This window comes from Magnolia sinica, chromosome 1, assembly GCF_029962835.1.
Source record: "Magnolia sinica isolate HGM2019 chromosome 1, MsV1, whole genome shotgun sequence".
Classification (NCBI taxonomy): Eukaryota; Viridiplantae; Streptophyta; class Magnoliopsida; order Magnoliales; family Magnoliaceae; genus Magnolia; species Magnolia sinica.
In genome coordinates, this window is record NC_080573.1 from 109,803,651 (window position 1) to 109,947,829 (window position 144,179).

Sequence of the window (144,179 nt, forward strand, 5' to 3'; positions counted from 1 at the left end):
CCCAATTTTGGACAAAATGTGTATTCAGGATAGGCAAACAATTAGAGAAATTTTGGTAGTTGATCGATGGTGGGAAAGGCTTAAATCTGAAATTTCATATGTTACACAAAAAAGAAGGAATTGGCTTTATGGCAATTATCGTTTGATAGTGTAAGATCATAAATTAGGGTCTAAATTTTATATGATCTCATAGTTATATGAGGCCAAAGTTTGGTCCGAATTTGAGTTGTGATTGACGGCGGAAAGTGAGTCAATTAAAAGATCCAGATTTAGGAAGATTTGATAATGTGACTATTTACTAAAGGGGTGACTTGGGAAAATTCTTATCAAGTTGAAGTTCTCACATCTCACATTCAGTCCATATGATGGGCAATTCAAGTTATTCATACAAATGAAAATATTATACTATGACTACCAACGAACTTTCCTCACTTGATGGACATCAAAATAAGGGTTAATGGGCTGATTTGTTGATTGAGTTACTTATATAATTATCTAAGGATTGAAATTCAACATATACGGTTAATTTCACATTAAACGAATCATGAGAACCATGTGATTTAGAAATCAAGGGCTTAAGTTAGTGGTATTTTCATAATTATTTATGATATGAGAGTTTTGAAAAAACTAATGATTGTACATGGTTATAGATATGTTTCTAAATAATTCTTACAAAAGAACTCATATATAAATCATTGCATATAAATAATTATTCACCAAATAAATTAAAGTTCTTATTAATTAAGGAGAGATATATATATCAAACAACAGGATGAACTTAGGCTGAAATGGTAATATTTGAAATGTTACACCAAATGGGTCCAATCACATAAACTACAATAGATGCAACAAGATAAGTAATTAGTCTATAGATAGATAATGATTTTATGTATGCTTATAAGTTAAGTGCCTAACACACAATCCAAATCAAGCATACATATAATTTTACTAATCCAACTCATAAGCATGAATAGAATTGAAAACATTCACAAATGCAAACACAAGCATATATAGCAGTTCGGCTACTTGCCTACTCCACTCTCGGTGGACATACTCTCCTCGAGTGTATAAGTATTTCACCATTGGGAGTTTTTAATCATGTTCACCTCTAACATTTATAATGGTTTCTCTTACGTTAATCACTAACCTATACGTAAACTCCCATGTCAGAGGAATATGTTTTCATCTGTGTCGGTGGCTCCCGCGGAGACTTAATTAGTTGATTTTCTATCAGCTAACCAATAGCCACTAACTGTCCTAGTCCAAGGCCCTACGTACACTCCTACTAGAGGCTCCCTATGAGGACTAGCACATACACACCCGTGTCCGGTGAATGCAGTCATAATCCAAGGCTCCACGTACACTCCTACTAGAGGCTCTCATGGAGACTTACCCATGTCCTATGAATTCGGTCCTACATAAGAAGCTATTCGAGTTTGGGTCACAAACTTTATATTTAATCTTACATAAGGAGTGAGGGTGAATGGACTCTATAATTAATAACTTACTTGTCAGATTGAGCCCATATGTAACATCTAGCTTGAGATGTTTTTTCAATGCTCCCCATGTTTGAATCAACTTCTCAATTGCTCTCACGATCGTTGATGCCGATGTTTCAGCTTCATGATCAAATACCTTGCATGCGATGCTCCAACGAAGTGACTAAGGAGATGGGATATTGGTTGAATCTCCTACAACTAAGGATTATAGTTGGTTCCTAGTAGGGATTTACTTGGATTAGTGTTTTAAATGATTTAGACAAGTTTGTGTCTAATCTCTAAAATAATGTGGGGATCAAGTTCATCTTCCAAATGGAGAATGAAATCTTCATAAGAGTGGTAAAGCTCAATAAGATAACTTGACTCTCATAGGTTCAGAGGCTTAGGATGAGAGATATGAGTATGGAATCACCTAAACTCTAATTGCACCAAAACTCATCATCATGCCCAATGTCCGAATGCTTTTTATATAGAAAATAATTTACGATGGCTATAAAACAGACAAAAAAATGGCATGTTCAATTGATTGATCGAATTGTCAATTGACCGAACTTCATTGAAGTATGCCAGAAAACTCGTTGGACAATTTTGGCCACCTTCGATCGATCTAGCTCCACCTTCGATCGATCAAGATCGATTGAGTTTTGCTTAAAAGTTTGTTGTTTTAGGTAGTTTAGTTTACATAAACTTTATACCTCTTTTAGCCTATGTATCATGTTTTAAATGAGCTCCTAAGGCTGAGGGATGATCAATTAAAGGTTTTCATATCAATGAATGGATTATGTAGAGGCTAGGTTGTTTTGAGTCTAAGGTTAGGGTCACCAAGGTACTTCATAATTTACCTGTTATTCACTGCTTGATACTTCATATCCGCTTGTGTATTTGGTCTTCAGCTTCAAAGGACTCAATCGACTCACTAACACAAGACTCACTTGATTGACAAATATGTGCACTAATATCAACGACTGGTTGGATGACTTATATACCTCACTATTACCTATAACTCACTATTACCTATTCAGACATTGCTCAAGCCGTCTCTTTGGTCAATCAATTCATGCATAAGCCATCATTCATCCACATGAAAACTGTAAATCAAATTCTCTAGTATCTAAATGGTTCTCCTAGAAAAGAAGTCATAACGAAGCGCAATATGAATCTAAATATTATGGGACACTTAAATCCTGATGGGATAGGTTGTCCTCTTAACAGAAGGTCTACAATTGATATTTGTACCTTTGCTAGTGGTAACTTAGTTACATGGAAAAGTAAAAAAATAAAAATAAAAAAATAAAAAAACAAAAAAAACTAACTGTTGTTGCTCAACCACATGTGAACTTATTTGGATAAAAATTTTACTTAAAGACATTGACTTTCACGATGATAATCCTCTTAAATTGTTCTATGATAATTAAGTAGCCATTTATATTGCAATTAATCATGTGTTTCATAAGCAAACAAAATACATTGAAATAGATTACCACTTCATTAAGGAGATGGTTCAAGCAATGGTGATATCTACCCCGTTTGTATGAACAAATGACCAATTTATTATTTCACAATAGCTATTGGAAAACTAATGTTTCAAAATTTACTTTGCAAGTTGGGCATTGCCGATTTCTTAACCCTAACCGGAGGATAAGTGTTGAAGAATATGTGTAGAACTCTATCTACCTCCCACTCTTTCCCTACGACTTTATCTCAGTAATAGTTGTATTAGGTACAACCATCCCTAACTATTCTTTAAACTATATATATATAGCCTATCAAAAAGAATGTTAAGAAGAAGATTGGGAATATTTTCACAATTCTTTTCTTCACATCAGTTGAGCCCCTTCCCCAGTGGCTGATGAGTCGAGCCCCTTCCCCAGTGGCTGATGAGTCGTTCCCCATTCAACGGAAAAAGGTCCTAATATTAGTGGACGGGTTCTTCCAATTTTTTCGGGGCATGGTCCATCCACTGACCAGTGGTCCGGATAACCGAAAGATGGGTCCCACTCCTCAGAATTGAAACACGTGTTTCTTCTGAAAAGATGCGGGACACGTATCATATAATTTCTGTCAGAGAGTTCAAATCCGTAGTTGCCAACGGCTAGTAGAGCTGTCGAAGGAGATTCCGGTGGAATTTGGCGGAAAATTCTCATTTTGCCCCTAATAAATGGAGAAAAATCTCATAAATCTCCTTCATGCCACTCTACATCTCAAGCAATTCAAGCAAATCCACGCCCTGGTCCTCACCAAAAATCTCAATCTCACTGCATTTTTTCTCAAAAGGCTCTTGAATCTCTCATTCATAGACTACGCCCGTAAGGTGTTCGATGGAATTCCTCACCCAGACCAAAACCTCTATAGTTCCGTCATCTCAACCTACTTTAGATTGTCTTTGAATAAGGAAGTTGTCGATACCTTCTTTCTAATGCACCACAAGCAAACACAGATCATATATTTCGCAGTTCCGCATGTTCTCAAATCATGCGCTTCCTTGTCGGCAACCGCGGAAGGAAGACAAGTACATTCTCTTGTTATAAGATACGGGTTCGGTTTCAATGTCTTTATTCAGACAGGTTTGATTGATTTCTATGCGAAAACAGGAGATTTGGATTCTGCTAAACAGGTCTTTGATGAGATTTTGGTTAAGGATCCTGTTGCTTATAATTGTTTGATATCTGGGTACTCTAAATCTGGAAGGGTTTTAGAGGCACGTCATCTCTTCGATGAAATGCCTGCCAGAACTATTGTTTCATGGAATTCGATGATTTCGTGCTACACGCATAATGGGGATTTGATGGAAGGGTTGAGAATGTTTGAACTGATGCAAATTGAGGGTGTTAATCCAAATGAGAATACCTTGGGGACAGTTCTATCCATATGTGCCAAATTGGGTGATTTGGAAATGGGCTTGAAGGTTAAGAAATTCATTGATGATAATAATTTGCAAAGAAATTTGATTTTGTCAACTGCAATATTGGAAATGTATGTAAAATGTGGGGCTGTTGATGATGCGCGCCAAGAGTTCGATCAAATGGATCGAAGAGATGTCGTTGCATGGAGTGCCATGATTGCTGGTTATGCTCAAAATGGGAGATCAAATGAGGCTCTGGAGCTCTTCGAACAAATGAAAATGCAAAAAATTAAGCCGAATGATATCACGCTTGTAAGCATTTTGTCTGCTTGTGGTCAATTGGGGTCAGTGGAAGCCGGCGAGCGTATAGGCAACTACATTGAGAGTCAGGGCTTCAGTTTTAATGTATATGTTGGTTCCGCCCTATTGGACATGTACGCTAAATGTGGAAACATTAGAAAAGCTCGTCAAGTCTTTGATGAGATGCCCAAGAGAGATGTCGTTTCTTGGAACTCAATGATTGGGGGGCTAGCAGTTAATGGGTTTGCAATGGAAGCAATTGATCTTTATGTTAAGATGAAGGAAACGGGTGTCAAGCCCAATGATATAACATTTGTTGCATTGTTAACAGCATGCACCCACGCAGGACTTGTTGAATTGGGATGTGGGTTCTTTGAAAGCATAAGATCGGATCACAAAATAGCACCAAAGGTTGAGCATTATGCTTGCATTGTGGATCTTTTCTGTAAATCGGGTCGACTGGTTGAGGCGTATGAGTTTATTTGTAAGATGGAAGTGGAGCCTAATGTTGTTATATGGGGCACCTTATTGAGTGCATGTCGAATTCATTCAAATTTAGAGCTTGCTGAGCGGGCGGTTGAGAAGCTACTAGTATTAGAGCCCGAGAATTCTGGTAATTATGTTCTTCTTTCTAATATGTATGCTGGTGCAGGGAGATGGGAGGAGTCCTTGAAAACAAGGGTCTTGATGAGAGAGAAAAGGGTGCAAAAAACAGCTGCTTATAGTTGGATAGAAGTGGAGGATAGGGTACACAAGTTTCTAGTTGGAGATTCGTCTCATCAGAGGTCTGATGAGATATATACTGTTGTTAATGGGTTGAGCTTGCAGTTGAAGTCAGCTGGTTATGCTCTGAATTCAGATTTTGAGTTTTCATAGCATTTTTAGTAGAAGATATGCAGATGCTTCTCTTACCAGATTGCAGATAATTCGAACTATATTCTTGAGTGCATTTGAAGACTCTGTAATGGGGATGCTTCTGTTTGGTACACCACAACGGCACAACATAAGACATCCATCTTCCCTTTACCATCCAGTTCTCATCTACATTGATTTGTAAGCACCTAAGGAGGTGATTGCTGTAGACTTGGAATGCTGACTTGGACTCATACGGGCCCACATGATAGCATATCAATTTCATGTGTTGAGAGGCCAATTGGTTCGACCGCAATTGGTTCGACCGCAAGATCAAAGCCAAAGCTCTATCTTGCACAAGCATTTTATTTTGAGATGAGAACAGGGTCTTGACCCCTACTCTCCGCGCGTGACAAATGTGGCATGTTTTTGCAAGATCCAGGCGGCTGGTGGGTCCCATTATAGGTATATATATGGTGGCCTGTATCAGTTGGCTGCACGTATACATTGAATGTGCAATGTGGTCAATTCTTTCTGTGTCCTTTTTGTTATACAATATACATGGTGGGCCTTACTTAACAAAGGGCTTGTGTCTCTTGCCCACTGGATTTTACAAGGTTGGAGCTAAAACTTGTATTCTTCTTTTTCTTTTTCAATTCTGTACAAAAATTATATGTATTGCTGACTAGTGCCTGTGTCTTTTTCGATTGCTAACAAGCAGATTCATTCAGTTTATCTTGAAGTAGTTTCATGGTCTATTTATAATATTCTTCTCTTTTATAGTTGGAAATGAAAATTCATACTCTTTTATTAATTATTTTTATTTATATTGGGTTTTTGCAATTAAGGAGTATCATGTTGAATTGTTACACGCTTTCATGCAGAAAAGGTATGGTGAGCATCATTTATATATCCAGCTGCAATTTTCTAGACCACTGTTACCTGAGAAGCTTTGTATATGCACTGGGAATGGCTAACACAAGTATGTATATTTACCTATAATGTATGTTTTTGGGTATACGGACGTATGTCTTTATGATTGCTTAAATTGCATTGAAACCTAACACATCAACTGCATGAATTCCCTTGCGATGAATGGTAGCCATGGTTCCTCGTACGTTTCATCTTGCTTCAGTTGTATTCTCCTCTATTTGAAAGGAAATGTTTTTCAACTTTAAGTCAATATAGAGCTTATTGATCCTCTCAAGATCTTTGTTTGTTAATTTATTAAGGCCAGGCCCAGTTTGGAAAGAGTGAATATGTGCATTCAGATTTCAGTGCTTCTTTAAACGCCTCCAACTTGAGTGTTCAAATAGGCTTTTGTTTATAAACAATAGAGACCTCATTTTAGATTCCAATTGGTGTAGAAAGTTCACAAATCCAGCTCAAAATGGCAAATTAGCTCAATGGTAATTGTGACCTAATTGAGCTTGAGCTGCATTAAGCACAATGGCCATTCTACTCAATGCAAACGTTTTTTTTTTTTACATGCACGCGTACACACGCACACATTCACACCCACACACACCACATGGGCATTTGAACCCATGACCTTAGTGTTGAAACTATGTAAGTCTACCACTCAATGAAAATGTAGTTACTTCCAAATGCACAATCAATTTTAGTCAAAATTGGCATGCTAGTGTTAAGTCATGAATATCAACTTCAAATGCAATGCATCATTAAACATGACAACATTTATTTCTTAGTCAGCTGAAGGCCCAGTTGGGTCGATTGGCAAAACGCGTAAGTGTGCGCGAGTTTCGCGTGTGGGATTTGTTTTTAAATACGTACGAAAGTCTATATAAGCCTTTGTAATACAGGATTAGGGTTAGAAAAATGAGTGCTTAATACATAGAGAGGGTTTGGGTTTTAAATATATAAGTTGTTCCACCTCTTGTAACTTTATAATTTTAGTGGATTGTTTGTCGGTATGTACTGTGATTTTTTCCCATAAAAGGGTTTTTCCATGTAAAATTCAGGTGTTCTCTGTGGTTGTTTGAATTTCGTTCTCTATTGCATTGTTATATTATGTTTGAGGTTACTATCATGCTGGACAAGTCATGTTAGGGTTTGTTGCATTCCCAATAAGAGGTCTCAGAGTGAACATTGGATTTTCAGATTGAATATAAGACATAGCATCAAGGGGATCAAATGTAAAGTTCGAGACAAAGAAGTTCATGCGTAAAAATAATTTTGAATTACGAAGGTTGAAGATGAAAGCTCTCTTAATTTAGCAAGGGTTGTAGCACACACTCATTGGGAAAGTAAAACGTCATGAATCGATGAAAGAAGTGGATTGGGATAAACTTGATCAGATGATGATTAACATAATTCAATTGTACTTAGCTGATGAAGTCTTATATAATGTCATCGATGAGACGACTACTGCAAGATTGTGGACAAAGTTAGAGAGCATCTATATGACGAAATCGCTCTCCAATCGCTTGTATCTGAAGAAACGGTTTTTATAATCTGAAGATGGTGAACGGGTTGGATCTCTTTGAGCACATCAACGTCTTCAACAAACTGATTTACAAATTGATAAGTTTGGAGGTGAAGATCGATGAAAAAGATAAAGCCCTACTTTTGTTGACATCTCTCTCGAAGTCTTACGGGTGTCTGTTTGATACTCTTTGCTATGGTAAGGATACCTTTGACGTCAATATCGTTATCCCAGCCCTTCGGCTGAAGCAGTTGAGAAGGAATAATGGAGGGAAATGTAACTCTACGGGTGTGTTGGTTATTCGGGGAAGATCGTCTAAGTGAGAGAAGAGAAGTTGAGATTTAGGTCCAAGTCGAAAGACAAAGGAAAGTTGAAGTGTCGAAATTGTAGCAAGATCCAAAAGAAAGAGAAATTCAATGATTCACCGAAGGAAGCCATCGTACCACATGTGTCCTCATCAGAGTTGGTTCACCATATATAGTGAGTATGATGTGAAAACAAACTAAAAACAATGGAGAATAATTGAGGTTTTGAGGAGAATGATTCTCCATTTCTTTTCTGTATTTGAGACAACCCTGAAGGGTTGAATATATAGAGTTTTACAACGACTATACAAGGTAAGCTGGTAAATACAAAATTTTCTATATAAGGCATGTGGTGCCTGTCTAACATCCCCCCTCAAACTAATGCTTGTCATCAACAAGTAATAGTTTGCTAACTAGAAATGAGTGTCGTGCAGAAGTTAGGGACTTCGTGAGAATGTCGGCAATCTGATCATGGGATGCAACATGTGGTAGCGAAATGATCTGAGATTGAAACTTCTCACGGATGAAGTGACAGTCAACTTCAATATCCTTTGTCCGTTCATGAAAAACCGGATTAGAACCAATCTGAATGACACTTAGATTATCTACACGGAGTGGAGTAGGATCTTGTAGATGAACACCCAAGTCAGAAAGAAGTCCATGTAACCAGATAATCTCACTACAAGCTGCTGACATTGCTCTATACTCGGCTTCTGTGCTTGATTTGGAAACAGTGACTTACTTCTTACACTTCCAAGAGATGAAAGAAGTGCTGAGAAAAACACAGTAGCTAGTGGTAGATCTGCGTGTGAGAGTACAACCGGCCCAGTTAGCATCTGAATAAGCACAAAGGTCCAGAGGGGCCGTGGAGGAGAAGAACAGAGATCGATCCAGAGTTCCACGTAGATATGTAAGATACGCAATACTGCGGTCATATGAAGAGTTCGAGGAACAGAAACAAATTGGCTGACAACTTGGACCGCATAGGCAATATCAGGACGAGTCATTGTTAAGTAAACCAGACTCCCAACTAAACGGTAGTATAATGTGGGATCCGCAAGGAGTTCATCATCGTCACGGCCATAGTGAACGTTAAGTTTCGAGGGAGTTTGAACTGTCTTCTGATCTGTTAAAGAAGTCAAAGTGAGAAGATCCTTGGTATATTTATGCTAGCTGACCAGGATTCCACGTATAGAATGCGAAAATTTAAGTCCAAGAAAGTATGTCAGATGACCCAGGTCCTTTTTCTTGAAGGATGACTGCAGAACTTCCTTTAATGCCGAGATGTCAGTATCATCGCTACCAGTCAGAAGTAGGTCATTAATATATATGAGAACAATGATGATTCCATGCTCAGAGGTGCACAAGAATAATGATGGATCATGACCATTTTGAGTAAAGCCAGCTCCTGTAACAACATCATGAAAACATTGGAACCATGCCCGAGGGGCTTGTTTGAGACCATATAGACTTCATTGGCATGGATTAAAGATCCAGGAGGAGGGTTTCAAATATACTGTTTCTTGGAGGTCTCCATGAAGAAAAGTATTTTTCACGTTCATCTGAGAGAGTGGCCAGGAGCGAACTGATGATATTGCTAGAAGAGTAGGAACAGTTTTTATCTTGGCCACATGAGCAAATGTCTCATCATAATCAATTCTGTGTTCCTGTTTGTATCCCTGAGTGACAAGCCGAGCTTTGTATCCATCCAATGATCCGTCAGACTTGAGCTTCACAGAATAAATCCATTTACTGCCAATTAATTGGTGGTCAGTAGGTCGAGTAACAATGTCCCACGTATGATTATCATTCAATGCTGCAAGTTCTTCTGCCATAGCCTTCTTCCAACAATCATGACTGGCTGCCTGATGGTATGAAGTAGGAATAGATACAGTATCCAGGGTAGTATTCATGGCAGACATAGAGTATATCAAGCGATCAGGCTGTCGATGTACACGAGTGGAATTGCGGACGAAGATAGGATCCGGATCGGTTACAGGTACAGTAGGGAGAGTAGTAAGTGATGGATCTGTATGTGGTCGTCATGAATAAACCTGTAATGGACAATGAGGTGTACTCGAGGCAACCGGAATGTCAGGAAAAATAGTAAGACCAGGAGAGTCTGGTGTGGGCGAAGGAAGAACAGATGAATGGAAGGCAATATGCTCAAGAAAAACAACATGTCGTGATACCTGTACACGACGAGAGACCGGATCATAGCAACGAAAACCCTTCTGAGTTTCTCCAAATCCCAAGTACATACATTTGACTGATTTTGAGGAAAGTTTGTTACGTTCACGTGATGCCAGATGAACATAACATACACAACCAAAAACACGAAATGTGGAATATGTTGGAAGAGAACCGGTGAGAACAAAGTAGAGATTTACTATTCAGGACTATGGTTGACAATCGATTAATCAAGTACACTGAATGCATCATAGCTTCTGCCCAAAAGAAACGAGGAACACTCATAGCTGTCATTAAGGTATTGGCAGTTTCAACAATATGGCGATTTTTTCGTTCAGCCACCCCATTCCGTTGTAGAGTATCAGAACAGGTGGTCTGATGAGTAATCCCATGACCCTGAAGATATGTATGAAAATTGGTGGAGAGATACTCCCCCCTTAAGTCAGAGTTTGAATTTTTACTTAAAATTGTGTGTTCACCATAGAATGAAATATTTTGAATTTTTTAAACACCTGTGACTTAGAGTGTAGAAAGTAAATCCAGGTGTAACGAGTGAAATCATTAATGAATATAACATAATATCGTAGTCCAAAGGGAGACATAATTGGGGAAGGGCCCCAGACATCCGTATGTACCAGTTCAAATATACATGATGATTTTGTAGTACTTAGAGGAAAGGGAATACACTTACTTTTTGAAAGGTAACAAGAAGAGCAAGAATAATCCAAATTACTTTTATTAAGAGAAATATTCCCTAACATGGCAGAAGAAAAGAGCTGACTCAAGTGATCAGAATATGGATGACCCAGGCGAAAGTGCCAGAGTTTCCACATTTTATTTGCCGAATAAATATCCGAGGAAGAGGGAGAGAAGAAACAACGAGCTGGAGTAACGGATGGGTGAAAGTCCAGCACGTACAAACATCCATGCCGCCTACCCTTCCCAAGTACCTTCCCCATTGCCAGATCCTGCATAAAATAATAATTTGGAAGAAATATGACTAAACAGTTATTGGATGTAAGTTGACCAACAGAAATTAAATTTGCGGAGAGTTTAGGGACATGAAACACATCACGAAGGGTAAACCGATGATGGTCAGAAGGAGAGAAAGTTAATGAACCAATTGACTGAATTGGTAGTTTAGTGTCATCTGCAGTAGAAATAGCCTGATTACCAGTATAGGGACGAATATTGCGAAGATGGGATACATCACCAGTCATATGATTTGAAGCACCAGAATCAAAGAACCATGGAGAAGATGCGGTGATACCTGACATACCGGCCACGGAAAGGGCCTGCACGATCTGCTGAAGCATCGTAGGAGATAAAGGTGAGGAAAGACCTTCAACAGAACCAGTGGATGTAGTATCATTAACAGAAAGTTCGGAAGAAGTAGTCACAGAAGTAGCAGAAAGAGCACGACCACAGCCACGACCTCAACCACCACGTCCACGTCCGAATGAGGATGCGTATGTACGAGAACGACAGTCCTGAATACCATGACCAGTTCTTCGACAATATGCGTACCAATCTTTGTACTGGGCGACGACATGTCCCAATTTGTTACAGCCACGACAACTTAAAGGAGTGGAACCACGGTTTGGTGCAAAGGTGGATACAGTAAGTGCCAGGTTAGATGGTCCCTGAGATGTCCCTTGAGAGAGGACCTGCAGTCGTTGTTCCTCGGCTAATAAATCATTGATAACCGAATTCATTGAAGGAGTTGGGCTATGGTTCAAGAGAACAGCCTTGCAATGCTCAAATTCCGGACGTAGTTTCATAAGAAACTGTCTAACTTGCGCACTCTCGTGCATTGTATGGAATATTTTAAAGTCATTTGGGAAGTCAGGATTCATCATAGCCATCTTTGTCCAAATTGTAACCATTATAGAATAGAAAGATTGAATACTCTTGTCACCCTGAGTAAGGTGAACCAGATCTTGTTCCAGGCGGTATAACCTAGCCGCATTACTCTGTTGATATATTGTCTGGAGATGCTCCCACATAGCCTTAGCAGTGCGATGTGGCGTGAGGCCAACAGTTATTGATCGATCGACTGAATCAAGAATCCATGTAATAATTCGTCCATTTTTCATTTCCCAATCAGCCATTCTGTCGGCATCGGTGGAAGCGGGGACAGTAATAGATCCATAAATCATTCCCCACAAACTACGACCCTTGAGAAAACTTTGAAAGTGGATGGCCTATAGATTGTAGTTGGTGCCATCGAAACTACATCGTGGGGCCCCTGTATGGGAGTCTTTATCCATAGATAGGACGAGATAAAAAACAATGCGGAAGAAGAAAGTACCTTACAGCCGAAGATTAGAACAGCAACCAGCAAAAGATCTGATGGAGCAACCAGCAAAAGGGGATCAGATGTAGCAAAATAGTAATAGGGACGTGCAACAGTAGGGATCAGATGGAGCAGTAGATCGGTTGTAGATGCTGTAGAGCATGAAGTGTAGCAAAGATCGGACGCAACAGAGATCGGAAGTAAAGACGCAGTAAAGATCGGATGCAGAGATCGGAAGCAGAGACGCAGCAGAGATCGAAAGCAGAGATCGGAAGTAGAGATGCAGCAGAGATCGGACGCAACAGAGAGGCGCAAAGGGTGTAGGGAGCGTGCATGCGCAGGGACGTGCGCAGGTGCGTGCATAGGGTCGTGCGCAGGGGACGCGTAGCAGGGGCGTGCGGACAAGCCTGGGGAAGATCGGATGAGCGTGGGGAGGGCCGGATCTGACAGGGGAGGAGCCGGGTCGGACAAGGGAGGGCCAGATTTGACAGACGGTAGGTGATGAAAAGATGCCGGATTAGGATCGCTCTGATACCATGAAAACAGACCAAAAACAATGGAGAACAATGGAGGTTTTAAGGAAAATGATTCTCCTTTTCTTTTCTGTATTTGAGACAACCCTGAAGGGTTGAATATATAGAGTTTTACAACGACTATACAAGGTAAGATGGTAAATACAAAATCTTCTATATAAGGCATGTGGTGCCTGTCTAACATGATGGTGGCCTAATTCTTATGGGCAATGACCATGCCTTCAAGATGATCGAAATTGATTCAATTCGCATCAGAGTGCTTGATGGGGTGGAGTGTACTCTGACCGATGTGAGGCATATTTTAGATTTAAAGAAGAATTTGATATCTCTGGGAGCACTTGAGGCACTCGGATGCAAATTCATCAGTTATGAGGGTGTCCTGAAGGTTTCTAAAGGGATACTCATAGTTATGAAGGCACAACAGAGTAGAAACCTTTATAGGTTGATCGAGAATATTATATTGAGTGGAGCTGCACCATCTGTAGCGTATTCTACGTTGGCACGTTTGTGGCATGCACGCCTAAACCACATAAACAAGTGCAATATGAATGTACTTCTTTTAAATTTTTTGATTAGATATATGTGAGCACTGCATATACGAAAAACAATCAAGGTTGAGTTTTAAAACTGAAAAATATGTTATTAAATGATGACTTGACTATGTGCATTCGGATGCGTGGTGGCCATTGCCCTTTGTTTTTGAAGGAGGGTTGTCATTCTTTGTCACATTCTGTATTGTCATGTGTGATCGCATATGTGCATATGCGAATATCCATATACAGATCACATATGCAATTTTGGCACATGCGATTGCATATGTGAAAATATGCAATCACATACAACATATGCGATCGCATATTGGCCTTGGAACATTAAATTTTTTATTTTTATTTTTTGTAAAAAAATAAAACTTTTTTGCCTATAAAAAGGCTTCCAAATTTCCTCCATTTGTAATATTCTCAGCCCAAAACTCTCTTACTCTCTTCTTTCTTACATTTCTTTATTTCAAGTGCTCTCTCTCTCTCTCTCTCTCTCTCTCTCTCTCTCTCTCTCTCTCTCTCCCTCCCTCCCCTACATTCTTTCTCTTGGAAGTTGGAAGATCAAAACACTCTTAAATTTTAAAGAAGATAGCTTGTTGATTTTCTACAATAATAGATAAATAGTCTGTTGATTTTGTTGTTACTTCTCACTTGTTAAATATATTGTTGAATGTTGATGACTTGATGTTTAATTCATTGTTTAGTTGATTTTATTTATCTTAAATGTATTTTAAATATGTAAAATTAGTTATCTATTAACTTATGAATGTTTTCTTTAGTTTCTTTTATATATATATATATATATATATATATATATATATATATATATATATATATATATATATATATATATATTATATTTTTATTTTTTTTTCATTTTTTAAAAAAATCTTTTTTAAAAAATTAAAAAAAAATGCGGTCACATATGCGATTGTGCGATTGCATATCGCACATGATTGCATATGCGATTCGACAACATTGGTCACATTCATTGACGACTTCTTTAGAAGGTATAAGTTTATTTTATGAAACATAAATTCAATATTTTCGCCACTTTCAAGGCATATAAGGCAATGGTTGAAAAGCAAACATGGTGAAAGGTGAATTATGAGGATAGACAACAATGAAGAATTTACTTCTGGGGAATCTTGATTAATATTGTAAGGATGAGGGGATCGTGAGACATAACATAATGAGGCATACATTACAAGAGAATGGTGTAGCTGAATGTATAAATCAGACTCTTTTGAAAAGAGCTTGGAGTATGTTGAGTAATGTTGCATTGGGCAATGAACTAGGGGTTGAGGCCATAAATGCTATTTGTTATTTACTGAATCGATTTTTGTCTACACCAATTAATTGTAAAATTCTAGAGGAAGTATGAACTGGCCATGAACTTGATTATTCGGAACTGCACATATTTGATTGTGATGCTTACATGTATCGTCAATTGAAAGAGATAAGTTAAACCAGATGGTTAAAACTATACTTTTGTTGGCTATGGTAATGGGGTGAAAGGATACAGACCGTATGACCGAATTTTACGCAAGATCATATTTAGTCGGGATGTTAAGTTTGATGAGCGTTCCATATCAGTGGAAGGATTAACCCTTACCCTTCTACAAATAGCCTACTCACTTTTACAACCGGTGGTTAAGTCCACAATTTTGGTCTTAATTGGTCCATCTCAATACTGGGGCACCAACATTCACTCAAACTTTAGTCAAGTACAACTCTAGCATACCTACACTATCTTGATCGCACACGTTAACCAAATACAGGCCCTCGCTGACATGTGTAGCCTCATGTTTGATTGAATCATGCAAACCGGAAGAAAAAGCATTAGACATCTATTTACAAAAAAAAAAAGAAAAAGAAAAAGAAAAAAAAAAAAAAAAAGAGGCACAAAGTTAATAGATGCCTAAGACAAGAAACAAAATCAATTTAGCTTTATGCCAAGGAAATCAACAATAGATGGTCCTATAAGATGATCCTTAAAAAAGTGATTTATACCGGATGATCCTAATTTTTTGAATTAATGGTGGAAAAATGGATGGTCCGTACTGATTATAACAATAAAAAGTTCTGATCAATGACCCTATGTGCCTATTTGATTGTCAATTCCCCATGAAAGTCACTTTGATCATTTACTTTCTTTTTTTTTACACATGCGCTTGTTGTGTTCTTATAATAAAAATAAATTTCAAAAATAAAAGTTTATTTTTAGTAAGTAAATAAATATATTGATTATGAAAAAATTTCAATAAAAGAGTATATAATCAACTGGTATGAGAAGAGGTTTTTGCTTTTGCAACAAGGGTTCAAATCTTTTCAAGGATAGTGCGAACCGTGCATACGGCATGCTAATTGGGCACTTTTTGGTGCTTTATTAGGCGCACTTAGCACTTTACACGTGACATCGTAGCATGGAGCCAAAAGAACCTTAATCTTTTTTGCACCGATTCAAATCTTTTTTTAGCCATGGTGCAACTTGAATTGAACTAGGGTCTATCGTGAAGTATTTTAACTTGAGTGTTGATTGAGATTGACTGTAACATGATTGTACATGTGGCACCTATGCCATGTGCTGCTCATATGACAATAGTTAGAATGATTAGGACATGTGGCTACAGTTTTATACTCTGTTGAAATAATTGTTTTTGTCTAAAATGGTACAGAAATAACTGTCATAGGATAGATTCATATTCTTTCATGGAAAGAAATTGTTTGCTGTGAATGGGTATGAATGTCCTGAAGAGACACATGAGCATCTCTTCAGGGAGAACTCTATGGCCCTTCAATTACTATAAATCCTGAATACTATAATTCAGAAGATATATTATGAATCATTTTTTAGATAAAATCATATACTATGTAATACTATTGAATCTAACATTTTGCTATGATTTTTATGAATGTTTTAAAGGCATATCCGTGTCAAAACTAGAGATCACTTCAACACTTAAATGTGCAAATTTTCATGTTAAAGTTTGGATTGAGAGTTCATTGTATACTGAAGACAATTTGCATATTTCTTTTAGTTACACTTGTTGGAATTAATAGAAAAAGAGTAGCAAATTTGTCTTGAGAAATTGACTGTTTAATTTGAGCCTCCAACCTAATAAATCTAATTGTCTCATTGTCTTTTTCCTCTATCATCCGTTTTGTACTAGTTTGTTCTTTTTCCAACACTCACACACCCACGCACTCACACCACAATGAGTACTCATAACCCATGACCTTGTGTTGAAACTCTTCTGAGTCTACCACTAAGGCATGAGTAAGGACCCACTTTGATCATTTACTTAACCATTCATTGATTAGGAAAATGAACAGTGCATATTTCATTGATCAAGATTGTTCACTATGTGAGGGCCACTTTTGATTGTTTGACTCTCTTAAAAGTCAATTTGATTAGGTGGCCCTAACAACCTAATCAGTACGTAGCTACGAAAATGAACGATCGATATTTGATTATAATAGATAAAGTGAAGTCATTGATATGGATGGGCCTCGAAATCACCTTCTATTCCTTGTCCCTCTTTAAAAGTAACTTTGATAGGATAATCCTAACAATCTGATTGATGGCTGGGAAAATAAACTGTCCATATAGTAAAGAAGAACCAGTTGCTAGTATGGATCTTAACCATCTCATCCATGGCTAAGAAAATGAATTGTCCATATTGATTTGTAACGTAGAAAGTCCCATCATTGATCTGGACCATCCATGATGAGTGTCGCAGAGAGTCCATTTGTTTAATGAGTTTAAATTATACAAAAGAATGTATTATGATTTGCATACTAACTAGTTATTTATTACAGATGTACCCCTTCAATCTGGCCCTTAGTATATTTAGTGTGACCCATTAAAAGAGGTTAAGTTAGAGTTGAGAAGACTAGTAATTATTATATGAGTCATCAAAAACAAGGAAATTGCTTAAGCAAGAAGAATTGAGAGAGAGAGAGAGAGAGAGAGAGAGAGAGAGAGAGAGAGAGAGAGTAGTTGTGGTGATCATCATGGTGGGGCCAACCTATTAAACAGATTGGATTTCATAAGCATGAAAAACTAATCTTTATTACATATAATAAGTGTAGTTGTGGATATTTTTACCCCTATAATTAGTCAGAGAGAATTTAAAACATGCTAATATACTATGCATGTTGCCCTTCTACAAGTGAGAGATTAGCCATACTCCCAATTTGAGGTCTTGGTATCGATCCCTAGCGGGGTTGGCTAACATGGAGTGTGTGTACTGACATGGGTGTGTACTAACAAAAAAAAAAGAAGAAAAAAGCCATACTCCCAATGTGATTATGACCAAGGTATTCAATATCAATAATGGTGGCTTCATGGATTTTAAAATGTGGCCTATAAGGGTTAAAAATATTTTGAAAGGGTAAAAAATGCATGGGCCACATACCGCGGTCTAGACTCAGACTCGCCAATGACCACTCCAGTACCAAGATCTCAGCATTGGTTGGTGTTGTGGCCCCCACTGTGACGTATGTGTTTTATCCACTTTGCCCATCTATTTTCCTAGCTCATCTTAAAGCATGGGCCCAAAAATGAGGCAAATCTAAATCTCAGGTGGATACACCACTGGTTATTGAACACCCACCATTAAAAACTTCCTAGACTGTTATATTTATTTGCTATCCAACTTGTTGATCAAGTCACGCAGACTTGGATGAAGTGAAACACAGATATCAACTTGATCCAAAACTTTTGTAGCCCCTAAGAAGTTTTTAATGGTCTGCATTCAATCACGCACAGTTTCCTATGGTGTAGTCCACCTGAGTTTGCATCTGCCACATTTGTGGGCTCATGCTTAAAATGAGCTAAGAAAATTAAGGAACAACATTGTTAAAAACATACATCATTGTGGGGCCCAAAGAGCTTCAAGTACCGACCAAGGTACTGGATGGGTCACCACTGAATCTGAATCCTTGCCGTCCCATGTTAGCTGCTACAGGACCGTTATGGGTCATTTTTTCATTACGGGCATTATACCCAATTGCACATCATTATGGTCATGCGACTATATTTTTAATACCTATTTATGACCAAACATTTTTAATACACTTTCTCAAGTAAGTTTTACAATGATAAATTCTGCGGATTTCAACACTGAGATTATGGGTTTGAATACTTAACGTGATATGTGAGGGTGTATGAAAAAAAAAAAAAAAAAACGTTCTACAACGGATGTGAAATTTTGGATGGAACCACTAACACCTAAGAGAGAGATACTATTAAATCCAATATGACTTTGACCAAATTAACCGTTTTTTAATTTTATTTTTTGGTCAATAAGCATTCTGAGGTAAGCTGAACAAGATAGATGGAATTTTGTATGAAACTACTCAAAAGTGTTATTTTAATAGAGCGTAAGCATAAATATATAATGGTCCATTGGAGGTAGCTTCCTAGAAAATAACCATATCAACCTCCATAGTAGTTTAAGCCACGTTTCTATTCCTTGTGAAACCTCTACACGTCTTACTTTTTTGAAGCTCATGCTTCTGGACTTCCTTTTCATCGAGAACGTGTACTCGAAAAACAATTAAGAAGAAAACAAACTTACTCGATTGTCTGGTTCGTCTGGGTTCCGTTCATTAGTTAGGAAGCATTGAGCCATTCTAGGATTGTCTCGTCTTAGAGATTTTCAGGGCATTGTCCATCCAAGGTGTGGCCCATCAGATCAACGGTGTGGATAGCCAAATGGGCCCACTTGTTCAAAGTGGACAAATACAAAATGCATTATGGACTTTATATGTAGGATTGCAGCCCGCCGGCCGGCCGGCAGGCCATGACCGAGTATCTCCAGCAGTCCAGGTACAGCTCAGGAGACAAAGGACCCGAGTCGACACCAAGCCAGCTGGCCGGACGCAGGTTGGGTACTACCCCCACCTGTCCCGAGCTTGGCATAGGCATGGACTCTGAGGGGTCACGTGATGTATGGATTTTATCCACACCGTCCATCCATTTTCCCATATCATTTAGTATGTATGATAAAAAAAAAATGAGGTAGATCCAATGTTCAAGAGCACTACACCACAGTAAGCAGCGGTAATAATGATGCCACCGTTGAAATCTTCCAAGGACCCTCATAATGTTTATTTTCCATCCAACCTGTTCATAAGGTCACATAGAGATGTATGAAGCTAAAAAACAAATATCATCTTGATCTAAAACTTCTGTGGCCCACAAGAAGTCTTCAACGCTAGGAATTTAATCCCCACTGTGTGGTCCATTTGAACCTTGGATCTACTTCATTTTTTGGTTTTATACTCTAAAATGATAAGTTAAATGGATGGCCGGTGTGGATAAAATCCATACGTCATGATGGCCCCTCAGATTCCCTGCTTGTGCCGAGCTCCGGACAGGCCCGTAGCACCCAATCCGTGTCCTTGTCAGACTACTGTGAAACTGGGCCCATCTCAGTCCGGACGTGGATTGCCTGCAACCCGTGGGGCCTACCATGATGTCTGTGAGAAATTCATCCTGTCCACCGTGATGTTTCAATTAACATTTTTCGGTCCACTTGAGATTTGGATCAACCTATTTTTTGGTATCATACTATAAAATGATATGTAAGAATGGGTGGACGGCATGGATGAAACAAATACATCATGGTGGGGCCCACAGAGCACCGACCACTAGCCATTGGCTAGTTGCAGGGTGAGTAGCCAATCCGTTTCCGGCGCAGACGGTGTGAACCCAAGATTCGGACCACACGTATCACGCGCATGTCACATGAGAATATATTCTTTGGGACGTGAACCGGAATATGGTAGAGCGATCTTTCCAAGGACACGTGATAGGGTGAATGTATTAATCAGGTCCACCCATACCACTGGCACCAGGATGGATGGCTTGGATTTTATCCATTACTTTCTTCTACAGTTTATCCAACTTCATATTTGAATGTTAACTGTTTTTTCTTTCCACCGTTTCTTTAATTTCCAAAGATCAGATGGACAGAATTTCTGACCATATCTAATTTTTGAAACATATATCATCCATGACCGTATCTTGCATATGTACGGATCCGATTTTCACATATCCATGCCACGTCTCATATGTAAAGATAGCCCTCTACCATATTCCGGTTCTTCCCACTCCACCGTATCATCTCACAAAGTGTGAACCCAAGAAAATATCATTTTGAATACGTTGGGATTCTCCAATTTCTGGTATTTAATAAAAAGACGAGGGTATTTCTGGAAATGTGAATTAGAGATTCATTCTCTGTAGAAGGGCATTTTGGGGAGAAAAAAATACCAGAAATTTCGCGGCTTTTTGAAGACTGATCCACTCGGTTCCCTGTGATACAAGGGTCAGAGCGAAGACTTGCGTTAGAACCGTTGAATATTAGCCACCGTTGGAGAAAGTCATCCTCCATTCAAAATCATACGCGTAGCATTAATGTACGGTTCATCATGTGGGACCCACATGATGGAGTTCCTTGATAGAAGTAATTCCATCAGGCAGATTTTGAGGAACTCCATCCACGTGGACGGTCTGGACTCTGTACAAACTCAAGGCTAATGTAAAAATAATTTATTTCATACTCTGGCTAAGTTGGATGATATGCAGGCACTTGCATCTGTACACGTGGCATATGTATGTTATGAAACCCACTGTAAGGAGATTATAACCTAAACTAATAGGGGATGATCATAATCTCTGTTTTATGAAAATTAGTTTGTTTAATTTGAACCTTTGTTTATCTTGTATGTGGCCCATCCATTAGATATCAGCTAATTGAACGGTTAGATATAATTTTAGTATGATTATTGGGGTGGAGATTGTCTAGTGAAGTGCAGATTTACTAGTCATGCACGCAATGAAAAGCATCATGTGAGCCTGCAAGCATGAAACCAACATTAAAAATGATAAAATTGTTATTTCATGTATAAAATCTTTACTTTTCACTGTCGATATCATGCCTAAAATCTTTAAAAAGTTACACTTTTCATTAAGTACTAGACCTAGTCCAATGCCCCACTGGAGGAGGACGTGGATTGCCATATCCTGTGATCATAAGCTAGGTGGGCCCACCATGATATTTATGAGAAATCCATTGTATCCGTCCCGTTTTGCTTGCTTATGTTAGGACGAGTAAAAAAAAAAAGCAAATCTCAAACTTTAACAAGCATGCAAAAGAAAAAAAAAAGAGTGGGAAGTGGCGGATGTTTTATGTTATCCAAACCCTTAATAAGGTTATTTCTCACTGGAATAAATTTAAAACACAAAAATATTAGTCTAATCCAAACCCTCTATTAGCCTTTGTATGTTTTAATGGTGGACATTCAATCCTCACATTTCTTGTTGTATGGTTGACTTGAGTTTTTGAATCTACCTTATTTTTAAACTTATCCTAAAATTAAGGGCGTATAACGAGCCGAATCGAGTTGAGCTGGCCTCAGGTCAACTTGGCTCGCCCACTAGCTGACCTTAGCTCGAATACGCTCAGCTTGGTTCAGTCCTTAAGCTTGATTGGTCAGCTTGGCTCGGTTTGATCAGCAGCTCAGGCAAGCTCGGGCCGACTTTGAGCCAAGATTGAGCCGAGCTCGCCACTGAGGCATTTTCACAAATACATGGAACACAACTTCAAAATTCCATTATATGTAAAACAGAAGTAATAGTTTTACAAGTATTTTATTAAATACCTTCTAAGCAACATAAAAACTTAGAAAAAAATGGTATTTGTTTCATGTACATACCTTTTTACCATCAGCCGCACTCCGTCAAGTCACTTCATCAAAGATTTGGTGAGCAACATCAATAACAAAGTAACCGAGTTGGCAATCTGGTTCAATCTGAGTTCAATTCGAGTTGGATTCGGTCTGAGTCGAGTTGAGCTGGGGCCAGCTCAAACTCATTTTCGAGCTCAAAAAATTAGCTCAACTTAGCTCGAACCAAGTCAAATCAAGCTTTTTCGAGTTGAGTTGAGCGAGCTAACCAAGCTAGCTCAATTCATGCACACCCCTACGTAAAATGAATTGACAGAGTAAATTTCTCACAGAGAGCAAAGTAAGCCCTACCTAGCTTCTTACCACAAGAACTTGTTGGACGCATTCGATATATTTATCAGGAAAGGAAAGGGAATGTAACTTTAAAAAAAAATCTCATGTTAGACTAACTTAAAAGTTCTCATTTTAGAGTCTTTGCTTATTTGTTGCTTGGTTGGTAGTAGAAATAATAGTTTACCTGAAAAAAACGGTTAACTAGAAAGCCGCTGGTACTAGTCAAGAAAAGAGAGAAGATGACCCGAAAGCGATTTGATAAGACGTTTGTAATTTTCATACTGAAGATGATTCAAGGCGATGTCCGTTCAATGAACGGTCCACATCTCATCATGCGTTGCTTGCTTGGTTTTACAAGATAAAGCAGATAGAGTTGTGATTGGATATTTATTAGACATGCATACATGAGGGCTGCTTGAGTTGATTAAGCGTACAAAAATCTTTCAATGCACTAGTTGCATTTGTACTTGTTGGAATCTACGTCATTTATTGAGACTGTCCATAACGTCCGGTCCATTTTTCTTCCACTATGTAAATATTATAGCAATTAAATAGTTCTAAACAATCATGACAATATCCTTTATTAATGATCTTGTCCATCCATTTCTCTATGCCACTAGATGGACGGTTTATATCATTCCATTATCAAGATTTTCCAAGGTAGCAGAAGATGAGTGGACTAAATCTAATGGCCAGACCAATAGATGGTTTGGATGGCAACGAGTCAAAACTAATAAGCCCATAAGATCATACATCTTCATGAATAATAATAAAATACATCTTTTTAGAATAATTCAACATGCTGACAAGATTGCTCATTGACCATAAACAAATGATCAAACGGCTTCGGTGGACCACACGTGGCTGGAATTATGTTTAAAAGAATAGAAAACTAAATAAAGAAAAAAATAAAATTCAAAAGAATGCTTGTTATGGTTAAAAAATGAGTTTTGTCTCATTTCAGTTTATTACCAGCGTATGGGGGCAATTCTGGATTAGAGTTAGTTTAACACCATTTAAAAGATGGCAGTGGCTCTTCAACCATGCACATGTAATAGTTCCACGGCAATCCTTACCATTCAAATTGCTGATCAATTATGGATGGTGTGGGATAAAAACATATATACAGAGATGGTATTAACCATCTGATTTTCCTTTGAATTCGAACCATTCACAATGTTACACTTAGACCATTCAATGGACAGCCACTAAAATGGATGGTTAGGACCATTTGATATCTATGATTTTAGAGTTATTCTAGATCCATGGTTGGACGCTTTTTGGATAGTTTTCACAACTGTATATTAGCACCACACATGAAGAGATGAGCCACCACCATTTTAAAATGGTACAATAACAAAAGACTCTTAACCTTGCATGGACGTGATTACAAGGCAACTCATCTACTCGCAGAGGCCGTTTCCTAGGTAAGATAAGTAAAGATCCAAGCCGTTCATCTTGAAAGTCCTGTAGCAAAATATAGATGCAATGAAATCAGGCCCGTCAGTTTGTTGGATTATCCCAAGATAGTGAAACAAACTAACTCGGTGAGAGTGAATTTATCAATATCCTCCATGCGTTGCATGTCCATCATCATTTCTGGCCCACCACATGCTCGATCATGCATAGAAACGGGCTAAGTGCACAAACAGAAACGAGAGTGTACTCAGGAGGACACGAGTGGCATTTAACATAAAGTATAAAATTCTGTTTTTTTTTTTTCTTTATCAACGTAATAATAATGTTTTATAAATCAAGGGTACTTTGGTCACGAAGGAAGCCGATTGCGTACTGAGTATCTCAGTACGCTAAACTCTGTGAGACCCACCATGATTTATATTTTTTATCCATGCCGTTCATCCATTTTACCAGATAAATTTAGATAAAATACTAAAATTGAAGAATATCAAAAGTTCAAGTGGACCACACCATAGGATAAAGTGTGATTTGAATGTATACCGTTGAAAACTTCTCGGGGGCTACAGAAGATTTGGATGAGTCTTATATTTGTGTTTTCCCTTCATCCATGTTTGTGTGATCTTATAAAAAAGATTGGATGATAAATAAACATCACTGTGGCCCTAGGAATCTTTCAACGGTGGATATCATATCCCAACTTTTTCAGTAGAGTGGTCCTCTTCAGCTTTTGATATACTTCAATTTTATTTTAATTAATGATCTATAAAAACGGATGGACGGCTTGGATAATACATATATTCATGGTGGGATCCACAGAATTTAATCAGTACGCTTAAGCGTTACTCGGTACGTGATCCGCTTCCATTCAGAAAGCTGCGAGGGTATTCTGGTCATTTACTTAGCAGGGAGGAGCATTTTTGTAATTTCAACAAACGGGGCAGGTATACGGCTTTTCTCTCCAGCCCATATATGTCTATAAAAGCGACGAATGAAATACGGAGGAGTTTACAGTAGATTGCTGAGACGAGAAACAGAAGCAGAAAACGGAATTTCTGGCGGGAAATTGAAGATTTTCTGTTTCTCCAACGGCTACATTTTTTTTTTCCAAGTTTTTGAAATCGTGGGTTTTTCTTTTCTTCTCTCTTTCTGAAAAGGACTAGGAAAAGAGATGGAGAATTCATCACATGGGCCTGCGAGTTTCTTCACGCAGGCCAACGCTCTATTGAGAAAGAACATCATTTTCCAGGTCTGGAGTTCTCTCTTTTCCCTTTTAATCCTATCTTGATTTGATTTCAATCTTTGACCATTTATTTATTATTATTATTATTATTTTGGGTTTTGGGTTTGTTGATAATCAGATTCTTATATGTGATTGAATTAATTGAAATTCTATACATTCTTTGCTTGGTTCTTACTCTTCAAATTAAAATTTGGAATTTTGGGTTTTTTTTTTTCCTTTTTAAGTTTCAAACTTTAAATGAACTTTCCAGATGGATTTCTATAGGATTTATGGATTTTTTTTGTTGAATTGTAATGCTTGACTTTTTAATGGGTTTATTATATTTTTCTTGCATACTGTTTCATGGGTTATGTTACCATGTTTTGGGTTTTGGGACGCGTTTGGTGGACCTGATATTGCAGTGAAACAATGTATTTCATCTTCTTATCATGATAGAAATTGTTTTTGGTTGACGATAAAGGCAGGGACTTCGTTGGATCTGATGTTCTTTTTTTTTTTTTAAATTTTTTTTTTTTAAAATAATAATAATAAAAATTGACTTTGGCATATATCCATGCGACTCCTGAAGTGGAAATGTTGTTGTTCTTTTCTCATTCTGTTAGTAGGATCAGTTTCTGGTGAAATTGAAACTGATTAGTTGTCCTTGATTTGATTTTTCTGGTCGGTGGGTCAACATCTCCTATGTGTAATTCTCTTGATTTTTAATGTTCTTGTGGGATTTATTGGATTGATTTTCTGTTCATTGAGAAATAACATGGTGTGAAAATTAGTAATGACTGGAGTTCCAGAGAGAGTCGGTGCTTGAGATTGTAGGTGGATGCATTGATTGATGAATATGGTTTTGATTATGAGCATAATTATGAATTTCGTATTAGGGAAAAGATTTGGGAAGGCAATCATTTGGTATTTAGGAAATTTCGGTAAGAATTCAAGAAAATTAAATAATTCTCTGCCTTTCTTCTTCCATCCTTCTGTGTTTCTTCCCTATAATTGTGCCGTCATGTGGTATTGGGTGGTGGGGAAAAGCACTCAACCCTCAGTCATGACTTTATTTTTAATGTATGAAAGAAGAATTGGAAAATGATCTTTTCAGAGTTTTACTGGACAGGTTGTGAGAAAAAAATCATTGAATTTCTCCAGAAGTTTGTTACAATAACTATATGAGGTCACTTTCTTTGGAGCAGTGCTCTTCATAGGAGTGTGAAGCAACAGGTCTCAGCCAAACACATGGCCATAAGTAACAGTTCATCCGCTTGGTCCCATTGTGGACGGGCAGCCAAAATACATACCATTTGGACAATCCTGACCATCTGATCAACTGACTTTTGCACATCACCTTTGTACTGTTGCAAATTATCTTTTTTATCCTTCCATCCATGGGAAATGAATGGACTTAGGTTTTCAAGAAGACACAGAATGAGATTTTTTTTTTTTTTTCAAATTTGTGCAGTTTGCTAGAGATTGCAATTTTATTTTATTTTCCATATGGAATACTATACTGCTCAGAAAAGTGTATATAGCATTGTTGCTGATTAAAAAAAAATAATTTAAATCGAGATGTTAATGTATTATTATTCAACCCATTGGTTTCGGTGTTGGTATCGTAAGTGTAACTATTAACATTCTGCCTTTCTATATGTTTTCCATAGAAGAAACAAACATTGGTAGGAAATTCGACAAACAAGTGATTTACTCTGCAGAGAACACCAGTTTAAACTAAAAGATATTATACCGAACATTTTCTGTACCATTGAGGTTTTCAGTTTGTGCAAGTGGGCCCATTTTTATATGCACCACTGTGGATGACGAATGTACAGAAAATCACCCAAATGGAGATTTCCTAACCATTCGATTAAGTGACCAACAAATAGATGGTTCAAAAAGAAAATGCAATAACTGTTTGCATTCTACCAAAAAAAAACGTAAAATATTCTATACAATCTGGTGATTGTGTGCGAGGGAGATCCATGGTGAGGCCATCATATGCGTGATTTGGATCACTGACCCGTGGTCCCACTTTTCAGACTGAAAACCAGAGTGCACTTACAAACTCTCAGCCTGACCATTGAATAAACACCTCTTAAACTAATGGGTTTGGTATTGAATCAGAGAAGACTATCTGTTTCTTGTATTGGATGACTTTTGACCTTTGTAGTTGCTTAATGAATGGAAACTAATTTTCACTGACCAAATAAATTCTAAAAATTATTATTTTTATTAAATTTCTCTAACCAAAGCACACTTGTTTGCCTCTTTGCAGAAACGTAATATGAAGACAAATGTTAGGCTGATTGCATTTCCATTTCTGCTCTGTTTGCTGCTTCTTCTCATGCAAAATTTGATAAACCATGAACTGGATAAGCCCAAGAACAGATGTGGCTGCACCTGCATTGATAGGGATGGAGATGGTGTATGTGAGAATGTATGTGGGATTGAGTACTCTACTTTAGATCAAGTAGCCACCTGTCCCATACCCAGCCCACCCGAGTGGCCAGCTTTCGTGCAAGTACCACGTCCTGAGTATCGTGCTGTAAGAACTGACGTTAGTCCATTTACGGACTTGCCAGATGAATCATGCAGAAGGACGCAGACCTGCCCTGTAGCCATCCTTCTCACTGGTGGTAATCGATCACTGGCAGAAAGTAAGCTACTTACTCCTTAGAATTTCAAACAAGGAATATAGGGCCCTGAGCTTTAGCAAACAAAAATATTTGCTGATTCTTTGAATTCCATGCATGTAGCGCCAATGGTTAAGTAATCCAGATCATTAATCTGATGGGCCCTACCATAGGTAGTGGGCGTCCCAAAATCTCCTAGATTAGATGATCCTAATCATTCAAACTATGGAATAGATAGTTAAGGAAAAAAACAGAAAATAGCAGGTCCACATTTAACCAAAAAAGAAGAAGAAGAAGCAAAAGATCAGATTTTTAGGATTTTCTAATCAGGAGCTTTTTTGGGTGTCCCCAATCCCATCCACTGTGGGCTGCATCAGATCTGTAGTGCGGGCCATGAGATCCCTCCGCATAAAGAATTGAAAGCATTGGAAAACAGTAGTTTTGCTAGGGCACATCAGATCAGTGGTCTAAATAGTTTACTGTTTATTTTTCTCGAACCTTGGTTCGACATCATACTATCTCCTTCTTTTAAATTTCTTTTGTAATCTGTTTATAGAATTTAAGATTTCTACTGACTACTGCTCTTTGCAATTGTTCTAATTGTAATTTATATGATCTTGGTAGGATTGGCGGAGAACTTATTTAAGAGTGATTTCTCTCCAAATTTCTCAGATTATATAACTGCTTTATCCAATGCCATCCCTGTAAGTTTGATCTCCATAACTGCTTTATCCAATGCCATCCCTGTAAGTTTGATCTCCTCCTCCTCCCCCCCCCCCCGCCAAAAAAAAGAAAAAAAGAAAAAAAAGAAACTGTAATGGCTTCAACAGGTTTTTGTGGTAGTTTATTCTCAAGGTGTCTTACAAAAATCATGGTCTGTGGAAATCTTTCAGGGGACGGACACAGTGACTGAGACTATAAATTATATTGAGCCTGCTTTCCTCTCTGGCAGACCCATTTATATTTTTCAACCTCAGTGCATGTCCAATTTTTCACTTTCCATTCCTATCAAGATAGGCACAAGTACACTTCAGCAAGGTAAACCATATATATATATATATATATATATATATTTCCTCTCTTTTTTTCTTTTTCTTTTTTCATGGTAGTGTATTCGTATAATGTGCAGCTAGTTTGAATGTAATTCTGTTTATCTGGACAAAATTTCAATATCCATCTGCCTATTACCAATAGTTTTGTATTGAAATTTTATACATTTAGAGGAATGCTACTTGTGGACATCCATTTGCAGGCACCCAACATGTGCTAGGTGGCACATGTTTGCAAGATCCAGGCTATTCATCAGTTGGGTCCCATAGTGAATTTTACCCATTGCAGAAATCAGGCTGGTCCACTAGTTAGGTGTATTGTATGTGTATGAAAGGCTAGAAGTTTAGAAAAGGATAACCAACTTTCCACATACAAGATTCAATGTACACGTGGTCCACCTGATGAGTGGACTGGCCTGATTTTTGTTCCAGGGAACATTTAGCTTGTTTCCTGCCTGATCAACCATGCGGCTCTTGCATGAGTGCCATTTTGGCATGCATGGTTGCTTGTGTTTGGCACTTGTAGGTATTAGTTTGCAAGTTTCCAGAGGTCATCTGTTTTGACCCCTTGCGTCCATGTTGGGGGTATGTAGCTCCTTTTTTTTTTTCCTAAGGTATCAAGTTCTAATAACATGGGTCGTTCGTGTTAACCTGTCTTGAGGCAAATGTTAGGTACTTACACTACTATGTAACAAGGAGAGTGCACTTTTTTGAATCGTGTTGTGCAGTGTTCGAATTATCTCTGATAATATCAAAATATCTCTGATATTATCTTTATCTCCAACTCAGTGATACCGATAACATTGGTAGCGATACCAGTAACGCTGGTAGTATAAAAAATTCCAGGTATTAGCAATGTATCAATATCGCTAATGTAATTGCCAATATTTTCAACTACGTAAATTCTAGGTGTCACTTGTATTGCCAATGCATTAATATCGCCAATGTATCACCTATATTTTCGACTATGTAAATTCTAGGTGATTCTTGTTTCATAAGTGTATAGATGATATTTCAATAATATCACCAACGTATTGATATCATCAAAATTTTGTTTATTAGAAAAAAAAATGTTTCAAATTTTTTTCATGGGCACATGCAATGTTCGAAATATCGGTATCGCGTTACATATCTCACCCTTGGGATACAGATACATATCGGTTATCGAATGGGATATATCGTTTGTATCGCGTAATGTATCGTTGTTGTTGGAAATATGGGAAAACATTGGATATTGGTCGATTTTTTCTACAAAAATTCAGTGATTGTTAAAAAAGACATCAATACACACAAATCAAAACATAAAAAAAAATAAGTGCACATAATAGGCTTCTTTGTATGGGGTCCTAATCTATGCGTTGTCTAACTGAATTGATACAAGTACATTCAAAGTCTATTCATATAATTTATAAACGTAAGAAGACGTGTGGAAACACAAGCAATACATTCAAAATCAAAAGAAGAATCATGAGATTAGGTTACACACATGTTTGATTTTGAATTTTTTTTTTTAAAAATTTTCTGCAACTTGGTCCTTCTCCAAATCTCGAAATCGAAGTTCCCAATCCATGATTTTTCATGCCATGCAAAACATGAAAAATCATGGATTTGTAACAATTTCACACTAATTTAACATGATTTACAGGAAAAAGAAGGATCGAAAAAAAATGCTCACCGGATCGAACATGTGAGATATATCCCACTGCTTGTGTGTTTTGTATCGCACAGGTGGGATACAAGATATATTGTGGGATATATCGGCCGATATCATCGATATTTAAAACACTGGGCACATGGTTGTATGTAGTGTTCAATTTGTCATTGATAATATTGATAATATCTCGATATTATCGATATCGCAACATGCGATATTGAAACCACAATATTTCGTTTCCTTTCCAATTGCTGATGATTTCTTAGTGAAATATCATGTGTTGTTGATGTTTTGTAATATTGATGGATGTTTGGATGGAAGGTTGGATGGTTAACTGGGCCGGATGTGATCGTTGGACTGATTTCTTACAACAACACATGCTTTTAAGGCCCCACTAAATGGAAACTTGCTATGTATCCATTCTTTTTGCAATTTTTTATTTCTAAATATGCAAATATATACATTTTAACATCTCCTGAAGTTTCGCTAAAAATTCCACCGTTTTCCCCATGTTTCCCTGCATTTCTGGTTATCAGCGATATTATCGGTGATATCGATATTGTTTCCGTATCCCCAGCGAATGAAACTTGTAGCGATACCGATACTTTGAACACTGCTTTGTCGAACGCATGTTGGTGTCCATGTTTCAAACACTTCTGGAAACAACTTATTGTTTATATACTAAAGGTAAAGTTGTTCGGATGAGCTTTGACTACATGGCATCCTTTTCCTCTTTCCGTTTTTCTCCTTTTCACGATTTCTGTCTCCCTGTCTGTATTCAATAACCACCTACATCTCCCTCTTAATGAAGTGTAGTAACCACTTCAAAATCATAAATAAACTTTTTCGGCATTGTGGCTGATTAATTAAGGAAAGGAAATCTAATAATATTTGGCAAACATGCCAACGTTGCACGCATGATATTTGCACCCTCTTGTGAGCATGGTATGCCGTAACAACCGTTACAGGGCCATAAAGGCCGTTACATAAAAGTAATGGTGGCAACCGTTACATGTTACGGGGTCGTAACGGCCGTAGCAACCATTATGGGAAAAATGACTCGTAAATCCTAATGCCGTTACGGTCTCCGTAACGGTCTGTTATAGGGCAAATACATATTTTTTGGGCTTTTTTCTTTTCAATAAAGAAAAAGATATTGTAAAAACTGTTATGGGGGCCATAACAGCCGTTACAACTCGTATCGTAAAGGAAACAGTGGCGGCCGTTCTGGCCACCGTTACCGTTATAGATTACCTTGCCTGTGAAATGGTTTACTTGAGTTTTAGGCCAATGCATGTTAAGAGTGGGTTCCATCAATGAATGAACCTAGATCCTGCATACATGACATTGGGGTGTGTGCATGAAATGCTCCATTCATCCCCTAAAACAAATAACACTAGCATTTGTCAAGTTTGGCTGACATCAGATCATCATTATTTTGGTCCACAGCACATGCATAGTGGGGCAAACCACTTAACGACTTGAATCTTAAACTCACTACATTGGCATGTGGTGAATGTTTTTCAACATGTGCACCTGTGCATGGCATGTTTTTGTACTCGTAAAAAACTACTTTTATGTTTAATTGTTATATCTTCTATTATTGGGATTGAACATATAAATAATTTAGGTTTTTCTTTGTTATTATTATTATTATTATTATTTGTATTTTTCATATATTTAACTCCGATATTCTATTAGAAAGTTAGAATATAGTATTTAATAATTTTAAATGTGTGCCTAATGTGTCAACAAATCTGATGACTTTTAAAAGTCCATGGTCTGATGCTCCATATCCACATATGACATTGACACTTGTATTCATGTCCAAATTACATGTGTAGTTGTGAAAAGGTATTGCCCATCAAGTATGCATTCCCTTATGTGGAAAAGCATGTGTGTTTGAAGTGACAACATGGGATCTTATTCGTTGTAGAATTTCAGACTGGCGGGTCATACTACATACACTAGGGAGCATCAGTGTGTACCTATATGCATTTTTGTAGCAAGTTGCATTGATGTTTTATTGGTACCTGCACTTTCCTTTTTGGATTGCCATGCTTAGATATGCATATTGGTGATGCACCTATCCATGTACTTGTATTCTGTGCAACACTGTTCTCCATTCAGGAAGGCTGCATTATGAGTTTCCTTCTTTTTTGAACTGAGCTTCAGATGTCAAATGCGTCCAAGGCATACATTCATGGCGTGATAGTGAGTCGGTGATAAACAATGAGCTGTTTAAGGGTTTCCGGGAAGGGAATCCTGAGAGGAAGATTAATGAAGTCATTGCAGGTTCATTCGCTTCACCTTCTTGTTTCTTCATGTACTTAATTCGATTTTTGTTTCTCATGCACAGCTTCTCATACACTTATCTTTTCTTCTTCTTCTTCTTCTTCTTCTTTTTTTTTTTTGTTTTTTGTTTTTTTTTCTTGCAGCTTATGATCTCTTAAACTCAAATGAGAATATTTTTAATCTGAGTATTTGGTATAATTCAACCCTTAGGAATCACACTGCAAGTGGTCCTATTGGGTTGGTGCGTGTTCCACGTTCATTGAATATGGTACGTATTCAAAAGTATCATAATCAAAGTTTTATATGCATTATTTCTTTGGCTTGCAACAACTTATCTATGCTAGATATTAACACTAGTAGCATTCGGTCAATTTTACCCTTGCAATTACTCATTGGGAGGGGCATTAACAAATAGCTTTTGGTTGTTGCTGGCCCCTCAACTGAATGGCATTTTTTCCTTTTCAATTCATTGCTGAAAGTAGCTTGCTCCCACTTCTTCCTCTGTGTGTAGCTCGCACGTAAGCATAGTGTTAAGGAGACTGCAACAAAGGCTCTGTGGGGCCCACTGTGATGACTGTTTGATATCTACACTGCACATCTGTTGTGTAGGCTTATGTTAGGATATCAGCCCTAGAACAAGGCAGGCAGATATGGGCCACAGCACCGGAAATTGCACTTATATCACCTTTGAGAAGAATAACATAAATAACTAGGAAAGAGTGACAATTTCACTAAAATATGCATTTCATCAACACTCCTCAAGTTGGTGTATGGACAACAAGTTGACTCAGTTGCTCCTTCATGCACATATTGCTTCTCTTATTACCATTTTTGCTATTAGTTTTTCAAGTGCATGGGTACTTTCTGTTTTCCCATATGTGAATTGCAGTATGGTTATTTAAATGCATCTCCATAGTCCCCTGACAGTGGAACCCAGCTTTTACCAATAAGTTTGTCAATCATCTCATTTCAAACACTGTGTGAGCCATTGTTCTAATTTTTTTAAAATAAAAATAAAAAAAAATAAAATTTGTTTTGTGCTCGACTTGATAAGAAAATCTATTTCTTGCTTTCCCATGCATGGTTTTAAATAGCGGTTTCAGAGTGACTTGCATGGAGATCGAAACAGGAAGTATTTGCACCGACTTGTTCTGACTTGGTCTGAATTGTTCCGGTGTGTCCGTTTCAAAGTGTGACTCATCCGGTGACTCGTTTTGTTGCCCATTGAAATAGAGTATAATTGGCCGGGTTGACTCGACTTCATATGATATTTAGAAGATGCTTCCATGAGACCAGGTTTAAGGCTGTCAATGGGATCTATCAAATACCCAAAGTATTCTATCCGATTTAACTGAATCGATGTCAAGATTTCGGGCTTGACTAATATCAGTTCGGATTTGGGTTCAACAATATGGATTATTAAAATCGGGTGTTGACAAGTTAGTCTTGCATGATGAAAGTCAGGAATTGGTGTTATCAAGTAGGTTAGTTCCCAACCAATCTTTGATACGAACCACGGTCACAAAGACATTCTTCAAAATTAGATCTAAGTAGGTGAGTCTGTGAGAATATTGTATATATGGGTTATCATTAGTTGTAATATACTATGTATAGAGAAGCTCTAAATAAGCTTTCTTGTATAGTCGTGTAGAGTGGTTATTTAAACCCACCTTTGGGTTGAAGAAATACAGAAAAACATCTCCAAATTCTTAAGTTTACATGGTATTAGAGTAGGAGGTCATATGTTCGAATCTCGAGAGCAGCAAATATGCCTCACTAATATATATTATTCTCCCACAGGGGGTTAGGAAAAATCGGGTCCGGCCCAGGGACCGGGATATCAAGCCCGACCTATTTATGGTGTGAGTGTCCCTCCACCCTTGTTAGTATGTTCCCGTGCAGAGTTTTCGTCCCGCACGTGCAGGGGAGTGTTGAAGTGATAAAGTCCCTTGATATACATTGATACACGTACACCACACTCTGACAGCTTAAGCTTTTGGAGTAAATGGTTGTTTGACAGAGTCAATAGGTTTGGCACCTGGTATCCCTATTTCCTTGAAAATAAGTACTTGCTTTCTTTGCGAGTAAAATAAGTACTCTGTTTATTTGGTGCCTGATCATGTTCACGGTGTGGACACACTTCTTGTCCTTATTTGATATGATGTGGTCTATGCTGAGCTCAGTTTTTGACCTTCTTTGGGCTTGGCATGGGGGTGGGATCTCCAAAAAGGTTAGGGCGATATGGCAATTGATATTACCAGCTATGTGGTGGGCTATTTGGGGCAAGAGGAATAGATGTTGCTTCCGAAATACCATAGGCTCATGCGAGGTTGTGGTGGGCGTGATCAATGTCTCCATGTCCTGAGTGGGCAACTCTTTTGAATATAGAATTTGATTGTATTAAAGCATCATTAGGGTTGTAATCTTTTGGGTTCTCCGTCTTTTTATTCTTTTCCCATTCCCATTATCCCTCAAACAAAAAAACCATTATCCCTCAAAAAAAATAAAAATAAAAATAAATAAATAAATAAAAAATCCTTGAGCTAGCTGCTTGAATACCCAAGATGTAAATGCTCCAGATCTTTGATATCTAAGGCTCCAACTACAAATCATGAGGTGAGAGTTGGTCTGGACACCGTGATCCATTAGAATAACCCAAATAAATGAGAGGATGCATCTTGTTTCTTTTCTTGACAAACACAAACTAGTAAACATTGCATCTTTTAAACCATATTTCCATCGTTCCTTCCTATACTTCTAAAATCAAGCCCCGAGAGATTGTAGGCATAGATATATAAACATTCCTTCTTTGGTTTACTGATGTTTCCTTCCTCCCCATTTCACTGAACTCAATAAGTCATAAAAGCTTTTCCATGGAGATCTGCAATGCTGATGTCACATGTACAACTGTGACACCATTTGTCAAATAAAGGTTGCTTCTTTGATTTGCATTCACCATCTTGAGATGCCTTGTCCATTGAAATACTACTTTGATACCAATTTAAAATAAATGAGAATTATATCGATGGAAGAGAAGGATTCTAGGGTTCTAGCGGCATGATGGTCTGTCCAAAACCACAATATGCTTTATTATATATAACGTGGGTTCATAAATTGAAGTAAATAAAGGACAATAAAGGAAAAGAAAAAGATGATAACAAGAGACAAAATACCACCCAAAATGCATAACGCTTAGTATAGATGAGCATATTTATTGTTTAAATTGAGCTCTATACCATGCAGGGGAAGAACAAGAATTTAGAGAGTGAAAATCAGCCCTCTCTAGGCAATGCCTTTTTTTTTTTTTCCTTTTTTAAACCTTCTCAGGATTGCATTTGGAGTGTTGAAAATTCCAAACAGTGCCTCCAAGAGAGACTTCCTTGTCTATGCAAGAGCTTATGCTTTCAACTGTGTAATTTAGTTATTTAAACTTTATCTGTATTGGACGGTTCTTGATAATCTCAGCTAAAGCAGTCCTATTCAGTTTGACTCTATAAGTTGCGTTCCATGCATCAAATATTTGTTTTGTTTATGAGTATGGTCTAGAGCTATATGTGATTTCCATCTTATAGTCACTCTTGTTCAGTTTTGGAAGACGGTCTTCTTAGTTTAGAAGCTAACACTTTCTAAGTTGCGTTTAATCATTTTTCATCAATTTTCATATTGATATCTTTTTGTGCTTGCTAGTTTTAGTATTATACAGTGAACAACACGCTGATTTTTCTTGTAGGCCTCAAATGCTTACCTCCAGTTCTTCCAAGGTTCTGGTGTAAAGATGCAAGTTGATTTCGTCAAGGAAATGCCCAAACCTGGAACACGGGTTAGGCTAGATTTTTCTTCTCTTCTTGGTGGACTTTTCTTCACTTGGGTCATCTTGCAACTTTTCCCGGTAAGTAAGGGAGGTCTTAACATAGGTGTGGTTTCATCACTAGATGTGGTAGATTGTATGCAGTTTGTTTTTGATTCGTGATCTGTTTCAAAATTTATGTGAATTGATTGCCGGAAGCTTGTATGTATTGTTCGTACATTTGTTGCAAAATTGGTAATGAATTTAAATTATAAAATTTCTTATTAGCATTCCTGATGGGGACATCATGCACACACCCCCTCAACGCACGTATTCGAGAAGGAGGTGGGCCCTACTTTCGATTTGGATAGACGACGATATCTTTGGAGGGCCTCATAATTAGGGGATGCGTTATGGAGTATTGGAGTGGACCCGATCATCACATAGATCCTACCATCGGATCTCATGATCGTGGCCCACTACTTTAGATGATCTACGATTTTGAGTTTTGACTATTTTTGTTATTTAAAACATCATGAACGGCTTTGATTGCTTAGATTAGTTATTTTATTTGCTTTAGCTTTGGTATTAGTGTGCGCACATGGCGCAAGGGTAATTTTGTCTTTTCTTGGGTTTAGGGTTTTCTTATAAAAATAGCAATCCCATGTAGGTATTGGGATGATATTTGATGAATAAAAATTCTGGCGTTTCTTCCTCTCTCTCTCTTTGGGTTGAAGAATCGAATTGGGTGCGAAGCTCTCCCTTTCTCGAAGGGTTAACTATCGTGGTGCGAAGCTACATCCGCTCCAAAACATCTCCATCTTCTTACGCATCACATCCATCACCCTCTACACCCCTTTCACCATCAGTTTCACCCTTTTTCGCATCCACGTTTTCTTCTACAGCAGTGCACAAACAAATTTTCTGATTCTGGCCCATCCGAGGGGTTGAAACTTCGGCGGAGTACTACGCACACACCTTGCGACGGATCGACGTGCAACTTGGTATGGATGTAGCCTATCTCTGGCCGATCCTAGCCTAGAAGTCGGTTTCTGACTTTGTGGGCCCCACACACATGCAGATGACCTGTCATGCACGTGCGTCCAAGTCATCTGCTACCCAGCGTGCGTGACTTGTCCCAGGTTCTCTTTTTCCTCTATTTCCTTCTCTTTTGACTAAAAAAACCCCTTAATCCAAATCCTTAACCCTAAAGAGTCCCAAATCCCAATTATCCCCAATTTTCAAACCGTAGGTTTTTCTCCCAAATTGAAACTTAGTGAATCTGATGAGTTGGGAACAATCCTTTGCAAGAATGGATGATTCTTATACTCCTTTGGGCTTGTTTGGCTTATAATTTTATTTGATCCAGCCCTAAAGTTGTGTAGGCTTGGACCCCCATAGATTCCCCTTTTTGAATGTTTGATAGTATGTAGGATGTTGAATTTTGGGATTGTTTAATATTGGTATAATCACGAGCTTGATCTCTTGCACTTCATATTTAATTTCATCTCTTGCACCAAATTTGGTATCAAAGCACAAGGTTGTCATAGGGGAATACAATGTATGATTAGGGGTTAGTTCATATATATATATATGCACCACACCCATTCAGTTAGGGCTGTTTAGAGGTCCATAATTCATGATATAGGCTGCTGAAATTTCTGATATTAGAAAGTTAGCAATTCACATTGCTGAATTTTCAGTTGTTCATTTATTTTGACAACCATATTGCTGGATTTTTGTAGAGTTGCGTAATTTCGTCCATATAGCGTCCTATAGGTTCATCTAATATCATTAGGGTGCATATAGTGGAGTCTAGGCGCATATAGTTGCATCTTAGGACCCCTTGAGTTGTGTAGTGCATGCCCACACGTACTGGACACGGCTTTGGTCTGCACCCCATTATGAACACCGAGCAATTTACCGAGTCTCTTAGAAGAATAACCCAAAAGTTGGACACCATGGATACAAGCATCAAAGCATCTTCGCAACAGGTTAATATTCGTTTGGACCAATTAGATGCATGCGTCCATCAAGTTGAAACCTCCACCCGAGCAAACACCATCATTGGTGAAGATACCCAATCTCAGGCAGGTGGTCAGGAGGATAGACAAGGGAATAAAAGTGGCCAATGAAATGGTCATGGGCGCACACCTATGCACCCATCCCGCGAGGGGCATCGTGATCATTATGACCCATACGCGCAACTCCCTAAGGGAGTTAAGGTAGATACTCCTACGTTTAATGGCCACTTGGACCCTAAAGCTTTTTTAGATTGGTTGGTGGATATGGACTACTATTTTGAGTGGTACGACATATCAGATTTTCGCCGAGTCCGATTTACTAAGATGAAGCTTGTGGGCCAAGCAAAGAGGTTTTGGACTACCGTGGAACAAAAGAAAGAAAGGTTGAGGGAACCCCCAATGGTCTATTGGGAAGAAATGAAAGAAATGCTAAAAGAGAAGTACCTCCCATTCTCTTATCACTTGAGATTGGTTGAAGATTGGCAGTCTCTTCGACAGGGTTCCATGAGTGTGGCTGAGTAATTGAGAAGTTCGAAGAGTACTTGACCTGGTATGAGGTTGAGGAGGATCACGTACTCACTCTTGCTCGATTTAAGACGGGCCTCCATTTTGACATCAGGAGAGTTGCTCGCAAAAGACATAGACACTCTTGAACAGATGTATCAAGTGGTGTTGGAGGTCGAACAATACCTCAAGGCATCTATGGGAAGGCGGTTTGAGTCCTATGATTCTGGCACTAAGGCCAACCCTTCTGGGGCTAAGCCTGGCACTGGATATCAATACAAGCCTTCCAATAATTTTCAGTTAAGGCCTAAGGATGATAAGGGTAAAGGAGTTGTTGGGTCTAGCTCGCGTAGAAGCGATGCGACTAGATGTTTTAGATGTCAGGAGTTTGGTCACTTTGCCCACCAGTGTGGCACGAAAGTGATGTGGGGACATATGATGACCTAATCCTAGATGCATGTATAATCAGGTTAAAGAATATTCAAATAAAGATACCAATTAACTAATCGTTTCCAGTCAAAGGGATTAAGTAAATTTCAAAACAAAGATGAGGTCATTCCGTCAGGATCATGCCCCTTGGCATAAAATCGCGTAAATAGTAAAAATGGAGGACGTTGGGATATGAGGATATCCCAAATCAAGCATAAGTCAGTCCACAATCAAGTTTGGATATGATTCTATTGACTAACCATCCCTCTTTTCCGTTCAAACTAGAAAGGGGATTTCCAGAGAGGAATGAAAGGGGTAAAGAATGAAGGGTTCAAGATGAAGAAGATATAGGTCCTTTTGTCGTCAAAAGAAAATGAGGATAATTCTTACCTTTTCCTGCACCTCAAAGATCTAGAAAGAAGGAAACTTGAAATCGGGGTGGAATCACCTAAGGGCCAATCCTGAAACCATAATCTCTCAAGTAAAGAAGAAGAAAAGAGACGAATTTCTATTCATTCAATAATAATGAAAATAGGGTTTCTCACAACGTATATATAAGCTATGGAAAAAGTAGAAGTGCACTAAAGCGTCTGAAAACAAGAAAAATAACAAAAAAGACGAAAAGTAAAGAAAGCGTAATAAAGTCCTTCAAATAAGGAAAAGAACAAAAACACTTATGTGGCAGGGTGTGAAATCCGACCCATGGATCTATGGTCAGGGTGCGGTCATGCCGCTCCTGCACTCGTAACACATCAGAAAATGGGTCCAATGGACCCAATGTCCATCCACATCAACTCCTCCGCTCCGGTACTTTGTCGGCGATGCCTCCTCCTCTAGTACACTCTAAAGGGTGCACCACTGATGTCAGCATCAATTCTCCCCGGGTAGGAAGAATTAGCCACTTACAAAATGAACTCCTGTATCTCTCGAGCAAATTGGGGTCGATGCACTGCAGTTTTGCCTTTGTGATCCAAGATTTACCTGTAATGGGCCTGTTCCTCCATTTGACTAGGAATTTCTGGAAACCCCTAGAGCAAGTGGAAATCGCCTCAGAGTCCAAAATTTCCTCTATCTCGTCTCTTCTCAGTGCAGGTGGAAGAGAAGGTAAGATGGGTACAGGAAGATCAGGCTGTGGCCAAGGTCCATATATAGGGAGGGTCTGGGAAGAAACAGGCGGACCAATGGATAGAGGTAATGGCTCGTGAAAGGGAATTAGATCTTCCACATTAAATGTAGAATTGATGCCCATGGTAGCAGGGATATCAACAACATCAGCATTAGACCCCAACCTTTTTACAATTTTATGTGGGCCTATGCTACGGGCATGAAGCTTCTTCATAGATCCAGGTGGAAACCAATTAGACCTAATACGAACCATGACATCATCTCCAGGCTGAAATTCCCTAAATCTCCTATGAGTGTCAGCAGAAAGTTTATAATGTTCATTACTTGAATTAATCTTTCTCCTGATCTCCCTATGCAATGCATGTATAGGTTGTGCGAAGAACTCTCCTAACTCTGAAGGACGCTGTGGGGTAGCCATGGGGATCAAATCTATAGGGGCTCGGGGTCTAAGACCTGAAACAATTTCAAACGGGCTCATTCCTGTGGACCTATTCACCGAAGAATTATACGCGAACTCTGCCGTGGGAAGAACAATGTCTTAGGTTTTGTGGTGGTCTCCAACCAGACATCTTAACAAATTCTCTAGGCTACGGTTCACTACCTCTGTTTGACCATCTGACTGGGGATGATATGCTGAAGAAAACTGGAGCCTCGTACTCAAAAGTTGCCTGAGAGTCTTCTAAAAATAACTAGTGAACCTAGTATCTGTGTCAGACACGATGGATCTAGGTACTCCATGGAGTCGCACAACCTCCTGAAAGAATAACTTAGCAACATGGGAGGCATATGAGGTCTTATAATAGGGTAGGAAATGGGCCATCTTAGAAAATCAATCAACAACTAAGAGTATGGAGTCGTTCTTACGAATAGTCTTGGGAAGCCCAAGCACGAAGTCCATACTGACATCTTGCCACGGGGCATATGGAACTGGCAAAGAAGTATATAAACCTGTATTTTACTTCCTCTGCTTCGCCAGTTGACATGTCCAGCACTGCTCAACAATCTTAGCCACATCTCGCTGGAGATTAGGCCAATAGAAACGATCAAACACAAGGGCAACTGTTTTATCTCGACCAAAGTGACTTGCCATCCCTCCAGCATGCAGCTCCCAAACTAGAAAATCGCGGAGGGATGTTCGTGGGATACAGAGCTTGTCCGCTCTAAAAAGATTGTTGAAGTGATAAAGTCCCTTGATATACATTGAAACACTACACTCTGACAGCTTAAGCTTTTGGAGGAAATGGTTGTTTGACATGGTATCAGAGCGGAAGGTCCTATGTTCAAATCTCGAGAGCAGCAAATATGCCTCGCTAATATATTATTCTCCCACGGGGGTCAGGAAAATCAGGTCCGGCCTATTTATGGTGTGAGTGTCCCTCCACCTTTGTCAGTATGTTCCTGTGCGGGGGGTGTTAAAGTGATAGAGTCCCTTGATATACATTGATAAATCACACTTTGACAGCTTAAGCTTTTAGAGTAAATGGTTGTTTGACATGGTATCAGAGCGGAAGGTCCTATGTTCAAATCTCGAGAGCAGCAAATATGCCTCGCTAATATATTATTCTCCCACGGGGGATCAGGAAAATCAGGTCCGGCGTGTTTATGGTGTGAGCGTCCCTCCACCTTTGTCAGTATGTTCTCGTGCGGGGGGTGTTAAAGTGATAGAGTCCCTTGATATACATTGATAAATCACACTCTGACAGCTTAATCTTTTAGAGTAAATGGTTGTTTGATATGGTATCAGAGCAGAAGGTCCTATGTTCTAATCTCGAGAGCAACAAATATGCCTCGCTAATATATTATTCTCCCACAGGGGGTCAGGATCTAGCCCAAGGACTGGGAAATCAAGCCCGGCTATTTATGGTGTGAGTGTCCCTCCACCCTTATCAATATTCAATATGTTCCTGTGCAGAGTTCCCACCCCGCACGTGGGGGGGGGTGTTGGGGTTTGAAGTGATAAAGTCCCTTGATATACATTGATACACCACACTCTGACAAAAGCTTTTGGAGGAAATGGTTGCTTTGACATGGTATCAGAGAGGAAGGTCCTATGTTCTAATCTCGAGAGCAGCAAATATGCCTCGCTAATATATTATTCTCCCATGGGGGGTCAGGAAAATCAGGTTCGGCGTATTTATGGTGTGAGTGTCCCTCCACCTTTGTCAGTATGTTCCTGTGCGGAGTTCCTGCGTGTTAAAGTGATAGAGTCCCTTGATATACATTGATAAATCACACTCTGACAGCTTAAGCTTTTAGAGTAAATGGTTGTTTGACAAAGATATCCATCTGTAAGGACGAACTCCGCAGTCCTCGAGGGCGGGTCACTAGACAATGATGCATAAATGATCCCAAAATCAGGACAATTTGAGTACTCACCCTTGAGTTGCTCAAAGCCTGTAACTTCAATACTCATGGATTGCAGCGTCATGATACGACGGCTAAGCGCGTCAGCAACCTTATTCTCTTTTTTGGCCTTGTGCTTAAGCACAGACGTGTACTCTTGAAGAAATTGTGCTCACTTGGCATGCTTAGGGCTCTTCTTTTGAGAGCTCAAATATTTAAGGCCTCATGTTCAGAGAATAAGACGAATTCTTGCGGTAATAAATAATGTCGCTAATGGCGCAATGATTGCACAACTGCATAGAACACTTTGTCATAAGTGGATTAGCGTTGTTTAGCCTCGTTCAGCTTCGCACTGAAAAAGGCCATAGGATGTCCCTCTTGGCTTAACACTTCGCCTATGGCAATTCCTGACGCGTCACATGCTACCTCAAAGGCTTTGGTAAAGTCAGGTGGACACATGACTGACGCTTCCATCATCTTCTTTTTAATTTCCGAGAAAGCCCGTGCTGTGGCTTTAGTCCATTGAAACTCCCCTTTTCGTATGCAATCTGTGATGGGAGCCATAATTGAGCTAAATCCACGGATGAATCGTTGATAAAACGTAGCCAGGCAGTGAAAGCTTCGCACGTCGTGTATGGTACGCGGCTCAGGCCAATTGACAATGGCCTTAACTTTCTCAAGGTCTGCAGACATACTCTCTGACGATACAACGAACCCTAAGAAGATAACACGGGAGGTCAAGAAGGAACACTTCTTGAGGTTTGCATAGAGCTTTTCTGCGTGTCAAGCGTTGCAGACTTGCCTTAAGTGCTCGATATGTTGGCTAGAGGACGTACTATAGATGAGGATATCATCAAAGTACACAACTAAAAACTTGCCCATAAAGGGTCGCAGCACCTGGGTCATCATCCTCATAAACGTACTTGAGGCATTGGTTTACCTGAAGGGCATCACCAGCCACTCGTACAGCCCGTCCTTTGTCTTGAAGGCAGCTTTCCATTCATTTCCTGGGTGAACACGAATTTGGTGATAACCACTCTTGAGGTCAATTTTCGAAAAGATAGTAGAGGTGGTCATCATGTCAAGCATGTCATCAAGCCTTGGGATGGGAAACCGACACTTGACATTGATCTTGTTTATGAATCTACTATCAATACACATGCACCACTTGCCGTCTTTCTTGGGCGTAAGAAACGTGGGCACGACACACGGGCTCAAACTCTCACGAATAAATCCCTTTTTAAGCAATTCATCCACCTGCATCTTCAACTCGGCGTGCTCGGTGGGGTTCATTCTGTAGTGAGGGAGGTTTGGTAGGGTCGCCCCTGGGACGAGATCTATCACATGATGAATGTCTCGCATCGGTGGAAGCTCATCCGAAAGGTTCTTAGGGAAGACATCCCGAAACTCCTCTAGGACCGGACGAGCGTCCTGGGGTATCCCCATAGCAACCTCAAGTGTACTCTCCCTAGCCAGTAGGCCGTACACCATAGTCCCCGCCTTAGTCTCTCTCTCAAACTCCTTAGCATCTATGATGTGGAGAGACTTCGACTAAGGCGCCCTTTGACTCTTAATTATTTGTACGCCCAAATATTGTGACATCTTTTTCATAGAGCCATGGCCTTCCTAAGATGATATGGCCAACATCCATTATGACCACATCACACCACAACTTGTCCTTGTATGGTCCAAACTCAATCGGAACAAGGCATCGCTGGGTCATAGGGAGGGATGTCGCATCCACCCAAGAAACTCTGTATGGGTTGGGGTGAGGGACCGGCTTCAACCCTAGGCGACTCAAAGTAACTGGGGAAACTACATTCTCACAGCTCCCGTTGTCTATGATCTCTTTGCAACTCTTTTCTCCACAGTTGGCGTAAGTGTGGAAAATGGTGGTTCTGCGCCAATCTTCGCTTTCCTTCATCTGGGTTAAAGTGCACCTCACCACTGTAAGTGGGATAGTCTCCACAATATTATCCTCGGCATCACTAGCCGGGGTAAGGGAGGGGATAATGATCTCTTCATCACCCTGGTCACCATCAACTTTATCTGCCACTTCTCCTTCTGTGGGGTGTTCGGAAACAAAGGCAATGCACCCACCCTTATTTGAATACTTGGCAGCGATGTGACCCATGCCACCATAGCGGTAGCACTACCATGGCTTCGCGGGCCTAGTACGTAATCCAATCATATTATTACTTCGATCTTTGTTGACTGGCTGAGTACTAGGTTGAGCTCTGGGTTGAATTCCGACCTGAGGTCTCGCTCCCTATAGAGCTACTCTAGGCATAGTAGGTCGAAAATCAATCCCCTCACATTGGACTGGTGGACACAGTGCTCCAGTTCTTGCACCACCTGGTAAGCATGTTCCAGAATGGTGACCATGTGTGAGCTCCCATTGAAGCTCAGGCCTGAGGCCCATACGGAAACGGGAGAACCACAGCAGGGTCCTCATCCACAATCCACCTCATCATATATTCATCGAACTTGGTGATGTATTCTGTCACCGTCATGGATCCTTGGCGCAACATGTGCCATTGATTGATGGGGACATCTCGCGCACATGCACCCCCCCCTCTCGCACGTACGCAAGGAGGAGGGCCCCACCATCGATCTGGATCGATGACGACGTTCAGGGAGGGCCTCCTAGTTAGAGGGCTGCGTTTTAGTTCATTGGACTGGACTCGATAGTCATGTGAATCCCACTATGGGTTCTCATGATCGTGACCCACTATTCTAATTAATCTAGTAGTTTGGGTTTTGCTTATTATTGTTATTATGAATATCATGGATGGTTTAGATTGCTTTGATTAGTTGTTATTTTTTATTACGTCGTCGCCAAGTAATAGGTTGCGGACATGGCGCGAGTTTTGGGGTATGGGGTTTTATTATAAATAGGCACCCCTTGTAGTCTTTTTCATTCAATAAAGATCAATAAAATTGCTGTGTTTTTCTTCTGCTCTAAATTTCTGAGTTGTGGAGATTCAATTGGGTGCGAAACCCTCCCTTCCTCGAAGGGCTGACTACCCTGGTGCGAAGCCACACCTATCTCGATTCGCTCCCACTATCTTCCATCCATATTTCTCTTCTCCTATAATCATCTACGCTTCAAATCCATCCTCTATTACAGTCATTTTACTCTCTACAGTAGATTTCCAAAATCTGGCTCTGCAGGAGGGCTGAGACTTCGGCGGAGCACTACGCACAAACTGTGCATCGGATCGAGCTGAAATTTGGGGGTTTTGGAGTCCATCGCTGGCCGACCAGGGCCAAGGTGGCATTTTTCTGAATAGTGGGCCCCACACACGTGCAGCCGGATCACATGCACGTGCGTCTGGGCCATTGCTGCTGTCCACACGTGCAGTACTTATCTGGTTCGTTTCTCCTCTCTTTCACTCCTCTTTCACCCAAAATCCCTAAACCTAACATTAAATTACTCAAATCCTCAATTTTATGCCCTTTCTTCAACCTTAAGGTTTCCCGAATTGAAATTTCTAAATCCCTTGGATTGGGGGAATTATTTCTGTGCATGTGTGGATGAATTTACCCTCCTTTGATTCTTGGTTGGTCTATAATTTTGATTGATCCAACCCTAGCATGTGTAGGCCTGGACCCGCATAAGATTCCCCTTGATTGAATGTTTGAACTTTTGTGTGGGATGTGGAATTTTGTGTAATTGTTTCTGAACTATTGTGATCTAAAGCCTGAAATCTTGCACATCATACTTAAATTTCATGTCTTGCATCATTGATCCAACAGCTTCTGCCTGTAAGAAATGGGAACATACTTCTCTCGCAACAACTCTTTCATCTCAGTCCAAAAGAGAATTGGTCCTTCTCCAGATCGCTCACGGCGACGCTCCACATCTTTGGGGTCCAATCTCCCATCAAAACTGGGGCGTCAACCTTGATGCCCTTCATGACCCTAGAAACAGGGTCCTCATGCTCATGATATTTCTGGGGGTGCTGACGATGCACCCATCATGGCCCTCCTATTGGGCGGAAAGAACAGGATCATGTTTGTGTGTGGGTGGTAATGGATACACCCCATTATGTCTCTTGCCAAGCCCACGGGCCTGGTCTGCGCCTAAACCATCCCTTAGCAGATCAGGGCCCACAACTTGGGACTGATCGACAACCCCGGTGTCGAGGGTCGCCTGGGCTCCACCTACAGTGGTGGTTGGAATACCAGCATCTAGACGCACAACTCTCCTCTAAACACGTGAACCTACCATCCTGATGCGCAAACTGCTGCGCGATATTATCCCTAAAGGTTTGAAACTGTTGATTTATTCTCTTAGTTAGGCCCTCTATAGCCTTGGTAAATTGATCGGAGTCCATGGTGTAATGGAGACCAAACCCACGACCAGTGCACGTGGGCATGCACCAGGAATGACAAGCGAATGGTTATAGATCTATGTGCGAGAAAGGGGTAAAAACGACGACACCAATGCAATGCAACTACCTTATATGACTTAGATCTATATGGGGACTCAACAAAACCTAGGAAAAAGGGCTGATTAAACTCAACAAAATATGTCCCCTTCGCAGGATTGGGTAAAGGGTTTTTGTAGAAAATTTTCACTACAAAGACGGATTGACAATAAACTAACCTAAGCTAAAACTGGGCTCTGATATCAAATTTGATGTAGGGACATGTGATGACCTAATCCTAGATGCATGTATAATCAGGTTAAAGAATATTCAAATAAATACACCAATTAACTAACCGTTTCCAGTCAAAGGGATTAGGTAAATTTCAAAACAAAGATGATAAAATTGCGTAAACAGTAAAAAAATGAGGACCTAGGGATATGAGGATATCCCAGATCTAGCATAAGTCGGTCCACAGTTAAGTTTGGATATGAATCTATTGACTAACCATCCCTCTTTTCCGTTCAAACTAGAAAGAGGATATCCAGAAAGGAACGAAAGGGGTTATAAGAATGAAGGGTTCGAGATGAAGAAGGTATAGGTCCTTTTGTCGTCAAAAGAAAAAGAGGATGATTCTTACCTTTTCCTGCATTTTGAAGATCTAGAAAAAAAGAAACTTGAAATCGGGGTGGAATCCTCAACACCTAAGGGTCAATCTTAAAACCCTAATCTCTTGAATAAATAGGAGGAAAAGAGACGAATTTCTATTCATTCAATAATCATGAAAATAGGGTTTCTCACAACATATAAGCTATGGAAAAAGTAAAAGTGCACTAAAGCGCCTGAAAACAAGAAAAATAATAAAAAAGAAAAAGTAAAGAAAGTGTAATAAAGTCCCTAAAATAAGGAAAAGAACAAAAACGCCTAAAACTAAAACACCTGTGTGGTAAGGTGTGAAATCCGACCCATGGATCTATGGTCAATGTGCGGTCATGCCACTCCTGCACTCGTAACACATTAGAAAATGGGTCCGATGGACCCAACGTCCATCCACATCGACTCCTCCGCTCTAGTACTCTGTTGGTGACGCCTCCTCTTGTGGTACACTCTAACAGGTGCACCACTGATGTCCGCATCAGAAAGAGGGCACTAAGGTGTTCTTTATTGATGGCCAAGTAGAAGTAGTGTCCCCAGAAAGTGATGGTGAGGAGGAAGAATACTAGCCAACGGAGATCCCTAATGATGAGGAAGAGGGAGTGCAAGAGACTGCGACACTTGCAGTTGTTTGTTGTGCCTTTGCACAAGCGAAGAATATCGACGATTGGCGCCGTAACAAAATCTTCTATACCTACGCAAAATGTGGTAATAAGAGTTGCAAGATGATCGTGGATAGTGGTAGTTGTGCCAATGTGGCATCAACTGACACTGTGAACTGTTTGGGCTTGAAGCTTGATGAAGCCCATCTTCAACCCTATAGAGTGTCTTGGGTTGATGATACTTCCATTCCAGTCTCGCACCATTATCTTGTTCCTATTCAGTTTGGATCATATAAAGACCCACTTTGGTGTGATGTTGTTCCCATGAATGTTGGCCACATTATTTTGGGTAGGCCCTGGCTTTATGACAGGGATGTCACCATATTTGGTCATTCGAATGTGTGTACATTTTGGTTTGAAGGCAAGAAAGTCAAACTAAATCCTTTCCCACCCAAAAACACGACTGGAAAGGAGTCCACCACAAAGAGTGGTGCGAGCAGCCCCAAGGAATTGAAGGAATCGAAGTCAAAGTCTAAGCCTCTCCATATTCTAAATGCCAAAGACTTTGAACGAGAGACTGAGTTAGACACGAAGGTGTACGCCCTTGTGGCTAGGGAGAGTGTACTAGTGGCCAGTGTTGAGTTATCCACTGAGGCCATTCCAGTAGTGAATGAGTTTTGTGATGTCTTTCCTGATGATCTACCGGATGAGCTTCCCCCTATAAGGGATTTACAGCATGCCGTTGATTTAGTCCCTGGGGTGACTCTACCAAACCTCCCTCATTACAAGATGAACCCAAAGGAGCATGCAAAGTTGAAAAGGTAGGTTGATGAGCTCCTAGAAAAGGGTTTTATTTGACAGAGCATAAGCCCGTGTGCCTTGCCCGCCCTTCTTACACCTAAGAAGGATGACACATGGAGGATGCGTATTGATAATGGGGCCATCAACAAAATCACAATCAATTATCGGTTTCCCATACCGCGTCTTGATGACATGTTGAACATGATAGCCAACGCTACTATCTTCTCAAAATTGACCTCAAAAGTGGTTATCACCAAATCCGTATACGCCCTGGCGACGAGTGGAAGACGATCTTCAAGACAAAGGATGAGCTATACGAGTGGCTAGTTATGCCTTTCAGGCTGACTAACGCCCTGAGTACCTTCATGCGTGTGATGACCCAAGTGTTGAGGCCCTTCATGAGGAAGTTCTTGGTCGTCTACTTTGATGATATCCTGATTTATAACGTGACTAAGGAACAACACCTCAACCATTTGAGGTAGGTTTATGGGATCTTTAGAGCTGAAAAATTGTACGCCAACCTAAAGAAGTGTGTGTTTATGTCTAGTAGTATTATCTTCTTAGGTTTTGTTGTGTCATCTGAGGGTGTGTCGGTAGATCCCGAGAAAGTCAAGGCCATTATCAATTGGCTTGAACCCCACAATATTCATGAGGTGCGTAGCTTTCACGGCTTGACCACCTTCTATAGGCGGTTTATTTGGGGCTTCAGTTCCATTATGGCTCCCGTCATGGATTGCATAAAAAAAAGGAGAGTTTCAATGGACGAAGGTAGCCTCGAAGGCCTTTAATGAGATAAAGGCTAAGATGACCAAGTCTAGTCACGCAACTTCTGGATTTTTCGAAAGTTTTTGAAGTCGCATGCGATGTGCTAGGAGTTGATATAGGAGTACTTAGTCAGGAAGGGCACCCTGTCGCATTTTTTAGTGAGAAACTGAATGAGGCGAAGTAAAAATACTCTACCTATGACAAAGAATTCTATGCGGTAGTGCACTTGTTGCGCCACTGACGTCACTATCTATTGCCGCAAGAATTCGTCTTGTTCTTAGATCACAAGGCCTTGAGATATCTGAACTCTCAGAAGAAATTAAACCCTAGGCACGGCAAGTGGGTCCAGTCCCTTCAAGAGTATACTTTTGTACTTAAGCATAAGGCCGGTGTAGAGAATAAGCCTGCCGACGCGTTGAGTCATTGAGTCGCGTTACGCGATTCCATGGTGTTGAAGTCACGGGGCTCGAGCGTGTCAGAGGATTATTTTGGGTGCCCCAATTTTGGAGTTGTGTACGTATCGCTTTTAGAGAGTCCGTTAGGAGCTAACAGTGAATATTTGATATTGGACAGATATTTGTTTAGGAGTGACCGTTTGTGCATACCTCGTACCTCCCTTTGCGATTTTCTTGTCTGGGAGTTACATTCATGAGGGGTCACAAGTCATTTTGGTCGAGACAAGACTATTACCCTAGCGGAGGATAGATTCTATTGGCCAAGCCTCAAGCAAGACGTAGTCAAAATTATAAGGCAATGTCATACTTGTCAACTGGCAAAGTAGAAAAAACATAATACTATACACACCTTTGCCAATTCCATTCGCCCATTGGCAGAACATTAGTATGGACTTCGTGCTTGGGCTTCCTAAGACCATTCGAAAACACGATTTTATATTTGTTGTTGTGGACCGTTTTTCTAAAATGGCCCACTTCATCCCTTGTTCAAATACTTCTGACGCATCCCATATTGCCAAATTGTTCTACAGTGAGGTTGTTAAACTTCATGGGTTACCAAAAACCATAGTGTCTGACAGTGACGTGCGGTTCATGAGTTATTTTTGGAAGACACTATGGCATATGATGAGTACTAGGCTCCAATTTTCTTTTGCCTATCACCCTCAGACTGATGGTCAAACTGAGGTGGTCAATAGGAGCCTATGAAATTTGCTTAGGTGTTTAGTGAGGGAGCACACTAGGACGTGGGACACTGTACTACCTATCGCTGAGTTTGCATTTAATAGTTCTGTCAATAGATCCATATGTTTAAGTCCTTTTGAAGTCATTACTGGTTATAAACCTAGAAAGCCTTTTGATCTTGTCCCTATGTCCTTGTCCCATGGGCCATCAGAGTCTGCAGAGTCCTTTGCACATCGTATTAATTCATTACATCAAGAAATTAGGCGAAAGATCAATACTAATAATGAACAATACAAATTTTCTGCAGACCAACATAAACGATTCAAGGAATTCAATATAGGGGACTCTGTGATGGTCCGCATCAGGTCAGAGTAGTATCCTTAGGGAACCGTTTAGAAATTACACGCGCGTAGCGTTGGACCATTCAAAAGTATAAAATGAAACGGTCCCAATGCGTATGTGGTAGATCTTCCACCTTCCATGGGAATTAGCTCTACATTCAATGTGGAGGATCTAGTTTCATTTCAGTGGACCGCTGACACATTGTCCAGCCTTTCACCTAACCATCCCAGTTCCCCAGATCTTTCCCTTGACCCATGGCCTCTTCCTGACCTATCTTCCCAGCCTTCACCTCCTATACTTACCATTCCCACATCTAGAGAGGAGATAGAGGATATTTTAGACCACCAGATTGTATCGACACTGGACGGCGGTTTTCAAAAGTTCCTTGTCAAGTGGAAGTCATGCCCAGCTTCAAACAATACGTGGTTCACTGAGGAGGAGCTTCAAAGACTTGATCCAGACATCTTGGAGCGGTTTAGGAGTTTTGTTTCGCCAGTAGCGAAACCTTCACAGCCGGGGACAGTTGATGGGGACATCATGCATACGTTCCCTCTACGCACGTATTCGAGAAGGAGGTGGGCCCCACTTTCGATTTGAATCGACGACGACATCTTTGGAGGGCCTCATAATTAGGGGTTGCGTTATGGAGCATTGGAGTGGACCCGATCATCACATAAATTCTACCATCGGATCTCATGATCGTAGTCTACTACTTTAGATGATTTAGGATTTTGAGTTTTGACTATTTTTGTTATTAGAAACATCATGAACGGCTTTAATTACTTAGATTAGTTATTTTATTTGCTTTAGCTTTGGTATTAGTGCGTGCACATGGCGCAAGGATAATTTTGTCTTTTCTTGGGTTTAGGGTTTTCTTATAAATATAGCAATCCCATGTAGGTATTGGGATGATATTTGATGAATAAAAATTCTTGCGTTTCTTCCTCTCTCTCTTTGGGTTGAAGAATCGAATTGAGTGCGAAGTCATCCCTCGAAGAGTTAACTACCATGGTGCAAAGCCACATCCGCTCCAAATCATTTCCGTCTTCTTACGCATCACATCCATCACCCTCTACACTCCTTTCACCATCAGTTTCACCCTTTTTCACATCCACGTTTTCTCCTACAGCAGTGCACAAGCAAATTTTCAGATTCTGGCCCATCTTAGGGGCTGAAACTTCGGCAGAGTACTATGCACACACCTTGCGATGGATCAACGTGCAACTTGGTATGGAGGCAGCCTATCCTTGGCCGATCCTAGCTTAGAAGTCGGTTTCCGACTTTATGGGCCCCACACACGTGCGGACGACTTGTCACGCACGTGCGTCCAAGCCCATTTGCTGCCCTGCGTGCGTGCCTTGTCGCAGGTTCTCTTTTTCCTCTATTCCTTCTCTTTTGACCAAAAAAACCCCTTAATCCAAATCCCTAACCCTAAAGAGTCCCAAATCCCAATTATCCCCAATTTTCAAACCCTAGGTTTTTCCCCCAAATTGAAACTTAGTGAATCTCTTGAGTTGGGAACAATCCTTTGCAAGAATGGATGATTCTTACACTCTTTTGGGCTTGTTTGGCTTATAATTTTATTTGATCCAGCCCTAAAGTTGTAGGCTTGGACCTCCATAGATTCCTCCTTTTGAGTGTTTGATAGTATGTAGGATGTTGAATTTTGGGATTGTTTAATATTGGTATAATCACAAGCTTGATCTCTTGCACTTCATATTTAATTTCATGTCTTGCACCAATTCTGGTGCTTGTTCTTGAATTGTGATAATCTGCTTCCTATATTTAGAAATCGTTACCTAATCCCCATATTGTTCATGCCCGTAGTTGTGCTATCTTGGAAGTAGTCTAATTGAAGATTTTCCTTTACCACATGAAATTTGAATAAGTATCCTAAAGGCTCTGAACTATCAGAGTGATTTATAGAGTTTCTAGGATCTTCTTAAATTCAAAACCTTACAAGAATGACATCATCTAGAAATCATCCCTTAATATCTACAAAATTGCAAGAACAACACAATGATGAACTTTATTAGTAAAATGCACTTCCGTACAATATTTAAGTATCGGTATTGCTATAAGTTTTGTTGGCCGGGGATATAGAAATAGTATCGATATTGCCGATAATATTGCTGATAATTGGAAATGTAGGAAAACATGGGAAAAACAATACAATTTTCAGTGAAACTTCAGGAGATGCTAAAATACATATATTTGCATATTTAGGAATAAAAAATTTGCAAAAAGAATGTATACATAATAAGTTTCCATTTAATAGGGGCTTAAAAGCATATGTCGTCGTAAGAAACAGTCTAACCATCCCATCTAACCATCCAATCATCCATCCAAACATCCATCGATATTTTAGAATATTGACTACTCACGATATTTTGCCAAGAAATATCAACAACTAGAAATGAAATGAAAGATCGTGGTCTTGATATCGCGTATGTTGTGATAACGAAGATATTGAGATATTATCAATATTAGCAACGACAAATTGAAAACTGCATACAACAATGTGCTCATAAAATTTTTTGAAATAGAATTTCTTTTAATTAGCAAACTTTCTGTGATATCTATATGTTGGCAATATTATTGAAAATCACTGATACACTTTTGATACAAGTGTCACCGAGAATTTACATAGTCGTAAATATTGGAGATATAGATACATTGGCAATACAAGCGACACCTGGAATTTACACAATTGAAAATATTCGATACGTTGGCGATACTTAGTGATACATTGATGATGCTTGGAATTTCTAATACTACCGGTGTTATTGGTATCGCCAAGTTGGAGATAACAATAATATTGGAGATATTGCAATAACATTGGAGATAATTCAAACAATGCTTCTGTAGGAACTTCCTATAGAAAAATTTATTTTTCTCTTATGCAGAGAAGCTAGGAGGATTAGTGCTTATTCAATTCATAAGTTGTATTAAAATGCACTTCCTAGGATTAAAATGGAGTTGTATTATTCAATTCATCTAACAGTTGATCTTCAGTTTTCCCTAATCAAGTTAGAATGGTTTCTTTTCTGTTAACTGATAACCTTAGTTATTATTTTGGTCTACTCATGTATCTTCAATCCAACTTCCACTTTTACAACCTTCTAGATTGTTTTTTAGATGGTGAGGTTTGTGAGTGGATTAATATTTTAATTATGTTGTTTTGGCTCTCTTTGCACTCTTTGGCCAACTAGCTACTTTCTGGAGAGTTTAAATTGGCAATCACATGTAATTGCCTGCTCATTTTTCTTTCATTGATGTAAAAACACGTTTAACACACGCACGCACGCCTTTGGTGATGTCAAGCACGCACGCATGCACGCACGCCTCTGGTGATGTCAAGCACGCACGCATGCACGCACGCCTCTGGTGATGTTTATTATACTGAATCTAAATAGTTTTCTCACCTTCTGATGTAGGTTATATTGATATCTCTTGTTTATGAGAAGCAACGGAATTTACGGATCATGATGAAAATGCACGGGCTTGGAGATGGTCCTTATTGGACAATTTCCTATGCTTATTTTCTTTTAATATCATCATTGTATGTGTTATGTTTTGTGATATTTGGCTCTCTTATAGGTAACATAATACCCAGCAAACCTTTTTGATTTACAGTTATTTCAAATAAATTATTTTAGAATTAAATAGGTTCTTTATTCACGTGCAGGGTTAAAATTCTTCACCTTGAACGACTATAGCATACAGTTTGTGTTCTATTTTATTTATATAAACTTGCAGATTGCACTTGCCTTTCTGTTGTCGACGGTTTTTTCAGATATTAAGACTGCGACAGGTTCGGCCCCAATCAAATGATTTTATCTACCGTGAACAGCAAAACCCATCTTTTATTCAAGGAATTATCTAACACTTTTTGCATTTGTAATTTGATGATGTCAGTATTAGGGTATATATCTGTGTTCGGATCGGGGCTCCTTGGGGCCTTTCTTTTCCAGTTTTTTGTTGAAGATACATCCTTCCCAAGTAAGTTGGTGAAATCAAGAATAAAATAATAGCTGTTTTTGCATCACCTTTGAAATTTCTGTCCTTTCAGATTGATGTCATGTTCTTTCTCTTATTCAAGAGGAATTCTATGGTGATGCGCATGCTTCATGGAGTTCCATGAACTATGTTGGATGTGTCGCACTTTTTTGTGGTGATCAGGACCATTGGGCTACCACATGGACAAGCCATGTCCCAACAAGTGACGTTATTAGACTGTGGTAGCCACAGTAATGTAAAGGAAATGTGCAATGATTACAAGTTACTTGTCTCTTGACAACATTTGCATTTGACCGCCGATTCCCATGTATGGTTTATCAGCGGTAAAATCGTAATGATGACATTTTTACATTAATGTCAAATCATCACCAAAATACACTGATTCGAGATTTTCACGGTCATGCCATGAAAAAGTGCAATGATTACAAATTCTTTTACCTGCCTCCTGAATACATTTGCATTTGACCGGCGATTCTGTGTTTGGTTTGGTGGTAGTAAAATTGTAATGATGACACATTTCCTTTACATTACCAGGGAAATTGGCAAAAGAAACAGCCCCTTAAAAAGACAACACCATTGTAATTGAATGGTCAGAGTTTCTAATCAGAATGACTTTCGGTCCATGGCCCATCCACATGGTGGCCCATCAGAGCAATGGTCCTGGTTATACATTATGCACGTTCACCTCATATTACTTTTGTGATGCCTGTATTGCAGTATTATTTCTCTCTATTCAATCCTCTGCTATTTATGTATCTCCCCATGACATAACCATGATGTATTTGATCTTCTGTTTCTATAGGAGGTTGGCTTCTTGTGATGGAGATTTTTCCCGGATTTTCTCTATTTCGGGGGCTATATGAGTTTGCACAATATTCCTTCACTGGAAATTTTATGGGAACTGATGGTATGCGTTGGAGAGATTTGAATGATAAGCACAACGGAATGAGAGATGTCTTGATTATCATGTTTGTAGAATGGCTAGTACTGCTTCCGTTTGCATTTTATTTAGATCAAGTTGCGTCTTTAGGCAGTGGAATCAGAAAACATCCTCTATTCTTTTTCCGGTGCTTTCGGAAGAAGCCTTTGCCAACTTTTCGGGAGCCCAGTCTGCAAAGGCAGGGATCTAAAGTTTTTGTTGAAATGGAGAAACCGGACGTTGCTCAGGAGGTACTTTTTACTCTCTATATGTTTGCTATGCATTTTGGAGGTGTTGAGTTCATTTCTCAGCTATTTTGTTAGCATGCGAAAGAGTCTTGTGTTTCTTTCATTTTAATATGCGGGGTTGGAAGATGCCACAATGAGCAATCAAAAGACGCATCTGCAGGTGCAAATAGATGCTGTATGGAACATATTTCTGAAATTTTGTTAAGTCGGCTTGAAACTCAGCTGACTTGACTCGGTCAAATTTCTATATATATATATATCTTTTCTTTTGGTTTGAAGATAGGTCATCTTTGTTTTAGTTTTGTTATGCAGATTTAATTAGGAGTAACTTTTCCGCTTCATAATGTCCATATGTTATTACTTCATGAATACATATACTAGTTTGAGGTATTATTTAAAATTACCTGGTTGAACCTTTGAGCAGACCCTATCCAACTGAAGTTCCGGTCTAGTCAAGCTTTCGAGTTTTTGAACTATGAGATCTAGGGACTAAAGTTTTCCCTCAATGATCCCATAATCCCATATGAGCATCACCACAATCACAGGCTTTAGTTCAGCCATTCTCTCCTTGATCTACTCTTCATCTTTTGTTCCCTCATCCCTTCTCCTTCATCTTCCTCTTTTTGTAATCTTGCATCCCTGTTTTCACATCTTTATATTGTTTCCAATTTCCTTTACTATTTGTTGTAAATCAAACCAGTAGCATATACAATCATGCGATCCTTCATTAATATCAGTCTTATATTTGCTTTCTTTTCATCTTGTCTCCTTCAGAAAAAGAGAGAACCGTAGACTTCTTGCCTTGCTTTCCTCTTAACTCCAAATCTTCAAAATTGTCTTCTTTCTAATTTTATTTCCCTTCTAAGCAATGGCTGCCCTTGTAACAAATTTAGTTTTCTCCGCACTAATTACAATAAAAGTAGATCATACCAACTTTCTTATTGTCAAAGGAAAGAACTCGGATAAAAAAGAAACTCAGAGAGAGACTTCAACGTCCAGCCCTCTCTCTTTATATATTAAGTGAATGGAAAAATTACATAAACTACCCTTAGAGAAAATAGTTAAAAAAAAAAGAAAAAAGGTACAAAATAAAAGAGAACTAATAAAAGGGAAATAAGAAGCCCACGGTCCAAGTCAGGCCTAAGTAAAGGGAATGGCCCGTGGTCCAGAGCGATATGGCCCAATTATGTCAACAGTTATATGGAAAGCACAAATTATTTGTATTATCTCAAGGAAAGATATTTTAGTGCATTTATAGGGGTCTATAGTAGTTTCGCCAAAGTTTATTTTGATGGAGGATCATGCTTCTAATGGTAATAATGGTAAGAATACCTAGGAGATGAAACCAAACCCAAAATGTGTATAATGGAAGAAAATTTATCAATGTGTGCCAGTGTAGTTAAAGGCACTAGACTCACCCCAAGTGCACCTGCCCCTGTAGCGCTTGAAACACCTAGGTGCATGCCCAGGGATTCCAGCCACAATTTTTAATATTATATAATAAAATATAATATTTAATTATTTATACGTTTATTTTTTTGAAATAATCGAACATGATTCCTCTTACTGTAAAACCCCATATTCCCAAAATTTTCCAAATTTCACCATTTTCAATCCTAATTTTCTAAATTTCCCAAATCCTAACCCTAAATTTTCCATTTTCCAAAAATCCCTAAATTTTCCAAACCCTATAATCCAATTTTCAAAATCCTGACCCCCAAAAAAAAAAAAAAAAGAAAAGAAAGAAAAAAAGAGCCTCCAATTCACCCTAAATCTCTTGTACGACAGCAATGGAAGCTCAAATACTTTCGAGAACTCCAATATGATGAGCTTAACACACTATTAGAAAGAAATCAAGAAGAAAAAGAAATGAAAGAAGTTGGTTGGTTAGAATTTGGGTGAAGAATATCTCTAGCTTTAATCTCAAAAGAAATTAGAAAATTTGTTGAAATAGGGCTTAAAGGCCCTTTCTTATCTATTTGCATCCTTATTGGGTGGTAAAACCATGGTATCCAAATACGGTTGCCGGTTACGCCATGGTTGTAACAGCCATCACAGAAAAAATGGTCCGTAACGGGCCATTACAGTTAAAAAATAAAATAAAATTTGGCCATAACGGCCGTTATGGCCCATATCATAAAAGTAACGACAGTTGAGGTTACGACTACCATTACCGTTATTGAATACCTTGGGCAAAACACGCGCGCACACACACAAATGAGGCACCCATAAGCGTGCCTCTCGTAAAAAGCCACATCTACACAAGCACGCCTAGGCACACCCAGGTGCAAGCTAAAGGTAAGCGCCTAGCCCAAGGTCTAGGTGAGGGGCCACAGGCCCAAAACTCCTAGGCATGCGCCTGGGTCACCTTTGGCTACACTGCTTTGTACCAGTGTGGATACCATCCACCTCAACAACTAAGAGTTTGGCCCAATTCATCAATGTGTAGTCTGATTATGTTCTTTGGTAAAATTTGCACACTCATATTCTCAACAAGCCTAAACAAAAGTGATGATATTAAAACTCGACCTCCATTGCTTGAATAGACAATCTATTTTGTGGCATCTAAATTCTTTCAATGGAATTTTTTGATCGACTAAGCACCATTGAACCTATAGGGACACCAACACAATTATCTGTGTTCTAGAAGGACTTGGTGATGACTACAAAACATAGTTCTAAAAATTGCTGACTTAACTTGAAATTCGACTGAGTTAACTTGTCTCGCCGATATTGTGAGCCAAGTCCTTAGGAAAGTTAGTTGTGGCAGTGACTCAGCCCTGACTCAGTAAGACTCATCAAGTTGATTGGATAACTTGGTTGACTCAATGGAGAAAAATTATTAACTAGAAATATAGATTTATAGATATTATCAGAAATTAATGACAGATTATGAAATCAGAAATACATAGAATATTATTGAAGGAATGCACCTAGATTAATGAATGAATGAACTGATGGAAAAGATGGTATTAACCAACTCAGTGGAGGCGCGCCGATCCATATCACTTTCCTGAAGACTATTTGTGCCCTTTCCCTAACCTAGATAACCGATCCAGATCTCTCCTGCAATGAAAAACCTTTAGGATACAACCACCAATCGGCTAGGAACGTCTGACTCAAACACCAAGTGATTGATGCTCACAATACCTCCACTTGAATAGAAAAACAAAGCAATGGGGATTTTTTATTGAGAAAAAACGAGAAAGAACTTGTTTCTTAAGTTGGAAAGCTTGATAGTGCGGTTACTGCCCTACTAGGTTTTTTCCCGAAAATATTATTTATAGTAATCGTAGGGCTTATGTGGCGAACACCTGGCACTGAGGTGTCAGCCAACGTAAACATTAGTTTTACAAACAGTCATAATAACGTTGCAAAGAAATTCTATGTATTGTAGCAACAAACTCAATCAAAAGAAAAAAAAAATCGAAACAAAATAAAACAAAAGGAATCATGTAGACAAGCCCGAGCTTGAGCCTGGCCCGCCCGCCCAACACGACACGACGTGGCGGAAGCATGTGCGTGCGCCCGTGTGGTTCATGGCATAACATACTCAAGAGCTCAACATAAGCTTACCACATGCTCCTATATATAAAGGAAAAAAAGTTCTCATTTCTCTCCAATGTGGGACTATTCCCACAAGAAAAAACCTAGAGAAAGTTCAAAGCACTTTCTGCTCAAACTTTCACTCTCTTTTAATTTTTTAAAAAGAAAAAAAAAAAACCATACAACGAAACCAACAATCCCCTACTATTTTTGAAAAGAAAAGGAAGATATGTGCGCATCTGACCTCACGTGCACAAACAAAGGTGTCATATAGACTTGAACCTCGTCTTAGTGGGAAGTAATCCTTTACCATAGACTTAGTGGACTAAGTCTTTCTTTTTTCTTTTTCTTTTTTTTTTTTTTTTTTGAAGAAAATCGTCCATTCATAATCATCAACAAAGTTATAGGAAAAGGCTTTCGGGTGCACACGGGTAGACAAAAAGATGCCCTGTACCACCTATCGTGTGGCTATACAAAAGAACGAACAGAGATAAGTCAGAAATTAAATCTCCCTCAAAGCTCCAATACCCACTCTATCGAGGAAACAGAGCCCCCTGATCAGCCTAGGAAGGTCCGACCACCTATCCGCCCAGAAAGATCCCTGATTGGCCGCTCCCAATCGAGCAAGCCCATCAGCCGGCCCATTGATTTCTCGGGGAATAAGAGAAATGGAGAAATGACCTTCCTTTTGCAGATTATTTATTCTCAATATCCAGTAATCCCACTTCCAATGAAGGACCGACTTCCCCTTGAAGGCATCCACCACAAAGGAAGAATCTGACTCAATGTGCACATCCTGCAGACCCCGTTCTATACTAAGCTGCATCGCATCATAGAGAGTACGAAGTTCTGCTCTGTTGTTTGAAGCTTGACCGTAGCCCGAGTAGAATGCAAAAATAAGGTTTCCATTGGCATTTCTGCCAATGCCCCCTCCCCCACTCGGGCCGAGATTACCAATTGCAGCCCCATCAATGTTAACTTTCACCCTGCTTGGTTGTGGTTTAGAACACTTAACAACAAGACTTGAAGGAGGCACAGTGGATCTGTGATAGAGACGAAGGTGGAGAGCGATCTGGTTCGGAACATGGGTACCCTAGAACATCCTTCCTAGCAGCCATTTGACATTGCTGATAACCTTAGTGCTAAAAGGGACGGTCCCATCAAACTTGGCTGAGTTTCTCATCTTCCATAGTTCCCAAACAATGATGCACGGAGTTAAGCGATAAATAAGATGAGATATTCTACCAGACTGAGAGGAATTCCACCATGAAAAGAAGAGATCTACAGTTGAAAAGGGGGAAGACAGGTGGATATCGAAAATATTCATGAACTCTATCCAAACGGTGGTGGCAATCGCCCCAGAGTAGAAAAGATGGTCCAACGTCTCCGGCTGAGGAGAGTAATTTATCTCACTGACGCAGCACCAACAATTGGAAGCCAAGGAGATACCCTTCGCTTGAGTCCTATCATCCGTGGGGACGGCCCGGTGAAACAACCTCCAAGTGAAAATAGAGATTTTTTGGGTAGATTTTGGTGCTAGATTTGCTTGGCCCAGTCAAAAACCCGCCTAGCAGATCTGCATACCGTCCATCCTGACTTAACTGAGTAACAACCGGTCCGATCGAGTTAGTGGACTAAGGCTGTGTTTGTTAACGCTGAATTTTTGCACTTAACGCAGAATGGGGAAATTTTTCCATGTTTAGTGGTGTTTGTTAATGCGTTGTTAAGGCGGAAGATGGAAAGCGCTAAGTGGTTTTTCACTGAATTCTTTCCGTGAGAGGAGTTTGGCTTAATGGTGAAGGCGGAATGCGCTCCGTGATTTTTCATTAAACAAAAATTTTTGCTTCCAAAAGTACCCCTTTTCAAGTTACTACGGAAATTTTTTCTTTTAGATTATTTACGCAATACAAAATCAACCTTTAACCGGTGAAACTTCTTTATGCCCCACCATGATTTATGTGTTTAATCCACACCGTCCATCAACTTTTTCAGATAATTTAAGGTGTGATCCAATAAAAGCAGGTCCAATGATTAATTGGACCATAAGGTGGGAATTGAACGTCCACCGTTAAAAACTTCTTGAGAGCTGGAGAAGTTTCAGATCAAGCTGATATTTATGTTTCACTTCATCCACATCTACATGACCTAATGAATGGGTTGGATGGTAAAAAAACATCACGGTGGACCTGTGAATTTTTTAATGGTGAAAATCATTATCTCGCTGCTATTTTTGGTGTGGTCCGTTTGAGCGTTGGATCTGCCTCATTTTTGTATTTATGCCTTAAAATAATCTGAGAAAAGGGATTGACGGTTTAGATGTACAAATACATCAGGGTGGGCCCGCCCACAGAACTGCCCGTTCGGAGCTAGGACGGGCGGGGGTAGTACGCAATCCGCGTCCTCGTGGAACTCTGCGTCGTCCTGGACAATGCCACCCGCCAATGGCTGATGGTCGGTGCTCCGTGGGCCCTACCATGACGTATGTGTTTCATCCATGCCATCCATCTATTTTTTCAGATCATTTCTTATATGGGGCAAAAAATTAGGTATATCAAAATCTCAAGTGGGCCACATTACAGGAAACAGTGTTGAATGAGCGTCGACCATTAAAAACCTTTTGGGGGCCATAAAAGTTTTGGATCAAGCTGATCTTTGTTTTTTCCCTTCATTTGGGCCTGTATGACCTAATAAAAATATTGGATGTTAAATAAACAGTACGGTGAGCCTTAAGAGGATTTTAATGATGCATTTCCAATCATTATTGTTTTCCTATGGTGTGGTCCACCTAAGATTTATATCCCTCTAGTTTTTGGGATGAAGCACTAGAATGATCTGTAAAAAAGATGAACGGAATGGATGAAACACATACATCATGGAGGGGCTAATAGAGCACCGCCCAGGGAGTAGCCAATCTGTCTCGAGTCAGGGGGACGCGAATTTCTTGCTAAAGGCTTTCGCGGGAAGTTCTTGCGCTAGAAACTTAAGTGGGGCCTACGGTGATGTTTGTGAGAAATCCACCCCGTCCATCTGTTTTTTGAGATCATTTTAGGACTTGAGAGAAAAATTGAGAAGGATCCATGACTCAAGTGGGCCGCAATAAAGGAAAATGTGTACAGGGAAATTCCTGCCATTGAAACGTTCCTGGCGTAGACAGTGATGTTTATATGCCATCTATACCGTTTATAATGTCATTCATACTGGGATGAAATTAAACAAAAATATTATCTTGATTCAAAGCTTCTGTGGCCACACAAATATTTCAATTGTTGATGTTCAATACTCACATTTTTGTCTCACCTGAGTATCAGATACGGTTCATTTTTGTCCTTATATCCTAAAATGAACTCACAAAACGGATCAATGGAGTGGATTTCTCACAAACATCACGGTAGGCCCCCACCTAAGTTCCCAGCGCCGGAACTTCATGCGAAACCCTTTCGCAAGGAATCCCCGTCTGAGTTAGGGACGGGATTGGGAAGCGAATTGGCCGGTGTATTGACGTAAGCAAGTTCTGTGGGTCCCATAATGATGTATTTGTTATATCTAAACCGTCCATCCATTTTGCGAGCTCTTCATAAGACTTGAGCTGAAAAATAAGACATATATAAAGATAAGCTGGACCACATTGCAAAAAGCAGTAGGGGATTGAACGTGTACCATTGAAACCCTTTTAGGGTCATAGAAGTTTTGGATCAATATGAAATTTGTTTTTCCTCTTCATCCAGATATTTTTGACCTTATGAATACCTTAAATGGAAAATAAACGTTATAGTGGGCCTTGCGAATTTTTTAACGGTGAAAATCATTATCCCACTACTATTTTTGGTGTGGTCCATTGGAGTTTTGGATATGATTCATTTTTTGGACAATGCTCTAAAATAATCTTGAAAAATTTATGAACGATGCGGATAAAATAAATACATTATTGTAGGGCCCATGTAACTTTGATCTCCTTTGAAACCTTCATACAAGGACCTTGAGGAGCGTCTTCGCACGACACGTATCCACGTATCAACGGATTGGCTATTCCCCCAGCCACCAGCCTGGTGGGTGCTGTGAAGCCCCATGATGTATGTGTTTCATCCATTCAGTTCATTCATTTTTTACATATCATTTTATATCTTTATCCCAAAAAATTCCACCACACTTATACATACAAATCATTAATTTGCAATCTGTATTCATGAATAATGATATTTTAATTTTCTATTAAGTATTTTATAGTTTATTTGAATTAAATAGAATAATTTTGTTTTCATTTAATAAAAAATAATTTCTTTATAATGTAAAATATTTTCAAACAGGAGATAGGGGCAAATGTGTCAAATTAACATATTTCAGACAATTCATATGTTTGTTAACAAACAGATTATTTCAAATTCAGTACTTAATTTTCAGACTTCAGCCATAATTACCAAACAAGTTTTTTGACTTCAGATTCCAGATTCAGGCTTCAGATTTTAGATTCAACTTCAGATTTCAGATTTAGGCTTTAGACTTCAGATTTAACAAATGGGGCCTAAGTCTTTCAAAAATAAGTTAGTGATTGGTAAGATTAATACTTTTCCAATTTCATGAGAGCTGTAGAGAATTAGCCAAATTCTCATAGAAGGCAGCCAAACCTTCACACTCATATCGGTGAGTCTATCAAGGACGCACTTGTGACCATGCGTCCCATCCATAAGGACTATAGTACTCATTAAGAGGTCTAACCTCATCCTCTAGATTGTCACAAGTTGTACTAGTTCTTCATTAGAATGGGTGAGGACCCAGTTTCCTTAATCTAGTACCACATAGAACCACTTTGTTACTCAATTTTCCCATTGAACCTGTTTTTTGGGGTCTTTAGACATACATGTTGGGTTACCATTACAGGCAACTCACTCAATTGGCTTGAGAACTATTCCTCTCGCAATGTTATAGATTTTTTTTCCCTTGCAAGGCTCTTAGTTAAAGGATCCACCAGATTTGATCTAATTTCATTTATAGAGATCACTCCTCCTTTGAGCAACTCTCTAATCCTTCAGTGTTTTCGGCTAATCGGTCTCCTTTTACCATTATATTGTGCATTCTTAGCACGCTTGATAGCTGTGTTACCATTACAATTTAGCTTAACTGAAGGTACAATTTTACTCCAAAATGGAATATCATACAAAATATTTCTCAACCACTCGGCTTCTTCTGCAGCGGAGTAAGAGCTATAGCTCTGACTCCATAGTTGAGTCTAAGATAATGGATTGCTTCTTAGATTTCCAAGTTACAGCTCCTCCTATGAGAAAGATGTAGCCATTGTTTGCTTTACAACCATTGGAAATAGAATTCCAATTAGCATCAGAATATTCTTTTAATACCACTAGATATCTACCATAATGTAAACCATAGTGTTGGGTCTTTGTAAGTATCTCAAACTCTACGTACAGCTTCCCAATGTTCATTTCCAAGATTACTAGTAAACCTAAGTAGTTTTCCCATAGCATGGGCTATATCCGGTCTAGTGTAGTTCATCACATAGCTCAAACTACCAATGATACTAGCATAACCATTCTGATCCACACTTGTCCCTTTGTTAGGATATAGGTGTACACTAGGATCATAAGGATGCAAACGGGCTTGCATTCTAACATGTTATACTTCTTTAGAATGGATTCAATATAATGAGATTGAGAAAGAAGTATCTTATCCTTTTTCCTAATTATCTTTATCCCAAGATCACATTATCCACTCCTAAATCTTTTATTTCAAACTTAGAGGATAAAAATATTTTGGTTTGATTTATGACAGTGTTATTTGACCCAAATATTAGAAGGTCATCAACATATAAACATATAATGACACTCAATGCACCATTGTTCCTATAATATATACATTTATCTACTTCATTTATATTAAAGCCGTCATCTCTTAAAATGGATTCGAACTTAGCATGATATTGTTTAGGGGTCTATTTAAGGCCGTACAGGGATTTAACCAATCTGCACACCTTTAAAGGATGAGCATGGTTTATAAACCCTTCGGGTTGCTCCATGTAGATTTCCTCATCAAGATCTCCATGCAAAAATGCATTTTTCACATTCATTTGACGTATGTTTAAGTTATGCAAGGATGCAGTAGCGATCAATACTCTAATTGATGTTATTCTAGAGACAGGTGAATAGGTATCTAAGAAATCTATTCCTTCCGTCTAAATCCCTTGGCTACTAATTTGGCCTTATACTTGTTTATAGAACCATCGAGTCTAAGCTTCTTCCTAAAAATCCACTTACAACCGAGTGGTTTTAGACCATCGAGTAAGTCAACTAGATTCCAAGTATGATTAGCTATAAGGGGGTGTTTGGAGCATGGGATTAGATGGGTTTAAGTGGGATGGAATTACCAAAATGTAATGATTACATTGTGTAAGGGATTGTCTCCTAATCCCATGGATTGAGGCCATCCCACTCCATGTTTGGGAAACGGATTGGCATCTCATCTTGCTAATATGGGTCGGTGCTTTGTGAGCCCCACCATGATGTATGTGTTTCATCCGTGCCGTTCACCCATTCTTCCATGTCATTTTATGGTATGAGCCCAAAAATAAGTTTGATCCAAATCTCAAGTGGACCGCACAGTTAGCCCTATGAGGTTTTTAATGGTGTAATTCAATCACTACTGTTTTCCGATGGTGTGGTCCACCTTAGATTTATATCTACCTCATTTTTGGGATGAAGCCCAAAACTTATATTTCAAAATAGTGGACGGCATGGATAAAACACATAGATCATGGTGGGGTCCACAGCACCGACCAGAAGCTACACAAAATCCAAAGTATGGTGGTAGTAACTCTTGTTCCAGCGTTGATTCCAAGAAAGGCTTCACAATCCATACCTTATGTGATTCCCAAACACACCCTGCAATAATTCGTGGGATCTTGAAACCCACTTCCACCAAATCCCACTTAAACCCATGCCCCAAACGCCACCTAATGGAGTCGATCTCTGTGTCTACAGCCTCATTCCAAAATGAAGCATCGTGAGATGACATAACCTCCTAGAATGAGGCAGGGTCATGCTCTACATTATAATGATAAAAGTCAGGTCCAAAATCCTTTATAACCCTTGGCCTTTTACTAGCCCTAGGCATAGCTTCAGGTTCAATAGAATCCTTTAGAGAAGACCATTCGACAAATCTAGTATCAGGATCTAGAGGCTCACCCCCACTAATTTTCAATTTATAAGGAAAGGTTTCCTTGAAGAAATCAATGTCTTTGGATTTTATAATTGAAGATTCACTTAAGGTTAAAAACTTATAAGCTTTACTGTTGAGTGCATATCCAAAAAATATGCAACTCATAGTTCTATCTCCTAACTTAGCCCATTTGGGATGTACTAGTCTAACATTAGCTAGACAACCCCACGTCTAAGATAATTTAGGTTAGGAATCCTTCCTCTCCACAACTCATAGGGAGATTTGTCACTTTTGCTCGAAGGAGTCCTATTAAGGATATAGGCAGTCATTAAGATTGCTTCGCCCCAAAAGTTATTAGGTAGACCAGAAGAACTAAGGATGGCATTCACTAGGTCTATCAACGTCCTATTTTTCCTCTCAGCAACTCCATTTTGCTAAGGAGTGTAGGGAGCAGTAAATTGGTGAATAACCCCATGGGATTCACAGAATTCGTTGAAGGCCAAAAAGGTGTATTCACCTCCTCTATCACTTCTAAGGCATTTAATTTTGCGGTTAAGCTGATTTTCTACCTCAGCCTAGTAGGTTTTAACTTGTCTAAGGCTTCATCCTTGGACCCAATGAGGTACACAAAACAAAACATAGAGTTGACATCCATAAAGGTAATAAAATACATTTTACCTCCTCTGGTTTGGGTTTCTTTTAGGTCGCATTTATCAGAATGGATCAGGGCTAGGAGTTTAGAATCCCTATCGACAGATTGAAAGGTTTCTTGATGGATTTTGCTATACTACAGTGTACACACTTATCATAAGAGAACTTGTCACTTAGATTGATGTGACACAATCTACCATGCCGAACACTCACATTATGGACACTAATAAAGTAAGCAGAAGAAGAAGCTTTATTCAAGTCAACAAGTAGTTTGTACATGCCATTTACTTTATAAGCATTCCCTACAAACTTTTCATTTTTGGAAAAAACAACTGCCTACATTCAGTTACGGCCTTAGTACTAGCCTCATCTAGCAAGTGATGAGACACTAAATTCTTCCAAAGTTTTGGGACATGTAGTACATCTTTAAGGGTGAGTTCTCGCCCAGAAGTAAACTTGAGAGTCACATTTCCTTTTCAAGTGACTTTAGCAGTTGTTGTGTTAGCCATATGAATAATCTAGTGATGTTGGTATAGTTCATAGGTGTTAAACCATGATTTGTCCAACCCAACATGTCTTATAGCTCCTAAATCAAGTCACCAGCCCTCTTTCACATCGACATCACATGTTTCCGTGATCATAGCCACCAGTTGTTCCTCTTCAGTAGCTTTATCTGCTTCCATTGTATTAGCTTGAACTTTTCCTCTACAATGTCTGCACTTCCTAGCAAAATGACCCGGATCACCACACACAAAACAACCCAACTTAGCCTTAACTTTCTTGAATTTCTTGTTCGGTTTTTTCGGGTCATGATTTGATTTATTGTTAGGATTATTTGATTTTTTGGAATGTCGAATTTTAATATTAACATTATGGACTTTAGGACGACCATCGTCTTTACGATCTTGAAGACGAGCCTCATCTTCAATTTGTATGTCTACAATCAACTTTTCCATTGTAAAACCATCGGTCTTTCGTTTAAGGTCCTTCTGGAATTCCTTCCACACAGGTGATAATTTATCTATAACGGATGTAACCAAGTATTGTTCGTCAACCTTAATGTCCTCTTGTAGTACCTCATTGAAGAGGAGTTGGATTTCTTCTATTTGAGCCACAACAAATTTGCCATCTACCATATTGTAGCGGTTAAAACAGCTTACCGCATATTTTTTAGATTCAACCTCTTCATTGCGGTATTTTTTTGTGAGAGCATTCCAAGGATCCTTAGATGATTTATAGTCACAGTAAAGATCAAACATAGGGTTTGTCATCAATTTAAGATATGATCTTTACAGAGATCATTATCCTCTTTCCATTTCTTAAGTTTCTAGGACCGATAAGGTTCCATCATGTGAGTATCCAGTTCTTCCTTTAAGATGTACAGAAATTTCTCTTTTCTCAAGAGAAATTCAATTTTCTTATCCCACCTCTTAAAATTTGACCCATCAAACAAGTGCATTGTCACAGGGGAGAGGGAGTGACTCTTGAGGAGGACATCAGTTACTCAGGTTAAGAGATGTATCAAATTATATCAACATTACTACACGAATAAAATTTATTTAAAGGTCTAGAAAGATCAATATCCAAGTCCAGATAGACAATATCATAGAACAATTCTGACAATCTAGTTAGCTAAAAAATTATGGTAGATTAGACTTGTCAGATCAGAAGAATTAATTAGACTTGGCAGATCAGATGAATCTGATAAATGCAGAATCTATAAAATTAGATGGATCTGATAAATCAGATGAATTTGATAAGCAGATTAATGTGAAAACTTGTAATAAATGAAACAACAGATCTAACGTTAACAGTTGCAGATTGATATAATAGCAGGTTTTGACAAACATTTGCAAAATAATTATCAGATCTAAGCAGCTAAAAATAAAATAATTGGATTTGTAGTATATTATGCTAGAGATCTATATTATAAATTAGATCTAAATAAAATAATAATATGGATCTGCGGATATTAGTAATGGAACGAATATGGACAATTAAAAGGAATATGAACAAATCTGGAGCAAAGGGTAACAAATCTACACAGATTTGTATCGAAAGTAAATAGTTCTGAAGAGATCTTGATGTAGGACAATTAACCACGAGGGGGCGTACCCAAATCACATAGGCTCCACCTCACATGAGCCACCTGCCTCACATGGGTTCCTCGGGCCGCCCACCCCGAGTGTGCCCCCCCATCCCACAGGCCAATAAATAGTTCTGAAGAGATCTTGATGCAGGATAATTAACCACAAGGGTGAGAAGTCTCGAACGCGAGACCCCCCGCTTTGATACCAATTTAATGCAGGGCAATTAACCATTTGCTTTAAAAGCTCGAATTGATAGAGCATGGCGAATTAATCCCTTTATCTCATAGCCCAGGCAATCCATGGGTTAGGTCCTCGGCCAAACCCTCCTCGTGGGTCCCTAATCCATGGGTTCTGTCTCACATGAGCCACCTGCCTCATACGGGCCCCAAATCACATGGGTTTCGCGAGCTGCCCACCCCGAGTTGGCCCCCGCATCCCACAGGCCACCCCACTTGAGGTTGGTGTGAAAATGCCCACGCATTAGATCTGTACATGAAATAAATTTTGTACAATGAAAAAGATTATTCAGATTGTTGTTTCAATGCACTAGAAATTAACTAGAAATATAAAACTATAGATATTATCAGAAATTAACGACAGATTATGAAATCAGAAATACACAGAATATTATTGAAGGAATGCACCTGGATCAATTAATGAATGAATTGATGGAAAAGATAATATCAACAAACTCAATGGAGGCGCGGATCCATGTCGTTTTCCTTCAGACTATTTGTGCCCTTTTCCTGACCTAGATGACCGATCCAGATCTCTCCTGCAACGAAAAGCCTTTGAGATACAACCACCAATCGGCTAGGAACGGCAGGCTTAAACACCATGTGATTGATTCTCACAATACCTCCACTTGAATAGAAAAACAAAGCAATGATGATTTTTTTCTTGAGAAAGAACTTCTTTCTTAAGTTGGAAAGATTGGACAGTGCGGCTACTGCCTTGCTAGGTTTTTTCCCGAAAATACTATTTATAGTAATCGTAAGGCTTATTGTGCCGGACACCTGGCACTGATGTGTCAACCAACATAAACATTAGTTTTACAAACAATCATAATAACATTGCATAGAAATGCCATGTATTGTAGCAACATACTCGGTCAAAAGAAAAAGAAATCAAAACAAGATAAAAAAAAAGGAATCATGTAGACAAGCCCAAACCTGGGCCCGGCCCGCGCATACGACACAACGGGGCAGGCGGGCGGGCGCGTGTGCCCGTGTGTGGTCCATGGTATAGCATACTCAAGAGCTTAACATAAGCTTACCACATGCTCATATATATAAGGGGGAAAAAGTTCTCCATTCTCTCCAATGTGGGACTATTCCCACAAGCAAAAACCCAAAGAAAGTTCAAAGCATTTTTTTGCTCAAACTTTCACTCTCACTCTTTTGTTTTTTTAAAAAAAATCATACAACTAAACCAACAAGACTCATCAAGTTGACTGGATAACTTGGTTGACTCGATGCGACTCATGGTGACTCTGCTGAGTCACTTGCACTGGAAAAATAATATATATATATATATATATATTAAAGGATCATAAGAATCAAACACCCAACCTCTTCTCATCTCATACATGCACACAACTGTTAAGCTACGTATGACTATGGCCTCATTGTTTGATATAGTTTTTAATACTTATATGCATGTAATTTATATTAAATATTCATTACAACCCCTGATAGTTATAATTTATATTTATTAACTATCAAGTCGAATCGGGTTGAGTCTTTGAGTCAACTGAACCCAGATGAATATCAAGTTGAGTTTTTGGGTTTTTAAACTATGCTAAAGAATGTTCATAACCTCAATGAATTTTACCATTCCTATGTTATATGAGTTATGACCTCTTCTGCTTCAAGAAGAAACTCTTTTTCATTCATCTGGAGAATCCTCAAAGGCATGATGTTGTAGTGCCAGCCATTAGTATAAATCTGTGAATGATATTGGTATCTGGTTGTTGGGTCCTCATATGAACACAGAAGGGAGTTTTGTATTTTTGGGTTTGTTTCTTTTCTTGCTGAAAGAAACCAATTTTCCTCCATGACTGAACCTTTTGACACTTTTGTCCTAGCCTCCTAGTTACTGTATCCTTCATGGAAAAGTACTGCATTTTCTCTGTATCCTTGATTTAGGTATGCTGGACTAAACTTGTGGAAATTCATATATGTATAGATGATGATAATAATATTCTTTACTGGTGAAATGAGTTGGATAGATTTCTCCTGAGAATTTTAGATAATCTCTGTTCACAAGTCAGTTGTCAATTAAGATATAGTGCAGCCCCGGTTATAAATCAGTGAGGTCTGGATACCCGAATCCCTAAGAAATGGACAAGAGTGCATGCACAGGAATGTTTGAGTAGAAGGGGAGATAACTTTATTGATATTCAAATTTCTCTTACAAAAACTTGAGAAAGCTCACAAACTCAGAAAATATGGAACAGATCACCTCATAAACCAATAGACCCACCCCCATTCTAAGGACACGATATAAAATCCCTACAAATCTTTAATTAAGATCCCTCCAACTATTAGATTGATGTCAAATCAATCAGTCTAATCTATCGAAGATAACAACACTGCCTTCAAATCTAGCCTAGAAATTGTAATTACAAAAAATAATCCCCAAAATCTTCAATGATATCTTCAAATCAGATCCCCTACATTTAGGCCCCAATTCTAGCAACTAACACAGCCCAAATTCAGCATATGTTGGGCCCCATGGTGGGACTTGGGGCCTACATCATCAACATTTCTCCCAAGAGTGAAGTTATCATTGGACAAGCTACTTCATTGGATACATTTCCATTTGTTTTCATGTTAATCGCATTTGCATAAAAACTTTTAGGCACCTGAAAACGAGTTAATCTCATTTTAGTTATGATTAACTAAAACTAAAATGAGATGAGCCCATTTCCAGGCATCTACAAAATTGACTATTAAATTTATTTCTAGTTTATTACAGCCAGTGTTGTGAATATCAGATTCAGCCCCTTCTGGGATGAATAAGTTCATCATTGTGGAAGGTTCCAGCATAACGGTTTCATGTTTCCTCAAAGTACTCTCCTCGAATGTTGCTGTTATTCAATAAGACATAAACCATAAAAAATGACGAATTCGGAGCCTTTCATTTTAGTCAGACAAGCATCCTTTTGAAGTGGCTTTACCTGTTTCATTCTTATCTCCCAATGATTACTGGAGATGGATTATACTCAAATTCCCATTACACCATTCACAACACATCTGATTTTTTTTATGTATGAATGTAATATCTTCTCTTCATTTGTTTCAGAGGGAAGTGGTTAATCAACTACTACTCGAACCTAGTACGAGTCATGCCATCATCTGCAATAACCTCAAAAAGGTGTACCCGGGGAGGGATGGAAACCCAGAGAAGTTTGCAGTTCGAGGGTTGTCTCTTGCCTTGCCTCGAGGGGAATGCTTTGGTATGCTTGGCCCTAATGGTGCTGGAAAGACTTCTTTTATCAACATGGTTAGTCTAAGCCACTCTTACTAAACTTGAGTAGGACTTATTATGAGAAACTTGTTTCCCATCCGTTTTTACTGTTCTCGAAACATTTCCTATTTATTTTGCCAATCATCTTGAAACATGCCTCTCATTTCAAAAGACAAAAGAGAAGGTACATTTCAAATCATGGTTGAGATAAGACGAGAGCTTTGTATTCTTATCTCACCCATGTTTTGGGGCCGAGTAGGTGGGTTACCACAATCGTGCTCAAGTCAGTTCACATTGTCGAACTCCAAGCGCAGGAAGTCTGTACAACCATGATTTAGTGGTATACCCAAAAGCGACCATGTTGTTTTATCTAAACTATAGCTTTGCATATAGCATTTTGTCACAAAATTTAACAGTGTCTCCAAACATTCATACACTTCTGCTGTAATTCTATAATATCTTTTTTGTTTTTTCTGGTCATTTTGAAGTATGGCGATCATTTCAAATTACGAAAGAGGTTGCCTGTGGTTGTTTCTAGTTCCCAAGGGCAATAGAATGTGATACAATCAAATCGTGGTTGAGATAAGAACAGGAAACATCGCATCCCTATCTTACCCTTGTTTCAGGAAAGAAATGGGTAAAAGATAGCCTGCTTAATGCAGATCACATTTTCAAAACTGCCTCAAGTACCAAGTGCATCGAGCAGTCTTGGGAAGTTCCGTTTAGTTTGGTGACCAAAATCAAACACCATTTCCCTACAAATCCATGCATTTCCATTGTACCATGCTTTACTAATCAGACCTTTACATGTAATCTGTGGTGCTTTACACAACCTGAAGAAGTTCTGACCTCTTGGCAGATGATTGGGCTCATAACTCCAACCTCAGGCACTGCATTCGTTCAGGGATTGGACATACGCACTGACATGGACAAGATATACACTAATATGGGTGTATGTCCACAACATGAGTAAGCAACATCCCTTTCTTGTGAGATACAATCCCAGGTTCATGGTTGAAATAGAACACATTGTACACTATGATTGTGAATATGATACTTACTGATTAGGGAAATCTTCATTATTTTCTTTCCTTAATCATTTGACTGCAATGCAGCTTGCTTTGGGAAACACTAACAGGGAGAGAGCACCTGCTGTTTTATGGTAGACTGAAGAACCTCAAAGGTTCTGCCTTAACAAATGTAAGATCTCCTTGCGTTCACTTCATTCACAATAAAAGCCTTGTTCCAGCTATTTGGGTCGGTTAAAAGGCCATTGTCATCATCATCTTAGCCTTTTCCCTACAATTTTGGCCAGCTTTTATTGATAAATTGACATAAGTTCTGCAATCAGCTGCCCACCGGATGCCAATCTACCTCTTTCACCCATGGTTTTAGACTCAGAGTTGGATAAACTCGTTGGGTCTCACATCGAGCCGCAACTTGCCTGAGTTGGGGGGTGCATCAGCACGACTTGCATCAGTCAGGGATGACTCGGGGTACTGAACCAGATTTGGGTAGTGCTGGATCCGAGTCGATTCATCCAAGTCGCACCTGACTTGAATGAGTCTTAAAACCATGCTTTTACCTGGACATCTAACAATAGCTCAGCAGAAGGAAATTACTTACTGATAACAGACAGATCCGTCCTCAGCCCAACGAGTTCTAGGAGTTTAAATCCATCCATGTCAGGCAAACGAACATCACTTATGCATCAAAATCGCCCTTCCTCTCCCATCTAAAATATAATTTTTTTCAGCTATAATCTATTTGAACAGTCGCCATGTCTGACACCCTATGTCTATGTCCAACATTAACACTTGCTTGCCAGTGTTCATGTTTGCCTCTCAATTTGTCATTGTTGAAATGTGTCTTCACTTGCACATATGTGAGTGTATTGTTTTCGCTTTTGTTTGCTGTTGTTTCAGGCAGTGGAAGAATCTTTGAAGAGTGTAAATCTTTTCCATGGAGGTGTTGGTGATAGACAATCTGGGAAATATAGTGGTGGTATGAAGAGGAGGCTTAGCGTAGCCATTTCACTGATCGGAGATCCTAAAGTATGAATATCCTCGTCACCGTTATCATTCCATGTCAGTCTCATTTGAATATTTAGATGTTTAATCTTACCGACAGCGTATCGACTTGGAAATCTTGCTAGGTTGTGTATATGGATGAGCCTAGTACTGGATTAGACCCGGCTTCAAGAAACAACTTGTGGAATGTTGTGAAGCAAGCAAAGCAGGATCGAGCAATTATTCTTACTAGTAATATTTTGTTATTTCCTTTCTTGGACTGCCATTTTTTGCATCAAAGGGTATGTTAAAATACCCAAATCACAATCAGATAAGAGTGAGCCATCTGACTCATGATCTATGGGAGAAAAGAGCGGGTTCCATTTCCACATGCACCAAATACAAAGAATGTTAATAAGATAAGAGTACACTGTGGAAGCCCTGCCAACCATGATGCATACATTTGCATTCAGTTTGACTTGGTTGGACGACATATCAACTGGTTTCAACAGAAGTGGAGTATAAATGCATTTGTTGATGCTCTTTCTGACTGTGTTGGTTTGTAGCCAAGGAATTAAAAACGGTCACATAGCAGTAACAGTTGCACCTTACGGGGGCCGTAATGGCCGTTATGGAAAAAATGCCATTATGGGGATGAAACAGGTTTTCTTCAAACAGAGGGAGGGAGGGGCTGTAATGGCTGGTTACGGACCCTATCGAAAAGGTAATGGAGGTGGCCGTTACGGCTAGAGCTGGGCATCAAGTCGAGTTGGACCAAGTTAGGGCTGACCCGATTCGATCAAGTTTTGAAATAGGCCTAACCCGAACTTGATACCGAGTCCAGCATGCCTGACCCAATCCGAATCCGGGCATGGCCTGGACTGATCTGGACCAAGTCCGATCCAGTCAGAAGTACCAAGTCGGGTCGAGTTGGCACCGATTCGGAGGGGGGGGGGAAGGGAGGAGGAGGGTGGTGGTGGTGGTGGGTGGCTGTTGGGCTTGGATGGGGGAGGGAGGGAGGGAGAGAGTTTGGGATCGGGTCGGGGTTGGGTGCAGCCTGTTGGGTTCGAGATAGTTAAAAATTAGATTTTTTTTTAAAAAAATTAATTAATTTATTTAAATATACCTGAAAACGAGTCGAGTCGAGTCGGGTTTCGGATTGAGTCGAGTCTAACCGGATCGAGTTTCAGGTCGAGTTACTGGGCAACTCGAACTCAACTCGGTTTGAGTTCGGATTGGGTGAAGCCTACTCAGTTAGGACCGACTCACGCATTCAGTTTCGGATCGAGTCGGGTCTGAACGAGTCGGATGAGTCAAGTTAGTCAAGTCGAGTTGTCCCGTGCCCAGCTCTAATTACGGCCACTGTTACTGTTATGGAATACCTTGGTTTTAGCCATTCCCATAGTCCTTTGGAAGTTCCTGCATCAAAACTACCCATCTGTTTATTTTGGAGCTAGATGCTGTTATAGTTCTCAAACAGCCATATTGGCATAAGTTCTTCTTTGGCCAACACCAACACTAAGAAAACCTGCCTGCTGGTTTCAGCACATTCAATGGAAGAGGCAGAGGTTCTATGCGATCGACTGGGAATCTTTGTAGATGGCAGCTTGCAATGTGTTGGAAACCCAAAAGAGGTAAATTTACTCAATTCATTTCTTGAAAAGAGCCTTTACTATTTGTTGCAAGGGACCATTGTATCAAATTTCTCTTGGTAGCAAGCTTGGATTGAACCTGTTTTTATTTTATTTTATTTTTTCATATTGAATATCATAACTCGTGGTCCATCTTCAACTCTAATCCTAGTTCAAAAACCCGAAAACTTGACTCTATGTTCTTCCAAGTCAAGTTGACTCAAAGACGACTGTCTCAACTAGATATTTAAAATAGTTAAATATGTTATAAGTGAATCATCATCATCATCTAAGCCTTGTCCCAACTAATTGGGGTTGGCTACATTAATCCTTTTTTGCCATTCCACTCTATCAAGAGCCATAACTTCAGTTAGACCATAGGTCATCAAGTATTTTCTCACTACCTCCACTCACGTCCTTTTGAAATTTCTCCTTGCCCTTTTAGAGCCTTCGACTTGCTCCAACTCACTCTTAACCGCCGCAGTTGTTGGTCTCAGTTGCACATGACCAAACCAACAACTACACAATTGCCATTGCACATGACCAAACCAACCACTACACAATTTCCTCATTGATTAGGGGTGTTGCTTCATTTGTTTGAGGTTTGGGGTATGAATCCCACTCCCAACTTTCTTTATTTTTAATAAAATCTTCACTCAGGAGTTGGGTGACTCGATTCGAGTCAAGTTGAGTCATGTTGAGTCAACTGATCCATCAAGTTGACTCTTTTACTCAAATCTCTGAGTCTCTCCGAGTCCAGGCCAATTCAAGCCCAGTACCAAGTTTCTCAGTGACTCAACTCGAAACTTGACCGAGTCAAGACTCGGTTCAAGTCACGCCGAGTCATGTTTAGTTGACTGAGCCATCGAGTTGACTCTTTGACTTGAGGAATCTCTCCGAATCCTGACCAATTCAAGCCAGCACTTAGTTTCCCAGTGACTCAGCTCAAAATCTCATGGAGTCGAGTTGACTTGGCCAAGTTTCAAGTTGAGTTGGCGAGTTTTGAAACTATGGCAAACACATGATCCGGACTGTCCATCCTCCAGACCCCATATTTGTGCTGTGGTGTAAATCAGGATTGCCAGACAATCCTGGACAAAGGATTAGGACAGCACCCAAAAAATGGTCAATGGTTGTTGTTTTCCTCAACTCTTAACTGTTAGTCTGGCCAGTCAAGTCTTTTCGCCACCATGGGTTGGTTGGGGGCCCCACTGGATGAACTGACTGGATTTTCTATACATTTGCCATGTGTTTGAATGGGAATTTGTGTGGAGAGTCGACCAGGCATTCCTTGCGGTGTATGAATTACTACTAATACATGGGTTGTGACAGCTTAAGGGAAGGTACGGTGGATCATATGTCTTTACGATGACAACATCTTCGAATCAAGAGGAAGAGGTGGCAAACTTGGTACTCAGGCTCTCTCCAAATGCAAACCGGATATACCACATATCAGGAACGCAGAAGTTTGAGCTGCCCAAGCAAGAAGTTAGAATCGCTGATGTTTTCCAAGCAGTTGAGAATGCAAAGAGGAAGTTCACCATCCATGCATGGGGTTTGGCTGACACCACATTGGAGGATGTCTTCATCAAGGTTGCTCGTGGGGCCCAGTCCTTTAACGTGCTCTCGTGATTAGTTGAAAGCCTATACTTCTATTAATTCTTTGTTTGTGTGATTTTATTTATATGCCGGTGGTGGGAATAAGATCATGTAATATAGGTACATGTTTTGTGGGCCATTGTTATTCCGCGTTCTTGTAATTATTGAATTATCATTAATTGAATTGGTTTAGAATTGTTGGGAATTTTATGGTAATGCCTATCTAGCCAAGAACATAACAAAATGCACTGTGAACTGGAACCACAGGAGGCCCAACAATCACAGCATTGCTTGAGCTTTGTACCATTTTGCAGCACGGTATTGTTGCTACGACATGGGGCTCATAAGGGCCATTTCATGGTTCTAAGTTGCATGGGATCTGCAACCTGATCCTACCTGAACCGCATACCTGTGGTACCTTCCGTGGGTCATTTGACATTTTCGGCAGGATCTGAATTGAGCACGCAAGTACGTACCCAAGAGAATGGAACCCTGAGAACCTAAAACCTATGTTAGGGGTATCGCACCATTGCTGCAAACCCAATGGTATCCCTTGTGCGTCAAGGTGTGCACTCGAACCCGAGTTATTATGAGAAGAAACGATTAACTTTCATGTGTGCAAGGAATTTTAAAACTCTTGAATAGTGTCCCAATTTCACATTTTTCTTTAGAAAATTCATAAGATAATTAAGTCTCTTAATTAAGTCTTAATGGTATTATAATATAATATCGACCTAAGCTAGTTTAAACTATTATTATTAAGCTTTAATAAAGGTAAAGAGTTACTTTTCTTTAAAAGTCAATAGTTTTCCTTAAATTAAAGAGCAAGTCTTAATAAACTATACTTAAGAGCCTTAATCTGTATATTAGATGGTATTAAGATGACAGTAATAACTCAGTGCGGCTCAAATCCAGCTCGTTTTGGGCTAGTAAAAATCACTTTTTGAGGTATGTGAGTTGAATCGAGGCTGACTTTGGTCCAGAACTTATTTGGGCTGTACATGGGCTTGAGAATGATTAATGGATGAATGCGCCGTCCCTGCCCTACCCTACCTGACCCAAATTTTTTAACATTTGTCGTAGGGTAGGCAACGGGCAAGGCCGGGCTGAGCCTAATACAGCTTTAGGCTGGCTTGGACTCCTTTCCTTGGGCCATGGGCTAAGCTTGGGCCCCACGTATGGTTCCACCAGTTTTCTGTCCGACTTTTTGGCTTAGGTCACATTTTAGTCCAGCCCAGCCCGTCCTAGCCCAACTACATGTGTACATGTGTTCCTGTTCTGTTATACACATGTGCCATTCATGGCGAGAAATTGGGATTTGATCGGGTCGAGTCAGTACAGGGCCACACCAGTTTTTGGACTTGGGGCTTGGGCCTTCTTTGCTAGGAACATGTTGGACTCGAGCCTTGGACCTTATAATGTGGGTCCAGGCCGAGCCTAGCGTGGAACTCGTCCATGGCTCATGGACTTTAGAGTATAAGACAATACAACTAGGTGGACGACCCATCGTTGGAACTAAGCACATGGCGGAATTGGCTAATTGCATGGAAACATTTCCATGCACCTGGTACCATTTGGATTTGTTGGCATCCATACCTATCTGGACCGTCCATTAGATCCAGCCATTTCTTCATAGGCTGCCTTAAGGAAATCATACTAATCTGATGATTCGAACCATAAAGTCAGTGGAAAATGGATGGACAAGATTGTTTGCAGAAGATGAATCTAGTCTCACCACCACAGATCCTTGTGACTTTTGCATGATGTTGGATGAAGGGTGGACGGAACCTAACGGACGGTTTAGATAGGTGATGTGGATACCAACGAATGCAAATGCAACTAGGTGCATGGAAAGGATCCCAGATCATTTCCGCAAACGGCACACTTCCTAAATTCACTGTTAGTTCCCATGCATCTTGAACAATACTACGGTGCTAGTTCACCACCAATCACCATTCTCTTGGTGTTGGTGTTTCATTACTTAGCATATACGTACATCAGTCCAGACCGTCCATATCGATGGAGTATATCCCAAAAATCATACTGATCGGATTTCTAACCATTCAACTGGAAGCTACCAAATGGAGGGTTCAGAAAAAAATGATCAGCGGTCTAAATTCAACAGTCAAAATTGTTGGCTGATCGGTTTGTTTTCAATTTTTTTATTTTTTATTTTTTTATTTTTTTTAACACACGCACACACACCCCACACAATCACGCTGGTGGAATTTCACCACCTATGGGTACTCGAACCCTTGACCGGGAGTAGAAACTCCTGAGAGGCTACCACCCGAGCAAGAGTAAGGACCCAAATTACACAGATGGATCTAGACCAATCAACTCTATGTGAATTTATTTAATGAGTATGAATATAATTACGATATCCTATCTTTACCAACTAGCTGTTTGAACCGGAAATAATAACTACTTGTCTAATCATGCATACCATTATATTGTTGGGTTATCATGTGGGCTAACTATTGCGCATATGTTGATGTCATTGCTAGCAATAGCGTTGATATGTTTCTATATTTGTATCATCAATCCTGGGCATTCATCGTGCTAAACAATGTTGGGTTGTGCTGTGGGCCAACCATTACACATATTATCATGTCATCCATACATTTAAATAATTAACTTATGAATTATTTGTTTTGTAATGTTATCATTATTTGAGCTGATTAAGTTGATAACATGTATAACTTACAACTAATGAAACCACTAAGTTCCCTACTTACCACCTGGGACGGTATTTTAAAACACTAACTAGGCGATATTATCAATGCAGGTACTGTTTAGATATCATATGGGTATGCTTCGATCGGCTTGCACCATCACGGTTACGTTTTGGAGGATTGAGACAAAACTAAAAACTTTATACTTTAATCATTTTGGATATGTATATTGTGGCTTATATAATCCTCATTTGGGCAAGCATTACTCTTGAAATTGTTCATTTTAAATATTAGCAATCTATTTATGGACTCGGTTATCTCTACTTAACCTTTGATGCCACGGATTTAAAACTACTCTGATTAGTGAATGTTAACCAGACTGCGCGGCACGTGGGAACTTGCCCACGTACATTTTTACTAGGTTCACACCCGGGAACTTAAGATCGAAGTCTCCATACTAGGGGGTCAATTTTTGGAACGTGACAAAAATGGTATCAGATGGAGTATTGAGATAATCAGGACCTTTGGAATGATGATTATACAAACCACAATAGCTAATCATTGAGATAGTTAAAATTAAAAGTTCGAACGTTGAGAGTATTCTCCTAGTTTAGGAGTATCGGACGATATAAGAACCAAGTAAATTAAGGAAAATGAACCCTAGGATTAAATCCACTATGGTTGGGTTATTTTGAACATGAACTTAGAAATGAGGAACTCTAGGATTGAATCCCCACTATTATGAATGTTGTTGAACTCAAATATAGAAACGATGAACCCTATGATCAAATTTCCCAGTTCAATGCATTTTGGAACTTGAAAACTAGAAATAGGAATCTTAGGATCAATTTCTCAATTTTCTCAAGCTTGACATAACCATGTATGCTTTAAAATTGCCTTGGTCGGTGGAATTGAGTCCATAGGGTTAGGATTCGTCCACAATCACTTAAGAAGCCGTTTTGGTGGGTGGATCGAACCAAGAAGAGGGTAGATATTGGAGTGTAAGTCATAAAAACTAAGTTTTCCAAGGAATATGCAACCAAGTAGTCACAGTCGACCCTCAAATTTCATGGTCGACCGTGAGTTGCTGGATAGGTTGTCCAAAATTGATTTAGGACGTCCATGGTCGGCCGTGAAAATCCACGATCGACCCTGGAACATCCAAAGAGTCACTGTCAACCGTGAAAACCTATGGTCGACCTTAGAGAAGTGGAGCCATATAGTTGCGGTCGACTGTGAAAATCCACAGTTGACAGTGAAGAAAATTTTTGAATTTTCTTTTAAGCATCCCACGATCGACCCTGGAGTGGACAGAGGTCCATGGTCGATCATGAAAACCCACAGTCGATCGCGAATGTGTGTGTGTGTGTGGGGGGGGGGGATGTTATAAAGCCCCCTAGGACTTCATTCCTCACATAGCCCCCCATCTCTCTCCAAACCTTAGTGATGCCATAGACATGATTAGAGACCCTACTTATATAGGTTTTGCTTAAACCAGCCTAAGAAACTTAAGGTTAAGGCCACTTTTCACAAAAAAAAAAAAAAAAAAAAAAAAAAAAAAAAAAAAAAAAAAAAAAACAAACCCAGGGTCAACCCTGCAAATCCACGGTCGACCGCATTTTGTCCGGAGGTCCACGGTTGACTATGAAATTCCACAGTCGACCTTGTAATTTTGGCCCTAAAATTCTATAAATTGTAATTTTAGCCCCCGCTTAGACAATTTAAATACACCAACTTCAAAAATACATATTTTCTTGAATATAACTTCAATTGAGGTTATTCAAAATCTAGATTGAAGCTAGATGAGTCTTGTTTCGTAAAAAAATAAATATAAAATAAAAACCAAACTTAAATTAGGGCAATTTTAGGACATTTTAGAACTAGGTAGAAAATCATCAGTTTCAGACAACTGAACTTATGGAATTTTTATAATTTTTGTGGATCTCGAAATGAAACAAAATTTGGTGAGACAAGTAGACTTGATGATGAATTAGTAAAAAAAAAAAATTTATTAAAATATTTCAGTAACTAGAAGTTCCAAGAACGTTACCAGAAGCATGCCTATTGAAAATGAAAATTTTTGCAACTGTAAGTCGCCGACTGGCCAAATGTATCTTTTCCATCTTAGAGTTTTAGGATTTGGTGTCTTCCTAGGAATTGCTTCAAATAATTATAGAAATGATCATGTATGATTTAAATTAGAATGTTTTATTTTAGTATATTTTACTATTTCGGATAATTTTTAGTTTATTCAAATTAGGACTCTTGATTTTGATTTGTCCTATCATGTAGAGCATTGTAATTTTGTTTTAGGGTCGGATTTCAATAAAACATTCCAAATTATCTTATCCCCTTGTGGATTCATAAGCCCTGATACCGGGTGAATTTAAGATTCATGTTACGTTGAGGAGACAATGTTCTTCTCATTCCCCTTTACATCCCCTTCCTAGTCTCGCAAGCCTCCAAACCTTCAAAATATCATAGGACTTTTGATTCTTTGCTCCCTTTCGAAATCAAGAAAACCGAAGTGTGGTGGACCCATAACCCACAGGCCGCAAAATCGACACGACAATATAAAGACAAAATCTTAGGCCCTTGAAACATTTCTACAATAGTCATTTGACCATAGGCACCGTGGGAGATTCATTACCCACTAAATTGAACATAAATTAAACAAGAACTCTCTTTAAACAAGACCCAAAGTACAATCTTATAAATGTGAGACTTGAACTTTCCAATGATTTATGATATTCCCTAAATATTTAGGATGATGACTACGGAATTACGGAACCATACACCTGTGAGGTATTTACGGCTTGATCCAATTCTCAATCTTGGGCGACTACTAATGGACTCATTGTTTTGATTGAGTAGAAGACCAAGGTCCACCATGACTAGGAATGGATACAATGAGCTTTTTACCCTGGTCAGGTACCGAATCGACGTATCATATTCAAGCCCACTACAACCGTCTCTCCATGTTAGCCGAACACTAAAAACAGAAAATTTTACTCCAAATAAAGGGCAGCTGTTGTCACGAATCCAAATCTTTTGGAAAATTGTAGTAAACCTTTAAGGTGAAAAAGTTTTAAGGATGGTGGATATTCATAATAACCCGAGAACCTACCTACATGACAACCTATCATAATGAACTCAGGAAAACTTAGGCATCACGAATTGTAATACTCGTTCCAATTTACATAACAAGAATGTTAGAAAATTTTGGGGGCAAAATTTTTTTTAAGGGGGGTAGATTATAACATCCCAAATTTTTGCTATTTGGGATTTTCCAAAAAAACTCATTGAAAATTTTTGCTATAATAAGCTCACGTTGTCACTGACTAACCCTTAACGCTCGATGTGAGCCTATACACGGGTGGTACCAGTGAAGAACCATACAAATTTGATCAATCAACCGTAGGAAGCCAACGAATCCGCCTGATCACTTAAACATTAAATTTAGCCTCGTGATTTATTCATCTAGGGCCTAAATCTAGCCGAACAATTACTGACTAATCAAGATAACTGCAACTAAATAAATACCTACCAAAAACTAAGACAACTAGGGGTCAGATCTTAATTAACAAACTAAACTATCCTAGTTACCCTTTTAGCCTAAGAACCAACGGTTTAGGGTGATTAGGATCGAATCGTCATTTTCACTAATTGCGAATAGGCCGCACTATGAACTTAGCTAATACAAACCCTAATCATCGCACATGAAAAATCTCGCTACCCAATTCATTATAAAAATACCTTAATTATCTGAACAAGCTCTATACTGCTTGTTAGCGTGCTACAAACCTGAGATAATAGAAAGACAGTTGTCTTAGCATGCTCGGCATCTATCGCGGGACATCAAGCCAAGATTGCGTCTCGAATCACTCAACTTGTACTTATAAGGTGAGTGCATGAGATGTATGAATACCTTTAGAGTCTGTTAGGAACTTAAGTTAATTTTCTATATCCGGTCTTTGCCCAAGTTGTGGCTTTTAGACAGTTAGATCGTGACCAAATTTAGGGCAACAACCCAAGCCAATACCACGCATATATCCGTATAGCCGCAGCCCCAATCGACGATAGCCAACTGTTGAACTGACTTTTGACCCATTGATCGACGCATCCAAATGGCGAGCCAATTACATTCATTAGATCTTTGCTAGGGCCAACTATCCCATGGTGGATATTGACCCCTACACTCTATAGTGGATCCCAAAGGTTAGAAACACCCTCCCATAAGGCTAGTATAATGAAAACCTATCCCTTATGGCCATTTGCATCATTTCTAGTGCTATAAATAGAGCATTTGGGGGCAACCTTTGCTCTCATCTAAATTTTACCCTATAAAGAAAGAGAGAGAGAGAGAGAGAGAGAGAGAGAGATCTTTAAGTGTTCTTGATGGATTCCATTCGATCAAGCCCTAGCCTCGACCGTTCTCCTCCATCGAATTCATCCCACTTGCGATCGAGATGTAAGAAACGAACCCTACTTCCCAACCTAGGTTTTTCTAGGTTGAATTGCATCAATCTCTCTTGATTGCTTTGAAATTGTAGGAATAATTTTTTCCCAAAATCCCTAACCCTAGGAACTCAAAATTAGAGATTCCTTCTTAAATGTGTGGAGTATTATTCATAGGTTACCATTTATCGACCCTTGAGGGTCTCAGTTAATAATATGTTGTTTGTACATAACTTAGTATATACCAACAGGTTCACATTTTGATTTGATCATAATATGTGTTAATGCTTGTTTATGGATGCTCACATGTCTGATAAAATGCATAAGTGATTGAATGTGTTGTTCTATTGATGCTCACATGTTTGATGGAATGCCTAGATGAATGCATAGTTTTATTAATGCTCACATGTTTGATGAAATTCTCAAGTGAGTGTATTGTTTCTATTGATGCTCACATATTTGATTAAATGCTTAAGTAGTAATGTTATTAAATTTATACTTCATATGAAATCTTGTTATAATTAATAAATTGTTAGTCTTTAGCGATGTTTAGGATTGCTTACAATGTTGGGTCGGTAAATCGCACGAACTAAGGGGTGGCCCGAGTTAGGTTGGCCACCCTAGGCTTATTCAATCGACCCATGTTGAATACAGATGACCAACAGTAGATGGACAACGTGGGATGCTTGCACTCAATGCTGGTTGTGCCGAGGTTTTTCCAAGTCAATCAAATTAGTCTAACAGTCGATTGATCATGTATGTTCACAATGTATGACTAAATTGAATCTAAGATACACCATTCCCAATGGATGAATCTACTTATAACCATTAGTGCATTACAACCCTACAAAAACTCATGAGTCAGGCATAGTGGTATGGGACACTGTGTCAGTGCTATTGGCCTACGCTGTGGTGATGTGCCCGCCACATAGGTAAAAAATTGGGTGACGAGCCTGCCATTTTGGTAAAACATTGAGTGACGAGCTTTCTCGTAGTGACCACCGAGCACTAATGAATGTCACAACCCTACTATATTGCTAATAATTTTGGTGGTGTGCCTTCTCCATATTCAGTGTGTGGGTAACGACCTTCACCCTAAACGTGATTGTTTTTAGGTGATAAGCCCTAATATTAACTCGACTGAGTTGTATGGACTATTGGGTGTTGAATTCAAATTTGGATTAAGGGATACTGGTGAGAGGCTGATGTTGACGTCCTCGCTAATAATAGCGTTGATGTGGTTTTATATTGGTACCATCAATCACAGGTATTCATCATGCTAAACAATGTTGGGTGTGCTTCGGGCCAACCATTGCACATATCATCATGTCATCCATACACTTAAATAATTAACTTAGGAATTATTTGTTTTATAATGTTATCATTACCTGCGATGATTGAGTCGATAATATGTGTAACTTAGAACTAATGGAACCACTGAATTAGCTATGCACTTCCACCTGCGACAGTATTTTAAAATACCGATCAGGCGATATTATTGATGCAAGTACTATCGACATCTCAGATGAGTAGACTTATATTGGCTTGCACCACCACCCTTATGTTTTGGAGATTAAGTCAAAACTAAAAACTTTACACTTTAATCATTTTGTGTACATATATTGTTCCTTGGATAATCCTCATTTGGGCAGACAACACTCTTGGAATTGTTTATTTTAAATATTAGCCATCTATTTTTAGGTTTAGTTATCTCTGCTTAACTTTTGATGCCGCTGATTTAAAAATACTTTAAGTAGTAAATGTTAACCGGATTACGCGGGCATGTGGGAACTCGACCACATGCATTTTTGTTAGGTTCACACCTGGGAACTCGGGATTGGAGTCTTCGTACTCAGGTGCCGATTTTTGTGGTATGACATGTAACTATCTTGCATCAACTTTTAGCACTATAAATCAAGCAATGTAATTCTCAACCGATTCCTCTGATAATTGCTGAAAATGAGAAAGATCGGCCATGGGAAGTTCTTTGTCCTTTTAAAAGAATTAAGCATATAAAATTTCTTTCATTTCTTGCTAGTTTTATATGAAATTTGGTAGAAAATTAAAATACCGAGTAAAGGCTACTCCTGTGAGTGAATGGCCAAATAACTGTAATTTATATGTGTTCTATGGTCGATTGACTGACATCGCTTATAAACCACATAAAGTCAGGTTGATAGTTCATCGGCAACAGATATTGCTAGTCGATCCAATCAGAATATGGCTTATGATAAACTAGAGTAGTAGTTTAGTCAAGAACTTGGCCAGGTACTTCCTGAACCAATTAAACAATTTGGTTATGCTCTGAGTATTGATATGCACCAAATGGATGTACTTCAAGGCCATCCTAATATTGTTCTTCATTATACGGTTGATTTATAGGCAAAGGGTGCCCCCCAGGCATCCCTTGATTCTTGGCTTCATGAACTATACCCTTATTTTCACATTCAGGACGTTTGAAATCTAGCAGTGGTAGTGAATTTCGTATGTACTGGACAAAAACACGTTCAGGACGTCTAAAATATACCGGTATTGATGAATTTCGCACATCCTAGATCAGAGTAGGGATAGGAACGACTGATATGTTTCGTTTTAATGGAAGTTTCTGTGGCATTGGCTGGATTGATGGTACAGGTGCCTTATTTCCAACAGAACTTGCATTGTCATGTTGCTGAGGTGAAATAAATACTCTGTCAACAAACAAAGCCACCAACCGATTCATGCTCTAGGTGTGGCCAACCATCCACCTATTAAAAGCCTTAGCCTAAACTCGTGAATGCTTTGCCTAAAATTGTGATATTTGTGCAATGTGTTGAATCCCCCTTTACATATCAATCATCGCGACTATCATAATTTCAAGAGGTTCAACCTGAGATGTCGATGGTCTGTCTGAATTTGGAGGAACATGCACCAGACTAGGTGGTAGATTTCCTTGCTCAGGCACTTGTTGGATTTGCACCTCCTCCTTGTGAGTTGGAGATTTGTTAGCTACAACAACAACTGTTGAAATATTGCAACCACCCCTTCGACTCATGATTCCGAATAATTACTTCATTGACAAATATACTTGAGTCAACCAATCGTTATGACAATCAAGTAATTTGTAGTCCCACCGACATGCCAAAAAATGTTGGTTGCTTGGTTTATTTTTAATTTTGCAGGCATGCCAGAATCGATACATCGACTCAATCCAAGCCAAAATCACCTTTGACCCCATGCACCAAAATAAGAAGATACGTCCAATATGAACATATATGACTAGATTCTGAGAAGATCGATCGCTTACTCAACCACTTGTAGAAGTTTATAATGATCATGCAATAATTAGAGGGTGGGGTTCTTCCTTCGAAGATATTTTACTTTATGCCTTCCACAAGAAAGGATTTTCAGAATGCCATTGCAAAATTAAACAAAAGGAAAAACTTATAATCGGTCACTAAGAGCAACTATAAGAATGTGTCTCTCAAAAGAACTGTCTGATATTAGATAAAGAACAAATCCAGCGTATGAGCGCAGACTTGGATTACAGCTAAAGATTATAGTTAAGGATTACCGCTACTTGATTACTATTACTCTTAAGATAAGTTGAGATAAAGTAAATGGATATATAAGTTTGTTTTTTGTGTTAGATTGGGTTGGTTGTATAATCTCTATCACATTCCTCTGCTATTTATAGAGTTATGTTGTAGCTTATTCCTCTCGATCCTTCCTTTATTACTGCAATGGTTACAGTAGTTTGAAAGCCTCTCTCTAGATCCTTCTCTTGTTACATTTCTCTTTTGTGACTATTCCTCCTTTATACGTGCAACACTCTGAATTTTTTCCAACCTAGAAATTGTATGTCCTTGGGCATTACTTTTGACTTCTTGATTTGAGTATATGTCCATGTGTGTATTCGCACATGTTTGGGACCAAATGAGTGAAATTGAATCTAGCAAAACCGTCGATCGAGTGAAAGTCGTGAATTTTGGAAAACATGGATAGTAGGGTTCGGTTGCACTAAGAAAACAATGAACAACTAAGCAAATCTGGACACCAGGGTTCGGTTGAACCAAGTAGACCTATACAACAATGTACAACTATGTACAAAATTAATAGTTTTGTATGCTGACTTCAAAAATACATATATCCTTCAATACAACTCTCAAAAGCTAAAACGAATCTTGATGAGTCTAGTTTTATAGAAAAATAAATAAAATTAAAAATAAAAATAAAATAAAATTTATTGTAAGATTTTTTGAAAATTATAAAGAAAATCATTAGTTTTGAATATCTGATACTTCTGGAATTTTTATAATTTTTCTAGAAGTAGAAATGAAATGAAATTTGGTAGGGCTAAATTATAGTTTATGATGAATTATAAAAATAATTTAATAACTAAATGTAACAAAAACATTACAAGCAATAGACCTGATAAAATTGAAAATTTCTACAACTACAAGTTGCCGATGGACCAGATGTATCTTTTTTATCTTAGAGTTTTAATATTTAGTGTCTTCTTAGGAATTGCTTCTAATCATGCAAAGAATCATCATATGCAATCAAATTAGAATTTTTTATTTTTTAGTATATTTTATTATTATGAATAATTTAAAGTTTAGTTGAATTGGGACCTTGGTTAGGGTGATTAGAGCTGAATCATCATTTCAGCTAATTACGAATAGGTCGTTTTATGAATTTAGCTACTCCAAGAATTACTTCTAATTATGCCAGAAATCCTAGAAATCTTGTTGCTTAACCTATTTCAAAAATGCCCATATTGACCAAACTAACTTTAAACTATCCGTTAGTGGTCTGCTAAACCCGAAACTATATAAATATGTTCGTCTTAGCAGGCTTATTGTCGACCTCGAGCCAAGATTAAGCCTCAAATCATATAAGCTGGGCTTGTATGGCAAGCGCATGAGATGTGTGAATATGCTTAAGATCTATCTGAAACATAAGTTAGTTGTCCCAGTCTGAACTTTGCCAAAGTTGACTTTTTTACCGTTAGATTATGATCAAATTACAAACATTAACATAAGTTAATACCTTACACATATTCATAAATATATGATCCCAATCGATGATTGGTAACCATCGAGCTGACTTTTGATCATAATCGCTTATCGGTGTGTCCGATTTGCGGGGTGATCGAAGCCTTACGTAAATCATCACTTATGGAAATTATCCTACGACTTAGATCAATTTGTATACTCTATAGTAGATCCCACAAGCTAGAAATAATCTCCCAAAAGGTTATAATAGTAAGTAGAGCTGGGCACGGGACGACTCGACTCGCCTGACTCAACTCGTCCAACTCGTTCAAATCCAACTCAACCGGAACGAATGGGTGAGTCGGTTCGAACTGAGTAGGCTTCACCCAATTCGAACTCAAACCGAGTCAAGTTCGAGTTACCCAGTAACTCGACTTGAAACTCGATCCGAAACCCGACTCAACTCGAATTTGGGTATATATATATAAGTATAACCCAAGTTTCTAAGTATTTCTAACCCTACCCGCTGCACTTGACCCCGATCTGAACCTAAACGCTCTCTCTCCCTCCCTCATTGTAACGTCTCGGAAAAATCCGTACAAAGACCCGAGTACCACCTCAAGCAGAAATCACACAGGACCAAAACCTCTAGAAATTAGGCGGGAAATAACTAGTGTTAAACTAGATTATCTGTGAAATTAGTACTAATCACTTTTAATACGATCTGCAAGACCCAAAACTCATAGAATTATTGACGCTACCTTACCCTGAAATCTAGAATCAATCTCTAAACCCGGGTGCTTTCGGGAGCACATTGAAACTCCATATCGGACCTGGACCGCACGTTGAAAGTCCAATAACTACGAAACTATACGAATATGACCACCTTGTTGGACTTGATAACCATCCTAAAAATCAAGTCCTAATTGTATCCACAAACACACAACTTGAGCCCGAAGCGAAGTGTGTGAGAAACGCAAATACCTTTATGAAATAAATCCAAACTTAACTAAACTGAGTCGTTCACTTGCAGATCCAAATATAAGGATTCAGACCGTCAGAATCTGACCCAATTACACCCTCAAATCAGGAGAAATGTCCAACACATGTCAGTGCACTGGTGACTCCGATCGAGTACCGGTGACCGTCAAACTGAAACTGGACCGCCACGATCGATCTGTAAATCCGATCGAACCGAAAACTTAGCTTGACCTAGATCCAATGTCAGGGAGCTCAAGTCCGACCGCACGTAGAAAAGGGGCCTCCAGAAGTGCTCTGTTGGACTGAAACGGACGCCCTTTGGATATAACCTAAGTATACCTTGGCCCTAGGGCCATTTCCATCAGACCTGGGCCTATATAAAGGCCTAAACCCACTTCTCTCTCACCACATACGAATTTCCAAACCCTAGGAAAAAAGAGAGAAAAGAAAAGGAGAAAGTGAGGAGAAATAAGTGAGAGTGGGAGTTAGTTGTTAGGATCTTTCCCTGACACTTCACGTGCTTAACCACGATTTCTGTATCGCTATTCCAGCAATTCCGACGCCGTTCTTAGGTAAGAAAAACCTAACCCTAACCTGTTTTAGGGTTTCAAATCATGTAAATGATGAAATAGCTAACCTATTTCATACTGTAGGTTACCGTTGTGCCGTAAACAAAGACTCGGTACACAAATTGAGTTCGATACTTGTTTACCGGCGTAAGGTGCGGACTATAAATGTTTAGGTTATGGTTTTCAAGGCTTTCAATGTCAGCTAATGATCTATGACTGACTTGAACACTATCACATATGTTAGATACGATGTTTCCGTATATTATACATAGATATAAACTATGTTGCTTTTAAATGCATTCCATGTGTTTATTGAAATGTTTGAATGGATGCGGAATTATAAATTGTGCTTGCCATGACTATTGCATGCAAATACATAATAGTTGTGTACGTGACAACTCCTTAGTGAAAGGATTTGTCCTAATATATGTTGTAACCGACATACATCATGTATGTTGAAAGGTGTAGTTTAAGTGTTTGATAAAATGTCTGAAAGAGTAAGTGTTTGTTGAATTGTATTTTCTAAGGGTGTTGAGATGAGATTCTCAACTACCTTGGCTATATGTATAAATTCCTTCATGTGACTAAAATCTATCTGCGTGATTTATGTATGAAATACATGCCTAGGATAACATGCTCAATATGTGTCCTTATAAAATGCTTAAATGATTGTAGTACTTGAATTACTTGTTCATTACTGTTTTGACTATCTCATGTGATTACTTGTTGGAATTGAGTATGATTGGGACTATTATATAATCTAGGCAATCGGTAACAGGTCCTAGGTTGGTGGCTGAGGTTGTTTTGTCATGCCAGACGTGTTCGATGAATCCGAGTCGTACTTGGGTTGTCGACAGTGGTTAGGCTACGCGGAATGCTTATGCACTCCATGTCAATCAAGTCAATGTGCGCTCGTACCAGTCGAGCTCGTCAAGTAGCCCGATTGACCCGATGTATGTTCACCATGTATGGACACTACTGCTTGAATCTAAGGTACCAAACTCACCAGTGAAAATTCCTTTAACCTTGGTAGCTCGATCCGCTAAGACTCATTAGCCAGGCATGGTGGTATGGGACACCGTAGTCGAGCTGTCGGCCTACGCTGGGGTGACGAACCTTCCCGTAGTGTCCAGTGAGCAACCCAGACTCGTGAGCCGAATACGGTGGTATGAGACAATGTATTCGAGTTATCGGCCTACGTCTAGGTGACGAGCCATTCGTAGTGACCTTAAGCATACTCTAAGACTGCATAGAGGCGATGAGTCTTTCCGTAGCAACTAGAGTATAAATTTGGCCTACACTGATCACGTGACAAGCCCTTTGTAGTGACCTAGAACCACAATATCGTATGAGATTTGCTAGGACTGACGACCCTAGAATGGATCATTGTTTGGAAATTTACATAACGGAGGTACCTTAGCTTCCCAATCTTGCTGTATGAAAAGGACTAATAAGAACTTGGTAATCACGCTCATGCACCGCATTACGTGTGCGTTTGGTGTAGCAGGTCAAGCACTGAGGAAGTGTTTCATGCACGATCATGAGATGAAGTCACTGAGGGAGCGCAAGCGAGGCCATGCATCATTATTTCATATCATTCTTGTATTAATAAGAGTACTTAAGACCTGATTGTTGTATTGCGTTATCATTACTGCTTGACTGAATTGATAACATGTTAACCTTTGTTTTATTGTTCCACTGAGTTGATCACTCACTCCCACGTTAAGGGACAGTGTTTTAAACATCAACCAGACCCTATTGTAGTTTCAGATGATGGCGCAGCCTATGAGGCGGAGCCAGACTTTGAGGATGACGAGGAGGCATTCTCATATATGCAGTATTCAGGTAGGTTTCTATAGACCGTTCTGATCGACGGGGCTCAAGGCCTATACTTGTAGTGGACCATAACTTTTTGGATATTTTGTATTTTAAAACAATACTTGTAACTATTTGACCTGGCAATGCGTTCATACTTCGGGGACTTACAATGATTTATATATTTTATACACTGATCAAAGTCTTCTGCTTGTGTAAATTCAATTATCCCTGGAGTATGATTTGTTGATTTAGCTTAATCTCATTCATGTTTTATGCACTAACATAGACAACATCAAATTATTATTATCTATGTTGCATAAGTGATGCGTTGGAACTCGGGAGTTGGGTACTAGCTCGATCCCCGATTTTCAGGGTGTTACACTCATCCTCCTCCTCTTCCAAGTCCAGCAACCACTAGCCACCATCACCCTCCTCCTCCTCCTCTCTCTCCTCTCCACTCCCTCCCTCATCTCCCTCATCTCTCGATCTAACTCGATGCCAACTCAACTCGACTCGATACTTTTGACTGGTTCGAACTCGGTCCGAATTAGTCCTGGGCACACCGGACTCGAATTGGGTCAGGCATGCTAGACTTGGTACCGAGTTGGGTCGAGTTCGGGTCAGGCATATTTCAAAACTAGATCAAGTCGGATCAACCCTAACTCGGTTCGACTCGACTCGATGCCCAACTCTAATAGTAAATACCTAGGCATTGGGGCCAATCGCACCACATCTTGCACTATAAATATTCATTCATTTCACTCATCTCCCCATACAAATTTTCCCTAGTCAATGAGAGAAAGAGGAAGAGAAGGCACGTGAGGTTGTGTGGGAGCTCATATTTGGGGTGCGGATCATCGCACTAAGCCATTCTTTACCGATTCTGGTATGTGCTCGTTGTTTCATGCCCTCTTCGATTGTAGAATTCGTCGATTTGCGAGGTACGAGGTATAGAGTCTTCCCTTGGCACATGTGCATCCTTCCCCAAATTCTAGCAATGCCTTAGTGATTAGGGTCAGAAAATCCTTAATATTTCTCTGTTTTCCGAAAGCCCTAATGTTAGGGTTTGTATATGTCAAGGTTTTGAGTCTCGATTGTCGATTTGGATGGTCCATGTTATTAGTGGAGCTGTATTTAGACACGACCCCGTATGAATGTCATTGTATGCCAATTTTGGGCCCCAACTCGTCGAATTGAGTTAAGGTTTGCTTGAATTAAGTTAGGTAAAACCCTTAACCCTTAATTAAAGTCTAATTAGGTTAGAATTTAAGTTATTAATGATGATATTGCCGATGAATTAGGGTTTGGTGCATTTTTTCTAAATTTTCGACACTATGGCTATATTTGAATCGAAAGCTTTCGACTTTAAGGTGAATATCTACCCTGAAGCTTCTACTTAGCATTTTAGATAATTAAATGTGTCTATTTGCTATTTGATTAATAACATGCTCGATGAAATACTTGAGTGTTATAAAATTCCTAATATTAGAACTCTTTGATGTCAAATGTTAAGAAATGTTAATATATATCAAATTGTGTTAATGTAGATTGAATTGTACTAAATTGTATATGTGTTCAATTAGTATACCCTGGAGTGGTATTGAATTTTCATGTGATTATGCTTATGTAGTTGTTAATTTCGAATTGTTGTTGTGGTGGATCGAGCTCTGTAAATTATTTAAATAAGCGGATGTCCTATTTTAGGGTGGCTATCCCAGACTCATACGATTGACCAAAGTTGAACACATACGATCGACAATAGTTGGAACTACATGAGATGCCTTGCACCATATATCAATTTTCAATCTAATGAAGGGCTCGATCATTCTTATGCTTGATGATTATATAACATTCAATAAAATCTAATATATGAGTATTACCATTGATTTAAATCTATTCGTAACCATTAGTACGTTACAATCTTATAAAGACTCATGAGCCGAGCATGGTGGTATGGAATACCGTGTTCGAGTTGTTAGCTTATATTGAGATAATGAGCCTCTCCATAATGATTAGTGAGCATTAATGGAGGTGACATATTGTTGTTCGAATGACTCTCATTATATACCCGGCCGATAGTTGTGTGCTAGAGTACCGTTCGAACGACCCAGACGTGAATAGAATTGGTTGACGAGCCATTTTCTTTTTATTAATTTCGTTTTGAGTGATAAGTCCGCACCTCTGAATTGATTGGTCATACTTAGTATTTGGGTGACGACCCTAATCATGTTGATCTACATACTATTAAGCATCATACTGTACTTGTAGAATTATTGATTTATGAAATATAAGGGTGATGACTTAATTTGGATCAACGAATACTGGTGATGATCTGCTTCGTGCTGCAACGAGCTACATGATCTAAATAATGACCCGTGATATAATGGTGGTATTCTAGTTTCGCCAACATGTTGTATGAACTGGGATTAATAATCACTTGGCTAATCATATATATCCTAGGATATGTGGTTGCGAAAGGTGTTGGAGTTGCTTGTTGAGTGAGTGTTGGCATTCTGCGAAATAAGCATAGAAGTCGCTTGTTAAGGGAGTGTTGGATTGCGATGATCATGCATCATCTCATAATGACATTAATGTACTTAGTAACTAAATTAAAAAACTGTTTGTTTTATTATGCCAGCATTACTTATGCTCGATTGTGTTGATAACATGTGTAACTTGCTTAATAGTTGTGTACTAGGGATAATATGTTTAAGAGCATTACATATAGAAATATGTATTTATTATGAGCCTATTTATTATTAAAATGTCCCAAGTATAATGTTGGGGATATTTCTTTACTAAGTTGGCGTTTAACGCCTTTTATTTGACATATGCATATGACTTAGGAATAGGACTAGTTGGTGGTGCTCTCGGGGTGCCCTAGTAGATCTCTAGCTTATTCCCACTTAGTAGTTGTATTTTCTACACATGTTACATTTATTGTGATTTGTATAATTCTCATATGGGTGGACATTACTTTTGAAATTGTATCTTTTGCATATTAGCTACATATTTTTGAATTTTGTTACCTTTATCTTGCTTTGGATCTGTTAAGTTGAAATGTGTTACTTTGATTATTTGCATATGTAATGAATGTGAGCCTGAATAAGAATACATGCGCATTTTTATTAAGTTTACACCTGAGAACTCAATAAATTTCGAGGCGTAACAAAATGCCTCTTAAACTCTTGCTTCACTTTTATCAACAAAGGTTTTATTTTGATTGCTCTTGGTTGCCTTTTATATCTTAAACAACTCGATCATGTATTTTATCAACCATCCACTGACATGTAGAATTAGACTTACACGAGCTCTAAACCTACAAAAAGCGCTCTAAATATTTGAAGATACTTTTATCCACTTCCTATATTTCTATTACAATGCCACATGTCATTCTCATATTGACTTTCAGGGAATTGTCAGAAATGCCATCCTCATATTCACTTTCCTAGAATTGTTGGAAATTGGGTAATACAAAAATCAGATTATTAATATTGTCCAGTGGTCATTCACAATGGGCCAAGATTTGGATGGGAAGCGGTTTGACTGGTGTACCACACACCACCCACCTGATTGGTGTGTTGACATCACCAAGTTTTGTAGGTCCCATCATGAGATGTCCTATATCCAAACCATCCATCCATTTTGCGAGATCGTCGTAAGACTTGAGCCGAAAAATAAGATATATCCAAAGATCAAGTGGACCACATTGCAAAAAGCAACATGGGATTTAACGTCTACCATTGAAACCCTTTTAGGGTCATAGAAGTTTTGGATAATATAATTTTTTTTTCCCTTTTCTTCCAGGTCTGTGTGACCTTATGGATAGATTGGATGAAAATTAAGCGTTATGGTGGGGTTATAAATATTTTAACGGTGAGAATCATTGTCCCATTGTTATTTGTAGTGTGGTTTATTTGAGCTTTAAATATGACTCATTTTTGGGCTCATGCTCTTAAAGGATCATGCTAAATGTATGAACGGTGTGAATATAATAAATACATCATTGTGGGTCCCATGTAACTTTGATCTCGTTTGAACCGTTCGTATAACTCAAAGCTCGAAGAGCTTAAGCGCTCATCATCGCACCACACATACCCACACCAGCCAGGTCGGTGGTGTGGCACACTAGCTAATCTGCTTTCATTTGGAAGGTCCAGATTGTTGTATAGGTATGCCACGGTGCATTGGATGAGCAACTGGCATTAGAAACTGATGGTCAACTATTGCCATATTCTTGGCCTTTTTCCAAATTTTGTTGGTGGGGCCCATTGTGTTGGATTTGAATTTTGGGGAAACAGAATGCCTCATGTGCCAAACACCACCGACCTCTCTGGTACTGAGTTAGGGCTGACTCGACTCGATCTGGTTTTGAAATAGGCCTGACCCGAACTTGATCTAACTCGATACTGATGTAAGACCCGTATCCTAGCTTGTACTGTTCCGTAGGCTTACGCAGTCATCCCAGTCGAATTCTGGCGACCCGCGATCAGTTATCGGCGTTTGCGCGCGACCCTATGATGTGTCCCGTATATCTGAGTCGGCTCGACCCGAGACTTGTACCAGTGTGACCGCGTCGTCGCTGCGGTTCCAATGCCACATCTTGCATACCGATCCGGTACCCTGGCAGGGGGATGTGGACCCGCATTCAGTTTAAGGAAAAATGCCACGCGTTGCAACCCCAAGATAATGTCCCATCAATCATATCAAAAGTCAAGTACTCCATCCCATCAAGTCAAGTATAAGCAACATCCCTCTCTTACATCACCCTTACCTAAAGTCAACTTTCCCATCACCTCACCATCTCTCTCCCATCACTTCCTCTCTCATCTCTTTTCCTCTAAGCAATCCCTCCATGGAGCAACACACGTCCATGGCTCCCATGAGAGAGCTAGTGTGGCCCACCTCCCTATCTCACATCTCCACCATCCAATGATCATCTCCACCATTGAAATTGTTTCTTTGGGACTCTATCACGCATTGACAGAAGAAGGAAGAAGAAACCTCGAGGTGGGTGATTCTCTCTCTCTCTCTATCTCTCTCTCTCCCCTTTTCCTTGTTGTGGGCCACCTTGATGTACAATATATTCGGACCATCCATCCAGTAGGTCGTCCTCACTATCAAACCAGGGCCCACCCTTGCTGCCAGCTTGGACAGACCCCTGATGTAGGGAAAATACAAATATCACTTTGATTCAAAGCTGTTAGGGCCACACAAATGTGGACCCCACCCTGATATGTATGCTCATGTGTAGCACGTCCACACCCTCCTGATCAGAGCCCAGATGGGTAGATCCAATGGCCTAAGTCTGCAGATCCACCTGATGCTGGACTGATGTCCAACGGCTGTTGAATCTTGTATTATATTATATAATAATAATTATTATTATATTACAATATAGTATATAATATTGTGGTGGCCTCACTTTATGAATGAGTCCAAGCCGTCCGCCCATCTGGACGGAACCATGGGACCCACCTTAGTGTATTGTTGTGGCTGCACCATCCAAAGGACGGTGGGCCCTGACGATGTACGTGGGATATATCCATACCGTCCAGCCCTTTGGGCGGTGGACCAGTCATGATGTATGTCTTCCATACTCTCTGTCCATCTGCCTTGGACATGGGTCTGCCCACACGTGTGACACGTGTGGGCAGGTGGGACCCACCTTGATGCAAGTGTTTTCTATCCACACATTCTGGCCACCGTAAAACACCTATACCGTCCAAACTTGGTGGACGTGGGAGCCTACCATGATGTCTGTGTTTCATCCATGCTACTGGACGCCACCATGGTGTATGTCATTATCCACACCGTTAGCCTGGTGGGTCCCATCTGGAACCACAATGATGCATGGGTTTTACCGGCACCATCCATCAGGTGGGGCCCACCTTGATGTTTGCATTGCATAAAAACCATCCATCCATTTATAGTTTGGATGGATGTGCATCACATCTAGACCGTCTATTCCAGGGGCCCTGCCATGATGGATGTGTTTCGTCCAGCAGCCATGGACGTTGAAGCCCCCCACACTCCCACACACACGTACATATATTTTACTGTATATAATATATTATATATCAGTGATATTATGTTGGTGGGCCACTCCTACGTGGGACCCACCTTTAAACATGTTATATGCACGAGTATGGCCCCCCCTGCCATTGTACAGGGGTATAATATGTAATATTATATTATATAGTACGTGGCCACTACGTGGACCGCACCATGACGAATGATTCTATCTGCACCGTCCAGTTGCTGGACGGTTCAGCAAGTATGGCAGCCATGCCATCCATCCATTTTACGGGTGGTCCACCGTGATGAAAGCCAAGCCGTCTAGCCATCTGACATGCACACGACCCCACCATGATGCATGTGCTGTATCCCTACTGTCCATCCCTTTGGCGAGCCGTCTTAGGTGGGCCACATTCGTGGACCCCACCCTGATGGATGTGGTTCATCCAAATCGTCCATCCATTTGGTGAGCCACTCTTGAGACTTGAGACTTAAAATAAGACAGATCTATATCAAGTGGATCACACTGCAGAAAACAGTGGGATAAGCATCCACCATTGAAACCCCTTAGGTTATAGGAATTTTGGATCAATATGACATTTGTATTTCCTCCGTATCCAGGCCTTTGTGACCTTATGAACAGGCTGAATGGGAGATAATATTATGGTGGGGCCCATTGGAATTTAATTGTGGAAATCATGGTCAACATTGTTATTTGTGGAATGGTCTAGATCCTTCAATATGATCTTTTTTTTTGGGAATGTATGAGGCCCACCTTGGTATATACATAAGGCCCATTTAAGGAGGTTCACCTTTGATATGTGTATGGCCCATCGATGAGGCCCACCTTTGATGTGTTTATGGCTCATCCGTCGGGCCCACTTTGATATACTTGTGGCCCATTAGTGCGGCCCATTGATGTGGCCCACTTGTTGTATATTTGAGGCCCATGTGATGGGGCCCACCTGCTGTGTACTGAAGCCCATGGGCATGGCCCATTGCGATGTATTCGGGGCCCATGAGATGTGGCCCGCTTTAATGAACATGAGGCCCACTTGATATGTATATAAGTCCATGTGAGGAGGCCCCCTGTGATGTGTTCGTGACCTTTGGCAAGCCTGACGTGATGTATATGCGGCCCGTATTTGAGGCCCAAGCGCAGAGCCCACCTGTTGTATATTTAAGGCCCGATGTGATGTATGTAATGATGTTTATACGGGGTACTCCTTAGGAGCAATGTTGGTTAAAGGTCCACATTTGATGGATAATGATGGTTAAATGTCCATATTATGACCTTTCCTTATGCCTGGTTAGGCCCATTCTCATCATTCTCTAGTGGGTTAACCCAAACGAATGAGCCCCATTGATATTGCTTGGTTTATCATCGGTCGTCCATCTAGGACCCCGCCTTGCGTCGAGATCGATTTTGATTTTTTTTTCGTGGCCGATTGCCGATTATCGATCGAGGTCGATTATCGATTCTAATTTGTCGTGGCCGTTTGCCGACTATCGATCGAGGCCGATTACCGATTCTGATTTGTCGTGGCCGATTGTCGATTATCGATCGAGGTTGATTATCGATTCTAATTTGTCGTGGCCGTTTGCTGACTATCGATCGAGGCCGATTACCGATTCTGATTTGTCGTGGCCGATTGCCGATTATCGATCGAGGTCGATTATCGATTCTGATTTGTCGTGGCCGTTTGCCGACTATCGATCAAGGCCGATTACCGATTCTGATTTGTCGTGGCCGATTGCCGATTATCGATCGAGGTCGATTATCGATTTTGATTTGTCGTGGTCGTTTGCCGACTATCGATCGAGGCCGATTACCGATTCTGATTTGTCGTGGCCGATTGCCGATTATCGATCGAGGTCGATTATCGATTCTGATTTGTCGTGGCCGTTTGCCGATTATCAATCGAGGCCGATTACCGATTCTGATTTGTCATGGCCGATTGCCGATTATCGATCGAGGTCGATTGTCGTGGCTATTTGCCGATTATCTATCGAGGCCGATTACTAATTCTGATTTGTCGTGGCCGATTGGTGATTATTGATCGAGGACGATTATCGACCGATTTCGATTATCGTGGCCGATTACCAATTATCGATTGAGGCCGATTACCGATTATGATGTGTCATGACCGATTACTGAATCCGATTGTCGGGGCCCAATGTGAAGTATATGCGGCCTGACATGATGTGTATTTAGCCCGTGTCTAAGGCCCAATGTGATGTATATGAGGTCTATATGGTGAGCTCATTATGATGCATTTGAGGGTCAGGCGATGGAGCCCATTATGTTGTATGTTAGGCCCATGAGAAAGGCCCATTGTGATGTATTCATGGCCCATGATGCATGGCCCATTCGATGTATTCGAGACCCATGTGTAGGGCCCACATGTCATGTATTTGAGGCCCATGAGCAGGGCCCGCCTGTTGTGTATATGTGGCCCTTGAGTAAGGCCCACTATGTTGTATATCAGGCCTTTGTGTGAGGTTATGGGTCCACTATATGTTAAGATCTATGTGGGCCATTCCTTGGAGGCAAATGTTGGTTAAATGTCCACATTGTCGAAGTCGACTGTTGAGGCTGATTATTGACACCGATTGTGAGTATGTGACAGCATAGTATCATGATACATGCCCATACGCATCATCTGCATGTTTGTTATGAGACGTGGTTGGTCATTGCATATGTCATTGAGCATGCTGTTATGAGACTCCCTGATATGCGGAGGTTATCTCACATGAGCATGCGGTATGCGCAGGATTGATGCATGACTAGATTGTATGACTCATGCATCTCGCATTATGATTACTATACGCCCTAGAGACATTAGGGCTGTAACCTTCACAGGCATATTGTGGATGGCCAAATGGGACACCGAAAATGTTTGGTTTTAGCATACGGGCGCCATAGATGTCCTTGGGTGAAAATCCCTAAACCTCCGAGGCCAGGAGACGCCCCAATGTCGAGACCGAGTGGATATATGAGCGCCCGAGTGCCGAATACCAGGAGGCCGCGTCTCCCACTGTGTCGTGGTCGTTTGGGAGGGGGTGTGGCCTTACCCGCCCGAGGGTAGGGGCATTACTAGGCTGAGTTTGACCAGCTCGTGAATGGATCCGCTATCGACGTACTGGATAGGTATTAGCAAACTATTGGCTAGGCGGATTGTGAGGTTTCTTATGCTCACTTGAACTGTGCTGCTGGGAGAGAGACAGTGCCATTTGGAGTGTACTAAACCCCAGTAATGATCCCAGAGATGAACCGTACTGATATGTGGACTTAGTGAGTAAGAGTTACATACCAATTCATTCATTCATCATTCACTATCCACTTGGGCTGGTGGTGCGCAACTATTTGTTACGTGTACCTTCGCAATGGCCAGGATTTTGGTTGGGGCGCGCGACTAACCTGAGATCAGGAGTTTACCACATTGGGTCTGACCATCCAAATTAGGTATGGGACGAGTTTGGATAGAAGTCCATTGTGATGGACCCCATAGCCTGTGATACTACGTACTACCATACCGACTTCACACTCTAGCATGGTCATTCCATTTGCACTGCATGTTGCATTACATCCGCAGCATGTGGTATGGTTGACGCTATTCATTTTACTTATCAGGAATGTATATTGCATTGCATCCTCTACATCTGATATTTGGCTCTCTACGACTCTTCATTTGCATATTGATTTGTATTGTGTATTTTAATATTGTATGATTTATGCACTTATCAATATTTCCGCTTACTCTGTTATCGTGTGATTTATAACTTTGTTAGTATTTCTGTTTACTCTGATAATTCCTGCTCTTGTCAGTATTTCTACTTACTCTGATAATTCATGATCTTGTTTGTATATCTGTTTATTCTTATATTGTACGATTTATGGATTACCAGTATTTCCGGTCTTGTATAATGATGACATTGTATTGAATACTTGGCACTTATCTTGTGCACACACTTATACCACCCTCTAAGCTTTCTATAAGCTTATGCACGATAGATGCGTGCAGGAGATGTTAGGTTGCAGCATTGTTGAGCTTGGAGCGTGCAGCGGTCTTCTGGAGATTGATTTTTTATTTATGTATTTTCCTTTCAGCATTGTACTCAAATGATTATATTAGTGGATATGTGATGATGATGATGTTGCCTTTATGATTTGGGTATACTTGTGGTTATGCTTATTACGAGATAAATGTACATTGGCAAAAAAATAAAAAATAAAAAATCCTCCTTGTAGGACCCCAGGATCGGAATTTGGCGTATGAACGCTAGGATCCGAGAATGGGGTACTACGGAGGCTATCGGCATCAGATTCGGCGATCGAGATTTCTGTGAATCCGATTTCCGGGTTTGGGGCGTGACAACTGAGGCCAGCATGCCTAACTCGATCCGAGTCCGGTCTAACCTGGACTGATTTGGACCGAGTTCGATCCGATCAGAAGTACTAAGTCGGGTCAACTTGGCACCGAATCGGATTGAGGGATGAGGGATGGAGAGACGGAGAGAGTGGAGAGGAGAGAGAGGAGGAGGAGGAGGATGAGGAGGAGGAGGAGGAGGGTGATGGTGGTGAGTGGTTGTCGGGCTTGGAAGATGAGGAGAATGAGGGATGGAGAGAGAGATTTTGGGATCAATTCGGGATAAGGTGCTGCGAGTAGGGTTAGAGTCAGGTTTCGAATCAAGTCGGGTCTAATTGGATCAAGTTTCAGGTCGAGTTACAAAGTAACTTGAACTCGACTCGGTTTGAGTTTGAATTGGGCGAAGCCTACTCGGTTCAGACCGACTCACTCATTTGATTCGGGTCGAGTCGAATCTGAACAAGTTGGACGAGTCGAATTAGCCAGATCGAGTCGTCCCGTGCCTACCTCTAGGTGTGTCGACGTCACCAAGTTCTATGGGGCCCACTATGATGTATGTTTTATATCCACATCGTTCATTCATTTTGCAAGATTATTTTAAGGGATGAGCCCAAAACTAGTCAGATCTTAATCTCAATTAGACCACCATAAAAAGTAGTGGGGACTGAACAACTACCATTGAAACCTTCTCGGGGCCATAGAAGTTTTGGATCAACCTGATATTTTTCCCCCCTTAGTAAGGTTTCAACGGAGGGCATCAGTGTCCAACTGGTTTATGTGGTCTGGTCCATTTGAGGTTTGTATCTATCTCTCTTGGGCTCACAAGCTAAAATGATCTCTTCAAGTGGATGGGAAGCGTGGATGTGGATATAACACATACATCACGGTGGCTCTGCAGTACTAGGTGACCTCAACAGATCATAGAGGTCGGTGGTGCATGGCACACCACGCAATCCCCCTCCAAGCTATGCCCATTTGGCCGGGCGGATTAGATGATATTGGAAGGGATTGGAAGTTAAATCCTGGGATTAGCCGGGCGTGCCAAACAGACTGGGTGATCTAATCCTGGGATATAGCCTTACCATGGATCTTAAGACAATCCACTGACAACATCATCATTACCTTTAAATCCTATCCAATCCACCCTAATCCGTTCAAATTTGCCTGGGACGTGTTTGGTACGAGGGATTGGAAGGGATGGGAAGGTTTAATCCCGGGATTGGCCAGGCGTGCCAAACAGACTGGATGTAGCGATCCCATGGATCTTAAGACAATCCACTGACAACACCATCATTGTTGAGACTCAAATATTGCATAATTTTATCCATTTATATCTTGGTTTTATGAACATAAATCATCTTAATATTTTATTTTACTCATGTATGTGTTGCAAGGTGAATTTAAGAGCTTGGATTGAAAAAGGGTGCTAAAAAGTAAGAATTTGATGCTCAAAAATCACCAAGGCAATGGATGGATCTTAGGAGACCAAGATTGAAGAATTCACATGCCAAAGATCCAAGAAAGCCAAGTGAGGAATGAAAAGAATCGAAGATTTAAAGTGAAGAATCCTGAAATCATTCTGAAAAGTGTATACTAAAGCTCTGAAGTTTATTTTATACAACTGCGCAGCAAAAAGTCTGTTTTAAACGAACTATGCAGTGAGAAGTCTATTTTGAAAAAATACGTATCTTATAGACGGTTTTTAGGGTTTTTCAACTTTATACGAAAATTGAAGTTCCCTACTTATAAATAGGGCTTCTTAGGGCATTCCTAAACATTATTAGAAGTATTCAAGAGCAATATTTAGGGTTTTTAAAGAGTTTTTAGTTTTATTAAAGCTTTATAAGTTGTTTTTTTAATTTTAAATATTTTCTATTTGCATTTTTTTCTTATTTTTTTCTTGTTGATTTTTATTTCTGCAATTTAATTATGTTTTTCTAAGTTCTTTCTAACCCAAGCTAGAAGGGAAGCACATGGGTTTAATAATTTTTTAAGATTATGATGATTGATTATTTTAATGATGAGAAGAATGGTGTACGCATGTTATCTATTATTTAGGTTTTGTTTTATCCTATTGTAAGATTCATATGTTTCCATCATATGAGATCCACATTGATGGATAGGCTTACCCTAGATCAATCAAATTTCCTAGATAGGAGATGTTCTCAACCTATTATATTTCTTTGATATTTATTATCCTATAGATATTGAATACTTAAAATCACTGGCGCTTGAGAATATATGTCAATGGTGCAAATCCATTATTTTCTAATCTTTTATATCATTTATTAAAATATTTAAAGTGTTTTATTTTCCGATTAGGCTGACCATAGTGTTCAGATCCTAGTTGTGTTATCCTAGTCATCATGATTTTGGAACATTAACCTATGTGTGGAACTTCAGTTGAATTACATCCATTCAAAAATCTCAAAATCAAATCATCAGATTAATTTTTAATACTTAGTTTGTTTTGTATTTGATTATTTTTTTCTTCTCACAATTCATCTCCCTGTGGGATTGACCCTGTATTCACGAGATACTACTTACGAACCTTTGCACTTGTAGGCAAGTAATCAAGTTTTTGGCGCCGTTGCCGGGGATCGAACCCGGGTCACCCGCGTGACAGGCGGGAATACTCACCCCCCAACCAGCATTTTACTAGTCCTGAGCAAAATAAGCGAAGAAAAATAAAAATAAGAATAAAAATTAATTTTAAAAATAAAATTAAAATGAAAAAAATTTTAACTACACCACTTTCGCAGGTAATCTCGATTGCATTTAGCATATGCAACAAGCCTTTAAACCCCTAGGTTTCTCCTAGTGGACTAGTTATAGTCTGTGAGGGTTTCCAGAAATGTTACCCACAAACATTGAAAACATGAAAAACAGTTCAACACTCAGAAAATTTATACAATTATGCCTCCATTCATCATATGAATTTCAAAATAAAACAATACTTACTCTAAGTTTGAAGTTAGTTAGAATCTCAATTTTCTAATCCATTACATTCTTGAGTTCAGAAACCTAATCAAAATTTAGAATAGTTATAACCCAATATCCTTAGGTGCTTCGTAACACTAGTCTAACTTTGAGAAATATACATGTTCCCTATCCTAACCCCTTTCAATCATCCCAAGAATATGAAATCTCTAGTTATCTCAATTTTTTCATTACATTTCTTCTTTTATTATCATATCTTCATTATTATAGATCACCCTTAGATGAAGATTCCTACCGGGTTTGCTTCATAACCTAAGGTATTGTACTTGTAATGGTAACAGTAATGGATACTTAGGTATCCTTACTTCGAATTACTGACACGATTGTTATGGTCATTGCATTCATGCTCTATAATAAAAATTTCTTTTTTCCATCACTCTTTTTTTTCCTTTAATATTCTCTCTTTTAAACATATATCAATGGTACTAGTTCATTCAACCTTGTTTGAATCAAAAGTTGTTATTCTAATTCACATACATATTCCTCACTTAGTTAGATAGGGTGTATTGTGAATTCAATACATCAAATTACAACTCACTTTAAACTAGTGATTAGATAATTGAACTCAAGTTTATAATTTTCAGTTATCAGAATTTTGACTATTATCAACCTAGACTAAGTATTAACTTTGCCTTTGGAATTCACAAAATATCATATTCACATTCTTGTATATGAACATATTATTTTGAAAATGTTGAATTTTTTTTTTTTTACATAAACCTAAAAAAAAAAAACTTAAACATAACTGAAACCTAAAAATAATAATAAAATAAACTGAAACCTATAAAAAATAAAAAACTTCACATGGATGTGGTGACTATCCACACCCCCCAACCTAAAATCTACATTGTCCTCAATGTAATGATAATGTAATGCAAACAACATAAAAATAAAAGAAAGGGTGTATAGTACCTACTATAAAAAAACTCACCTGCTATGTAACACTAAAAAAATTGAATATGATACAAGTCCTACACAAATGCTCTATCAAACCAGGAGCATCAATTTGAATATTCTGGCTGATGAAGAAGGAAAGACTCCTCTCCCACATGAAAGTTTTCCACATAAGGCTTCAATCTCTGACCATTAACCTTGTACACATTACCATTACGTGGATTCTCAATTTCAATAGCCCCATGAGTATAAACATTCTTCACAATGAAGGGGCCTGTCCATCTTGATCTTAACTTTCCCAGAAAGAACTAGAGACGAGAATTGTATAATAGGACCTTTTGCTGATGTTCAAAATTCTTCCTCAAGATATTTTTGTCATGAAAAGCTTTGGTCCTCTCTTTGTAGATTTTAGGATTTTCATATGAGTCGCTCCTCAGCTCCTCTAATTCATTTAACTCTAATTTCTTTTGTCCACTTGCTTGATATACCCAGTAGGCTCTATGTTCCAATTCCACAGGCAAGTGGCAAGCCTTCCCATACACCAATTTATATGGAGACATTCCAATCGGGGTCTTATAAGCAGTCCTATAAGCCCATAAAGCATCGGATAGTCTGAGGGACCGATCCTTCTTATCTGGCCTTATAGTTTTCTCTAAAATGTGTTTGATTTCCCGATTAGAAATCTCAGCTTGCCCACTCGTTTGTGGGTGGTATGGGGTGCTCACTTTATGTTTGATGCCATATTTCTTCATCAAAGCCTCAAATGTTCTATTATAAAAGTGAGACCCGCCATCACTAATGATGGCCTTTGGAGTTCCAAATCTAGCAAAAATATTTTCCTTAAGGAATCGTATGACCACTTTGTTGTCATTGGTCTTACTTGGAACTGCCTCAATCCACTTTGAAACATAGTCTACACCAACCAATATATAAAGAAATCTAAAAGAAGATAGAAATAGGCCCATAAAATCAATACCCCAACAATAAAAAATCTCCGATGGTAAAATTGAGGATAAAGGCATCATGTTGCGCCGGGACACTCTTCCCAACCTTTGACATCTATCACAAGAAACACAGAAAGCATGAGTGTCTTTAAACATGGTGGGCCAGTAAAAGTCTCACTGCAAGATTTTTGTAATGGTTTTCTTAGCAGAAAAATGGCCACCACATGCTTCCATGTGACAAAAAGAAATAACACTTAGAACTTCATCCTCTGGTACACAACGTCTAAAAATTTGATCAGTCCCATATTTATATAAATACGAGTCATCCCAGAAGAAGTTTCTAACCTCGGTTTTAAAACGCTTCCTATCTTATGACTTCCAATGATATGACATTTTTCTCGTTACAAGGTAGTTCACTATATCCGCATACCAAGGCAATTTGGAGATCGCAAATAATTGTTCATCAGGGAAAGTGTCCTGGATATGTATCTCCTCAGTGGAATCATCTAACACCAATCTATAAAGGTGATCGGCCACTACGTTTTCTACTCATTTCTTATCTTTTATCTCTGAGTTAAATTCTTGGAGTAGGAGGATCCATCTCAAAAGTCTCAGCTTTGCATCCTTCTTTGATAACAAATATTTTAAAGTCGAGTGGTCCGTAAAAATGACCACTTTGAATCCAGCAAGTAGGACCTATACTTATCCAAAGCAAAAACTACTGCAAGTAACTCTTTTTCAGTTGTTGAGTAGTTCACTTGGGCCAAGTTTAGAGTTTTACTCGCATAGTGAATAACGTAAGGCCGTTTTTCTTTCCTTTGGCCCAAAATAGCCCCTATGGCATAATCACTTGCATCGCACATTAGTTCAAAAGGAAGTGTCCAATCTGGTGGACGCATGATAGGTGCAGTGGTAAGGGATGCTTTAATTTTATTAAAGGCACTTGCACACTTATCTGTCTATTTAAATGGAACATCCTTTTGAAGAAGATTAATCAAGGGTATAGTAATGGCACTAAAGTCTATGATGAATCTTCTATAAAAACCAGCATGCCCTATAAGTGATCTAACATCTCTAACAGTTTGAGGGATAAATAGATTAACTATAATGTCGAGTTTTGAGCAATCTACTTCGATTCCATTTTTAGAGATAACATAGTCCAAAACAATTCCCTTTTGAACCATGAAATGACATTTCTCCCAATTTAAGACAAGGTATTTCTCTTCACACGTAGACAAGACAAGAGATAAATTATTGAGGCATTTCTCAAAACTAATCCCAAATACAGAGAAGTCGTCCATGAAAACCTCAAGAAACTTCCTAACCATATTTGAAAAAATACTTAACATACACCGTTGAAAAGTTGCTGGGGCGTTACACAATCCAAATGGCATCCGTTTGAAAGCAAATGTGCCAAATGAACAAGTGAACGTGGTTTTCTTTTAGTCTTCTAGGGCTATCTCTATTTAGTTATATCCGGAATATCCATCAAGAAAACTATAAAAGGAGTGACCTGCTACCCTCTCTAAAACTTGATCAATGAATGGTAGAGGGAAATGGTCCTTCTTTGTGACCTGATTCAATTTTCTATAGTCAATGCAAACACGCCAACCAGTGGTGACACGTGTTGGTATGAGTTCATTATTAGAATTCTACACAATAGTTATTCCAGATTTCTTTGGAACTACTTGTGTGAGACTCACCCAAACACTATCGGATATTGGGTAGATAATTCTCACATCCAATAATTTGATCACCTCATTTTTTACAACTTCCATCATGTTTGGATTGAGACGCCTTTGAGGTTGTCTAATTGGTTTGGCGTCATCATCGAGGTGGATCCGATGGGTGCATATGGAAGGGCTTATACCTTTAATGTCAGAAATGGTCCAGCCCAAGGCTCCTTTGTGGTCCCTTAGAACTTTCAACAATTTAATCTCTTGATCCTTTTCTAAAAATGAAGTGATCACCACAGGATAAGTTTTATTTTCACCTAAGTATACATACTTAAGCTCATTTGGTAGTGGTTTTAAATCAAGCTTTGGAACATTGGTTGGTGATGGCAGAGACCGGAAGTCCTCGATAGATAGGATTTGAGTGCCCAATCTCCATTGGTACATACCAATGTCCTGGGTGGTAGTGCTCTCATTATCATCAGAAATTTCAGCAAACACTTTTTCTAAATCATAATTTTTCAAGTCTCCAATTACTTGAATCAATTTCTCAGTCAGACTAGGTTCCAATTCCTCTTCTTCTATCAAGCAGTCCATAAAATTCAGCTCATGGATCTCATTATTATCAATGGGCTACTTACATAGATTGAAAATATTTAGCTCTAGAGTCATGTTACCAAAAGACAAGTTCATCATTCCATTCCTGCAATTTATGATTGCATTTGAAGTTGCTAGGAATGAGTGGCCTAAAATGATGGGAACTTGAGCGCCAACATTTACACATGGTTCAGTGTCTAGTACAATAAAATCCACGGGGAAGTAGAATTTCTCCACTTGGACTAGCACGTCCTCTAAAATTTTCCTTGGTACCTTAATAAAGCGGTCAGCGAGTTGGAGTGTAATCGTAGTTGGTTTAAGCTCGCCTAACCCCATTTGTTTGTAAACCAAATAAGGTATTAAGTTGACACTTACACCCAAATCTAGCAAAGCATGCTCAATTTGAAAATTTCCAATAATACAAGGAATAGTGGGACTTCCCAGGTCTTTGTATTTGGGTACAACCTTTTGTTGAATGATAGCGCTCACTTTCTCAGTAAGGAAGGCTTTTTTGTGCATATTCAATTTCCTCTTTACAGTGCATAAGTCCTTGAGATATTTAGCATATGATAGAATTTGTCTAATGGCATCAAGCAGATGAATATTGACAGTAACCTTTTGGAGCACACCCAACACCTCTTGATATTTCATGGGGACAGTTGGATTTCGAAGTCTAGATGAGAATGGAACTAGAGGATCATATGACTTAGTCTCTTTATCCTTTTGTTGTTGCGGCTCTTGAACCATAGCCGGTTCATCATTTTCTTGAGACAGTGGCTCATCCTCCGGTATTTCTACCGGTTGCATTATCCTGTTATCGACATCTTTTCTACTTCTCAAGGTAATGATGGGCTTAGCTTGTTCATGATGTAGTTCACTTGGATTTGAGTTTCCAATGAAATGTGTGTTTCTAGGGTTTGGCACAGGTTGAGAAGGAAGGGGGCCTTTTTCCTTAGCATTTAGTTGAGTCTCAATCCTAGCCACAATTATCTTTAATTCCTGATTTGATTGGATTAGAGACTGATTTATTTGAGCTTGAGAGTTCATGAATGTAGTCAATGCATCCTCCACAGATGATCACTTTGGTGGGGGCACATATGGTGCATTGTTAGGTGCCCCAAAGAAATTATTTTGCGGAGGCATTTGAGGTGCATTGGGCACATTAATTTGTAGTCCATTCCTCCAACTAAGATTAGGATGGTTACACCGATTTGGATTGTACGTGTTTCTCATTAGTTGCATAATTGACTTTTGGTAATTATTTATAGTATTTGCTTGATCATGCTCATGCGTGATATTTTGTACAACTACGATTATTGGACAATCCTTTGTGTCATGGTCTTTACCACCATAAATGCTACAAAAATTACCTAAGGAAGTGTTTGTATAATGACCTTGAAAATTTTGTGCTAATCTTTCCTTAAGTAGTTGTTTTTGGGGTAATTAGCGCTATACTCGATTGCTTGTGAAATTTGCATCAATCACTTTAAATTGTATCTGCATGACTCAAAACTTGTAGAATAGTTAGCGCTATGATACTCTGAAATCTGGGATCCATCGCTAAATCCAGTTGTTCTGGAGATTTTTTGGAAGATTTGGATCGGACCTGGACCGTGCGTCGAAAGTCCGATAGCGATAATCTTAAGCTGTTGCGGTCACCATGTTGGGCTTGACCATCACCTTGGAAATCAAGTCCAGATGATGTTCTGGGTCGATTTGATTGAGTTCGGAGTGAAGAGTGTGAGAACGGTTGGAAATTTAATAAGCTTTTATGAAATCTAAGTCGTGTCACTTGCGCGACTATTTTAAGCTATCTGACTGTTGGATTCTGACCCAATTTCACCCTCTGATCAAGGAAGGTAGCCCAAGCATGTCCTTGTGATTGTGGACCTGATCGAGATTCAGTGACCGTTGAATTGAGTGTGGTCCACCACGGCTGATCTGAAGATCCTGTCGGTACGAAAACTCAGCTTGACCTAGATTCATGGTCAGTGAGCTTGAGTCCGACCTTTCGTGGTAATAGGCCCACCAGAAGTGCTTCGTTGGATCGTGAGAGGCAGGTTTTGGTTATACCCTAAGTATACCTTGGCCCTGGGGTTATTCTCATCAATATTAGGACTATTTATAGTCCTTAAACCCTAGCTCTCTTTTCCACACGAATTTTCTCTAACCCTAGCTAAGAAAGAGAGTGGAAAAGAGAGAGAAAGTGAGAGAGAAGTTGGTGAATCATCTTAGATTCTTTCTTATTCTTCTTCATCCTTGAACCTTCACTTTGAATCGTTATTCTGACGATTCTGAGTTCATCTTTGGGTAAGTTAACCTAACCCTAATCTGTGTTGGAGCTTAGAATAATTTTAGTGTTGTTGTATCTCATTTCTATTCTTGCCTTAGGTTATTCTATCGCCGTTGACGAAGACAACTCGTCTGAAATCAATTCGGTGTTTCTTTTCTGGCTTAAGGTACGGACTTTAAGTATATAGGTTATGGTTTTCAAGGCTTTCAATGCCAGTTAATGATTTATTCTTATTATGGATGAGATTTCACATGCCAAATGTTATGTTTACCTTGCTAATATGCATGTGTTATATTGAGATTTGTGTATTCTATGTGTATGTATAAAGTACCGTATACGTATAAATTATGAACTTGTGATTGTCATGATTAATTGTCGTGTATGTATGCTAGATGTATGTGCGACAACTCCTTGGCAAAAGGAATTGTCCAAATGTGTATTTTTCAACATACGTCGTGTATGTTGTATTATATATTCTAAGTGTTTGTAGAAATGTCTGAATGATCTAAAGTGTGATATTTGAACCTAGTATGGGCATTGAGAAGCAATTCTCAACTGTCCCACTAGTGTGTATGATTTCCTTCATGCAAGTTACATTCCTTGTTGTTTAAGTTCAAGCATTGCTTATGCTTACATTTATGTTAAGTTGATATTCTTCAATGCTTGAGTACCACATGATTGAAGTTGTTGTTCTATTACTGTTCTTCATTTAATACGAATATCTGTTGTAGTGTAATGTGTTTGGAACTATGAATAGTCCAGGAAATCGGTAATCTGCCTTAATGTTGTGGCTGAGATTGCTTTCGCCACAACGGACAAAATTAGACGAACCCGAGCCGTATTAGAGTTGGCGGCAGTGGTTTGGCCACGCGGAGTGTTTGCGCACTCTATGTCGTTCAACCCAACGTGCGCTCGTGCTAGTCGAGTTCGTCAAGTAACCCGATTGTCCGATGTATGTTCACCACGTATGGACGGTACTGCTTGAATCTAGGGTACCGAACTTACCAGTGAAATCCTATTAACCATGGTACCTTGATCCGCTAAGACTCATGAGCTGGACATGGTGGTATGGGACACCGTGGTTGTGCTGTCGGCCTACGCTGGGGTGACGAGCCTCCCCGTAGTGACCAGTGAGCAACTAAACTCGTAAGCCGATTATGGTGGTATGGGACACTATATTCGTGCTGTCGGCCTGCATTGATTGGTAACGAGCCCGTTGTAGTGACCTCGAGTATACCTGGCTACCGCATTGAGGTGACGAGCCGAACTGTGGTAATAAAGGTGTGATAGGCGTGCATTGATTAGTGACGAGCCCTTTGCAACGACCTCAAACCATATGATCGTATGAGATGCCTAGGATTGACGACCCTAGAATGGATCACTGTTTGGATGGTGATATGAGGAAGGTATCTTAGCTTCCCAATCCTGCTGTATGAAAAGGACTAATAACAACTTGGTAATCATATCCATGCACCGCATTTGCATGTGCTTTGTAGATGTGGCGCACTTTGAGGTGGTGTCATGCGTAACGTAAGATGAAGAAGCTGAGGGTGTACGCGTGAGGGCACGCATCATTCTATATGAATCCTTGTATTAATAAAAGTACTTAGGTCTTGTTTATTTGTTCTGCTTTATCATTACTGCTTGATTGAACTGATAACATGTTAACCAGTGCCTTATTGTTCCACTGAGTTGGTCACTCACTCCCACGTTCTGGGGCGGTGTTAAACACCCACTAGACTGTCTTAAGTTCTGATGTTGCAGATGTTGATGCGACTTCTAAGGCAGAGCAGGAGATGGATGATGATGAGGCTGCTTTCTCTTATATGCAGTTTTCAGACAGGTTCTAGTGAGCCTTGTTCTGATGCGAGGGATTCTGGGATTATTTTTGAAAATTAAATGATATAACTTGATACTTGTAATTTTGATAAGTAACACTTTCATTACGACCTGGTATGTGTATGTACTTCAGGGATTTGCACTTATACACATATATTTCTATAAGTCTTCCGCTTGCTTTCTTCACTTATCCCTGAATTATATCTGTGCTTTGGCTTAATCTATTCCATGTTTTATGAACTAATACAGACAACATACATCCATCATTAAATATGTTGCATAAGTGATGTTTTGGAACTCGGGAGTTGAGTTATGCTCGACCCCCGAATTTCACAGCGTTACAGTTTGCTTTAACCATTTCAACATTTCTAATTTTCAAGGCTTCGACCTTTCTAGCTAATGCAGCGAATTTTGCATTAAGGTCGTCTTCTTCTCTTAAGATATACATTCCCGCTTTCTCTCTAGGAATGGGTCTAGTTTGGTCTGATTTAGCAGAGACATCCCATGTCTGCGTATTCTCTGCTAACATATCTAAAAAATTCCAAGCCTCATTATGATCTTTGTCAAGAAAGGTTCCACCACACATTATCTCTATGAACTGACGCGTATCCATGGTGAGTCCCTTTTGGAAAGCATCAATCACGTGTCATGGTTCATAACCATGATGTGGACAAGTAATTAGAATGTCTTTGAAGTGCTCCCAAGCTTGAAAAAAATAGTCCATTCTCCTTTTGGGAGAATGACATGATTTCTTGTTTTAGTGTATTTGTTTTGTGCTTGGGAAAGAACTTTTTCAAAAACTCTCTACTTAAGGCTTGCCATAAAGTGATGGTATTAGGTCTTCGAGAGTTGAGCCATGCTTTGGCCCGATCCTTTAGAGAAAATGAGAATAACCTAAGCTTAAGTACATCCCTATTGTCATTGTTTACTTGTAACATTGCAATTACTTCCTCAAAGTCCTTGAGGTGTAAGTAGGGACTTTCAGAATCTAAGCCATGAAATTTAGAAATTAATTGAATCACACCTGGTTTAAAATCAATGTTCCCTATATGAGCAGGGAACACTATGCAAGATGGTAAAGTTGATCTCTTAGGGTGTAAATGTTCACGTAAAGTCCGTGGTTGGTTTAACACATTCCTATGAACTTCATTTTCATCCTCAAGAGAAGGATTATGTTGATTTTCTCTATTTTAATTTATAGTTGGATCTAACAGATTTGGATTTAGATTATCAACTGGGTCTGCTATGGAATCCAAGTGATGTTGAGTACCTCTTTTAAGTGAATGATCAAGGCCTGAAACTATTCCCCCTTTAAAGGAGAGTCGATTATTTTGATCCCTACTCCAACGGGACATAAACCATCCACATCATACAACAAATACCACTAATTCAAATCGCAAGTATGATACTTAAAATAACAATAAAAACTTAAATCAACAACCCAGGTGGCAGAGCCGACCATGAGGGTTCAGTCCACAAAGCAAAATAAATCAATAACCCAGGTGGCAGGGTCGACCATGAGGGTTCAATCCACAAAAAAATTAAAAAAATAATAATAAAATAAATAAATAAAAGTAAAACTAATGCAGAAATTAAACTATGCTAATCTAGAAAATAGATTCAGCGGATGATCTTTGTGATCAAACAGCAACTGTAGGACAATCATAGTACTTGGGTGATAAAATCCCAAGCAGGGCAACCTTATGTCATAGTTAGTGCTTGAAAGACCCAACTGAATTTATTTTCAAAGAAAAAGAAAAAAAATCTACAGAAAATCTGGTAGGTCTAGAAAAAAACTTACCTTAGCTATCTTGCACAGATCTGATCTATCTCAGTCTCTCCCTGGCAACGGCGCCAAAAACTTGATTGCTTGCCTCCAAGTACAGAGGTTCGTAAGTAGTATCCTGTGAATACAAGGTCAATCCCACAGGGAAATGAATTGTGAGAAAAAAAATAATCAAATGCAAAACAAACTAAGTATTAAAAATTAATCTGATGATTTGATTTTGAGATTTTTGAATGGATGTAATTCAACTGAATAAAATAACACCCAAGCTTCAAAGTTCCACACATAGGTTAATGTTCCAAAATCATGATGACTTGGATAACACATCTAGGATCTGAACACTATGGTCAGCCTAATCGGAAAATAAAACACTTTAAATATTTTAATAAATGATATAAAAGATTAGAAAATAATGGATTTACATCATTGACATATATTCTCAAGCGCCAGTGATTTTAAGTATTCAATATCTATAGGATAATGAATATCAAAGAAATATAACAGGTTGAGAACATCTCCTATCTAGGAAATCTAATTAATCTAGGGTAAGGCTATCCATCAATGTGGATCTCATATAATGGAAACATATGGATCTTACAAGAGGATAAAACAAAACCTAAATAATAAATAACATGCATACACCATTATTCTCATCATTAAAACAATCAATCATCATAATCTTAAAAAATTATTAAACCCATGTGCTTCCTTTCTAGTTTGGGCTAGAAAGAACTTAGAAAAACATAATTAAATTGCAGAAATAAAAAGCAACAAGAAAGAAATAAGAAAAAAATGCAAATAGAAAAGATCTAAAATTAAAAAAAACAACTTATAAAGCTTTAATAAGACTAAAAACTCTTTAAAAACCCTAAATATTGTTCTTGAATGCTTCTAATGATGTTTAGGAATGCCGTAGGAAGCCTTATTTATAAGTAGGGAACTCCAATTTTCGTATAAAGTTGAAAAACCCTAGAAACCGTCTATAAGATACGTAATTTTTCAAAATAGACTTCTCACTGCATAGTTCGTTTAAAACAAACTTCCTGCTGCGCAGTTTTTTAAAATAGACTTCAGAGCTTTAGTATACACTTTTCAGGACGATTTTAGGATTCTTCACTTCAAATCTTCGATTCTTTTCATTCCTCACTTGGTTTTCTTAGATCTTTGGCATGTGAATTCTTCAATCTTGGTCTCATAAGATCCATCCATTGCCTTGACGCTTAAGAATATATGTCAATGGTGCAAATTCATTATTTTTTAATCTTTTATATCATTTATTAAAATATTTAAAGTGTTTTATTTTTCAATTAGGCTGAGCATAGTGTTCAGATCCTAGTTGTGTTATCCAAGTCATCATGATTTTGAAACATTAACCTATGTGTGGAACTTTGAAGCTTGGGTGTTATTTTATTCAGTTGAATTACATCCATTCAAAAATTTCAAAATCAAATCATCAGATTAATTTTTATTACTTAGTTTGTTTTGCATTTGATTATTTTTTTCTTCTCACAATTCATCTCCCCGTGGGATCAACCCTGTATTCACAGGATACTACTTACGAACTTTGTACTTGGAGGCAAGCAATCAATCATTGCCTTAAAATCCATGCCATCCACCCTAATACCATTCAATCTCTTCCAATACACCCGTCTAAATGGGCCCAAGTTAAAATGGTTTGCTGTCACCCGGGAAACATCTTAATGGGTGTTACGTTACCGTGCGGGAAGTAGCTTAGTGGGTGTTTACCTTATCATGTGTGGCCAGATTGATGAATGTGTTTCGTATCCATGCCGTCTATTCTTTTTTTCATATAATTTAATAATTCTATTCCAAAATTTAAGCATATCCATATCTCTACTGTACCACACCACTGGATAAAGTGATTAATAATCATTAAAATATTTCTATAGGCCATAAAAACTTTGTATTTTCCATTCATCCAGTTCTGATTGACCTCATCGTTGGGTTGGATGGAAAATAAACATTAAGAATCTTATTACAGTGAGCCTTGGGAAGTTTTTAATGATAAGCATTCATTCATTATTCTTTTTGTGGTGTGGTCCACCTGAGATTTGGATATTTTTAATTTTTGGGACTATTTCTAAAATGGTATGTAAAAAAACGGATGGACGGAGTAGATATACAACATATAATCAAGGTGGGTGGCAGGGTAAGGGTAACACCCCCACTAAGCTTTTGCCTGGGTTAACACCTAATCCGCCAGTCAAAATGCACACCATCACAATTCCCTAGGGAGCAGATTAGGCGATACTCCAGATCCACCGAGGTGGGTGGACCCCTGACTGTGGGGATGACAGTAACGTATTTGAATTATATCCACACCGTCCAACCATTTTCAAAGATCATTTTGGAGCGTTATACCAAAAAATAAAGCACCCCTAAGATTTAGTTGGACCATACCAAAGGAAGCAGTCTTGATTGAATTCTTACCATTAAAAATTTCATGGAGTCCACCGTAATGTTTATTTTACATCCAAGCTGTTGATAAGGTCAAAAAGACCTATATGAAGAGACCACACAAATATCATTTTGATCCAAAAATGTTTTTGACTACAAGAAGTTTTTAATCTTAAATTACTAATGTTTCTTGTGCTCTGGTCCATCTGAGATTAAAATCTGCTTCATTTTTTGGATCATGCCCTAAAATGATTTTTCAATACATATGAAAGGCATGGATGTAGTCACATACATCAACATGGGCCCCATAGTCAGGGGTCCCACACACCTCAGTGTATCCGGGGATCTACCGAAGCGGCGCCAGCCGAAGTCACTTTAAAAACGAGATATTTCCTACTGTACAACCCATATAGCCCGCGAACCTTTTTCAGCCCACTTGCTTTTTAGCTTCCAAAGATAAGCCCCAGCTGTACGGCCCCATTTCTCAGGTCGAAAATGCCCTTGAAAGCTGGGGTTCCCTATGTCTACGGATTATATCCGTAGCCATAAGCGTAGAGCTGTACTTTTTTCTTTTTCTTTTTTTTTAAAAATTTTTTATACATAGACAAATTTATTCTACCTACATTTTTCTCTAATACATATTTATATAAATATATGTATATAAGCATACAAAAAAAAAATTCTCTCTTTTTATTTTTTTTTATTTTCTTCCTTATTCATTTAACAAGAATATCTTCTAAACTAAAATTAGTTGCTTAATGTACCTTATATGATTTTGGGGTATGAGTAGCTACTTTAGCCAATCAACTTGGTTATTTTTAAAGATTTCATTAGGTCAGTGGTTGAAAATCCATTTCATTCACTTTGCAGTTAATTTCAATCAGTTCACAATCAATTTCATTGACTTCGCGGTCAATTTCATTTACTTCACAGTCAATTCCCTTCACTTCATGTGAATTCCATGCATTTTGTGGTCAAATCCTTTCACTTCACGGTCAATTCCATACATTTCATGGCCAATTCTGGCGATTCCCCTTTACTTCATAGTCAATTCAATTCATTTTACGGTCAATTCCCTTCACTTCATGGTCATTTTCGTGCATTTCACAGTCAATTCGCTTCACTTCATGGTCAATTCTATACATTTCATGGTCAATTTCGACGATTCCCCTTCACTTTACAGCCAATTTCCTTTACTTCAGGGTCAATTAAATGCATTTTACCATCAATTCCCTTCACTTCACGGTCAATTCCCTTCACTTCATGGTCATTTTCATTCATTTCACAGTCAATTCCGGTATTCCCCTTCACTTCACGGTCAATTTCATGCACTTCACAGTCATTTCCCTTCACTTCACGGTCATTACCATTCATTTCACGATAAATTCCAGCGATTCCCCTTCACTTCATGGTCAATTCCATGCATTTCACGGTCAATTTCGTTCACTTCATGGTAATTTCCATTCATTTCACGATTAGTTTCCTTCACATCACGGTCAATTCCATGCATTTCACGATCAATCCCGGCGATTCCCCTTCACTTCATGGTCATTTCCATGCATTTCACGGTCAATCCCCTTCATTTCACGGTCACCATAACATTTATTTTCCATCCAATCTATTCATAAGGTCACAAAGACCTAGGATAAAGAGGAAAAACAAATTTCATAATGATCTAAAACTTCTGTGACCCCTAAAAGGTTTTCAATGGTAGACGTTCAATCCTTCACCGTCTCTTACAGTGTGGTCCACTTGATAGTTAGATCTATCTTATTTTTCGTCTCAACCCTTAACACGAGTTTGACAAATAGATGGACGGTTTGGATATAACACATACCTCATAATGGGACCTACAAAAAGCGGTGGGGATTATAACAGGGAAAAAAAAAACAGCTAGTGAGTCGGGGTCGACTAGGTTAATGGCTATGGATTATAACCGTAGCCATAACCATAGGGTCGCGGCAGTCTATACACTTTTTTTTTTTTTTTTTTACATGAAGAACTTTATTCTACCTACATTTTTCTCTAATACATATTTATATAAATATGTATATATAAGCATATAAAAAAAAAATTCTCTCTTATATATTCTTGTTAAATGAATAAAGAAAGAAATGAAAAAAAGAATTTTTTTTTTATATGCTTATATATAAATATTTATATAAATATGTATTAGAGAAAAATGTAGGTAGAATAAGTTCTCCATGTAAATTTATTTATTTATTTAAAAAAAGTTTATAAATTGCCGCAGCACTACAGTCATGGCTACGGTTATAATCCGTAGCCACTGACCCGGTCGATTCGCTGGATTTTTTTTTCCCTATTGTAGTCCCCAATGCTTTTTGTGGGTTCCATTATGACATATGTGTTATATCCAAACTGTTCATCTATTTGGCGAACTCATATTAAGGCTTGAGACAAAAAATAAGATAGATCTAGCTATCAAGTGGACCACACTGTAAAAGGAAATAGAGGATTGAATGTCTACCATTGAAACCCTTTTAGGGGTCACAGAAGTTTTGGATCATTATGAAATTTGTTTTTCCTCTTCATTTGCGTCTTTGTGACCTTATGAATAGATTGGATGGAAAATAAATGTTATGGTGGGCCTATAAAATTTTTAATGGTGAAAATCAATTTTCCCGTGGCTCTTTGTGGTGTGGCCCAGTTGATCTGTGGATATAATTATTTTTTTTCTGGATAATGCTCCGAAATGATCTCGAACTATGGATGAACGTTGTGGATATAATAAATACATAACTGCGGGCCCATGTAATTTTGATATCTTTTGGACCGTTTGTACAACTCGGAGTCTGAGGAGCGTCAGCGCTCGTCTTCAAGCACCAGGCGATCCCCTTCCGGAAGGAAAAGCAGGGACATTTTCGGCCTTAGAAATGGGGCCCTACAGGTGGGGCTTATTTGTGGGAGGAAAAAGCAAGTGTGTTTTAAAAGGTTTGTTGGGCCATATATGGGTCGCACAATAAGAAATTTCTCCTTTAAAGACTGGAAGCGGATTGGCGGTGTACTTAATGTGCAATGATGTCAGCAAGTTCTTTGGGTCCCATTAGAAGGTATGTGTTATATCCAAACTGTTCATCCATTTTGCCAGATTGCCTTAAGGCTTGAACCGAAAAATAAGACATATAAACATCTATCGGACCACACTAAAAAATGCATTGGGTGATTGAACTTTTACCATTGAAATCCTTTTGGAGGTCACAAAAGTTTCGGATTAATATCAAAAAAAAATTTCCTCTTTATTCATGTATTTTTGACCTTATTAACAGATTGGATGAAAAATAAATGTTATGGTGGACCCTACCAATTTTTTAACAGTGAAAATCATTATCCTTGATGCTATTTTTGGTGTCGTCCATTTAAGCTTTGGATATGATTTATTTTTTTGTCTAATTATGTAAAATGATCTTCAAAAATGTATAAACAGTGTGGATATAATAAATATATCATTGTAGGGCCCATGTAACTTTGATCTCCTTTGAACCGTTAGTGGAACTAAGGGTTGGAGAAGCGTCGGCGCTCGTCTTCGCACGACACGCATCTACACAGCTATATGGCTGGTGTGCTTCCTTAAAAACTTGGATACCTCTTCTGTTTTATGTTTTTAATTTTTTCTTGGATTTTGGAAGTCTTCGAGTAGTGGTCGCTTCCTTAAAAACTTGGATACCTCTACTGTTTTTAGTTTTTTATTTTTTCTTGGACTTTGAAAGTCTTCGAGTAGTGATCCGAGGAAAACAAGTTTTGGCAGCCCTGAAAGGACAAATGAGAGCCTACCAGTCGGATGGTTCCGATGGTACGATCTGTGATATTTAGACGGCTGGCCACCATTGCTGACCATCCATATTGCCTCGTGGAATTTCTTTAACGTGGAAATTCTAATTCCTTTTTCCTATCTATACGTACACGCGTGTAAGAGACCTCATCCATACGTACGCACACGTGCCAATGATGAACACTTGTGCTTGATCAGATCTTTCCATAAGGTGGGGATGTAAATAGGCCCATATACACCTCAGGTAGGTCACATCATATAAAACAGATGGACGGCTAGAAAAAATTATTAATCATCAGTTTACCTTAGATGAATGAGGTAATTTTTTTTTTTCTAAAATAAATTTGTCTTTAGAACTAGACCTGTGATCCACAGCTTATTATGAATCTATGATGTGACTTTGTGTGGGACCCATGTGGCACACCTATGATCAATGAAAACCGTTGGATAGGAGGAATCCACCGTAGATTGCATGTACCCTAAAAAATAACCGTGATTAGATCACAAATGTACAATTATGGATTGAAGTAAAAATGATCTCACCGTTCATTTTGTGGGCCATTATATGAACGATTTTGATTATTGTATGAGAATTGTATTGGGTCCATTTACAATCCACAGTGAATCCTTCCTATCCAATGGTCCACTTTCATCATAAGTGAAACCACTTGAGCCATGATCGGGACCATCAGATAAACAGCACGTGGTCCCGACTTATAGGCCCCACTTGTGAAGTCGGAAGGTCCAAGGTACTACATGTCCTCGGCCCAGGATTATTATTATCATCATCAGGTCCCACCAACTTTAGTCACCAATAGGATCCTCGATCGAGGAGATGCATAGAATACTCTATTCAAGTTGACCAAGCTTGAGTGATCCAGACCATCGATTTGATGGCTGCACACAGATGGACCATGACCCCATAATCTCCTAGACTGCAAGATCCTAGCCATCTAATCTTTGGGTTTGTTCAGTTGAATAAGTGATCAAGGGTTAAGATCATCCCATCAGAGAGACTTTTAGGGGCACGATCCATGTATTATACCGCGTCCTGATCACCTACATGCGAGATTACCCCAACTTGTGGGACCGTATCATATATTACTCCACGCCGTCCCTTGTATAGGAAATCAGTACCATGAAATCAATAGGCCTCAATAGTAGGATCTCTATTATCAAAATTCAAAATGATCTGATCATAAGGTGGGCCATACATTTATATTGAGTCAGATCATCAGTCGTCCAATGATTCGAACTGTTTGGTTCATATATTGAGTCAGATCATCAGCCGTCCAATGATTCTAACTGTTTGGTGCATATGATAAGAGAACCATCCTGATTTTTACATCATACCATCTTCATGGTGGAGCTTACTGTTTTCACGGTGCTGATGTCCTGCAAAAATCCACGTTAGGTGAAAAAATGGTAGGCTACCAATAGCTGTGGTGCCTTGATTGTATGTGATCACTTCTTAATCCTCGTTCAGAAGGGTCCCAGTTCATGACTAGCATGTTTGTTTTGTACAACTTAAAAAATGATGGAGACTCATTGACCGTACACGTGTTATACTTGTATGTCAATCCAGACCGTCCAAATCGCTGAAACAACTGTGGAACACAACCTAAATATTTCACTGAAAAGATAACAATAACTATCTGATTTTCCTCTTCTGATTTGGACCGTCCATTATTAACATCTCTATTATAGAAGCTAATTAAATGGTTAGAGTCACTTGATCTGTTTTATTTTAGAGATACACACCATCCACAACAGGACCCAACATTTGGATGGTCGGTAGAGCCACATGTAAGGAGGATGAGTCATCACCATTTTTTTAAGTTGTGCAAAACTAACATAGGAAGTTAGAAATTTTGGGTCATTTTTCTAGTTTGACCTACAGCCATATATAAAAAGTAAGCTTACACAGCTCCACACTATTCATTTTCAAGTCTTTTTTCCTTCGTTTGGATGGCTTCCAACAGCACCAGTGAGTATGGTGGGCCACCATCTTTTCTCACTCAAGCTGATGCATTGCTTAGGAAGAATCTCAGCTTTCAGGTATGCCCTTTTTTCATCTGAGTTAGATATTGGATCTCCACCGTACAAAATACAATCTCTGATTTAAGTTTTGTTTGTGTTTGTTACATGTCTTGATTCTCTTATGTGATTAAAACCAATTTGATATTATGTTGGTTATTAAGCACAAAGTGGACCACCCATGATCAACAAAGACCAATGGATAGGTGGAGTCCACTGTAGATTGCATGTGAACTAAAATAACCATTTTGGTTAATGATGGCTGTGCGTTTGGGGCCACCTTGATGAGTGTTACCCTTACCGTTTGGGGTCACCTTGATGAATTTATTGCGTATCCATGCCGCCCATACTTTTTCTCAGCTCATTTCACAAAGTTATTCTGAAAATTAAAAAGATCCAAATCTCCTTTGGATCACACCGCTGGTGGAAGTTTGCCTCAAAATGAGTAATTATTAATTTTTACAGTTGATTGAGAAAGATAAAATGCGGACGTAAATTTCTCTCGAAAATCGTTATTTACGGGAAATTATGGTGGTAAATTTTGTGAGGTCCATACTCATGCATGTGTATGATCCACACCGTCCATTTATTATAGGTACTCATTTTAGAGCATGAGAAAAGAAAAATGAAGTAAATACAAAGCTCAAGTGAACCGCATCACAAGAAATAATTGGAAATAAACACCTACCATTAATAGTTAAAATGAGTCATAAGACTTAGATATATGCATACTTGCCATCCAAACGGTTCATAATGTCATACAGATGATGAATGGAAAACACAAAAATAAGCTTGATCCAAAACTTCTAATGGCCCCGTGGAAGAAATGATTGGTAAATTTTCAATTTTCTCTGTTTCATGTGGTGTGGTCCACCTAAGCGTTGAATTTGCCTATTTTTTGGCTCGTGCCCTAAAATGAGAGGAAAAAAAATGAATGGACAGCATGGATCAAGCACACACATAAAAGTAGACCCCACTTAAATATTCTCATTTCCCCGTTGCCAAGCTAAATACCGGAGTAAATAATAATTAACCATTTACACCCCCATTTGCCCTGTGCATTAAAAAAACAAAACCGGCCGTGGACTCCTGGAAGGAGACTTTTCAATGGGTCACATCCAACTCTATAAATCAATGATCAGGATCATCCTCTAGATATGATTAATGGATCGCATGCAATTCAAATTAATCAGCATCTATAAGATAATGAATAATTCCGGTCATCGTATCATCTCCACATGTGGGTCCCATAGGGCGACCCAGGCTGTAGCGTACTGAGTAAACTCTGTGGGCCCCACAGAGATGTATGTGTCTTATCCACGCCATCTATGCAAATTTTCAGCTCATTCCAGGGCATAATTCAAAATTTGAAGGATAAGCAAAGTTCAAATGGACCACACCACAAGAAAGAGTGGGAATTGAAGGCTGACCGTTGAAAGATTTTTGGTAGGCACAGAAGTTTTTGATCAAGCTAGTATTTGTGTTTTCCCTTCATCTATGTTTTTGTGGCCTGATGAACAGGTTTGATGACAAATAAACATCACTGTGAGCCCTAGGAAGGTTTGAACGGTGGACGTCATTATCCCCACTGTTTCCTCTGGTGTCGTCCACTTGAGCTTTGGATATGTTTAAATTTTGAAATCAAGCTCTGAAATGGGCTGATAAAACGGATGGGCGGCCTGGATGAGACACATAGTAGGCAATCCGCATCTTATAAGAATCTGGTGACGTTAGCTAAGCGCACGTGCGCGCGGAGTCCTGCCTTCCTACACGTGACCACACGTGAAAAAATGACATACATGTGTAAGATCCTCCCTTTCCAACAGGTGGGCCTGATTAGATCTAGCGCAAACTCAGGTCATATCGGTCCCTTGATGGCCTATGGCTAAAACAATTCTTTTTAAAAAGACATCCATTTGTTTTGTACACTTCGGTGAAATGATCTGATTTTTAGGCACAGTGGCCCACCTCATCCAAATCTTGGATTTTTAACAAGTACGTGATTGGCACGTATGTTTGCGTGTAGATGAAAAGGGTTCTATACATCGCGACGAATGGTGCCGTAGTATATTACACGCATGCATTTCCCAAGTTGATTTGGTCAATTGTGTTGATGGAAAGGGCTCTATACATCGCGACGAAGGGTAGCCCTAGTATATTATTATTATACCTGCATGCATTCCCAAGGTGATTTGGTCAACTAATGGCGTGAAAAATATACGATTGTTAAAGGGCGTGGATTGGCTACCACCCACCAGGACCGGCGGGTATTGGGTACTGCCCACCGGGACCTAGTTAGAGACGGACGAAGATTTCCTGCTAAAGCCTTTCGCATAAAGTTTCTTCCTAGTTGGGGCCCACCGGGATGTTTATGATAGATCCAGTACGTTCATCTGTTTTTTTAGATCATTTGAAGACATGGGACGAAAAATGATACTGATCCAGTACTCAAGTGGGCTGAAAACAATGAGAATTGCAGTTGAAGTATTCGTGGGCCTATAGAAGTTTTGAATTAGGATAATATTTTTGTTTTCAGTTCATCTCAGTAGTAACAATGTTATGAACGGCATGGATGGCATGTAAACATCACTGTTGACCCCAAGGAGGTTTGAATGGTAGGAATTTCCCTACCTACCTTATCATTTAGTGCGGCCAACTTTACTATTGGAACCTTCTCAATCTTCATCGATCTCAATGCTAAAATGATCTCAAAAAATGAATGAGCGAAATAAATTTATCAAAAACATTACATTGGATCCTACATAGGTTTTGCAGGAAATCCGCATCCGTTAGATGGTAGACCACCATGATGTATGTGTTCTATCCCCGTAATCTATTCATAATATATATATTTTGATGATGAACACAAAAAGGAAGCTGATTGAATAGTCAAGTAGACCACACCACAGGAAACAGTGTGGCCACAAGTTTTGGATCAATACCTTCGCCCAGGTCCATGTAATCTTAATAAACAGGTTGGATGGCAATTAAATATTATAGGAAGAATTCAACCGTAAGGTAATTGTCACCGTTGCTTCCCGTGGTATGGATCACCTGAACCTTTTATCTTCCTCCTTTTGAGGTCATACACTAAAATAATATTTTAAAATAAATGAATAACTTGGATAAAACACATGCAATATGGTGGACCCCACAGAGCACTTGATAGATCGTCCCTCCCTGGCTAGGTCCCAGCAGGGACGGCAGATATATAGGCCCCATTATGATGCATATGTTTCGTCCACATAATCTATCTATCTTGACGGATCATTTTAGGGAATGACCTAAAAAAGGAGCCAAATTGAAGGCTCAAGTTGACCACATGTGGGTGGGGATCGAATTTCTACCGTTGAAAGCTTCTTGGAGCCCACAGTAATGTTTATTTGCTAGGGATTGAATTTCTACTGTTGAAAGCTTTGTAGCCTACCATAATATTTATTTGCCATCCAACCTTCACGAGGTCATGTATGCATGTATAAAATAAAAACACGAAGATCACGTGAACAAAACTCTTGTGGGCTATATCACATGAAACGGTGAGGCTTGAACACCTGAGGATGACAGAAGTTTTGTATCAGGTTGATATTTGTTTGTACAGTTTATCTGAATGATAATAATTCTATGAACGGTTTGGATGGCATATAAACATCATGGTCAGCTCCAGGAAGGTTTCAACGGTGGACATTGCTGTTCCCATTGTTTTGTTGGTGTGGTCCATAGAGTTTTGGATCTGCCTGATTTTTAGAATCCTATCCTATTGTGGTCTTTCAAAACAGATGGATGTAGTGGATTTGTCACAGACATCCCTGTGGACCCCACACAGGTCCGGGCAGAGAGATATCTCTCAGACCACTATAGTTATCAGTACTCCTAGTTGTATCGAATCACCTGGACACTCTAATCGATCGATCTGAACCATCCATTAAGTTCAAAAAACATTTTCTGAGATACCATACGAAAATCACACTGATCGAATGATCCATTCCATCCTACATTTGGTTTTAATTTTCTATGGCCATCCCTTTTCCTATACATAGATTGGATGGTTAAGACTGCTTAATAAAAGTGATTCTTCAGAAACATGAGCAATCCATTATAATTCCTAACCAAAAGATGGATCAAATAACCTATTTTTGTAAAAAATGATCTTGACCGTCCACATTTAAAGCAATTGATCAAATGGTTCATATTTTCCAGATCAGTATGATTTTTCATTGCTACCCATGAAATGTCTGTTTGGACATGATGAACAGTCTAGATCAATATATTGAAAATCTCCTGAAATCCTGATAATCTCGTTTTAAAAAACGTTCCCTGATATATTGCGATATTTTCAAAATATCGTCAATTCGTGGAAGGGCCTCCGTACATTGTATGGAGATTTGTAGGATACTACCGATGGATTGCAGTAGTATACATCGGGACTATCAAAGCCGGATCCAGTCTCACATTTGATGATCCAAACCGTCTAAAAGATGAGCCTCAGTGTAGATGGAGGATACGTATGTCTTTGTGCCACAAATCCAAATGTGAAGATTGCCCACATCGAGAATGTTGTAGGTTCATGGTCCATCCACGATGGGACCCAATTGACAGATGGTCTACATTGCCATGGACAGGTTTGAAATTGTCATTGACAGCAGCACCATCTTATCAACAGCCTAGATACAAAGAGGAGATAGTAATGGATATAAGGGATGTCCATGCATAAATTTGAAGAGTTTTGGGTGATGTATATTGTTCTCTATGGTGTGGCCCACCTAATATTGTATTAGCCTATTTTTTATTTGTATTATCAGAATCAGTTTATACGGATTGGATGTAATACACACACTAGGTGAGCTTATAATACATAGGATCTGACACCTTTTTTTAGAAAAATAATAAATGAAAGCATTTTGTGTCGAACGAATGTCTCCAATTTGAAATTGGATTGCGTAGTGAGTTGCTCAATCAAGGGAGTTACTCAATTTGAAATCCGCTTCCCTTCAATTTATGCAAAATCAAGGGAGTTTAATTGCTTGAGAGCCATGATCGATCCATTAGACTTTTGACAAATTGTTTGCCGGACAGTTTTAGACCATTCTCAATTGCACGAACCTCTATGTCGATGGATGGAAAATATTCGGAATATCATTGTTTATTTTCTAGACAGTTTTTCGGCTAGTTCAGTCGCTTGAGCTTTGGTATGCTTGAGCGATCGTGATCGATAGCGCATGCAGAATTGCATTAGTGCGTGATTTGTTTCCTATTCCGGTTGTGATAGTATATATATCAGGTGTAATTGGAATTAGGGATTTCTAAGTCATTCCAAAGGGTTCAAGTATATAGCTAAGGGTTCAAAGGAGATTGTTGAGCAGGTGCATTGCCACTGTCCGCCAGGCATTTCTGCATATGTCCAAGCGAACACATCTTTAGTCTCTCTCAACAATTCAACATATTGGTTTACTTCTTCCTCTGACAAGCCGATGCTTATGTATGTATTATGAAGTTCATTTTCTGCCCTTAAATTTATTTCTCGTAATTCATCAATGGTTGGTTGTCCCTCGTCCTCTATTTGCATTGGTTCCATTTTGGGGTGCTTCACCTCTTCTTTGTTATTTTCATTTGTCTCTGGGTTTATTTACTCACTAACTACCGGGCACATGTAAACCGTATTTACTTGCGTGTATGTAGGGAGTGTCCTTAGTCCATAAAGCTTTTCCTATTTCTTCTCATGGGAAACTGATTAGGATTTGTACACCCTTGCCATTGCCCAACGTTGTTGGCTCATCGCAGTCGAACCTCATAGCTTGCATAATCTTTCGGCTTATCGGGCTATACCTTTTCGAATCCTCTGGTAAGAGCTTTTCACTAGTCATTACTTTACCAACTTCTTTTATTTTATTTTTCAGCAAGGCATAAAACATTTTTGGTCTCGGATTAGTAACATTCGGCCGCACACAGAATCTATTTGGCATAGCAAGAAATGATTCTCCTTTCCAGTCGTGGTGCAAGCACCGTATAATTTGGTTGTATAATCTTCATCTGTTTTGGTGACAATACTACCAAAGGAGGCAATCCTAGTTGCCTTAAATGCTTCGGGATGAAGTAAAATTTCTTTTTTCTTATCTTCGTCACGCTTAACTCTTGGTCTTTGGTTGTCTTCCATTATCTTCTTCGGACAATTCAACTTGCATGACCTTTCTTTCCAGTGTTTGGGCCTTACGATCCTTTAGCTTCGAGCTTTCTTTATTCAATTCTTTGTCTTCTTCCATAGCAAATTTGTCATAGTAACTTGCATCCGTGAAGAATGATTCTGTCACTATATATGATTTTGTATCAGCCGTGACCTTATATTGGAGGTCGTTTTGACAATATTTGAAGCACTGATGCAGCATGGATGGCATGATGTTACATTGGTACATCTAAGGCCGCCCCAGGAGCAAATTATAGGTTGTTACTGCATCAATTACGTGGCATACAACCTTTGTAATCAACTCTCTAATTTCTAGCACTAGTATAATCTTTTGCGGCACTCTCTGACCATCTTGATTGAACCTCTTAATCATCATCTTGCTAGTGCACAAATGCGAGCGGAAATATCCCAATTTACCAAGTATATTTAGTGGTTGGAGATTCACCATGGAGCCGTTATCCATCATTATATGCTTGACTTGTCTCTCACGGATGTAGCCAGCGACCATAAGCGCTCTATTATGTTCTTTTTTGCCTAATATTAAGTCATTGTTAGAAAACGTAATAACAGACATATAATTGGTTGTCTCCATCTCTTTGGATATGACATTCTATTATGTATCATCATCCTTTTTGTCTCTGTATTTTCCATTTCGACAAGTAATGCTTCTCTCACCCGGTCATTTGATAGTGCCTAAATCAACGTTTGGCGGAAGTCTATAAAAAAATGCAATGCGTCATATATACTTAGTCAAGCATGGATCCTTTTCAAGTGGTTTACGACATCATAAGTCACTTCAATAGTTAATGGAGCTTTATTATGTAACGTTTCATTCTTCCGATTTTCTTCATCACACTCTCTGTCTCGAGAATTTTTTGGAGCATTCCCTTGTGCTATTATGAAACCCTACTTTCTCAAAAGACTTGCTACTTTCTTTCCCGAGCGTAATGTAACCACCACCGTTTCCCGGGCACTTTTTGACGGGGAATCAACTGGCTCCGCTGGTTTTATAACGGTTTGTGAATGTTAGAAATCGGCGCACACGCTAATTTATGTTTGTTTTTGGCATAGTGTGTGATGGGGGCTGATTTGGATTGGAGATGCTATAGACTTGGAGTCGCCATGACTAATTAAGTTAAAATCCTACAGTCGGCTAGAACCTGCAGAATTTATAAAAGCCAGAGAATTAAAGGACTCTCTTGCTTTAAGTTGACTCCTAATCTGCGACCTGAGATTCTGAGTAAGTGACCTCAATTACAGAAAGGGAAGTTGTTAGGCACCCCCTCTACTCATACAAGCGTACGATCTCTACTTTGTGTGGTAGACTGATCTTTGGGGATAAAATGATAGGACATGAAGTGCTAAAATGAGACTAGGCAGACTTAAATTTCTGATATGGTAGGGTCCGGAATTCCGATAAGCCGCAGAGCATACGTTTAGAGAATGCCTAGAGAAGAAAGGAGGTTAAGAGTAGATGTGGTGGTGATAGAATGTTATGTAAGGGAACTAGAGTATCATAAATTTCTGATGTGACAGGAACCGGAGTTCCAGCAAGTCGCAGGGAATGTGTTCAATGGTAACCTAGAGAAACAGGGGGGTTGAGAAGGGAAGTAATGATGCGATTGATAAAATATGAATGTTAGTGATGATTTCATGATCTTTGGCTTGCACTTGAAACAGCTTGGATGTTTGGGTGCACCATGGTTGGGGATGATTGACCCAAGTATGACTGTAAGGCTAAGAGATGTTTGAAGGAGGCTAGAGGGGGGCTAAAAAGATGAGAGCTTGAGAACTCAAGTACTCCCTCTCACTCTCACTCACTTTCTTTTGGTGTGGGCTTACTTGGTAGTTGGTTGGTGGTTGTTGGTTTTGGTTGGTTGAAATGAAGAGAGGAGGGGAGGTATCTATAGCCTTCTGGGGTGGTCTTTAGGTAATTCTAGGGATTATAGAGGGTAAATGCTGATGTGGCAGCATAAGATTGGTGGAGGAAAGGGAGATGCCATGTGACACTTTCTTATAGGTTGAAGGGCTTGGTAAAATGGTAAATAGTAAGAATTTTGAAGGTCAAAGAGGTCTAGGCAGAGTTGACTTTCGAGGAGAGAAATAGCTGTAGCTCTGGGGACATCTGTCGAGAGGAGGCGGTAATCGGATTACTGCTTTTGACTGTTCACTCACATTTTTCGAGAGGGGGTGGTTATCGGATTACCTCCGGCGGTAATCCGATTACCGCTTCCACGTGGTTGCTTCCAAGGTTTAGCAAGTGGGCTTATTTCGGGCCCTGAGATTGACTCAAAACCCGTTTTGGATATTTGGCTCGAAAATAGCTCGAAACTGGCTCGACTATGACCCAAAGATGGCTTGAAAAATAGGTTGATTTTGGGTAAATGTTTGGGCATGCTTTGGCTTGGGTGATGACTTGAGTTAAGTTAGGGTTTAGGGTAATGGAATGAATCAGGTTCGGCTAGGGTTTGGATCAGGTTTGGGAAGTGGCCATGGTTTTAGGTAGGGTGTGGAGTTTAGGTTCAGTTTCTAAGGATTATACATGCTTTATCAAGTTGCTAGCCTGGGTGGGGTGTCTACATGGTTACATTACAACTTTTATAGGATTGTCCAACTAATACTCTCAATAATATCTAGAATGTTTTTGACAACTCCACATACCTCAGGAGCAATTCATACCTGAGGATAGTCGCTTGGATACATTCTTTTACCATAGCCGCCTCTGAGACAGGCAATGAGAAATAACAGGAGTGTACATTCCACCACCGTTAAATGAAATCCAATTCATCTTCCCCAAGATATTAGATAGTTTGTCTTAGCTATGTTTTCAGGATTCAAGTGTTATACTTATAGAATCACATGTAAGGCCAGGTACCAGGTCATACGTCACTTGTCATTGCCAGCGAACATACAAAATTTCTCAACAGGTACTCATCTGACACATTTCCTCATAAATAAGATGATTTTACATAGGAGACCATGTGTTCCAGCGGTGACCTCGCACCTTGTTCATACAATATGAATTTTTGAAACTCAGGAATAAGCCTGGTTCTATCAGACTGTATCGTCCTAAATGGATAAGATGATGTTGCGGCACTACTTGTTGTACTTGCCTCGCATGTGCTTCACTAAAGAAACAATCAACAGGCAGTGCTTTATGAGATTTTAATTCCACAGTTGCTACTTTTTTCATTAAACCGAAGAGTGTGTGGGGTTCCTGTCCTTCCTCAATGTGCAACCCTATGCTCCTTATGCATGATTCGACCACCTAGATCTTGGGAAATTCGAGCAGTTTATATGAACCGTTGATGACATTTCTCCATTTTAGTATATACTGATAAGTGTTCATAACCCTAAGTATAGGGTCGCGATGTAGTAATAATATCAGTGAGACCGAGGTTGAAACCACATGAACTAATCTTGTATGTTTCTAAAAGTAACTAGAACTAGAACTAGAGAAAGATATAAACTATCTGAAATAAGAAAAATTGTGAATATTGTGTTTTAAACTATCAATTGAAAATGGGAACTAGGGTGCCAAGGATCCACTTGTAGCAATTGGGATGTTACTATGCACGATTCAAGAGATCCAACTGGAATCAGAGTCCTATCTTATCCAGTAAGAGAAAGAACAGACGGTCAGATCTCTAAACTTTTCATTGATTCAGTCATCAATGGAGGAGAAATTGTGAAGATTGGAAGTGATTCCATCACCCATCCATCGCTAGGAGACAATGGCAAACAACAGGATTTACCAATCCCCCAATCTCAAATAGGAAAGAAGATATGTAAAGCTATTGCAGATCTATTGTAATTTGAGTCACAATAAACCATTGAAAATTGGAAATATTCCTTAAAATCAAGCTAGAATTCAATGAAGTTCAATAAAAACATGAATCAAAGCACAATAAACATCCCAATCATGCTACAAGCTTCACCTCTTAGCTCTAGCTAAGAGGTTTAACCAACCATAAATATGATTGAACTAAGAACTCTTAAATAAAACAACAAGACCAATTAAGAAAGAAGAAGAAAACTCTCGAGTAGTAGCTCCACCCTTTTGCTCCACTTTTTATGCACTTTTGGTCGCATCGAATCCTTCACTCGGTTGGACTGAACTGGGTTTCGGTCGAACCGAATTACCCTTCAGTTGTACCGAATTAGCTTTGAATTTCATCGTTGGTCGCTGGACTGTTTTGAGTGATTTCGATTGGATGAACGTGGGTTTGGTCGGACCGAACAGTCTGTTTTCTGTTACAGATTTTGCATTCTTTTAAGTCTTTTCTTCAGCTTTTGTACTTGGTTTCCTTGAATTTTTGGTATGTGAATTCTTCATCTTGGTCTTCTTAGATCCATCTTTCGCCTTGGTGATTCTTGAGAAATAAATTCATGTTTTTAGCATTCTTTTCAATCTAAGCTCTTAGATTCACAAAACCAAGATATAAATAGGGAAAAATATGCAATATTTGAAACTCAACAATAAGGGCACTTTTCTACGTTGGCTTCCCACCTAGCCAATTCTGCTAAGATCATAATTCTTCTGGGCACAAAGCACCGGAGCAGGAATAAGTTGCATGTCCGTTCCAACTAGTAACCCCTTCCACTACTCCTAATTTGTACCATAGTTTTGCTGGACCTATCAGGGATTCGCCGAATTGTTATAGCAAATGATTTTCACTAAAGTTTCCCTAGTTGCCTAGCCTAACATACTGTATAAAATGCTCTGTAGGACACTCTATTCTAGAGAACAAAATATTCTCAGTCCTGGGTATCTTTTTAGCCCTGCGACGTCTTAACGGGTGGCGGGGTTGGACCTTCAAAATTGTTTCTATTTTGGCCTATCAAAGATCGTCGAGGACTGCAACTATAGTCATACTGTTTTTTACGAACCTTCTGGTCAGAGTCTTTATTATTATTTCTTTTCATTTCTTCACTCCGTGTGAAACTCCCGAACTTTCCTTTGGCTTCATTTCCTTGTCTTTGGCCTCTTTATTATGTACAACCCGAAACTCATGTGAGTGATGCATGTTCCACATGGACACCATGTTTGCTACGTCCTTCTTGCGCTGCTCCTTATTTCTCTCTATTACGATTTTGCCTCAATTCATCATTTTTTGGATATATTTTTAATAATGTAATAGTTTTCAATTGGATCACCGAGCATATGATGGTAATGATACTAATTCTTTTCTTTTGTCTTTCTCAACTCTTCTGGGCGTTTCGGTTGGGGGCAATTCAATCGTCCCTATAGCCAATAGCTGAGTCATCATGAGGAGTATATCTTCCTTTTTAAATGTGTACCCCCGATGATCGTTGCACCGTTTGGGCCGTTTATCAGTCGTCCTTCCTATATAACCGCCCTTTGCCCTATTTTCTATCATTTCTCTGTCTACTGTGTGGATTTTCTCTTTTTCTCTCTCTATCGGTGACATTCGCTTAGGTCGTACTTGGGCCCGGCATGTCCTCTTTGTTTGAAAGGTAGGAATTTTTCTAGTCATGACTTTAAGAGCATTGGCTTAAGTGGCCGGGTCATGGAAGGTCTGTACGTCGACACTTGTCAGACTGAGTGCAACTCCTGGTCCATGGAATTTAAACACGTCTTTACTTGCTCTAAATCTTCTGGGAGTTGTAGACATGACACTCCAAAGGTTTTCCATCAGTCAGATGAACTTTTCGATCAGCTCACCTTCCCGTTATCGGATGGAAGCCAATTCATTCAAGCTAACGTCTCAGTCGGATGAGAACAAATTTGTCATGAAGGCATCTTAAATCTGATCCCATGTACATATGGATTCTAGCGCCAAAGATGAATACCATCTAAACGCCTTTCCCGTCAAGGACGACCCAAACAACCACAAACGATACTGCGAAATCGTAGAGAAATTCCCCATGGTACGATCCATCTCCATTAAACTTTTGAAAATTCAGATATTTGAAGTTCGCGAGAAATGGTATATCTTCAATCTCACGAAGGTATGACATTCGAAACCAGAATCTTCCTCCATGCTGTCTCCTTCCATACGAACAGCTTCAGCCACTACTTGTTGGACTTCCTCTTGGGTTATAGTGCGAGCGATGGGTACTGATCCATGCAACTTTTGCCTCTGTGGCTATGACCCTTCTGCTTGCGGTTCATTGCCATTCGCAGCAGCCATCATCGAAGGGCCAGTAACTTGAGCTATGTTGCAGGTTAACATCGCCAATGCCTCTCTAAGGTTTTTGCATTCTTCCATTATTCCTGTCTGCATGTGTGCCATCTCGACTAAACGCTCATCCGTGGACAGTGGCTGGGTTTGACTAGTTCTCTCCGTGAAAATTGTTGCCTTCCCACTTCTTGACTACCCTGATGCCAAAGGGGAGAGAGAATAGGTTGTTATAGGGGATCTCAGAGAAAATGACCCGCCGCTTAACTCAATATTGTCCTCTTGTGATCTCGAAGATTTTACTAGCCCCGAATGGGACGTGTGTGGTGCCAAGCTCGTGGCGAAATTTTCGTAACAGATTTAGAGGAAGACGACTTATTTGTTAGGATGACTTTCCCCTTCTCCTTCTGGGTCTACGATGAAGTTATGACCAGTAGGGCTGGGAAGTCTCGCCGCGCGAAGAGAGCTATTTCGGCCTTTCTAGGATAGAGCGAGGCAGAGCTAGCATGGGATTGTGCTTTGCAGTGTTGCGTGTAATCAAATCTCTTACTGTTTGCAACAGAATTGGGCTTCTTGCCGGATGAGGCGGAAATCACCCTGGACATTACCTGCTGTCGTTTGTTTCCGGTCATGGCCGACTTGGCTTTCCCCGATACTTTTTTAGGAGGCGATTTAATATTGGCAGCATAATCCATAACGAACCATTGGGCGTGAAATAGACGATTACGTTGATCGGAAGAGGAGCCACCGCGATTATGTAAGAACGAAATGCATGAATTTCATAACAGATTATTAGTTACTTGGATTGAATTGAGCTGCACTTTGTTTAAGATATGAAGGGGGGAATGTTCTTGTCGAGAGTCACCATTTTGGTGCTATTATAGCACCCTTTGATGACAAGCGTCATTTAATTTTCCCATCATTAATATTAAACATAGATATTCCAACCAGAGATTCTGGGTTCGATCCCCATTGGGGTCGCCATTTTGTTTTGACCAAAAATGTGTTTCGGAGGTTAGAATACCCACATTCAATAATAACAAAGGAAATACAATCAAAGAATGCACATCCCCAATCTATTTTATTAATCCGAGTTCTTATTACATTACCTATATTACCCTTAGTTGTAAAACAAAGTGCACTTAATTAGTGTAATTGCAAATAATTAAATAATGATTTCTGCAACATTTCAGCTTGTCTAACATCTGTTGCAATGACAGAAGAGTTATGCAAGTTTGATACCCTTGCTTTGCATCGGTATGCATAAGATTTGCGCCTAGGAGAATGAATCCTCGATGAATCTGTAAAGTCGCATAACATATTGGCTACCTGAGACTTTTATTGTGCAATCACACAAGTAGGTCCTGTTGCGAGGTCCCGCAATAGGCTAGCCTCCTGTTCCTTGCTCCTTCTTCCTTCCTTTCTCCCATGCTACAACCTGTGGGATACTTGATTGCTGAAACTCTTTACTCTAAAAGCTCTCAAAATGTTTCTCTTTGATGATCAAATGGGAAGAGGGAAGGGGTATTTATAGGCATCTACACGTGTGAGAACCAAATTCGCATAATAAGGCGTTGTTATATGGGCACGCAACCCATCTCTGTTGCACGGGGGCACAACCACTTTCCCATTGTATGCAAAGTCAACAAACTTCCTTTAGGTGCGTGATCGCGCAATCCATCTATGTTGCGCGGTCGCGCAATGTACCTCTATTGTGCGATCACACAACACGACTATCTTGCTTGAAGCCTGATTTTTGTGCTCTAACAAGTGGTCATGTAGTTGATTACTTGAGGCTGCAGATATTTGATTGTGATGTTTACTTTCATGTACCATCAGTTGAGAGAGATAAACTAGACCAAATGGCTAAGAATTGTACTTGTGTCGACTGTGGTCATGGGGTGAAAGGATACATATTGTATGACCGGGTTATATGGAAAATCATATTTAGTCAGGACCTCTAGTTTGACGAAGGTTCCTTATTTCGGAAGGATGAGCATAAGGAAATGAAAAAAAAATCAATGATTGATCTTAAACAGACAAGGTTAAAGCACTTGAAGAAGTTAAACTACAGATAGAGGTACAAGAAGAGGTAGCTGAACCACTTGTCAGGAGAAATCTACCAAGGGATGGTAGGTTACCGTTGAGATACAAGGATGACTTGAATGTTGTATTTTGCTCTCATTACAAATGAGGAGGATCCGTCTACTTTTCAAGAAGCTCTAAAAGAGAGAGATGTAGAGAAGTGAATGGCAGCGATGTATGATGAGATGGACTCTCTGTACAAGAATGAGACGTGAGAGCTGATGAAGATGCCCGTTAGGCGTAAAGCGATTGGTTGCAAGTGGATTTAGTGGAAGAAATTGGATAGGTACAAGGGTAGATTAGTAGTGAAGGTTTATGCTTAAAAGGAGGGTGTCGACTTCAGTGAAATATTCACGCCAGTAGTATAACAAGTATCTATCAGAGTTGTATTGGCTTTGGTTGCCCAATACAATCTGGAACTGGAACAGTTAGATGTGAAGACTGCATTTCTACATGGCAAAATAGAAGAACAGATCTACATGAAGCAACCTGAGCGGTTCGAGGTACATAGAAAGGGGAATATGGTTTGTAGGTTAAAGAGGTCGTTGTATGGACTGAAATAGTCACCTAAATAGTGGTACAAGAAATTTGATTCTTTCATGTTAAGTCAACGATTTATTAGAATTGATTCGATCATTGTGTCTATTTTAGATCACTTAGTGATAAGGGATTCATTATTTTGGTGTTATATGTTGATGATATGCTTATTGTCAACATAACATGTCTAAAATCAACATATTGAAGGCTTAATTATCTAAGACATCTGAGATGAAAGATATGGAGGCTGCAAAAAGGAATCTCGGTATTGATATACATAGAGACAAGGAAAGGAGCAAGATATGTTTATCACATGAGGAGTATCTTGAGAAGGTCTTGGTCAAGTTTGGATTGAAAAAAAAAGAAGCTAAACCAATTAGCACACCCCACGCTGCTCACTGTCAGCTTTCTTTGTAGCAATATCCTACGTCAGATGAAGAAAAGCGGTATATGTCTCGTGTGCTCTACTCAAATACAATTGATAGTCTTATGTATGCCGTGGCCTGTACTAGACTGGATATTTTACATGTGATGGGTGTTGTGAGAAGATACATGTCAAACCTCGGCAAGCAACATTGGGAAGCAATGTAATGGTTACTTCATTACATACAAGGTATGATAGACTACATCTTGACATTCGAAAATTTTAAGGAAAAACTTGTGGACTATGTAGATACGGATTATGCTGGGAATGTGTATAATAGAAGGTCAACTTCCGGTTACTCGTTTGTGTTAGTGGGTGGAGCTATCAGTTAGATATTGAAGCTTCAGTCTGTGGTTGCACTTTCCACAACCGAAGTAGAATATATGGAGGTGAAGGAAGCATTCAAGGAAGCTGTTTGGTTGAAAGGGATGATGAATGAGTTGGGGCTTCAGTAGGAAGCCTTGCATGTGGATTGTGACAATGAGTGCAATCAATTTGACAAAGAACTCGGTGTATTACTCCTGGACAAAACACATTGATGTTCGTCATCATTTTATCCGGCAGATGCTAGAGGAATAAGATGTCACTCTTGAGAAGATTCACACTAACGAGAATCCGACAGGCATGCTTATGAAGGTTGTTCTTGTAGAGAAGTTCAAGTTTTGCTTGACTTCTCTGGGCTTGGTAAAGAAGAAATAAAGACGGAGTATGCATGAGAAGCAATGATGATGGTGTTACTACTGAAGATGATTGGAGATTGTGATAACAACTTGGAGCAGTGGAGTTGGAGGATTAAAGCCATGGTGGAGATTGTTGATCAAGTACCTTTAATCTTATTCAGAGAAGGAATTTTCGGTTCGACTAAAGCCTATGTCGGTTAGACCAAAAATTTAGGTTTTGGGCCATTGCTCGCTGTGATGTTTTATGCGTTTTCAGTTCAACACTCGGTCCGACCGAGGAATGTTTGTTTTTTTCCAATTCGACTGAAGGTTATATTTGGTCCAACCAATCGGAATACTTAGTGCGGGTTTTGTTTTTAATAGGGTACAAAAATGTATAAATACTCTTGTAATTGCGCGATTACGGTTAAGGTGAATAGAGCAGAATGTAGAATTAAGGGCTTTGAAGGGGAGCTAGGGTTTTCTACTCTAAGTTGTCCCATCTCTTGTAACTTTCTAATTATAGTGGATTGATCATCGCTTTGTGCCATGGTTTCTTCCCGCAAGGGTTTTCCACATAAAATCTCTATGTTCTATGTGGTTTACTTGAATTTTTCTTTCTCTATTGCATTGTTTAATTGGATATGAGGTTGCTTCTACACCCAACAATGAACAGGAAGTGATCAGGCTTACCTTGGCCCACCTGATGAAGTTATTGTGTCCAATGATCTTCAAGGTGGGGCCTACCTTTTCAGTGGCTGGGATGTTGTATAAGTTACCTAGTGTTGATGTGAACATTCCTCATATAAACATGAGATTTAATGCTTCTACTATATTTGTATATGCACTAGTTTTAAGTGCTTGTTTTTTGTTCTGTTGATATGATACTTCCATATTGGTGTTTGGAAAATTTTCCAAGTCTCTGACAAACATTTGCATTCATAAAGCTAAATATGATCCATTTGGCTTGTTTTTGCAGAAACGGAATATTAAATCGACTACCGGCCTAATCATGTTCCCTGTTCTCATCTGCATGCTGATGATCGTCTTCCAAACGGTGGTGAATTCTCAGCTAAACAACTCCAAGTACCAATGTGGATGCCAATGTGTTGATACAAATGGAAGCAGTACATGCCAGAACATATGCGGCTTGGAGTATTCAACTCCCACGCAAGCAATGGCCTGCCCCGTATCGAGACCAATGGAATGGCCTGCTCTATTGCAAATACCAGGCAGTCAATATCGGTCTGTTCAAACAGATGGCCACTTGTTCACCGGCTTACCTGACAAGCATTGCTTGGAGACGCATTCTTGCCCTGTAACATCACTCTTCACCGGACAAAACAAACCAATTGCTGAGAGTATGTAACAAGTTCTAGTTTAACATCCCTTTACTTCTTTAAACAGATGGAAACTATTGTGCGGTTCAGGCCATACTTCTTTAACTGAGGCCCATCAGCTAAGTGGGTCAGGCTCGAGATAACCTAACTCATAAGAAACTTATAAATTGTAATAGAAGTGTTTATTACAATTTATAAACTGGCCCATGGTTCTGTAATCCAGACCACTAGTCTAATGGGGCCCAACTGCCAATGGCCCACTTCCTAACCCCTTGATCTTTCGCCTTTTTCCATTGAATGTAGACCATGGTTGTATTCTTGCTTATTTATTATC

General features: G+C 39.3%; 3 protein-coding genes across 6 annotated transcripts in view; all 3 read left to right on the top strand.

Annotated features, from left to right (window-relative positions):
* Nucleotides 1-3,475: 3,475 nt before the first annotated feature.
* Nucleotides 3,476-5,803, top strand: LOC131253715 (pentatricopeptide repeat-containing protein At1g08070, chloroplastic-like). Its single transcript, XM_058254849.1, has one exon. The coding sequence runs from the start codon at nt 3,658-3,660 to the stop codon at nt 5,515-5,517; it is 1,860 nt and encodes a 619-aa protein (XP_058110832.1). The 5' UTR covers nt 3,476-3,657; the 3' UTR covers nt 5,518-5,803.
* A 19,442-nt stretch (nt 5,804-25,245) lies between these two features.
* On the top strand, nt 25,246-79,550 carry LOC131253722 (ABC transporter A family member 7). The gene is made up of 18 exons (XM_058254861.1): nt 25,246-25,500; nt 27,755-28,136; nt 28,737-28,816; nt 29,006-29,150; nt 32,991-33,110; nt 33,254-33,378; nt 36,841-36,999; nt 55,433-55,595; nt 55,684-55,809; nt 55,914-55,997; nt 56,818-57,185; nt 73,940-74,140; nt 74,964-75,073; nt 75,220-75,304; nt 76,030-76,158; nt 76,260-76,365; nt 77,659-77,747; nt 79,077-79,550. The coding sequence occupies exons 1-18, from the start codon at nt 25,423-25,425 to the stop codon at nt 79,374-79,376; spliced, it is 2,850 nt and encodes a 949-aa protein (XP_058110844.1). The 5' UTR covers nt 25,246-25,422; the 3' UTR covers nt 79,377-79,550.
* Nucleotides 79,551-143,234: 63,684 nt separating this feature from the next.
* Nucleotides 143,235-144,179, top strand: part of LOC131253726 (ABC transporter A family member 8-like) — a 17,903-nt gene continuing 16,958 nt past the window's right edge. Inside the window, exon 1 of one of the 4 annotated variants that reach the window (XR_009175293.1) lies at nt 143,235-143,866. Coding sequence is in view for 2 of the 4 variants with exons in the window: in XM_058254867.1 (XP_058110850.1) it covers nt 143,518-143,866 (349 nt within the window). In the remaining 2 variants the exon portion in view is untranslated. The remainder of the gene's footprint in view (nt 143,867-144,179) is intronic. The other 3 variants (XM_058254867.1, XM_058254864.1, XM_058254877.1) reach the window with 3 other exon arrangements.

Bases quoted from the DNA above. Each gene is read 5' to 3' on its own strand.
- LOC131253715 (XM_058254849.1), top strand. From the start codon at position 3,658: ATGGAGAAAAATCTCATAAATCTCCTTCATGCCACTCTACATCTCAAG.
- LOC131253722 (XM_058254861.1), top strand. From the start codon at position 25,423: ATGGAGAATTCATCACATGGGCCTGCGAGTTTCTTCACGCAGGCCAAC. The intron at 33,111-33,253 runs GTTCATTCGCTT...TTTTTCTTGCAG, and splicing joins GATTAATGAAGTCATTGCAG to CTTATGATCTCTTAAACTCA. The intron at 55,596-55,683 runs GTAACATAATAC...ATTCACGTGCAG, and splicing joins GATATTTGGCTCTCTTATAG to GGTTAAAATTCTTCACCTTG.